At 36.6% G+C, this 114619-nt stretch overlaps 4 protein-coding genes across 9 annotated transcripts; 2 read left to right on the top strand and 2 right to left on the bottom strand.

The window, feature by feature from the left end:
* Positions 1-5110: 5110 nt before the first annotated feature.
* On the top strand, positions 5111-77415 carry LOC142540908 (callose synthase 10-like). Of its 2 annotated transcripts, XM_075647371.1 has the most exons (51): positions 5116-5527; positions 21475-21572; positions 21819-21982; positions 22842-22965; positions 23120-23230; positions 23792-23917; positions 25707-25796; positions 25928-26025; positions 26110-26227; positions 26600-26728; positions 27061-27137; positions 27254-27335; positions 27469-27561; positions 27662-27764; positions 27878-28001; positions 28084-28270; positions 28349-28401; positions 30471-30531; positions 30627-30708; positions 46372-46421; positions 48040-48126; positions 48193-48278; positions 48373-48400; positions 57449-57546; positions 57639-57720; positions 57824-57984; positions 58074-58194; positions 58937-59034; positions 59106-59196; positions 59278-59438; positions 59527-59636; positions 59823-59954; positions 60082-60150; positions 60229-60400; positions 61043-61160; positions 61731-61850; positions 62720-62835; positions 62944-63027; positions 66228-66340; positions 67001-67053; positions 67132-67308; positions 67405-67452; positions 73750-73908; positions 74245-74358; positions 74438-74526; positions 74679-74837; positions 74997-75099; positions 75423-75542; positions 76120-76170; positions 76265-76447; positions 76985-77415. In XM_075647371.1, the coding sequence occupies exons 1-51, from the start codon at positions 5320-5322 to the stop codon at positions 77228-77230; spliced, it is 5727 nt and encodes a 1908-aa protein (XP_075503486.1). In that variant the 5' UTR covers positions 5116-5319; the 3' UTR covers positions 77231-77415. The 2 variants fall into 2 exon arrangements, 1 of the variants encoding a protein (XP_075503486.1); XR_012819182.1 differs by lacking the exons at positions 74997-75099; positions 75423-75542; positions 76120-76170; positions 76265-76447; positions 76985-77415 and having other exon boundaries at positions 5111-5527; positions 74438-74596; positions 74679-74818.
* Positions 77416-78236: 821 nt separating this feature from the next.
* Positions 78237-85859, bottom strand: LOC142540907 (DNA-(apurinic or apyrimidinic site) endonuclease). Of its 2 annotated transcripts, XM_075647369.1 has the most exons (9): positions 85508-85859; positions 84421-84513; positions 83994-84138; positions 83178-83379; positions 82182-82260; positions 79237-79298; positions 78800-78886; positions 78577-78680; positions 78237-78480 (listed from the first exon to the last, which is right to left on the bottom strand). In XM_075647369.1, exons 1-9 carry the CDS (start codon positions 85745-85747, stop codon positions 78392-78394), a joined length of 1101 nt encoding a protein of 366 aa, XP_075503484.1. In that variant the 5' UTR covers positions 85748-85859; the 3' UTR covers positions 78237-78391. The 2 variants fall into 2 exon arrangements, with proteins under 2 accessions (XP_075503484.1, XP_075503485.1); XM_075647370.1 differs by lacking the exon at positions 78237-78480 and having other exon boundaries at positions 78627-78696.
* Positions 85860-86729: 870 nt separating this feature from the next.
* LOC142540906 (transcription factor MYBS1-like) lies at positions 86730-88249 on the top strand. The gene is made up of 2 exons (XM_075647368.1): positions 86730-87409; positions 87620-88249. Exons 1-2 carry the CDS (start codon positions 86934-86936, stop codon positions 88089-88091), a joined length of 948 nt encoding a protein of 315 aa, XP_075503483.1. The 5' UTR covers positions 86730-86933; the 3' UTR covers positions 88092-88249.
* A 305-nt stretch (positions 88250-88554) lies between these two features.
* On the bottom strand, positions 88555-109339 carry LOC142540905 (histone deacetylase 15-like). Of its 4 annotated transcripts, XR_012819181.1 has the most exons (18): positions 109060-109339; positions 108786-108974; positions 108568-108679; positions 107015-107091; positions 106559-106634; positions 106328-106392; positions 104786-104841; positions 103168-103291; positions 102916-103041; positions 102782-102832; positions 97167-97235; positions 96309-96417; positions 94035-94114; positions 92941-93023; positions 92731-92776; positions 91719-91890; positions 91263-91561; positions 89297-89422 (listed from the first exon to the last, which is right to left on the bottom strand). XR_012819181.1 is itself a non-coding variant. In XM_075647366.1 (17 exons), the coding sequence occupies exons 2-17, from the start codon at positions 108933-108935 to the stop codon at positions 89295-89297; spliced, it is 1527 nt and encodes a 508-aa protein (XP_075503481.1). In that variant the 5' UTR covers positions 108936-108974; positions 109064-109339; the 3' UTR covers positions 88555-89294. The 4 variants fall into 4 exon arrangements, 3 of the variants coding, with proteins under 3 accessions (XP_075503481.1, XP_075503480.1, XP_075503482.1); XM_075647366.1 differs by lacking the exon at positions 91263-91561 and having other exon boundaries at positions 88555-89425; positions 109064-109339; XM_075647365.1 differs by lacking the exon at positions 91263-91561 and having other exon boundaries at positions 88555-89425; positions 109060-109338.
* Positions 109340-114619: the final 5280 nt, after the last annotated feature.

Here is a 114619-nt window from a genome sequence, read left to right as displayed (position 1 = left end):
TATCGGTATTTTGAATTTCTTTGAAAAATGGAGGTTCGAATTATTACCGTAACCGACGAATTATTAAACGTAATCGTTAAAGAATGCTACGATTAAGGATCAAACTTTTTTTAACCGACTTATTCTGAACCGTGGTCGTGTATATTATATACCTATTCTCAAATGAAATAAATAAACAAATAACTTAGCAAGTCAAAATTGAAACCCAATTGCATAATTTCGCTTTTTAAACCAATGGAAACGTAACTTGTTAAATATGTTGCGTTTTGAGTTGAAACTGAATGCACTATCAAACTAAACTACAGAACCTATATATCATCAATTTTGATAACCAGGTCTACTAGCAGGCATGGCCCATGGGCTAGGTTCGGGTCAGGATTTTCTTTACCCTTAACCGTAAACGTCTAAGATGGTTACGGGCCACGTTGTGAACCCGACGGTTCAAGTCTGGTCCAGTTAACCATTGGGTATAGGTATGGACCAACCTTTTTTAAAGAACAAATCTGGTCATGCTAAGACGGTCAAATTTTACCGTCCTAGCGCGAGCTCCTCGGTGCTGCAGCTTGCATGTTCAAAAGGGTGCGCTAGGGTAGGTACAATACACCGCCCTAGCGTGCTCTTCATGCAAATCTAAAATTTTTTCATTAAATTTGCACGAAAACACGTATTAACGAAGCGTTTCTTGATTCTATCATCGTACGTTTGTAAATATCAGGTATTTGAGATTTAAGTACAAGGAAGCGTTATTGTTTTGTACATATCTAACGAAAATACAATCAATAGTTTTTGGACATATCTTTACCTTATTCGGAGTGGGTACTGCTACTTCGACAAGAGACCCCAACACTAATAAGTATTGGAAGGAAATAGTTCTTCCTTTCCATAACTGATAAAGACTTTCTTTTTACTTCTTTAGGACACTTTGTTTAAAAGGTGATTTGCGGTTAGAACAGCTTCCTCCCGCATATTCTGTGGTAAACCAAAATTTAATAACAATGCATTCATTGTTTCTTTCAAAGTGTGATTATTTATCTCTTCAATGCCATTTAGCTGATTTTTTTTCGTGTCTGATATCATGTTGAACACAAAACTCAGTAAATGGTGATTCATATCCACTTCCACGATCACTTTTTAGCATCATAATTTTCTTGTTAAGTTAATTCTCAACTTTACTTTTTGTATATGACAAATTTTTCTATGGCTTCATCTTTACTTTCGAGAAGATACACGCAACAAATTTTGTACTATATAAAATAGTTATTTTCATCACGTGGTTGCACTCCTTTAAATCACTTATATCTTTATGAATTAGATCATGAGGTTCATCATTATTCATTTCTTTCAATGGTTTGAAAAGATGATATTTGTTAGTTTTTTCATAAAGAGGTTTCACGTTCGTGTTGTTTATCGATTTCAGAATGTAGGAATGCTTTTCAAGTTAATTAATCTATACATAGTATCATAATTTACATGTCCTACTCTACCATGACACAAATTGGAAGACTCAAACAAGTAAACAAAAGAATTCATTTTATCAATCACGAGCTTAATAGTCATCACATTGAGTTTGAATAGACAATCACTTACATAACATTTGCCAACAAGTATTTAATTCTTAGACAAAAAAAATGTGGGGACCCGGGCTCTAACTCAGTTCTTTACGGGATTAATCGGATCGTTGTTAGAAAACGTGGGTCAAATTTTTGCTTTTAACTTTAGATCAAATGTATATAAACCAAGCATAAGAATTCTCTTTATTTAATTACAACAAACGTAAACACAGGGTTTGTCCTAATACATCCATACCAAAATAAAGTTTCATACCATACAATCTCCAAATCATAAGTAGTACAAGTCTAGTACAATAACCACTAGCAGTCCTCTGTGCCCGAAGCCACCCCTCTATCTCGATCTCATCTCGGTCGTGACCCTGATCCTGCCCCACCTGTTGTTATGCACACATACAGACATAACAACAGCCGGAAACTCCGGTGAGAACCAATCCCAGTATAAAACATGGTATGCATGCATAAACAAAATATAAATCATGAAATAACTATCATGAATAATATCAAAAGCAATAGGTTCCATAGTCTATGAAACCAAATCAATATAAACATGCAATATCAATCAAATCTTGTCCTGACTCAATTCGAGTCTACTCTAGGGATCCCGGTGTGAATAGGACGTCGCTGTCTGTTACCTACCCTCCCAATCGGGATAACGGTACGTCTCATTCCTAGATTTCGGTCATGTCTATATCGAGTGTCTACACATGGAGTCGAACTGCTCCAATGCGACGATACTACCGAACATCTAGTTTGACAAATCTGTCAATGACTCCTATCTCAAGGCTTGAATATAATCTATAAACAAGGCATAAACATTCAAAATATAAACATAATCTAGTATGTGATTTTGTTGGGAAACTCAAATTGAATCTCATTTGAGTTGTGTCTCCCCAAAGTCACATGAATTATACCTTTCTTGTTGAACCTTTATCGATGTCGAGGTCTCGAAGTCGAAGTGAGGCACAATGAATCTGAAATGGTAATGTTCAATAGATACAAGATCAACATTCTATTCAATCCATACATGTACGTAACAATATTCATTCTCGGTACATTTTGGACGGCATAACGACGTATTATTTCGATACCGATCAACTCACACAACAAGAATCAATATCATCAACTCATATCCCTCATACTCTATACATCATAAACTCATATCAATTCTGAAACCTCCATATTTCCAATTCAAGACATGCTGAAAATCATAATAATTGCATACAATAATATTTCTTCGATCCGACTACGAGTATACGATCACCAACTTCACAAGAACACATAATCTAGTGTAATTCACAATTTCCTCAATCACAATATCTCAAATCATGCAGGAATTGAATGAAACTTACATCCTCTTGTAGCCCTTGAAGAGAGGAGCTCAAAACCGAAATCGGATTAACGTTTGGATGATTGAATCTTGTAAAATCGAAGTCCTAAAAGAGTTGAAGCTTTGAGGAATTTCTCTGGAGCTTCTCGGTATTCCTCAGCTGAAATGGGAAGGAAAGAAGACACATATCCCTTATATTGCATGGTAAGGACAAGTGTTATCATTTTCAAGCAACACGTCTCGCGCATATGCGCGACATCACCCGCGCATATGCGCGAGACCTACTCATCTCACGCATGTTCGCCAAAGTCTCTGGAGTGTCGCGCATATGCGCGCCTTATCTCGCGCATGTGCGCCAATGTTTCTGGACGTGTCGCGCATATGCACGCATTTCTTCGCGCATGTGCGTCATAGCTTCGGCCCTTCACAACTATTTGAATATTTTCTTATCTTTTTCCATGTCTTTCCTATTCCCATCTCACTTAGTGCTTCTCATTTTATATCATGCATACTCATATCTTCCGAGTCTCACATCAATGAAGACTAATAATCTCAAGCCTTACAAAAAACCTTATCTGAATCAAAGATAATAAGAAAATCATGCTTGTTTGAAGTAGACCAGATACTTTATTTTTTCGAACCTCTGATACAAATAGCACATTGTTGAGTCATATATTTCCCGTACATCATGTTCAAGATCACTTCCCTTGTCCCTTGATATTTGAGGTCGCATAGTTCCCCATAAACAATTTCTCACCATTATCTGATTCATCCAGAGTTGCAAATATGTACTTATCAGAGCAAACATGGCGTGTGACAACAGTATTATTCCACCACTCCCTTGGATTCGATCAAACCAAATTGACTTCAGAAATGACATTGCAAAGGTTCATATTTGAAACATCCTTAGATATGTCTTCCATAAGATTGGAGGGTACAGTGATGCAATTAACCAATGGCCCACCACAAAAACATGTTAATATCGTCCATATAACTGATAACCACATTGTATTAAGATTATCTGAAGATCCAATTTCGGAACTAATACAAATTGTGTGTGAATTCTGGAATGGAAAAGCAGTTAAACATTGCTCAAGATCGGCTAATGAGATAGTTCATGCTCTTGCAAAAATTGCACTCCATGCAATCAAGGACATGCATTTTTTTTATTCAATGCCACTGTCTTTATGTGTATATATGCACAAAGATAGTGTAGCTGGTTGATTTTAATATATTTTAATTTTTTTGAAAAAAACATTCTCACATGCAAATCATGTGAAAAAATATCAAGGAATGTAAATTTAATGTGAGAGTGTCATTAAAAAACATCGTTAAATTTAAATATTTGAGTATGAAACAAAACCCCAGTCATAAAAGGGTTAAAATAACACTAAAGAAAATCAAATAACTAAATCAAGTTTATCTAAACTTTATTCAACAACTCTAGTGGTATAGTTATACTACGAAATAAATTTCTTTCAACAGGAAGATGCATGTGTTCGATCTTACGTTAAAACAAAAAACCCTACACTCGTTAATAATAATAATAAAATCATAGAGTTTTATAATTTTTAATTTTTTTCTTACAACCCAAACGTTTTCAAGAGTAACAGATAAATAAAAAAGACATGGTTCTGTAAATTCTTGGTTAAACTGAGAAATTGATTAAATAGATCAAAATCGAAATTTTGGTTTGATCAGTTCAATCATTCTTTTTTTTTTTAAAATATTGGTCAAATCAGTTTAATCGGTTCTATTTCGGCTTTGTGTAAAAAATCGGTTACAACAATTAAATAATCGGTTACAACAATTAAATCAATATTTTCATATATATAGTTATTATTGGACCGAAATTTTACAATTTTTTTTTGTCTCAGACTTCAAAAATATATTAGAAAAAAATTATAGTTTTAAACAAAGGAATAATTTTATTATTATAAATTCTAAATCATTATAATTTATTTCATAACTTATTGGTCAGTTCTGTTGGTATAGAAAAATTCGAATATGTTCTATTTCGGCTTTTCAGATTCAGTGGGTTTGGTTTGGACCGATTGACTGAAAAGATCAAAACTAAATATCACGGCAACTCAACCAAAGTCTTCTCATATTCATATGTAATAATTGATTAATTAATTAAGCATTAAGTAAATGTCCGAATTCCCTGCTCCAATAGAACGCGTGGTGCTGCACGCTGTTAATATTGTACCATGCTCTGGAAGAACTAAACCTTCCTGAAACCATCATATTCAAGTCCACGATACAGAAATTGAAAACCACGCTCCCCGGCTTCACGTCTTTACGAGTTGCAAAACGAAACTTACAATACGCGTGGAATATTTCGTCCCAAACCCCTCAATACCCCAAATTCAACTAGATCTGACGTGATTTTTGAATTGTTTTCTTCGCATATCGTAGATTATGGCTGGGGTTTTTGATAACTGGAACAGATTGGTGACTGCTGCGCTGCGGAGAGAGCAGCTGCGGACTACTGGGCATGGCCACGGGCGGACCTCCAGTGGAATTGCAGGCTCCGTTCCCGATTCGCTTCAGCGGACCACTAATATTGATGCAATTCTGCAGGCGGCCGATGAGATTCAATCTCAGGATCCAAATGTTGCTAGAATAAGTAAGTTAAAATGTAGTTAGCATCTATTAGCTGCTAGTTTCTTTATATACTTATTGTTTCGACTAAGGTGCTATCATATCCTTTGTTGAAGCAGCGTATGTGCGTGATAAAATTGTTCGAGGAGCTGAAATATTGTTTTTATTTGCATTTAGACCTGCTGTTATGCTACGTAAAGACACTTGTTTTTTTTGATTTTGTTTTTGTTTCTGTTTTTTGTTATGTTAATAGGGGCTCAAACGGTCTATGCCAACAGCCACTATTTCTAAATTATTAGTTGGATTGGACCTGGTGCTTTGCCACGTTCAAATGTTCGAGTTCAAGTACCCCAATTGTACTTTAGTCTGGGGCCTTAGCTGGAGATCGACTTTATCGAACTCTGTCCCAAACAAGTAATTCAAACTCGTGTCAAAATTTTCATTGTGAAAAATATCACCCCAATAAATTTTCAATGGAACAGAACATACATAGATGTGCATTTTAGCCAAAGTATGGGAAAAAACTGAATAAATTTCATGAATTGTTGAGTGGTAGAGATTTAGATGGTTTCAACATTAGTTTCTGTTCTAGAATCATCAAATATTTTTTTCATGGAGTCCTCGGAGATAGCAAATAGTTGCTAATTGGAGCATGATGTGTTTTGGCAGCCATGACCCACATTCTTGATATTTCCACTAAATTTGATGAGAGAGTAGCAGTGTTACTAGTTAAGTTCGAGTATATAGGTGAATTAATTGGAGTGCATTCCAAATGATGAGGGCAGAAAGGAGATGGAAGCAGCCAAATGGAGAAAATTCGAGAAGATTACGATTTACGTTTGAAAGCTGAAATTAATATTATTTTCTTTATTTGATCTTATAGTTGGAATGATTAAATCCCTAGCCATTACGTCACTGGAATCGTAGTTATTTGAGGCGCAAAGCGCACTAAAGCGTTAGGGGGTCTTGGGTCATGAGACGCAAGGCGAAGCGCACGTTTTATCGAAGTAAAATGCACCTGACACAAATTTAAAATTCAAAATATATAAATGAATTTAAAACCATATATATAAATAAAAATCCATTAATATTGTAACATAAATCATAACAAAAAAAAAACTCCCATAATGTAAACTTCATTAGGAAGTGATAAGTGCATCATAGTATATTAAGGAAAAAACTTCAGAAATCTAAATCATCAAATTCATCATACTCAACTGTATCATCATCATGATCATCTCCAGAAGCTGAAGCTCCGGATTTGTATACTTCTGAATCCTCATCGGTTTCACCAAAATTAATTCTTCCTCTTCATTAATATAACGATGGATATTAGATATTGTTTTATACGTATTTAACTTACTCGTACCGGTTCTTGCTTCTTTTGTAGAGGATGGACCCCGAGATCTAAAATCATAGGCATCTTCATCAACCCCAGAAGCTCGTCGAACTTTATCCCAAGTCAAACTATCATAATCAAACACGAGATCATTTTCGCCATTACTATTATTATTTAGTCCACCCATAATCAACTGTAGCGCCCTTATCCGAGCCACTACTTAACATCCTTGACCGCCCCGCCTACGCACGAGGCAGCTGTTTTAGGCGGTCCAAGCTATACGGCGGTGGGCTGGCGGTCGAGGGCGGTGGAGGCGGGCCAGGCGATTCAGATGTGGCAGTCAACATTCTAAGTTGTAGTCAACAAATTTTAAAACCTCGTCAAAATCAAGAAATTTTAAAATTCAAAATCCCAGTTATTTAAATTTTAAATTACACCCCATTATTTTTTTAACTTTTGGTTCTTACTCCTTCTCACTATCAACCAGTGAGCCCACCACACAAACTGTCCGCCGCCGCCGCCTGTTGCTGCCGCCAGTAGCAAGAAGCTTTAGGTTAGGCATTGTGTATTTATTATTTAACATATATATTTTTATAATATTTCAGATTTTGTGATTTCTAAAATCAATTTTGTTTTTTTTTTCGTATTATTATTGATTTATTGTTGAAGATGAATGACGGAAAAAAATAAACAACCGGAGTTGGAATTTAAGCCAAAGTCTAATGATATTGTTTGGGAATATGAGGTGTTGTATAATAAAGAGAAAAGATATTGGATCACATGGAAGTTGTGTAAGAGGCTTATTAGAAGAGGAGTTTATAGGATGAAACATCATATTGCGATCGTAGAACAAGTTGAAGCATGTCCTATAGCATCCATTGAGGAGTTTATATATTTATTTGCACATCATCTAGATGATGTTTTATTGTATGAAGCTTCTTTATGTTCAAACATTATTTAATTACATATCTTACATAAAAAAATGATGACTATTTGTGATTATATCGCATTGTTAGTTATATATGATTATCTATAAAAATTATTTAAAAAATTCAACGCCTAGGCGGTTGGGCGGTAGACCGGCCCGCCACTGCCTCCCGCCATTTACAACATTGAAACAGACTAATAAGCATGCAAAATTTAAACTTGATAATAACAATTAAATAACGGAAATCAAATAACTTGATCACCACTCTTAAACGTTAATGCATCCATATCGAAAACATAATCCTGCATGAGAATACGAGAAACCAAATAAAACTTCCACTGGATCACCACCTAAAACCCGACTGCTCTAGCCACTGCCCTGCCGTCTGAACTGTCCAACCTAAGACCTGCCCCGTGGAATTGGGTGCCCAAGATGAAAACAAAGACGTTAGCGAAAATCGCCCAGTACGAGTATACAAACTAATATGATGCTTGTGAAATGCAATATGCTCGGATATCAAAGATCAAGTTAAGAATCTCATGCTTAGTCTAGAGGCGTCTGCGTGTGTAGTCTCTGATCTGCCCTAGGCATCTTTTGGCTTCCATACTCATCATCAAGATGTGAACCTACAATGTCCATGGTCATAAGAGCGCGCGGGTCCCGTTGGACACTGTAGCTCTCGATGCCCAACCATCCACAACACAGAACAGGGCTGCGCGGCCCCGACGAACGAGGTATATCTCAAAAGATATCAGGCCCAACGTGACGTGTCATGCATAATATGACAAATCATTAAAACATGTGTCATGCAACAAATAAATATGTAGCATATAAGTGTGTATATTACGCTTGGATATCTCAGTCAATACATCACGTACCTTACTAAAACAATCTGACAGAAAATTTACTCGTCTGAACCTAGACAATACCAACATAATGAAATAAGTCATATCTTGAATTACCAAACATGCTTCATAATTCTTGCTAATGATTCTTAAATCACTGTTTAAGGTTTTAAGATTATACATTTGTCCGTCGTCAGCCCGTTGATGATGTCTGGTGACAAAACTTGGAGATATCAGAAGTGAGAATGTTTACTGACCTCTCCTCGAGTCGACACTAGCTCCAAAGCTTTCCGACACTAAGCAGCCCTAGAAACTTGCTAGAAAATTTAAGATATATGACGAAAACTCGAGAGAGAGAATAGCTGAGGGAAAGCGGTGCAGGAAACAAATGAAATCAGCTTCCATTTATAGGCTGCATTTGGACTAGTTCAGAAGATCCGAAATCAATCTTATCTGTCACGTGTTATAATCTCATTCATCTGGTTGGATTTCTTGGTATAATGTAATATGAAGTAGATATGGTGGTCCATTTTAAATTCGGTGGATCCCAACAAGTTGATCCCGAATTATCAATTCCTTAATAATGGTTAATTAACAACTCTTTAATCATATCTTAATTAATACTTAATTTAAAATAAGGATTCATGTCATTACATCAATCATTCATTACTATCATCTATATAAGCCAAAGAAATAGAATCAATCGTACCACGCATATCATATCGACGCCTCAAAGCCCTATTATACTTGATATATACCAAATTATTCAACTTTTTTCTTCATTCTATTTTTCTTTTGGAATGGAGCTTCACATGTTTGATAAAAACTAACTTTAACTTTAAAATAATAAATTTATTTAATATTTCATTAAATACTAATACTTATGACACATGTTCAAAGACACTCCTATTTTGTTAACAAGCTGATGAGCTACAAGTAAGGCTAAGAATTTTCACGGTGAACACTTGCAATTCGGGTGTCGAAAACCCATAAGTCAACCAACATTACGCTTGTAATTTTGAAATAAAATAAAAAATTGAACATCAAAACTATTACATATCAATTATCATATAATAAAAATAAAAATATCGATTATTTGCTGATTTTTTGTTTCTTTGTCTAACTGCCGCGTGCATTCCAAAAAGTCTTTCTGTCTTTTTGTACATTGTCAACTGATCTATGATCTTATCATGTAGCTCATCAGTTTCACACATCCTAGCGATACATTTATACAAACCCAATACAACTTCATTGTCGTTTTATATATTAGAATCCAAATAAAAGAACTCTGGGTTTAAGAAATGCCCAACATATAAAATCTATGGAATTGTTTCGTCCATCTATGATCAATTATATAAAAAATATCTTTGCACTTACCCGCCTTGTGATCAAATGTGTCAGTAATAACTTCTTTAGCCCGATTCATTACCTCGTAAATATAGCTTATTGGAGGTTTTTTTCCCCGTCAACCAATCGAATAACTTTCACCACAGGACCACCCACTTTAACAGTATAAACAACCGTATTCCAAAATGACGGCATAGTATAATCTCTGCTGCCCGTTTATTCGGGGCCTTCTTTGCAAATCTACTAGTGGTCTATTTCTCAGATGTAAACATTTTTCTCAAACTTGCCTTGTGCTTTTGCATTTTGAAACAATTTTAAAGTCAAAAAAGCAGTTGGAAAACGAGTTTTTCCTGCTCTAACCATATCTTTCTGTCTCGTGAATTCTCTCTCACTCTATATATGTATATTAACCATCATTGTCTTTTCATATACCTTCTTCAAGTGATGAACGAAAATCGTCAAGCATCAAATCTAAACAATGAGCAGTGCTTTGAGACCAATATAAGTGAGGGAAATTTAATGCATACAGAGGGCTTAGACAGGGAGATCCTTTATCACCATTTTTGTTCAATATGGTAGTGGACGTTTTGGGAAGCTTGATTGACAAAGCAAAATAGGCGAACTTAATCCAATGGTTTGAAGTCGGTCGAGAAAAGGTGGAAGTATCGCATATCCATTTTGCGGATGATACATTGTTTTTTGTCAAGAGGGAGGAACACACAAGCTTATTGGTGCAAGTCGTGAAGTCGTTTTGTGATATGTCAGGATTAAGGATCAATTGGGACAAGAGTGCTTTATTGGATTTAAATCAAGAAGAAGTAGAAGAGGAAGAGATAGCTCAGAGGATTGGTTGTCGTAGGGATCAATTGCCAATAAAATACTTGGGAGTCCCTCTAGGGGGTAACCCTCTAAAAGTGTCGTTTTGGGAACCTATCATGATTAAGATAACTAGAAAATTTGCAACTTGGAAAAAGGCTTTTTTGTCCAAAGGAGGAAGAGTAACATTGATTGCTGCTGTATTGAATGCTTTGCCTATATACTTCTTGTCCCTCTTCAAGGTACCAAAAAGAGTAGCGGGGGCGATGGAGAAAATAATGAGAGATTTTCTGTGGTACGGAAATGAGGGTGAACCACATTGTCATATGGTTGGGTGGGAACAAGTTTGTAGATCGAAAGAGAAAGTTGGCTTAGGTATCGGGAATATTTGTTCGAGAAATAAAGAGTTATTGGGAAAATGGTGGTGGAGGTTTAACGTTGAAAATGAGCCGTTGTGGAAAAGAATAATAAAGAGTAAGTATGGGTTACAAGAAAATGGATGGGATGCGGGGTTGGCTACGAATGTGACGTCCAGATGTCCGTGGAAGTTCATCTCTAGATCTTACCCGACTTATCACCGACTACTGAGATTAGTGGCTCGGGGGGGTACAAAAATCAGGTTTTGGGAGGATATTTGGTGGGGGGATTTACCTTTCCGGGACTTGTTTCCTTCTCTATTTCAGATTTCTTCGGTTTGTAATTTGCCTATATCTTATTTTGTTGCATTTGATACCTCGTCACATGATTTTTCTTGGGATTTGCATGTCCAAAGATCTCTCCGAGAGGAGGAGATCATTTAGTTGTCTTCGTTTTTAGGCATTTTGGAGAGGGTAAGATTGGTGGAAGGGGTCGATTAATACGGATCTTGGACAAATGCTCGGCAAAAGAGGTAAAATTTTTTGGAGAGTGGTGATTCATGGAATTTGTTGGGCAATCTGGTTAGAGAGAAATAGAAGAATTTTTGAAGAATTGGAAGACATCACAGAAGAATGTTGGGAAAAAATCAAGATCAAAATATCAAACTGGATTGGATCTAATAAAGAGTTTTAGGGCTTATCGATACTTGATCTTCTACGAGATTGGACTTACGTGTATTGTTAATTGAATGGTTTTCTCTTTCTCGGTAGTGGACCACTAGTCCACTTCATGTAATGGAAACAATCACATATTAATAATATTATTATGTTTCTTATCAAAAAAAAAAATAGAAGTGAGTATAATGTACTTCCAAACGATGTCCCGTTCATTAAAATTTAAATACAATATATAAATCACACGTTAGAAGTTAGAACTTGAATTTAAATAGTATAATAATTTTGTATAGAGTGGTATAACTGATATTAGAATTTAAAAATTAAAACCACACCAGCTAAAATATTTTCATTCGCACCATCAGTAACAATTTGAACAACATTCTTTGCCCCAATTTGTTGCACATATTTGTCAAACAAATCAAACAGTTTCGCACCCGTGTGAGAATAGCTCGACGGATCCACAGATCCTATAAACATAGTCCTTGTTGGACCATTTACCAAAAATGAATCAAAGTCTTATTGTTTCTATCAGTCCACTAATCTGCCATCAAAGTGCATCCATATTTAACATGGACTTCCATGTATTATTTCAATATTATTTTTGTATGTTGTAATTCCTTTTTTAAGCATGTAACTCTAACTTCATGATAAGTAGGGGGCTTTATTCCACAACCAAATTGTCCAAAAACTTCAATAAATAGTTTAAAACTATCATAATTCACGACATTTAATGGAATACCTGCATCATACATCCATTTAGTGAACCTTTGCACCACATTCTCCCTCGCCTTATTTTCATCACACAACTTCACCGCCTTTGCATATTTTTTCTTTCCTTGCTGTACAAACTCATCATCATCTTGTCGGAAATATAAATCTAACTTCCCATGAAAATCAGGTGCAAGATTAGAACGCTGACCAAATGAAGCTGATATAGGTCGTTTCCCTTTTGCCGGGACATCTTCTTCGACTTCCAAATATTCTCGTTGTTCTACAACTTCATCGAAGTGAGATATCACATTCATTTGATTTTTCATTTCTTTCTTTTTGTCATATAAGAAACGATTTATTCTTTCACGTGCTCTAGAAATTTTGAGCAAGTTTTCGTATTCCTATTGCCTCTAACAAGATGTTGGTTATGTCGATAAATCCCATCATTAGTTGTTTTCTCACAAAAATTGCAATTCACTTTGTTGATATTTTTGGGGTCTTTTGATATTGTATAAATCCATGTTGGATCTTTCCAAAGGGCTTGCGATTCAGAATTTGACATTTTTATCAGCAAGAACATACCTTATTCTTGAATTCTGCTGTAAATTGCTGAGATACAAAATTAAAATTATAGATACAAAGTATAAAATATAAATATATTGCTGAAATACAATAACCATTAACAACTGTGAATTTTGACGGAAACAACTTTGATTTCAATCCAGTAAGTTACTTCTGAAGAATACAAAAGATGACTGCCCCGTATTCAAGTAAATTCAGGTTGTTCATACTTCATATTTTGCAGCACGTTCAATGTCACAAGATGTTGAACTGGTGTTTTGCCCATATATGATATAACTATATTATGAATGATGAATCCAATCATCCGGGGAGCAATGGAAATTGATATTGGTGGCTGGTGTTATGATTTTTGATGAAGCACGATATGTTAATGGGGCTAGAAATTTACCTTGATTGGAACGCTCGTCAGCAGAGGGAGATGCAGATTGCAGACGCAGAGACAGAGACGCAGAAAAAATTTGAGCGAGGTCGTGAGGGAGATGAAACGTATGCATGCAGATTGCACGGTTTTTTAAAACATTAATTAGGGACGAATGTAATTTCCATTTCTACTGGGCAAATATTCTTATCCGGACTTTGTTATTGGGATTTGTTTATTGTTGGGCCTGAATTATTTTATATTATATATGTATTATATCGCGCGCCTTCCAGCAGCACCGCGCCTAGGCAGAGGCGCGTGAAGGCGCACACCTGTTCAAAGTGCTGTGCTGGGTTTCACAGGTTCAGCCAGACGCACGCCTTTTATAACTATGACTCAAATCTATTTTTTCGTTCCTCATTATTAACTTGAGTTTGCCATTAAAATAAACTATTATATTTTTTGTGAGTATCGTGACATAAATTATGTTCGTGAGAACTTAATTATGGATAAAGGTGATAAAAAGCATTTATGGACTTCAAGACAATGGGTGGGATTTGGGTTTGGCCACGAATGTTACTTTCAGAATCCCTTTGAAATTCATTTCTCGTACTTTCCCGGCAATTCATCTTATGTGGGGTTCGGTTTTGAGAGGGGGCAACTACATTCGGTTTTGGGAGGACGTGTGGGGGGAGTGGGTATTTCGCTCAAAGATCGTTTCCCTTCTTTGTATAGAATATGTACTGTGTCAAACAAACCTATTTTGAGCTTCTTAGAGGTGGTCAGTGCTGAGGGCGGACACACTTATCGGTGGGATGTGTGTTTTAGGAGAAATCTAAATGACTTAGAGTTGGAAGAGTTTGTTATTCTTGCGGGTGTGTTAGATACGGTCAGGGTTCAGTTAGACGTGGAGGATTACAGGGTTTGGTTGGGGGAGTCTTCGGGTTTGTTTTCGGTCAAATCTTTTTACGATTCCTTCTTCCCTATCCAAAACTTTCCTACTTTTCCTAGTAACGATCATATTTGGAAAGTTCCTGTCCCACAAAAGGTTCAAATGTTCTCGTGGATTGTGGCGTTGGGTAAATTACCTACAGCGGATTCAGTGCAAAGAAGATGGCCAACGTGTGCTTTACGCCCTCATTGGTGCACGTTATGCCAAGGCAATGAAGAGACTCAGGATCATTTACTATTACACTGTTCGTACTCACGCCGTTTGTGGACAATGGTTACGCAAGAGCTCAGATTTCAATGGGTGTTTCCACAGAGGGCTAGAGACATGTTCATCATCGATCCAAGTCTCTCTACGGGGAGCAGAGCTAGCATTCTATGGTATGTTATGATTCATTTCTTATTTTGGAGCATATGGCTAGAGAGGAACAACAGAATCTTTAACGACACACAAGCAGACGCCAGCGTAGTATGGGAGCTCATTAAGTTCAGAGTGGCGACTACAATCACAAGGGTTAAAGAATTTCACCATCTTTCGATTTCAGATGTTGTTAGGGATTGGAAGTTTGTAATGCTTTGAAGATTGTCTTATCTTTGTTGTTTTTGCGTTTCGCGGATCACTCATCCGCTTCTATTGTATTAAGAAAATTCTTAAATTATATATATTTATGTTTCTGATAAAAAAAAAAAAACAAGAAATTTATTCACTTGGTTTCATTTGTTATCGTTTCAACTAGAGTTGACCTTGATAAAAGAAGGTGGAAGTAAGAAATTCTTATCATAGTTATTGAAACAATATTCTTATCATAGTTATTGAAACAATATTCTTATCATAGTTATTGAAACAATATTCTTATCATAGTTATTGAAACAATATTGCTTCTCTTGTGGGTGTTTTAGATACGGTAAGGTTACAGGTGGGTTCAGAGGATTTCAGGGTTTGGTTGGGGGATTCTATGGGCTTATTCTCAGTCAGATCTTTTTACGAGTCTTTCTTTCCAGTTCATATATCTCCTTCCTTCGCCTGCCACGATCATATTTGGAAAGTACCTATCCCACAAAAGATTCAAATTTTCTCGTGGATGGTGGCTTTGGGAAAACTTCCAACATCTGATTCGGTGCAAAGAAGATGGCCAACTTGTGCTTTAAGTCCGCATTGGTGTACGTTGTGTCAGGATCACGAAGAGACTCAGGATCATTTGTTGATACACTGCTCTTTCTCACGAAGTTTATGGTCTATGGTGATGCAAGAACTAGGATGTTATTGGGTATTTCCGCAAAGGGCACGAGATATGTTCATTCTTGAGCCTTGTATCTTATCGGGGTTAAGAGTTAAGAAATTCTGGTATGTGATAGTTCACTTCTAGGGGGAGTGGATCAGCCACACGAAGGGGATTGATACGAGCCGTAATCGTCAAAGAAAAACCAGATTTAATAATTCTGCAGGAAACAAAAAAAGAAGTGGTGGACAGGAGATTAATTTCAACTCTATGGAAGTCGAGATTTGTGGAATGGGTAACCTTACCTGCAGTGGGTAGATCAGGGGGGATTCTCATTATGTGGGATCCAAGAGTTATTATGGTCAAGGATAATTTGATCGGGGATTTCTCTGTTTCGATTCACATTCAAAAAGATGCACAACACGACTGGTGGTTTACAGCTGTTTACGGGCCATGTCAACCAAGTTTAAGAAATAATTTTTGGGATGAGCTTGCAGGGCTGAGGGTAATATGCGGAGATAGATGGTGCTTGGGGGGAGATTTCAATGTAGTAAGGTCAATTCAAGAGAAAATTAATAGCTGCTCAATGACATCGAGTATGCACTGTTTTGATAGCTTGATACAGGAACTTCAGTTATGTGATCCACCTTTAATGAATGGAAAATTCATTTGGTCGAATCTCAGGTCTTCACCCATTTGTTGCCGATTAGATAGATTTATGTTCACGGTGGGATGGACCGAAATTTACCCATTCTACAGACAATCAATCTTACCGAGAATCACTTCGGATCATTTCCCTCTGGTTTTTGATTTGGCAAAAAATAAGTGGGGCCCTACACCTTTCAGATTTGAGAACGTGTGGTTAAGGGACAAAAGCTTCAAAATTTTGACACAATCGTGGTGGAACAATTCGAATACACAAGGATGGGCGGGATATAGACTCATGATGAAACTAAAGTCAGTTAAGGGTGACATCAAAAAGTGGAACAAAGAGGTATATGGAATGCTGGAAATGAAATTAGCAGACTTATAAAACAAAATCAGCAGAATTGACAAATTGGAGGGTGAGGGGAGGGCTTCAGAAGGCATAGTGACCGAGAGAAAAGAAGCGAAATTGATGTTCGAAGAGTTGACAAGAAGGAAGAATCAAATAAATTATCAAAAAAGCAAGATAAAATGGTTCAAAGAAGGGGATCAAAATACAAAATTCTTTCACTCCCTTCTTAACCAACGTAAGAGTAAGTCAACCATTGAAAGACTCGAAAGAAATGATGGTTCCATTACAACATGTGAGGATGAGATTGTTTCAATAATCTCAGAATTCTACAAGGGACTGTACAGTAAGCCGGATGCGAGATGTTGGGGTATTGAAGGCGTGGAATGGTGTCCAATAGAAGCGGAGATGAGTCGACAGCTGGAAAATAAATTTACCGAAGACGAGGTGAAGGAAGCAGTCTTCAAGTGCGATGGAAACAAGAGCCCGGGAGCTGATGGATTTACTTTGGCTTTTTTCCAAGAATGTTGGGAAATTGTCAAATCAGATCTTATGTTGGTTTTTGATGAGTTTTTTCAGAGTGGCATCATAAACGGAATAACCAACGAGACTTATATATGCTTGATTAGAAAGAAAGTCGACTCGTACAAAGTGAAGGATTTCAGACCGATCAGTATAATAACAAGCTTATATAAGATAATTTCGAAAGTCTTAACAGAGAGGATGAAAAAAGTGATGGCGGAGACAGTTTCAGAATCGCAAAATGCATTTGTTGAAGGTAGACAAATTCTAGACTGTGGTCTTATAGCGAACGAGTTGCTTGAAGAGGCAAGGATTAAGAAAAAAAAAGGATGGGTTTTGAAAGTGGATTTTGAGAAGGCTTACGATAACGTGAGTTGGGACTTTTTGGATTTCGTTTTAATGAAGAAGGGGTTTGGAAATAGATGGAGATCTTGGATGAGAGGATGTATATCGAACGTATCATTTTCAGTTATGATCAATGGAAGGCCGAGAGGAAAATTTAGGGCTTTCAAAGGTCTACGTCAAGGAGATCCATTTTCTCCGTTCCTATTCAATTTGGTCGTCGATGTGTTGGGAAGATTGATAGACAAAGCTAAGGAATCGAACCTAATAAAGGGGATAGAGGTCGGCAAAGAAAAGATCCAGATATCTCACATCCAATTTGCGGACGACACACTATTTTTCTCACAGGATGATGATCACATAATATTCATGGTACAAGTGGTGAGTTTTTTTTGTGATATGTCGGGTTTGAAAATCAATTGGGAAAAGAGTGCGTTGTTGGGAATAAACCGTGAACATGTAGAAGTTGATAGGTTAGCTAGACAATTGGGATGTGGTAAAGAGACATGGCCTATTACATACTTGGGTGTACCTTTGGGAGGCAACCCATTGCAACAATCATTCTGGCAGCCGGTGGTTGCTAAAATGTCCAGAAAATTGGCTACTTGGAAGAAGGCATTTTTGTCTAGAGGGGCAAGATTGACGTTGATATTTTCGGTTTTGAATTCCATCCCGATATATTACATGTCTTTATTCAAGGTCCCAAAAAGTGTTGAGGATTCGATGGATAAGATATCAAGGAACTTTTTATGGGACGGAGCAGATGGAGACAGCCACATACATTTGGCCGCATGGGATCATGTTTGTAAAACAAAGGAAAGAGGAGGACTGGGAATTGCAAAAATCAGATTAAAAAATACAGCCCTGCTTGGGAAGTGGTGGTGGAGATTTTTCGAAGAAGATGGGACATTGTGGAAAAAGATTATTGTTAGTAAATATGGGTTACAAGAAAATGGGTGGGATGCGGGGTTGGCAAGAAATGTTTCGTTTTGATGCCCTTGGAAGTTTATTTCCAAGATATACCCAACTTTTAAGAATAAGATTTCAGTTAAGGTGAGAGGAGGGAATAAGGTCAGATTCTGGGAAGATAATTGGTTGGGGGCCTGTTTGTTCAAAGTTTGTTTCCCAGCAATATTTCAGCTATCATCTTTTCACAATTTGCCTATTTCATATTTTGCACAAATTGATTATGACACAGACAACTATTCTTGGGATTTTCATTTTCGAAGGGGGGTGAGAGATGAGGAGATGGATGAGTTGTCAGGGCTATTAGAAGTCTTAGAATCGGTTAGATTAGTTCAGGGGGTGGACGATTTTATTCAGTGGAACGGGGATTCGTCGGGTATGTTTTCAGTTAGATCATTTTACGAGTCTTTCTTCTCATATCATTCTTATCCAAAATTCCAATTTTTCGAGGCTATTTGGAAAGTCCCTGTACCTACCAAGATTCAGTTTTTTTCTTGGACAATCGCTTTGGGTAAGTTGCCTACCTCGGAGATGATTAAAAAAAAATGCCCCGGAATTGCTTTGTGCCCCAATTGGTGTGTTCTATGCAGGAATGATATAGAGTCTCAGGACCATCTTCTCATCCATTGTTCATTCTCGTTATCATTGTGGAATAAAGCGTTGCAAGAGATGCGGTTGGTTTGGGTGATACCTAAAACAACAAAAGAATTATTCGGTATGGATTTGGGACAAACCACGGGCAAGAGAGGAAGACTATTTTGGCAAGTCGTGGTTCATTGCATATGTTGGACGGTTTGGTTGGAAAGAAACCAAATAATCTTCGAAGGAAAAGATGCAAATATTGACAAGTGCTAGGAGAAGATCAGGATTACCGTTTACAATTGGATCGGAATTCACAAAGATTTCAAGAATGTTTCGATTTTCGATTTGATAAGACAATGGGATTATGTGTATCAATAAACTAATCGTGCTATTGTTTACTAGATTAGGACAGTGAACTTCTAGTCCACTGATGTAATCCTTTTTACTATATTAATAATAAAATAATGTTTCCTATCAAAAAAAAAAAATAGTTCACTTCACGTTTTGGACGATCCGACTTGAAAGAAATAACAAAATTTTCAACGATAAGCACACCAATATCAACGAAGTTTGGGAGATCAACAAATTCCGAGTTGCGGGTTCAACGACAAAGATCAAAGATTTCAATCATTTATCGATATCAGACGTTGTTAGGGATTGGAAGTTTTTAATGTCTTGACGACAATGTACTAGTTTTTTCAATATGCGGACTACTCATCCGCTTCTTATGTAACAACACTAATTTATTTTATAATAGTTATGTTTCCTATCAGAAAAAAATATGTCTAATATAAAATGTAGATCAACGATAAAATAGAGATTCATTCGTACAAGAAAATGTGAAGGAATATGTTGTGATTCACATTGGATTCTCAATTCCCGCATTGAGGACTTGGTTTAATGGCTTTGAGCCTTTAAGGTGTACCAAGGTGCGTGCTTTGGAATCAAGGACTTGATGGTTGTGTGGTGTTGATGTATATGTGCAGCAGAGTTTACTGGATGCTTGTGATAAATCTATGGATATATAGTTCCTTATTGATTTGTCTTTAATTTAACGGAGAAATTTATTGAAGTGCTTATGTTTTCACACTAATGCTGCTAATGGACGTGTTTGTTTTGTGTGTGCGCTTGATAAAAAAGTTGGGATTATATCGATCATGTTACCACTTACCAGTCACAATGGCAGTTGTGGGCTGGTGGCAATTCTTATTAATTTTTTTTTGGCCCTGGTGTTTTTGAAATATCTCATGAGAACACTTTGAGTGGGATCATATTCTGTGTATCCTTGCTGCATTTGTAGTAGGATGAATTATTGAGCATATATTTCCAACAATTCATTGTAAATTCTTTTTTCGCCTTTCTTGCTTAATGTTTTATCATTTGTCTAGAAAAAAGGTCTGATTGTTTACTTTTCACCACCCCATATTGATACATAAGAACTGGAAGTAGTTCCATCAATTTGATTCCCATTCTATCCATAACTGTGATGCTCTGAGCTCAGAGTAAGGCCCAAAGCAAGGTCTAATATAATGGCTTCCACCTGCAATTTTTTTGCAGATTTTGTCACTTCGCAAAAATAAAGTTCTCCACGATGTGGGAACTTCAATCATTAATAAATGCTTGTATGTTTCCTTGCTTGCAGTGTGATGAATCATCATTGCTTCGCTTTCCCGAATTAGTTAATCAACTCATTCATTTTTTATTTTCTCAAAAAATGTAGCCCGTAGGACACTTTCATATTTCAGACTCAGCAAAAACTGTCTCCTGTAATAATTAGAAAATGTAGATTGTTCCCAAGTGATCCTCTTCTACTCCTACCTGTTTTATAGTCAAATTTGATGTTTTGGTCTGATGTTGATCCTAAATTGTTTTTGGTGATTTTGTTGGAGATATCTTTAAGGCGATTTTTTGATGTCCTTGTTCCAAACATCAAATAGTTAAATACAAAATGAAGATTGGTTCCAAATGATCCACTTCTACACCTACAGGTTTATGGTCTAATTTGATGTCTTGCTCTGATGGTGATCGGTGATCCTATTTTGTTTTTGTGATTTTCTTGGAGATATCTTTTCGATGTTTTTAAATGTCCTAGTTCCAAACATAAATTATAGAAAAAATCACCTTTTTGTCTAAGTGTTTCTACGTAGTGCTGCATAATTTCTACTGCAAGATATTATTGCAAAAATGTGAAATGTACTTTGCCGACGAGTTCTTGATTTGATGTTAATATCTCATGCTTGATGTCCTGGCTGACTTTGCTTGATGAGCTGTTCCAAAATGGTTTCAGATATTCTTCCATGAATGCAATTTTTTGTGAAATCGATTTATTTTCTGTGATATCTATTCTTTTCGTTCTTTTTTATTTTTATGTTAAGTTCAGGTATCTGCTTCAACAATCTAAAGTTTATTTAATCATGCCTTTACTTTCTGTGCTGAAGTATGTGAGCAGGCATACAGTATGGCTCAGAAATTGGACCCTGACAGTGAAGGTAGGGGTGTTCTTCAGTTCAAGACCGGTTTAATGTCTGTCATCAAGGTACAATAGCATATTCATTTATCACTTGTTCTTTGATAGCCTTGGTTGCAAGTTTTGAGTATTAGAAATCATGTCATAGGAGTATATTGTATTTGTTTTGTGCTATTCACATCTTATTGATATGAAACACTGCTATAATTTATTTTGATAGTCATATGTGATTATCAAGACTTCAGTTTCATGTTGTACTTGGCACTCTTCTTTGAGAAGTAAAGTTTTAACTTTGTTCTTCACCATTGGCTGCAGCAAAAGCTTGCCAAAAAGGATGGTGCTCGAATAGATCGTAATCGTGATGTCGAACTCTTGTGGGACTTTTATCAGCAGTATAAGAGGCGTCACAAAGTGGACGACATCCAGAATGAGGAAAAAAGATGGCGCGAATCTGGAAATTTTAGTGCTAACATTGGAGAGTGGGTTTCTTTTCTGATTTGTTTCATTATTGCTTGTTTATCCTTGGCCATGTCGTTAACATGTGATCAATGACATTACAAACGTGGATTCTATTCCTAATTTCTCTTTTCTGCTTCCGAAAATGAAGACAAATATTGTAGTCTCCTTTTCAATTTTCCCAGGAACTCATTTTTGCCAATTCTGCATCTCCCTGCATTTATTATTTTTTCTTTTTAACTATAACCACTTCCCAAATATTTTCACATTTTAAATGCCCTCATTGAAAAATATTTATCTATTGTGTGATATAATTAATTCAGTATATTTCTGCATGAGATGATATTGTACAATAAAAGACGTCTTCTTTATAGCATTTTTCCCCTTTCAAAAGGTGAAATTCTCTTGATATTATCGTTTTACCACTGTACATGTGCGTTCTCTGAATTCTTTGTATTTCTTCATGTTTCTTCTCTTGGAATTCCCCTTGCAATGTCAATATGCTGTCTTTGGTGAAACTATAGATGCACAACATGTTGGAATATATATTTATAAATATTCTGCCTGCTTTATGAAAGATGAAATTTGGTTTCTTACACCTTCGACTCATTTTGATTTTTGCTCAGTTACTTCACCTGACATTTGCAACGCAGTCACCAAAACTTTTGTGCACTCCTGGCACTGATTAAAATTTTCTGTATCTTCTCTGTGTGTAGCCATTTCGATTAAATCAAATCTATTTCAACATACTTTTTCTAAACCATAGTTTTGCAAGGGCAGACACCATCCATTTTACCTCCTTTCTGCTACTTGATATTTATCAGAAGATGGTGCCGTTATGAAGCGTCCTTACAGCTTCTCTGGTTTCTCTACCTGTTGTAGTTTGGAACTTAGATTCTCGGAAATGAAAAGAGTATTTGCTACTCTGAGGGCTTTGGTTGAGGTGATGGAGTCACTTAGCAAAGATGTGCCTGCAGATGGAGTGGGAAGGCTGATCACGGATGAGGTATTCCCTTGCCTTTTCCCCCAGTTTCTTAAACTTCATCTTGATATATGTTTCTGACTGCTTTGCTTCTTTAATTGTTTTGCGCCTTGGTAAAGCACTCCTTCATAGACAATTTATTTTCTCTAAACTTGCTTTCTTGGAATTGTTGTTCCAGTTGAGAAGGATAAAAAAGTCAGATGCAACTATGTCAGCAGAACTCATCCCATACAATATTGTTCCTCTGGAAGCACAATCTCTAACCAATGCTATTGGATACTTTCCAGAGGTAAGTTAATACCTGATTATATAAACTAGCACCCCAGTGCACGCGTTGCATGCTTCTGTAGTCCGTTTTTTTGTAACAAAATCATCTTTCGGTTTATTCAACTTTTATATAAAAATTATCATAAGAGGGAACATGATAATTATCAAAATTGTCAAATAAGGTAAAATGGTTGGGGCAATATAGTAAATACATAAATTGGGGAAAAAATACAAAAAGGGGAAAGAAAAGACTCACCATCCTACCAAAATGTCGGTCTAAGGCACTCAGCCTTAATATAGAATAGAGATAGAGATAGATAAATCTGCCACTTACCTGATTTAATCAGCATTTCTATACATGAAGTCAAAAGTGCTCTTTGAAATTTATAGAATGATTTTGTGCTCTTTTGGTTTTACAACTGATATCATAAGGTAAGACCTTGTGTTTCTGTGAAGTGAATATTTTTCGATTACTCACAATCTTACTTTTTTGTGTTTTTAATTTTGCTTTCACGAAATTCTCTTGAGACTTCTAAGAGTATTCTTGATGTGTTCAGATTTGGTTTGCTGATAATCTGTGCAGGTCAGGGCTGCCATGTCAGCAATCAGATATTCTGACCACTTTCCTCGACTTCCAGCTGATTTTGATGTTCGTGGACAGCGAGATTTGGACATGTTTGACCTGTTGGAATATGTGTTCGGTTTTCAGGTTTTGTCTCTCTTCTGAGTCCCTTTTTACCTTTGTCGGTCGGAGGAATAGGGTGTATATGATACTAAAATCTTGCAATTTTTGAGGTTTAAGTTAAAAGTTTGGCGAGCCGATCAATTTTTGCAAAACTCTAGCAATGTCACTCTACAGAATTTCATGTTAAAAAAAGCATGAAATAAAAATTTTATTTGAAACACTTATTTTACTCAATTTTTATGCCAAGAAGCCCATTTATTCAAAATCTAATATTATCTCTTCCTAAATTTCCATCAACATTTAATATATTACTTAAAAATTTTAGTATTATTTAAAATATAATTCAATTTTTATTTTTTTTATTCCAGTTAAAGTTTATGGGACGACTATATATAAATATATGTAAAAGTAAATATTCATAAAATTTTTTAATTGTTTCAAATAAAAAAAAATATTTCTATTTGGATAATTTTTTTATCTAAGACATTATTTTTGATAAGAAACAATATTTTATTAAATACTTAATAGCTTTTAATTACGATAAGTGGACTGGAAATCCACTTACGACAAAATGCTGGACAAGACCTTAGCCCTATCAATAATACATAAGAGCTCAACCTCTCATTAAATATGAGATTGAGATATTCTGAAAGTTTACATGATATTCAATCCGAGTGGATATTTTGATCTTGATCTTTTTCTAGCAATCTTCCGTCACATCTTCTACGTTGTCAAAAATTCTTCTATTTCTCTTTATCCACACAGACCAACATATGCCTTGATCCACCACTTTCCAAAAAATTCCGTCTCTCTTGCCAAGATACTGTCCAAGATTTGAATCGAATAATTGTTGCGTTGATTTTGGCACCACCCAAACCAATCTCAGTTCTTCTAAAGCTCTCGCCCACAACCCACTCGTGAATGTGCAATGAATCAACATATAATCCTGCGTCTCCCTATCATTTCAACACAACACACACCAATTTGGGCACATAGAACACGTGGACCATCTCTTTTGCATAATCTTCGAGGTTAGTAACTTGGCCAGAATTATTGTCCACGAGAATACTTGAATCTTTTTTGGAACTGGAGCTTTCCAAATAATATTGTAAAATGGAAAAGTAGGATAGCTGCTGCTCGAAAAGAAAGATTTGACTGAAAAGAAACCCGACGGATCTGTAACCCAGACTCGAACATCATCTACCCCTTCAACATATTACCTATGACATTTCTAATTAACTTTTTATGTGTTTTGGTAAAAAATATAATTAAGGAAATAAGTTAATGTCTTATAACTTATAAGTTTGATTTAATTTAGTTAAACTTTAATGTCATTATTAAGTTTTGTATCAAAAGTTTTATGTTGTAATTAAAATTGATAAATATTTAAATATATATTTACATTGTTTTATTATGATTACAATTAAAATATTTGTTTATAAAATTATTGTGTTTTTGGACAAAATTTAATTTGCAAGCATATCTATCAAGGGTGATGTAGGAAGAAAATTATAGATTTTGATCAAATGTGTTTTTACTTTTTTGGTATGAAAATTTGGGGGAATGGGTTTTTAGTAATTTTCTCATAGTTTTTTATTCGAATTGCTTTTTTAGCCCTTTATTGACTAAATCAAAATGTAAATATTTATGTGGTCTTAGTTATTTAGAATATTTTCCTGTGAATGCGCTCCTCGCAGGCAGCTAACTAGATATGTGACTTATTGACTAATATGATTGCCTATGACTTCTTGTTTCATGATGATATTCATTTTTTGTTCTTCCTTTAATTAATTTAAGTCCTTGCTTATTCCAGAAAGACAATGTAAGGAACCAGCGTGAGCATGTTGTTCTTGCTTTAGTAAATGCTCAGTCCCGACTAGGCATCCCAGTTGAGACTGATCCAGTGAGTGGCACCATTAGTTTTTACTGGTTATTATGGTGTTCTGTACGAACTCATTCATAATTTGGTCAATGATATATCATGTCGTGGATGACAAATATTAATATCTGTGTGTGTGTATGATTTGCCTTCAGAAACTAGATGAAAAAGCTGTAAGAGAGGTCTTCCTGAAAGTTCTGGATAATTATATCAAATGGTGTAGATACCTGAGGATTCGACTCGTATGGAATAGGTTGTTACTACGACATCCTGATATCTTATAATAATTTACAAATATCTGATACAATTTAATTTCTGCTCAATTTACTTGCTACAGTTTGGAAGCTATTAATAGGGACAAGAAGCTTTTCCTAATTTCCCTCTACTTCTGTATATGGGGTGAAGCTGCAAATGTCCGCTTTCTGCCTGAATGCATCTGCTATATATTCCACCATGTATGTCGTTGATGTCCATGGTTAGCAAATTTTATGAGTAACAGTGATCTTGTATTCTTATGTACTGTGTTGTGAAGTGTCTCCTCCTTTGTTGGTTATGTTTGTCAATTTGATTATTTTTTTCATAGATCCTTTTTGTACTTTAAATTAGCACAATGTCCAACTTTTTGTTGTTGTTGTTGTTATGTATATAGGAAATGAAATAATTATTTTTATAGTTTACGAATTCAAATTTTGTTTTATTTGCTAGTATATTAAACTTATTGATGCATTTTTTGGTTTACGTTGGCTAAAAATTATATTAAAAATACCTGGCTATGAATTTAAATTGTTAATTAATTCAGTCTTCATATCTGTACTTGGTTTATCTAGATGGCGAGGGAATTGGATACAATCTTGGATCACGGGGATGCAACTAATGCTGCAAGTTGTACAAGTGAAAGTGGCTCTATTTCCTTTCTAGAACGTTGTATCCTTCCCATTTATCAGACAATGCTTGCAGTAAGTATATTTGGTGTTTGGTATATGCGTTAATGATTTTATCCCACATGGCTTGCCTGACATGTAGCTATTGCACCAGAACATAAAAGCCGAGGGGTGTTTTTCTCGAAATCATAATATTTATTATCTACCTCAGTTCTTGAATGATACTGATTTCTCAAATCTTCAGTAAAATTTTGGTGGTTAGTTATTATTGAATAATATCGATTTGATTGACTAACCACTCACGATGATTCCTGATTTTATCAAAGAAAATTTAATTCTCAAAATTTCTTTCTATAATTTTTCTTTTTTCTTTCGTGTGCCTCTCAAAATTACTTTTTCTTTTACAGGAAGCTGACAGGAACAATAATGGGAAAGCTGCACATTCAAAATGGCGGAATTATGATGACTTCAATGAATATTTTTGGTGTGTGTGTGTGTGTATATACATATGTGTGTGTGTATGAATACACACACACACATATATATTTGCTTCTTGGATTTTCTTTTATCTTGTTTATTTCATTCATATTGCTTATGTAGGTCACCTACATGCTTTGAGTTGGGTTGGCCTATGAATAAGGATTCACCATTTCTTTTGAAGCCGACTAAAAAAGGAAAAAGGGTTGGTTTTGATTAATATTTTTTCAGTTCTCTCTCTTTGCTTGATTATATGTTGATGTGTGAAATGTAAATCGAACATTTGTTTCTGCTTTTCCTGTACTCTGTTTTTAATTTTGATACTTTTTAAAAATCAGACGGGTAAAAGTTCATTTGTCGAGCATCGGACTTTTCTTCATCTTTATCGGAGTTTTCATCGTTTGTGGATATTTTTGATCATAATGTTTCAGGTAATTCTCTAAGTTTATTCATTGCTCTCCATCAAATGACATGCTGATGCTTGATATACAACCCACCTCTTCTTTGGTTAATTTCGCCTTTTTTTTTCAGGCCCTTGCTATTATAGGTTTCAATAATGGGAAAGTTAATCTCAATACCTTCAAAACTTTGCTTAGCATTGGACCGACATTTGCTTTCATGAATTTTTTTGAGAGTAAGCAATTATATTTTGCCATTTCATTGTCTTTGATATTCTGAACTTGCATTTCTCTTCCTCAGCTTACATATACTCTGATTTCTAAACAACCTTTGTTTTTTGACATTTAGGTTGTTTGGATGTTGTCTTAATGTTTGGGGCTTATACTTCTGCCAGAGGCATGGCTATATCAAGGCTTGTTATCAGATTTTTTTGGTGTGGCTTCAGCTCTGTATTTGTGCTATATATGTATCTGTGAGTGAATACTCTTGATTTTTGTTGTTAGGTTTTTACTGCGTCCTTCACCAGCAACTCATTTAATAATGTTAATTTTCAGGAAACTTTTGGAGGAAAGAAATAAAAACACATCAGATTCACCATATTTTCGTATTTATGTACTTGTATTGGGTGTATATGCTGGTCTGCGCATCCTTTTTGCAATGCTGCTCAAACTGCCTTCATGTCACAGACTCTCTGAAATGTCTGATCAGTCCTTTTTCCAATTTTTCAAGTGGATTTATGAGGTATTTACTGTTTCCTTTGTAGTTTGATCTTGTAATGATCATCAGTCTTCTGCTTTATAACTCCTATACCAACCTCAGGAACGCTATTTTGTTGGTCGAGGACTTGTAGAAAATACAACCGATTACCTAAGGTCTGCCTTGTTTATTTATTTATTATTATTTAAATTGGTGTGTGGGTTCCCTTAGATTGTGTTTGGATGGAGGGGTCGTCGGGGAGGAATTCAAACCTAGATTCGATGGTTTCTATTATGTTGAGTGCATTATCACGAGAGTTGAATAGGATCATGTTGATTGAAGGGGTAGAAGATGTCCATGTGTGGGGTGGGGATCCGTCAAGTCTCTGACTCTCTTTTCAGTCGAATATTTCTTTGAGTCTTTCTTTTCGAGTATAAGCTTTCCCGCTTTTCCATTTTACAATGTTATATGAAAAGCTTTAGTTCCAACAGATTCAAGTATTCTCGTGGATAGCGATTCTGAATAAGTTGACGACTTTGGAGATTATGCAAAAGAGAGAGCCCACGTATGCTTAGTGCCCAAACTGGTGTGTTGTGTCGGATTGATAGGGAGATGCAGGATCATATGTTGATTCATTGTCCATTCATGAGTGATTGTGGGCGAGTTCTTTAGAAGAACTGAGATTGGTTTTGATGTTGCCGAAATCAACACAAGATTTATTTGATCTTGGATAGTTTCTTGGCAAGAGAGACATAATATTTTGGAGTGGTGGTTCATGGCATTGGGATCTTGTGGATTATTGATAGAACTAGGGTCTTGTATAGTATTTTGTTGTGAATGGATTACTAGTCCGCTTATTTTAATTAAAAGCTATTAAATATTTAAAATATTTTTTATTATAAAAAAAACCACATTTAATGAAGTAACAGATTGTTAAAATGCTTGATGGTGAACAGTAAAGCACAAACTTAGTCTTCCTGGTCCCAATAGTATGTATTATATGTGAAGAGCCTCACTAGCTGCTTGCCAAGTCAAATAACAACCAAATTTGGGGTTTACTTTGAACCACTTTTGATGGAAAACAAACTTACGCTTCTAGCCATGGGATTCGGAAAGCCTTTACAAAATTCGTCACAAGTTTTGACTAGCAATTTCTTTTAATGATTCCCTTCTAATTCTCTGACCATTCCCAGAAAGAGAGAATCCGAGGAGGCATATATTATTCCTCTCCATATTCCACCATCGTTTAACCATTTCCAGTCTTTGGTGCTTCAGTTTACGCATGGGACTTGTTCAGCAACATGGTCTCTTATTTTTTAATCTCCAACAAAATGGTATTTCACCACCGCCTTCAAGATCAATAAATGAAGCTAATTTTCTCTCTCTGAATCCCTTTTATCTAACTTTTCTGTTGTCTTGTAAACTGGGGCTGTTAAAGTGAAGAGGGACAAAGTTTGTAGGAACATAGTATCTGTCGCTGTTAAGAAAGTCCTTTTGCATCTACTATTGGCTAATATGTAGTCTTTTACCACCCTATTTGTGTTACTTTTCACTACAAGATTCTAGCCTGCATAAACTTTAATGGGAGCTTGATAGGATGCAAATATAAGTAGCTAATTTATGGAATAACTATTGATCGGTAGATGAGCTATTGATAAATTATCGAATTGATACATAGGCTATTTGTAACCACCTAATTATTACGTCATGTCTAGAATCTAAAGGAAAAAGTCAATTTTACCGCTGGCCTACATGTTTCCTGCACTGGAAAGAGGGACTTGTGCTGTGTATTTAAATACTCCCGCCATACCCCCATAGGACATGGGATGAACCAAAGCCCGAGTAGATCACACCCTTGCTGTTACTTTTTCAGAATTAAGTTTGGCCGATGCTGCAGGTTTCTTGTCTTTAGAGGTATGGATTTTCATGGAGATTTATGTCAGTAGTCAGTTTACCGGCAAGATATCTTAATTTGATTTGTTATTGGCTCCATGAAGAGTTGGGGAAATGCTTAGTCCTGTTAGCTGGGTTGACTAGTTGAGTAGTGAGATGGAGAAATGCTTAGTCCTGTTAGCTGGGTTGACTAGTTGAGTAATGCATTCTCTTAAATTTGAAGCGGTTTTAAGTTAATACTTTTTTGTATTATTGCCCTACTTGTACTCTCACATGTTATTTGGCTCATGCCTTGTCACCATGAATGTTATTAATACATCTAGTTGTACGTTTTTGTTTTTCAACTACACAGCTACGTGTTCTTCTGGTTGGTGATCTTCTTGTGCAAATTTACATTTACTTACTTTCTTCAGGCAAGTCATTACATTCTCTCGTTTGTATTTATGACTAATGGAATTCGCTGGATTTTGTTCATTGTGAGAATCAGTAAAAATATTTCTCATGGCAGATTAAACCTCTAGTCAACCCAACCAACATAATTGTAGATCTACCATCACTGCGGTATTCATGGCATGATCTTTTATCAAAGAGTAAGTATGTTTTTGTTAAATTTCCTCTGCTAGTATCCTTGCTTTTAATCATATGTTGATGATTGCTTAAACCGGGAATTTTTTTGCCATCTTTCAAAAGTCACATGTTTATGCCTTCCGAGAAATGAAGTAATATTCCCTCGTTAGAGTTGCAAATGAAAAAACAAGAGTTTCCTTAATTTCTACCTTTTCTCCATTTTTTGGTATAATGGATGGTTTACCTTCGAGGAAAATATCACTTCGTTACTTTTCATTGAAGTTGAGTAAGCAACACTTTTGTCATGCCCCATGCCCAGGCTCGCGCAAGCGCGACTGTATAATGAACCTCTGTAGTAACTACTTCATATTTGTTCTTGTTTTACGAAGATGACTAACCCAAGTTGCTCCTATATGCAAGACTTTTGTCTTCACTTCTCCATATTAAACTTCTTTGTCAGGCGTCGGGCCCTCGCCTGCACAAACGTGACTGCATAATGGGTTCATGTAACAATTATTTCATATTTGTCATCGATTTTACGAAAATGGTCAACGCATTTTGGTACATGAGTCCATTGTAATCCATATAAATTATTTTAAATTTTCATTTTCAACTAATGTGAGATAAAGAGAATGACATCTTTCATACTATATCAATTTTGCCATTTCCCAACCCCATTGGTCGTCAGTTGGTCTTCTTTGCATGTTACTGGCTTGGGACTTGGCCAATCAATGATTTATTAATGTGGTTTTTGAGGATCGAGTTTGAGAGAAAACAAAAATTTTCCATTGTATTGTTCAACGTTGTTATGTCATGATATGTAAAGAAGAAGTAATCATAAGCTATCCTAATCTAGAAGAATTCAAAATATCCTAATCTAAAAGAGTTTAAAATACAAACAAAGAATCACTATCTTATCTACTTACTAGATAATAATCCATTATCTACTTATTAGGTAATAATTCAATATGTTATTCAACACTCCCCTCAAGTAGGGTCATATAAATTGATAATGCCAAGCTTGGAACTCAAATATTCATAAATGGGCATGTGAAGTGCTTTCGTAAGTATATCTGCAACTTGCAACTGGGTAGGAGTGTAGCCGAGATCTATCATCCCCTTTTCTATCTTCTCACTAATGAAATGTCGATCAACCTCAACGTGATTTGTTAGGTTATGATGGACTGGATTTTTTGAGATGCTGATGGCAGCTTGATTATTGCACAATACTTCTAAAGGATGACCATCTTCCATCTTTAATTCATCGAGAAGTCTCTTGGGCCATATTCCTTCACAAATTCCGTTAGACAATGCACGGAACTCTGCTTCAGCGCTATTACGAGCTACCACAGGTTGCTTTTTGCTCCGCCATGTCACCAAGTTCCTCCATACAAATGTGCGATATCCTGACGTGGAACGTTTGTCTGTAGGAGATCTAGCCCAATCAACATCACTATACATTTTGATTTTTCGGATAAATGATTTCCTAAAGAGTAGTCCTTTGCCAGGTGTCCCTTTTAGATATCTAAACACCCGATATGCAACATCCAAGTGTTTTTCTGTCGGAGTATTTATGAATTGACTGATAACACTAACCACAAATCCAATATCCGGTCGTGTATGTGCTAGGTATATAAGTTTGCCTGCTAGTCTTTGATATCTCCCCTTATCAATAGGAAGACTGTCTTTTTTAATACCTATCTTGATGTTTGGATCCTTCGGAGCACCCTCAGGTTTGCACCCTAACATACCAGTTTCTTTCAGTAAGTCAAGAACATATTTTCGTTGTGAAATTGAGATACCCAAAGATGATCTTGTCACTTCCATTCCCAAAAAATACTTTAAAGTGCCAATGTCTTTCATTTCAAATTCTTTTGAGTGAATCAGTTTCACGGGGGCCATTTCGTCTGTATCTATAAGTACAATGTCATCCACATACACTATAATGGTAGCAATCTTCCCTTCTTTAGAGTGTTTCACATAGTGACTTTCTCAATCTGCACACGTTATTTTTCGTATATATTGATTCAAATCCCGGAGGAATGTTCATGTACGCTTCTTCTTCAAGATCACCATTGAGAAATGCATTCTTAACATCAAGCTGATACAAAGGCCAGTCTAGGTTGGCTGCAATGGACAATAGAACTCGAACAGTGTTGAGTCGGGTAACAGGAGCGAAAGTTTCATGGTAGTCAATACCATAAGTTTGTGTATACTCTTTAGCCACAAGTCTTGCTTTGAACCACTCTATACTTCCATCGGACTTATGTTTAATTGTGAAGATCTATTTACATCCAACAAGGTTTTTTCCAGCTGGGAGATCAGCAATGTGCCATGTATTATTCTTCTCCAGTGCTCTGATTTCATCATAATCAGCCGCTTTCCAGTTCGGATGACTGAGAACTTCATCAATGTCCCTTGGAACCTAAATCTAGTCTATAGTGGAAAGAAAAGCACGATATACAGGGAAAAGCGTTTAAGTGATACAAAATCACTTATAGGATGCATTGTACATGTTCGGACGCCCTTCCTCACAGCAATTGGTCTATCATCAGGTTCAATGTACTCAGACGCCGGGGTATCGGGATCAGACGTACCTTGTGTGGTTTTTTCTGAATTTGACAACGGAGAGTAGTCATAAACAAGTTGATTTTGTACAGGCTGTACATTCTTTTGATGATGTATCCTTCAGGAACATATATGAGGTAGTGGGCTAATTATATTTTTTTCAGCTTGCTCATTGATGGAGGGACAAGATGGTTCGGGGATCGGTTCAATGTATGGTATTGGTGTTGTGGGTTCCCAATGTAGCAGTTCATCGTTTGAAGACTCCCCTTGAACCAATGTATTGGGATAGAACGATGCAGAATCAAAAAGGTAACATCCATGGAAGAGTAAAATTTTTTTGTGACGGGAGAATAACACTTGTACCCTTTTTTTTATTTATAAGAAACGTTATTTTATTAATGATATGATAAGGACAAATTACATTAGTGGATTAGTGGTCCACTACATCATGAAGTACATAACACCAAGGGTGTTTTAATGATACACGTAAGCCCAATCTCGCAATATATCTAATATCGAGACATTCTTGAAGTCATCATGAGTGCCGATCCACATAGCAACTGTGATCTTGATTTTCCACCAACAATGTTCTCTAGTTTCTTCCTTGTCATTAAAATTTCTTCTATTTCTTTCCAGCCATACTATTCAGCATATGCAATGAACCACGACTTGCCAAAAAATTCTTCCCCTCTTGCCAGTTAGCTGTCTTAAATCTATAGAAAATAAATCCTCTATTGACTTCGGCATCACCCAAACCAATCCAAGCTCTTGCAAAGTTGTAGCCCACAATCCGGTCGCGAATGGACAATGGATGAGCATATGATCCTGAGTTTCTGTTTCATTTCTACACAATACACACCAATTTGGGCAAATAGCAATTGAGGGCCACCTTTTTTGCGTCATCTCCGAGGTCGGTAGCTTACCCTTAGTCGCTGTACACGAAAATACCTGAATTTTTTTTGGAACCGGAACCTTCCAAATTTGATTGAAATGAGGAAAAACGGGAAAACGAGTATGAGGAAAACAAGACTCGAAGAAAGATTTGACCGAAAAAATAACTGAAGAATCCCCTCTCCACACACGAAAATCATCTACCCCTTCAATTAACCTAGTTGTTTCTAACACACCTAATAACTCGGACAACTGGAAAATCTCTTCATCTCTAACCGCTCTTCTAAAATGAAAATCCCATGATTGAGTAGACGTGGCATTATCAAAATGGAAAAAGTGAAAAATAGGCAAATTATGAACTGCTCATAACCGAAATAGTGCTGGAAAAAGTCCTTTGAAAGAAGAATCCCCCCACCACCTATCTTCCCAAAATCTAGCCTTGTTACCTCCTCTCACCTCAATTGAGACGCGATGCTTAAAAGTCGGGTATATTCGGGAAATAAACTTCCAAGGGCACTTGAACGTAACATTTCTTGCCAATCCCGCATCCCACCCATTTTCTTGTAAACCATATATACTTGCAATAATTTTCTTCCACAACGTCCCATTTTCCGCACAAAATCTCTACCACCACTTCCCCAACACGGCCTTGTTTCTCAAGATAATATTCCCAACACCCAATCTGCCTTTTTCCTTAGGTTTGCACACATGCTCCCACGCGATCAAGTGGCTATGTACATCTCCATCCGCTCCATCCCAAAAAAAAATTCTTGAAATCTTCTCCATCAATTACGCTATACCCTTAGGCACCCTAAAAAGAGACATGTAATATATCGGAATTGCATTTAAAACCGATGATATCAATGTTAATCTTCCCCCTGACAAAAATGCTTTTTTCCAACTTGCCAATTTTTTCGACATCTTAGCCACAATGGGTTCCCAAAGCGATGCTTGTAACGGATTTCCACCTAACGGCATTCCCAAATACGTAATTGGCCAAACCTCCTTACCACATCCAATTTCTTGTGCTAGCAGTTCAACTTCTCTTTGTTCATAGTGGATACCCAACAAAGCATTTTTTCCCAGTTAATTTTTAATCCAGACATTTGACAAAATGATATCACAACTTGAACCAAAAACCTTACACGTTCCTCATTCCTCACAAAGAATAGTGTGTCGTCCGCAAACTGAATGTGAGATATCTCTATCTTGTCTCTACCAACCTCAATCCCCTTATAAAATTCCTTACCTTAGCTTTGTTAATCAATTTCCCCAGCACATCCACTACCAAATTGAACAATAAAGGAGACAGTGGATCTCCTTGTCTAAGCCCTTTATGCGCCTTAATTTTTCCCCTTGGCCTCCCGTTAATCATAACAGAGAATGATACGTTTGACACACATCCTTTGATCCACTTTCTTCATCTCCCTCCAAACCCCTTTTTCATCAAAACAAAATCCAGGAATTCCCAATTCACATTGTCGTAAGCCTTTTCGAAATCCACCTTAAACACCCATCATTTCTTCTTCTTTCTCCTTCCCTCTTCGAGTAGTTCACTCGTTATAATTATTCTAATAAAATATTGTTTCTACTCAAAAAAAAGTTAATTCGTTATAAGGCCACAGCCGAGTATTTGTCTTCTCTCAATGAAAGCATTCTGAGATTCTGATATTGTATCTGTTATTACATTTCTGATCCTCGCAGTTAAGACTTTTGCTATAATCTTATCCAAAGCTTGTTGTGAGGCTAATCGGTCTGAAATCCTTCACTTTGGTAGATTCTTTTTTTTTTCGGATCAAACAAATATATGTTTCGTTGGTAACACCATTTATGATTCCGGTTCGAAAAAACTCATCGAAAACCTTTATTATATCTCTTTTGACTATATCCCAACATTCCTGAAAAAAGCCAAAGTAAACCCATCAGCCCCCGGGCTCTTACCACCATCACACTGAAAAACTGCTTTCTTGACCTCCTATTCCAAGAACCGCTTCTCTAACTCTCGATTCAAAATACCATCAATGGGGCACCACTCCACTCCTTCAATCCCCCAACGTCTTCTCGCATCTGTCAAACCATACAACTCCTTAAAGAACTGCAAAATAATGGAGACAATTTCATCCTCATCACTCGTAATCTCTGTTAATGGTAGCCTTACTCCTCCGCTGATTTAAAAGTGAGTGAAAAAATTTTGTATTTTGATCCCCCTCCTTAATCCATTTTATCTTGCTTTTTTGATAATTGATTTGATTCTTTCGACATATCAACTCTTTTAACAACCATTTTGTTTCTTTTCGTTCATTCGATACTTCTTCCTCCGATCCCCGATCCCCGCTCTCTAATTCATCCAATATGCTGATTTTTCGTCTTAACTCCGCTAATTTCATATCCACCATCCCATAAACCTCATCATTCCATCTTCTAATTTCAACCTTCATCGCCTTAAGTTTCTTCATAAATCTGTATCCCTCCCATCCTTCAATCTCCGCATTGTTCCACCACGATAGTGCTAAAGTTTTAAAACTTTTATCCCTCAACCACACGTTCTCGAATCTAAAAGGCGTCGGACCCCACTTAATTTTTTCCAAATCCAAGACCACTGGGAAATGATCTGATGTGATTCTTGGCAAGATTGTTTGTCTATAAAATGGATAATTTTCAGTCCATCATGTCGTGAACAAGAATCTGTCCAATCTGCAACAAATTGGTGAATCCCTTAAATCCGACCATGTGAACTTTCCATCCACTAAAGGTGGATCACACAACTCCAAGGGGCTGATGGGTTTACTTTGGCTTTTTTTCAAGAATGCTGGGATTTAGTCAAAAGAGATATCATGAAGGTTTTCGATGAGTTCTTTCGAACCGGAATCATAAATTGTGTTACCAACGAAACATATATTTGTTTGATCCGGAAAAAAATGAATCTGTCAAAGTGAAGGATTTCAGACCGATAAGCCTCACAACAAGCTTTGTATATGATAATAGCAAAAGTCTTAACTGCCAGGATCAGGAATGTGATATCAGAGACAATATCAGAATCTCAGAATGCTTTTGTGGAGGGAAGACAGATACTCGACTGTGGCCTTATAGCCAATGAACTACTTGAAGAGGGAAGGAGAAAGAAGAAGAAAGAATGGGTGTTTAAGGTGGACTTCGAAAAGGCTTACGACAATGTGAATTGGGATTTACTGGATTTTGTTTTGATGAAAAAATGGTTTGGAGGGAGATGGAGAAAATGGATCAAAGGATGTGTGTCGAACGTATCATTTTCGGTTATGGTTAACGGGATGCCTAAGAACAAAATTAAGGCGCATAAAGGGCTTAGACAGGGAGATCCATTGTCTCCTTTATTGTTTAATTTGGTAGTTGATGTATTAGGGAGATTGATTGACAAAGCTAAGGAAAGAAATCTTATAAAGGGGATTGAGGTGGGTAGAGACAAGGTAGAGATATCTCACATTCAGTTTGCGGACGACAATTCTTTGTGAGGAGTGAGGAACTTATCAGGTTTTTTGTCAAAGTTGTGAGATCATTTTGTAATATGTCTGGATTAAAAATCAATTGGGAAAAAAGTGCGCTGTTGGGTATCCATTGTGAACCAAGAGAAGTTTAACTGTTGGCACGACAAATTGGATGTGGTAAGGAGAGTTGGCCTATTACTTATTTGGGAATGCCTTTAGGTGGAAATCCGTTAAAATCTTCGTTTTGGGAACCCATTGTGGCTAAGATGTCCAAAAATTGGCAAGTTGGAAAAAAGCTTTTTTGTCAAGAGGGGGAAGATTAACATTGATATCATCGGTTTTAAATTCGATTCCGATATATTATATGTCTCGTTTTAGAATGCCTAAAGGAATAGCGGAATTGATCGAGAATATTTGAAGAAATTTTTTTTTGGGATAGAGCAGATGGAGATGTGCATAGCCACTTAGTCGCGTGGAAGCAAGTGTGCAAACCTAAGGAAAAAGGTGGAGTGGGTATTTTGAGAAACAAGGCAATGTTGGGGAAGTGGTGGTGGAGATTTTGTGCGGAAGATGGAACACTTTTGAAGAAAATTATTGTAAGTTGTGGTTTACAAGAGAATGGTGGGATGTGGGGTTGGCAAAAAACGTTACGTTCAAGTGCCCTTGGAAGTTTATTTCCCTAATATACCCGAAGTCTATTTCTCACTTTGTCTTTTTCGATAATGCCATGTCTACTCAATATTGGGATTTTAATTTTAGGAGGGCAGTCAGAGATGATGAACTTTTACAATTGTCCGACCTACTAGGTTTGTTAGAGAGAATTAGGTTGATCCAATGGGTAGATGATTTTCGAGTATGGAGAGGGGATTCTTCTGGGATTTTTCGGTCAAATCATTATTCGAGTCTTTTTTTCCTCCTTGTCGCTTTCCGATTTTTCCTCTTTTCAATAAAATTTGGAAGGTTCCGGTTCCAAAAAAAATTCAAGTAATCTCATGGACAGCAACTCAGGGTAAGCTACCGACCTCAGAGATGATGCAAATAAGGTGGCCCAAAATTGCTATTTGCCCAAATTGGTGTGTTGTGTAGAAATGACACAGAAACTCAGGATCATATGCTCATCCATTGTCCATTCACGAACATATTGTGGGCTAAAGCTTTGCAAGAACTTTAATTGGTTTGGGTGATACTGAAGTCAACAAGGGATTTATTTGCTATGGACTTAGGACAGCTAACTTGTAAGAGGGGAAGAACTTTTTGGCAAGTCGTGGTTCAATGCATGTTGGATAGCATGGCTGGAAAGAAATAGAAGAATTTTTGATGACAAGGAAGAAACTAGAGAACATTGTTGGGAAAAAATCAAGATCACAGTAGCTATGTGGATTGACACTCATGAAGATTTCAAGAATGTCTCGATATTGGATATATTGCGAGATTGGGCTTTTGTGTATCATTGAAACAATTTCGTAATATGTACTTCATCACATAGTGGACCACTAGTCCACTGATGTAATTTGTTCTAACATTATCATTAATAAAATATCGTTTCTTATAAAAAAAAAATTGAACCTTGGATCCCACATAATCAAAATTCCCCCTGACCGACCAACTGCAGGTAAAGTAACCCACTCCACAAACCTTGATTTCCATATACTTGCAATAAAACTCCTATCCACCACCTCTCTTTTGATTTTCTGCAGCACAACTAAATCTGGTTTTTCTTTAACAAGGACGACAAGTATCAATCCCCTACGTCTTGCTGAACCCCCACCTTTAATATTCCATGAAAAAACTTTCATCGATTCACTTCAACAACCCTCGCACTCTATATGAACCTACACTTTTGTCTCTCCACCATCCTTCCTGTTTTCTTGATCATCCGAAAATTCCACTTTTTCTACACCCATCTTAGATAGACACTATTTTCAACCTCCCACTTATTTTCCAGCATCTCCATGCCCTCACATCTCCTTCCTGCTTAGTGCTTCCATCCCATATTGCTGCCCTAAGGCGTTGTTCCCCGACATACCCGACTCTTCAAACAATGGCGAATTCCCCACCCTTCCTTTATTGTCTACCCCTCCCACCAACCCCACATTTGAGACCAACAAGGGAAGAGAATAGAGAGAATTTTGATCAAGATAAGAAAGATTGGGTACAGTGCAAACCTTACTCGGATATAATTCAAAAAAATCCCCTAAATCTTCGAGTTCCATGGAATGCATAGTCGACTCCTCTGAAGTTACTGAAATATGACTGTCAACTTCACTGGATTCGCATCCTTCGTCTGAGATATCATCGATTACTCCTTCTGGTAGTTTGTCCTCCCATTTCCCATCATCTCCATCCAGTGTATCTTTCCCATCCTCGATGAATGTAAGCTTCGGATCTCCTCCTTGTCTGGAGTCAATTGACTCATTTTTTGACTTCAGAAGTTTCCTACGATAAACGAACTCAAACTTTCTTTCTTTTGTGATTATCTCCTCCTCTGTGTGTGCATGACGTGCCTCCGTGATCGATAGATTATTCACCGATTCAATCGTCCCTTTCAGAAATTCACTATCTCCTTTCGGCCTTAACTTCTTAAGAATCTTGATTTGCCGCCCTCGATACCATGGTTCAGAAACGCAACCTCTTCCATCTGAATTTTGTAATGTGCCCACTATCTCTTATCCTTTGGGTTGAACTGTGATCGCTGACCTCAATTTTTGACCTTTCTGCTTGAGCTCGCCGGATCCTTCTTCATTTCTTGTTTGCTGAAGTTTGTGTTGATCCGAATCCATTTTGCCAATGTCACTTGAAGGTACTACATTGCTACCGTTCCCGTTGAATCTTTTCGCTATATCCCATCCTGCCAACAGTTTAGCACCATTAACCACCACTAGAGCATAAGATCTTTTTTCATAAGTTTCATATGCTGCTATGTTGACCGAATCCACTACAATGCGAATAACCATTGGTCCTCTTTGAGTTGAGATCTTCATGTTTCTATTGATGAACCCACCTTCAAGTCCCACCACTTTGATTTTTTGCCGCCGACAAATCTTTTAGTTGTATAGTGTCTTGACTGATGCTCAACAAACCTCCACATTGCTCTCCTATGTTTTTGAAAAGAGCAGTGGACCATTATTCCCAAGGTAACCCCAATAAACGCACCCACCTATTACATCTTTCAAACACTTCATCTTCACAGTTGATTTGCTGCCTCCATCTCTCAAATGACAAGGTAACTTTTTTCTCCAGAAAGCATTTCTTCATTCGCAGATAAAAGGAGGCATCCTCTTCGTTGTGTGGCCACCATATTGCTTTGTTGGCTTGATATGGAAATATTTCAGCAATTCTCTGGACCGCCTTCCCAAGAGTACCAAATCCCACGATGTATTGACACATTCCCTTGTGATGCAGAGAGCTTTACTCCAATCCTTAACCATACATGCTGGTAATTGATCATAAGTATCATCTTCTATAATCCCCTGTTTAATGTGGTTTGGCACAATTTTCCAAGCTTTTGTGATTGTTCCATAAGTTTTCTTCCTTCACTAATGCGCATTACATTATCCCTTCTTTTCTTCGTAAATCTGGATAGATTGCGTGCCACCCATTTCCATCCCCAATCAATTCGCCCACTTGGTATGACGATGCACTGCTTCTTTCCCTTCCAGACAAATTTAGAGATTTCGAGATAGCTTCCTCGGCCATTCACAATTTTCTGCATAGATATTACTGCTTCTCTTCCTCTGAATCTATTAAACTTAGAACATGATTGAGGTTTGTTAATGTATCCCCACAATTTCAACAAGATCCAATCCAAGCTTTCCAAATCCACTTTCAATTCATGCTCGCATTTCTAGTTCTCTCCTTCATACACACAGTAAAGCCCCTCCTACCACTGCTTATTAGAAACAATTTCTGCTCTATTTTAACCTTGCAAACTGTCCTGAAATTAACCCGATTCGTTCCTCTGTTCATGACTGATGATTTAGCTGTGGTTACTGTACTGTTGATCGAAGAGGTTAAAAGGTATTTGGCACTGGAAGTTTATGACAACATTAAATATCGGACAAAGAGGGGAACAAGAAGAAAAAGAGCACGTAGCTAAAATATGTCTTGAAATTGCGGTAGGATTCCAAATAAGTTCGGTAATGGTCGGTGATGAGACTAGGTAGTCGGACAAGATAAGAAAAAGAGATATGCCAGCAAAGATAACGAGCAGGGAACGAAGCATTTTCAGAAGGAACGGCGAGAAAATGTGTGAGGGTAGAGGTCGCCGACGGCCGACTGCCAGCGCCGGTGACTGAGGGAAGGTGCGGTCGACGAAAATCAAGAAATGAAGTGCTGATCGAATAGTGGAAGAACCCGATTGAGCGAGGGCTAAATGAAGGAGAGAGCATTTTCAAAAAATTCTCTCTCTAGGTTCTGAGTTTCTAGTGTCTTCTGATCACTTAAGTTTCTTGCACTTGTACCCTTTCTGGTTAGGAGCATAACCAAGAAATATGCACTTGATAGCACGTGGTTCGCGTTTGCCACAATTATGGGAGTGGGTGTAAACAAAGCACGAGCAACCAAAAACCTTAAGGGGAATCTCGTGAAGGTGTGATTAGGGGAAAACTTTCTGGAAGCATTGCATGGGGGTTTGAAATTTTAGGACTCGAGAGGGCATTTGATTAATGAGGTAAGTGGCTGAGAGGATGGCATCACCCAGTGGGACTTTAGGACATTCATAGTGAAAAGAAGTTATCGAGCAACTTCAAGGAAGTGACGATTTTTTCGCTCATACACTCCGTTTTGTTGGGGTGTATCAACGTAAGAACTTTGGTGAATAATCCCATGTGTTTGCAAGTAACCCCCCAAAACAAAATTGAAGCACTCCCTTGCTTTGTCTGTTCGTAAAATTGAATAATCCCATGCGTTTGCAAGTAACCCCCCAAAACAAAATTGAAGTACCCCCTTGCTTTGTCTGTTCGTAAAATTTGAATATGGGTAGAAACTTGTGTTTGAACCATGGTGTGGAAATGTTTGAAAATCTGTGAAGTCTCTGATTTATCTTTAATCAAGAACACCCGCGAAAGACATGTATGATCATCGACAAATAAAATAAACCAGCGAGTGCCACTCATATTTTTACATTGAAGGGACCCCTGATGTCACCGTGTATAAGAGAAAAGGGTTTTGATGGTTTGTAACGATTAGGCGTGAAAGTTGTACGAGTATGTTTAGATAATTGACAAATATCGCATTTAAGAAAATGCAAACTTTTATTATTAAACAAAAAAGGAAGCAACTAGCCAAGATACCAAAAATTTGGATGGCCTAATCGATAATGCCACAATAAGATATCACTATCCCTGTTCAACATTGAAAAAGGAATGAGAACAAAAAAGCTGGGAAGGTCTTGGGGTTGGGGAACTCTTGGAAACATTCATCTTGAGAAGATACAGTCCAGCACAAAGATCAGCACTGCTAATCTTCCTCCCTATGCCGAATCTTGGAAAACACACGAATCAACAAAGAACTTAGCTGTGCATCTGAGATCATTACCGAGCTTACTTACAGACAACAAATTACATGCAAGATCTGGTACAAATTAAACTGTACGAAGGTGAATATCATCAGTCAATTGAATGGATCCATAACCAACAACTCTAGATAATGATCCGTTTGCAATTTGGACTGTATTCGAAGGCATTACATGGGCTAAAGGATTGAAAATAGTTCATATTTCCAGACATGTGGTCGGACGCACCCGAATCTACTATCCAAGATAACAGTTCATGTTGAGCAGTCGAAGCAAATGAGAAAATACCTACGTGAGCCATATTACTAGTGCCAGTGAGTGAAGGAGAAGTGGCAAGAGTATTCTGACCAAATAGTTTTTGGAGTAGTTCGAGTTGTTCTTTGGTGAAAGGCTGTTGAGGTTGCTGATTTACAGAATGTTAATTCTGTTTCTGCTGCATTGGCTCATCTTTCACGTGTTGGCTTCCAATCCACAGGCTTCCCATGGATTTTTTAACATGTTTCCAGCCTATGAGTGCGTTTCAGGAATTGGGGCACCATGGACGACAGTGTCTTCATATGCGACACCAAAATCATCGGTAGTGAAGAACGAATGATTATGTGTGGCTAGTGCAGAACCATCGACAGACAATGGAGGAACTGGAGGACCCAACATGACTTATTGCGACTTTCCTCGTGACGCACTTCTGAAAAAACAGTCTGAAGACCAAGGAGAGGTTTTGTGCTTGATATCCGTCCGCGCACTTCATTTAGTGTAGTGTTGAGGCCTGATAAAAATTTGAAGATGCGTTTCCTTTCCTCAATCACACGATATAGACCACCATCATTAGGGCACTTCCACTCATGAGTATCGGATAGGTCAATCTGTTGCCATAGCCGAGTGAGGGAATTAAAATACACTGTAGTAGTGGAGTCACCTTGACGGAGGTCCTGAAGGTTGCTTTCATAAGCAAACAATTATGATGTATTATCCTTGGATGAATACGTATCACGGGCGGCCTCCCATATCTCGTTGGCGGTGGTATAGAGAAAATTTTCACTTATTTCAGTCATCATGGAGTTGATCAACCAAGACATTACCATATAATTTTTGGAATTCTAGGCCCTGAACTTGGATTCGGATTTTTCAGGGTGATTCGACGTACCAGTGATGAATTCATCTTTTCCTCTTCCACAGATAAACATCATTATAGATTGTGATCGTTGAGGTAGTTTTGACCATTTAATTTGTGGCAACAGATCGGGATGGAGGAAGCATCGGCGGCCGCCAGAGTGATGGGACTACTGGAGTTGCGGATCTGGAAGCTGAAGATTTGGATGAGGAAGCCATTCCGTAGTGGATTTTCTGTTATAGCTCTGATACCTTGTGATTTTTGAGGATCGAGCTTGGGAGAAAACAAACGTTTTCCATTGTATTGTTCAACGTTGTTCTGTACATGATATTTAAAGAAGAAGTAATCATAAGCTATCCTAATCTAGAAGAATTCAAAATATCCTAATCTAAAAGAGTTTAAAATACAAATAAAGATAAATCACTATCTTATCTACATGGTATATAATATTCCATTATCTACTTATTAGATAATAATAATAATTCAATATATTATTCAACAATTAAGACTCAACCCATTTGTCTTCAACTAACTCAATGAAGGCCTCTTTATGTCTCTCAACACATGGACTTGTAATTGGACCCTATTTATGCATATCTAATCCCTTCTGAACTTTCAAGTGTAGTATTTCCAGTTCCGACCTTCATTGATTTGTCCATGGATTATGGTGTTGACAGCATCATTTGAATCATTATTGGGTCTCTCTCTGGTCAACCAATCCGCTATATCCTAGTCAGCCATCCTGGATTAGAAACTTTATGATTCCATCCCATGCCGATACCCATACCCAGGGTCTATATTTTTTGTGAAGTCAGCGGTTGCGTTTGCCCAAAGCTTTATCCAATCCAGATAATTTCTTTTTACTACCTTCACGCCCTAGAAAATTAGCAATGCGAAGCAGTGAGCTTCTTAGGCAAAAGTCTTCAAGGTATCAATTTCAAGTTTTTGACTCTGCAGGCCATTCCAAGGCCTATTCTTCTTCGAACAACTTTCAGAAACCTAATCGTCATCAATCTTCTTATGCAATTTGGCCATTCCTCAGTCAGTGTGGTCTCCCCTATGGCTTTTGGATGCTTTTTTAATAAAGTCCACACAGGTACCCCATTTGCTTCCAGGTAGTTCCACTACCTTTGCAGCAGCCCAACTTCTGCTGGCTGTAGTATGTTCCTATGGGTATTCCTCTTCATTCCTCTTCATTCATTTTCCAATAGAAATTCTACTTCACCATCCTATTTTTGCTAATCCATTTCATCAAATATTATCTGTATCCACCGCAATACTGTTAATCTCCAGTGACCCTCTGGCAGTCATCCAAAGTCCACCTGCTGGCCTCCTCATTACTGTGTTGCCCAATGTGTGTTTTAGCAGCAGCATGCCACCACCCCTGAGGAAATGCGGTAGCTTGACCTGCTGTTCCTCCAGTCTCTTTTGGGGGGTCTCTGATACTGGCCGCTGCATACCACTTCAACCATAGTGGTACCTCTGGTTTTGTTACTGACTTAATCCAGTTCTTCATCAAACCTGCATAGTTTTGTGGAATAAAATACAGTTTCAGAGGCATTGTATAGGTGCCCCGTTCACATATCAGGTTTCCAGCAACCCCAATCTCAAGGGAGCATGAAACCAATCTTTTGTTCAATAGTTCTGCTGTGCTTTATGCATGCTTGCGGTGCTTGTGCTTTGCATGGAAAAGATTTATCTGTATGCCAGTGATTTCTGGAATGGCTGTTTCACTGACCCCTCAAGTTTCTTGTTGATTCATTGCATTCCTCACATGCACTTTTCTCCTTTTATGTTGTTTTCTATGGCTTAATATTCTGTTCACTTGTAGGAGCTACTCTCCATTTATTTCTTGTTTTTTTTTATATGAAACTAAACTTTATTAAAATAGTAGGCCGGACTCCATTTATTTCTTGTTGATAAAATATAGGTTGTTGTAAGCTTTTTCTTGTCGCACGACGGTCTAGTTTAGCTTTTTTAAATCTTCTTATAAGTAATCAGTATTTTCTTAAATTTATGGACTGGTCCTAAATCTACTTATATCCTATACATGTTTTTTTGAGTTGAAGCTTCCTTTTGGTCCTTCAGAAATAAAGTTTATTTAGTAGTCTCCGATGCTCTCTTATTTTGATATTTGTTGCAGACAACCATAATGTGTTGACTGTTGCTAGTTTGTGGGCACCTGTTGTGGCTGTAAGTATTCCATCCTCTTTCTTAAATCATTTGTTTACTTTGTGAAGGAATTCCTCGCAACATACATGTGACAGCTCAATTAATGAGAAACATATATATGTTCCAGTCATTTCGATATGATAAACTGTTATTGCTTGGTATCTATCGTGGAGATTGCAATGTGATTTGAGCATATGTAAATGTTAACTCTATTATTCATTGTTATATACATATTTGAGTCAAAGAAAATAGATTGTGTGAGGAAAAAAAACCAATATTTTAGGCTTACTCTATTCAGTTTATACCTTGAGATAAAAAATTTCTTCTCAGGCAACATCTTTTGATTCTTAGTGAATATCTTTTGAGAAATTTGTTATGCATCACGTTTTGGAATATTGTTTATTCAATGAACCACGCTGTTCGTGCGTGAAATCATCTTCTTACAATAACTATCTATTTTTTTATAATATCTTTTTCAACTAGCATAGCAAAATCACTGCACAATATTTTTTTCATTTATAAAATTAACGTTTTAAAAAAAATTCTCGAAACATGTTTGCACAACTGAATAAGTATTTCAAACGAAATACTTGTGAACCAAAGTTGTGACCTATTATGAATAGTTCTGATACAACTAGGTAACTTAGAAAATATTTTTCAAAAATATCAAAAAAGAAAACTATCTATAAGAAAGGGAAACTTGTTAAATGAGCATAAATCTCATCTCAAAGAAAACTTGTCCCCTGGTTTTATTGGTGCAAAGAGAGCTCCTTTAGTGTAAAGTACTCTAAGATATCAGTGATGTTGGAAGAGTTATATTTTCATGTCAACTGCAAGATCAATTTTGTAAGTAGCATCACCATTCATCTTGAGAATTCCGAAAGGACTAATTTTCTCGTCCTTGAGCTTTTTTTGAATGCCAACGGGAATTCTGCTCTTTTACAAATATGCATTCGCCAAATCTACCTTATTTAAAATCTTCTCATGCATATGCTTGTTTGCTGCTCACTTCTACCAATAATTAGCCTCAAGATTACTCCACACTTTGTTATGAATCCACTGCACCATAATTATCATCGACAGGAAGAAGACAAATCAGTTCCGTAGTTCACTTTGGAGCATTAGTGTAGACACCTTAGAAAGTGTCTTTTTGGTAGAACTATTTGGCACACCATTGAATCTGTAGAAATATAGCATCCCATTAATTCGATTTGTCACTACAATCAGCTCAAAAACATATTTCCAAGCGTACTATTAGCCACAATCACCATTACATGGTGCATTATCTCTGATGGAAGCTCCAGCAGAAAGTGTACTGAAATTGTCCTTTCTGTCAACTCCTGGTCAATACTGTTTAGTCTGAAAAATGATTCTTAATATTTCTGTTACTTTGGTCAACCAGTGCTGCAAATGTTTCCTTGTGGTTTGACTTCCTTAGCCTTTGATTTTCATTTTCTCCACTCAACATAAATATTTCACTATCAGTTGTTGCAAGTCAAATTCCATTGATTTGCACGTGCTTGGTCCTAAGCCTTTTTCGCAACTTTTATGACATTTTTATGTTTTTTAATGGTAGTTATGATCACTTGTTATATTTCTTGTGATCAGTCTCTCTCTTCCATGACCATTGAATGTGCAGATTTATCTCATGGATATTCATATCTGGTATACTCTACTGTCTGCAATTTATGGTGCTGTGATGGGTGCAAGGGGTCGATTAGGGGAGGTACAAATTTGATTATGTGCCAACTCTAGTGGAGTCATATATGTTTATTGAGAGTTCCATATGCAGATTCGTTCAGTTGAAATGATGCACAAACGATTTGTAAGTTTTCCAGAAGTATTTGTGAGGAATATGGTATCTCAACAAATCAAAAGGTGAATTTAACAATCTCATCTGTAATTGAAAATGCTTAACTGGTTAATATTTTGTTCATAACTTTTTAATGATGAGGAAAATCATGGTTTCCAGGATTCCTTTTGAGAGACAAGCATCACAGGTCAGGGTTCTTTTTTAGTTCTTTTTTTCCAAATATTAATGTGTTCTTTGTTTCAATTGGATCCAGTTTTAATGTCGATGAATGATTTTGTTGTTCTTGTCTGGCTTTAAGTATTTCTTTTGGTCTAGAATCCAGAAGATGTGAAATACCAAATTTGGCCGTTTACAGTTGTTGACTTGATAGTGTCTTCTTTCTCCACAAATTTCAGCATTTGATAGCAGTTCTGAAAAGTTCTATATGGTATCTCTATGACAGTACAAATATTTGTTCCTTTGAAGCACCAGTTTTCCTATTATCTGAATTTGGGTGAAACTGATAGTAGTTGTATAATGAGTTTTTTGATAAGAAACAATATTATATTGATTAATAAATTTAGTTAAAAAAGAGAACCGGAGGTCCACATAAGACGAAGTGTATTGCCCGAGTCCTTTCTCACCCTTAAATTTACCTCTAGGCCTTCCATTAATAAGAATTGTGAATGAAACGGTAGAAACACAACCCCGAATCCACTTACGCCACCTCCTTCCACGCTTCTTCCTCACAAGTAAATAAATTGAAATCCACCGGAGATAGACAACAATATAAATTTTGGTGGATAAGAATGATGAATCAAGTCAAGAATCGTACAATCTGAAGTTTATTAGTCTTCCATCTTGCTCCAACGTGCGTATTTTAAGATCTACACCAATTGTGCTGATGTAACTGTCCAAGTTTGAATCATCTATTAAGGAGTCGTGATTCAATTCAGCGATTCAACAGCTCTGATGTCGGAATATTCTCCTTCCGACAGACGGCGATCGACGGAGATTGAGAATTGTCACTGGAGTAGTTGACACCACCGGTTGACGCGGAAGAGGTTAATGAGCTTGAACTTCAAGCATCTTTAGTAAAGTAAAGCGTGTTTCATGCTTTTGAAATACTCCAATGTTTTTGTTCATTCTATTTTGACTAATTTGCCATAATTTGAGTGAGAATATGGCTTCACAGAAAGCTGGATCTTCCTTCCTATAAGAAAGAGATACTTCCATTTTTGTGTGGTTTCTAAATATATCCATTTTTTCCTTCTCTCCTAAGATTCTTCTTTAATCCCAATTTCTGGGGAAAGTTTCCTACTTCTTTCCTTGACCTCGGACAAAATTTTCTGCTCATTCCTTCATAAGTTTTGTCAATATAATCTTTTTGAAATCTTACTTTTGATAAAAGATATTTTTGCTCTCCTAAAGGCTTTGTAATCACATTACAGTATCTATTTCTTACGAATTTGAGACACTCTGCTATATTCATTGTTGTAGATTACGATAAATCTGATGGGAATTTAAATTGACATCAATAAGTTGTATTGATGTGATGGGATATGATAATCTTGTAAATTTGGTAGGATAATATTTTCTAATATTTGTTTCTCCTTAATAGTTGGGATTTGATATATCCATTGTAACTATAAATTTATGTATTATTTTCAATGAAATACACAGATTTTTTTCTCTCAATATTTTTCTCATGGTATCAGAGCACTAGGGTTTCAATACATCCTACACTAATATGTCTTCAACTTCATCCGCCTCTTCTGAAGAAACCATGCCATAAAAAACTCTTGGGCCTGTCACTACTTTTCCGATAGTGACATTTCTTCAATCCACATCACTACCCACAAATTAAATGGGCGTAATTACCTTCAGTGGGCTCAATCAGTAAAAATCGATATTTGTGGGCGTGGGAAACTTGGTTACCTCACAGGGGAATTAAAGCCACAAACGCAATCTGACCCAACACATAAGAATTGGTTGGCTGAAAATTCCATCGTTCTTGCTTGGCTAATCAACTCGATGGAGCCTGAAATCAGTCTGCGCTATCTATGGTTTCACACAGCCAAGGAGTGTGGGACGCTGCTCGCCGGATGTACTCCGACCTTGGAAATGCATCCCAAATCTATGAGCTCCGATCAAAATTGAAGGATATGAAACAAGGGGAAAAATCCGTAACGAAATATTTTTCAGACCTCCAAGATATTTGGCAAGAACTGGACCTGTTTCGTGATGATTCCTCGTCTTATGCATACTGCAGCATCAAGATCAGGAGTAATCTTGAGGAAGAACGGATCTTTGATTTTCTAGCTGGGCTTAATCGCAATCTTGATGATGTTCGTGGTCGGGTAGTTGCAAAAGACCCATTTCCATCTCCCGACGATGGCTTCGCGGAAGTTCGACGATGGCTTCGCGGAAGTGCGAAGAAAAGTCATGTTTTCTGATGATTCATCAATCCCACCATATGCTCCTGATGTGTCTGCATTAGCCACACAAAAAACTGCATTTCCTGGCCAACATTTCCACAAAAGGCCTTGGTGCGATCATTGTAAACGTCCTGGCCATACCAAAGACAAGTGCTGGGCGATTTATGGCAAACCAGCCAATTGGCAGCCCAAGAAAAAGAATGAACAGCATGGTTATCAAGCCCTATCTGTTAAAGAACAACCTGGAAACTCAGAAAATTCTGATCGTTTCCCCAATGAGCAGATTGCACAGATTGAAGAATATTGTCGACTCATCCGCCAGGCCTCACTTAATCCACCGCAAAACAAAACTGTTGGTTCTTGTTCTATGACTCAATCTGGTAATCTTTTCTCGGCCCTCTGCTCTTATTCCATTGGTTCTTGGATTGTTGATTCCGGGGCCTCTGACCATATGACTAGCGATTTTAATTTATTTTGCACTTATAAACCCTGTTCTGCCCATACTTCTGTGAAAATCGCTAATGGTTCAATGACTCCAGTTGCTGGTTTTGGTAGCATACGTTTATTTAAGGATGTCATCCTAAAGTCAGTTTTCCATGTTTTTACCCTAACTTGCGATATGATCTCGGTGAGTAAATTCACACTTGACAATAATTGTATTGCTAAATTTGTTCCTTTGTCATGTCAATTTCTGGACCTACTACGGGGAAGACGATTGGAGTGCTAGGATTCACAATGGCCTTTACTACCTCGAGATTCCTCAAGACTGTCTTCCAACTCGAGTGTCTCACGTTGCTTCTCTCTCTGATTCTAGTATTAGAACAATAATGTTATGGCATCATAGACTTGGCCATCCTTGTTTCTCATATCTCAAAAAATTGTTTCCATCTTTATTCATAATAAAAGTTTTGATTTGCTTCATTGTGATATTTGTCATTAGCTAAGCACACTCGTAATTTTTTTCCTCGAAAAACATATACACCAACCGCAACATTTTCTCTTATTCATAGTGATCTTTGGGGTCCTTCACCAAGTGCTACGTCAAATGGCAAAAAATGGTTCCTCACATTCATTGATGACCATACTCGACTCACGAGGGTGTATCTTATCATCCGACACAAGCAAAATTTTCAAAGATTTCCATAGAATGATTCAAACTCAATTTCATACCCATATTCAAACTCTTAGAACCGACAATGGTAAAGAATATTTCAATACCATTCTAGGTGATTATCTGTTGGATAACGGGATTCTTCATCAAAGCTCTTGTGTTGATACTCCTCAACAAAATGGCGTGTCCGAAAGAAAGAATCGTCATTTTTTGGAAGGCGCACCTGCCTTGATGTTCACCATGAATGTTCCTAAGTATCTTTGGGGGGATGCCATTCTCACTGCTGCTTATCTCATCAATCGCTTACCAAGCCGCACTCTTTACTTTGAAACACCTTTATCCCTTCTTCTTAAAAAATATCCACGTGTCTACTTCAAATAATCTTCCTTTAAAAACCTTTGGTTGTACGGCCTTCGTTCATGTCCACAATCACAACAGAAGTAAACTTGATCCTCGATCCATGAAGACTGTGTTCATTGGTTATTCTTCCACTCAAAAAGGTTATAAATGCTACTGCCCACACACAAAGAAGACCTACGTCTCTCGTGATATCACCTTCCTTGAAAACACTCCTTACTTTCCTCCACCTTCGCTTCAAGGGCGGAACCTAGATACAGAATCTTGGTGGGATACTCCATCTCTTCCCATATGTTATCCACTCCATGAGATTCCTCGAACACCAGACACAAACTCTCCTCAAAATTCTCACACAGATTCTCAGGCACATCTCCCAATACAGGAAACAGAGGAAGAATCAACATTGTCACAGGAGTTGAAAGTCTACTCAAGACGGAACAAACCTCAGGCAGCTAAAGAAATTGTGAATCCTAACAACAGTCAAGAGAATGAACCGGTAGTGGATCCTCAGTCAAATACTACCCTTGACCTTGATCTACCTATAGCAGTCAGAAAAGGTAAGAGATCTTGTACCCAACATCCTATCTCAAATTTTGTATCTTACTCAAATTAATCTTCATCATTTCGTGCCTTTACCTCAAGATTGTCTAGTACAATAATTCCCGGGTCTGTTCAAGAGGCACTTGTTATGCCTGAATGGAGAAATGCCGTCCTTGAGAAAATGAAGGCCTTGAAAATGAATAATACTTGGAATCTGGTCGAATTACCACAAGGAAAAACTACGGTGGGATGAAAATGGGTATTTACTGTTAAATATAGGGCAGATGGCTCAATTTGAAAGATAGGCCCGACTTGTGGCTAGAGGCTTCACTCAAACATATGGCATTGGTTATACTGAAAGGTTTGCTCCTGTTGCCAAAATCAATACTATTCGAATTCTGTTATTCTTGGCAGCAAATCTTGATTGGCCATTGCACCAATTGGATATAAAAAATGCATTTCTGAACGGGGATCTTGAAGAGGAAGTTTACATGAGTCAACCTCCGGGATTTGAAGAAAGATTGGGGAGTCAGACTGTTTGCAAACTTAACAAATCTCTTTATGGGTTGAAGCAGTCACCTCGTGCCTGGTTTGAAAGATTGTCTCAAGTAATCAAAAAATTAGGATATGTACAGGGACAAGCAGATCATACACTCTTCTTTAAACATTCTGAGAAAGGAAAAATCACATTCTCATAGTGTATGTTGATGACATCATTGTCACTGGAGATGACAATGATGAAATGGAGATGATTAAGTTGATGGCAAAACAATTTGAAGTCAAAGATCTTGGAACAGTGAAGTATTTTTTAGGTATGGAAATCGCTAGGAGCAAGAAATGAATCTCTCTCTCAAAGAAAATACACTATAGATCTCCTGTAGGAAACAGGTATGTTGGGGTGTAAACCAAGTCATACACCTATTGATCCAGGGAACAAAGGAAAAATGTTTGAGGGTGGTTCAATGGATAAAGAGAGTTATCAGCGTCTTGTTGGAAAACTTATTTATCTCTCACATACTCGCCCTGATATTGCCTTTGCACTGAGCTTAGTAAGCCAATACATGCATTCACCTTGCCAAGGTCATCTTAATGCAGTATACAGAATTTTGAGATATCTTAAACAAACTCCAGGAAGAGGATTATTTCTTGAAAAAACTAATGATAGAAGGGTTACTGCATTCACTGATTCTGATTGGGCTGGATCTATCACTGATAGAAAGTCAACTTCGGGTTATTGTACACTTGTCTGGGAAAATCTAGTGACATGGCGAAACAAGAAACAGACAATTGTTGTAAGAAGTAGTGCTGAAGCTGAGTATAGAGCTATGGCCCATGGAATATGTGAACTCATTTGGATTAAAAGAATGATGAAAGAACTAAAGATAGAGTTTGAAAGTCCTATGAGGTTATTCTGTGACAATAAATCAACTATCAGCATTGTTCACAATCCTGTTCACCATGCTAGAACTAAACATGTTGAAGTTGATTGTCATTTCATTAATGAAAAACTCGAGGAAAGAATTCTAAGTGTTAAATATGTTCTCACTTCTGACTGATCAACTAGCTGATCTACTTGCAAAAAGACTTTCAGAACTGACTCATGAACTTCTCGTTGGCAAGCTTGGTCTCATCAACATCTATAGCCAAGCTTGAGGGGGGAGTGTAGATTACGATAAATCTAATGGGAATTTAAATTGATATCAATAAGTTGTATTGATGTGATAGGATATGATAATCTTGTAAATTTGTAGGGTAATATTTTCTAATATTTATTTCTCCCTAATAGTTGGGATTTGATATATCTATTGTAACTCTAAATTTATGTATTATTTTCAATGAAATACACAGGTTCTTTTCTCTCAATATTTTTCTCAATTGTAATACTTGGGAATGTGGATAGAGGTTTTGAGATCTGGGTTTAATTTCAGTCTACTTTCTGGAAGGGCACTAAAGTTCTTTTTTTTAGTAATACTTGGCATTACAAGCTTCACATGGTTTTCTACTAGTTTTCTAAGGACGAGATCAAAAAACAGTGTTTGAAAGCAATGGATCGAAAGCTCCAATATCGGACGGTTTACCTTGGGTTTTTATCAAAATTGCTGGGATACGGTCAAAGCGGATTTAATGAAGGTGTTTGCCGAATTCTTCGAAGGAGGCATTGTTAATGGTTTTACCAATGAGATTTACATTTGTCTGATCCCGAAGAAACAAGATGCGGTCAATGTTAAAGACTTTGGACGACAACTAACTGGTACGAGGGAAAGAACTTTTTGGCAAGTGGTGGTTCAAGGCATATGCTGGACAGTATGGCTGGAAAGAAATCGAAGAATTTTTGAAGATACGGAAGACACTAGAGAATAGTGTTGGGATAAAATCAAGATCAAAGTTGTTATGTGGATCGGCACTCACGATGACTTTAAGAACGTGTCGATCTCAGATATATTGAGAGATTGAGCTTATGTGTATCATTGATACAACATTGATATTATGTACTTTCTGTTGAAAGTAAACCACTAGTCCACTGATGTAATTATTTCTAATTACATTATTAATAAAATATCGTTTCTTATAAAAACGAAAAAATTAGTTTGATAATGAGCATGTATAAAATCTTAGCTAAAGTCTTAACTAACAAGTTGAAGAAAGTCTTGAGCGATACAATAGCGAAAAATCAGTGTGCATTTATTAAAGAGAGACAGATTCTAGACTGTTGTCTTATCGCGAATGAAATAGTAGAGGAGTGTAGATGAAAAATGAAGAAAGTGTGTGTGCTTAAAGAAAAGGTGTATGTTAACGTGGACCGGAGATTTCTAGACTTTGTGCTTAAAAAGAAAGAATTTGGTGATAGATGGAGAGAGTGGATTAAGGATTGTGTATCGAATGTCCTTTTCTCGATTTTTATTAATAGAAGGCCACGTGGCAAAATAAAAAAGGAACAAGGTCTTAGGCAAGGGGATCCACTATCCCCTTTCCTTTTTAATTTTGTGATCGATGAATTGGGGCGATTGGTGGATATGGCTAAGGTTTTGAAAGAAGTAAGGGGGTTGGAAGTTGGGAGAGATAAAATATAGATATTTCACATCCAATTTGCGGATGACACTTTGTTTTTTGTCCAATCTAAGAGTCATTTCCGTGGTTTGGTGGATATACTCAACTATTTCAATCAGAAATCGGGATTGAAGATTAACTTGGGAAAAAGCGTTTTGTTGGGATTAAATTGTTCGGAAGTGGAGGTCGAAGGGTTAGCTTTAGAGATTGGGCGTTAAAAGGAGGAGTGGCCAATTAAATATCTCGGGGTACTGTTGGGAGGCAATCCTAGGAACTTTTACTTTTGGGAACTGGAACCGTAGTTTCCAAGATGCCTAAGAAACTAGCAAGCTAGAAAAAAGCGCTCCTGTCAAGGGGGTCGTCTAACATTGATAGTGTCAGTGTTGAGTGCAATGGCAACGTACTTCATGTCTCTCTTTAAAGTGCCACTTCATGTGGCAAAAAGTATGGTAAAATTATGAGGGATTTTCTGTGGGACGGAGAGGATGGGGAGGTGGATTGTCATGTATTTGCTTGGGATCAAGTTTGTGAACCAACAGATAAGGGGGGTTTGGGTTTTGGGGAATATTTTTTTTTTGAGGAAAAAGGCACTTTTAGGGAAATGGTAGTGGAGATGTTCTGTGGGAAGGGATTGTTTGTGGAAAAAAGTTATTAAGAACATTTACAATCTACAAGATAATGACTGGGACGTGGGGTTGACAAGGAATACGACTTTTAGAAGCTCCGGGAAATTTATCTCTGGTTCTTACCCGGCTTTTCGTTTTTTAATTAAGGCGGTGCTGAAAGAAGGGAATATCATTCGCTTTTGGCAGGATCATTGTTCCATCTCTGTTTCAGGTCTCCTTGATTCTTTACAAACCTGGCAACAATTTCGTCAATGTCGTGTCCGGTTAGTTCCAACTTTGCTTGGGATGTGCGTTTCAGAATAGTTTTAAATGAGGTCGAAATTGTTGAGTTCAACACTCAACTAGGGGTCTTAGATACTGTTCCTTTGGAGGTGGGTACAGAGGATTTTAGGTTTGGTTGGGGGACTTTTCGGAGTCTTTTTCTGTTAGTTCTTTTTATGACTCTTTTTTTCCGATTAGCAACTTCTCTTATTTCTCGTATTTTACTAATATCTGGAAAGTACCTATCATATAAGGTTCGAGTTTTCTCATCGATTGTGGCTTCGGGAAAATTGTCGACCTGCGATTCGTTCCAAAAACAATGGCTTAATTGTGCTTTATGTCCGAACTCGAGTAGCCTATGCTGGAACAATGAGGAGGATCAAGACCATTTACTTTTGCATTGTTCGTTTACGAGTGGAATGGAACAAAGTATTGCAGGAATTGGCTTTCGATTAGGTTTTTCCAAGAACGGCGCATGACATGTTTCTTTTGGAGCCAGGTTTACCTGCCAGGATGAAAAGTAGGTGTTTTTGGTATGTGGTAGTTCATTCCTTATTTTGGTCAATTTTGTTGGAGCGGAACAAAAGAATTTTCACCGACATAACAAAGTCTATAGATGAGGTTTTGGAGAAGATCAAATTCAGGGTCGCTAGTTGGACGACAAAGTTGACAGACTTTAACCATTTACTTATCAGACGTAGTGCGGGATTTGAAATTTCTATATTATTAACGAAAGTGTAGTAGTTTTCATTATTTGTGTCTTTTGCGGATTTCTCATCCGCCTACTTGTACTTTGTTTTCTTATTCTAATAAAATTTCGTTTCTAATAAAAAAAATTATGCTACTTCTTTGTTGAATGTTGATATGCTTCCCAGGTTTCTCATGATTATTACAAGACCTATGCGGCTATATTTTCCCCATTTTGGAATGAAATTATTAAGAGTCTGCGTGAAGAAGATTACTTGAGTAATAGGTATTACTATATTATTTACTTCCTGTTTTATCTTGCTCAACTTCTTTGCTGCTAAAGTTTTGCTTCTTTTATTCTCTGTTGCATTATTTCAGGGAGATGGATTTACTCTCTATGCCGAGTAACACCGGAAGTCTTAAATTAGTTCAATGGCCGCTTTTTCTCCTTAGTAGTAAGGTGCTGCCTTTTTAACATAGTTTCTCTCTTAATAGGCATCATTGCGATAAGATTTGTTTTGTGTCAATCTATCATAATCACACTGGAACAATTATTCTTTCAGATATTATTAGCAATTGATTTAGCTCTGGATTGCAAAGACACACAAGTGGATCTTTGGAACAGAGTATGCAAGGATGAGTACATGGCTTATGCTGTCCAAGAGTGTTATTTCAGTATTGAAAAAATTTTGCACTCCTTGGTTGATGGAGAGGGAAGACTTTGGTAGGGCTTTTTTTTTGCCTCGATGGGACTACAAATGTACTATTCTCTTCTTTTTTAAACTATTCCCTGAAAGTCTCACTCCTTGCCAGGGTTGAAAGGATATTTCGTGAGATTAACAGCAGTATATCAGAAGGTTCTCTTGTGATAACTTTGTTACTTCAAAAGCTTCCATTGGTGCTCTCAAGGTTTACCGCATTGACTGGGCTACTGGTAATTTCTTTTTCCCTGTTGTAAAAAACTTAACTTATTTACCACGGGAACTGAGAGTCCTATTCCAAGGAATTGATGAGACTGCTTCGTCTTTCACATGTGAACTGATTTGGGTTTGGTGTATCATGTATGAACATCTGAGCTGTGCTCAGCTTACTATTCACATCGAGATACTAAGAGAGTTCTGTAAAAGTAAATGTAAAGCTGGAATAAAAAGAGAGGAATATCACAACTGTCTTACACACTCTTTGTCATCTAGAAATGTTTTACTTACTGTGGAAAAAAGATTATTTGTGGATTCTAGTTCAGTGCTTTGTTCTAATAATTTCTATTATTACTTTATGTTTTGATTGACTACCTTTATCCACGCAACGTGGCATTGGAGCATCACTTTCCGATAATTTTCTGCCACAATAAGTGAACTCCTTGAAAAGTCTCATAATTTGTCTTATAATTTTTTATAACTTTTTTTATATATCCGATGCTTAGGTTCATTATTTCCTTGTTTTTTTGGCTCTTTTTCATTTTTTTATTATGTCATTTTGTATCACATCTTCATTTCCAATCATCTGGTGTATGTCTCTCTGAATATGATCTATTATTCAAGAACATTATCATGTTCTTAGATTCTCGTTCATTGCAACTTGGTAACTTTGAAAGACATTTATATTTGTTATTATGTTGATTATTATGTTATTTTTCTTCTTTTGATTTCTAATTCTCTAATTTGTTTATTTTTCAGATGCGTAACGAAACTCCTGAACTTGCAAAAGGTGCTGCTAAGGCATTATATGATTTATATGACGTTGTTACCCATGAGCTGCTGTCCCCTGATTTGAGGTGATTTGTATATTCCTTTTGTTATTGATAAGTTTTTATGTAATTTTTTTAATTCCCTTTGTTGTCCTCAGGGAGCAGCTCGATACATGGAATATATTATTAAGGGCTAGAAACGAGGGCCGTCTATTTTCTAGGATAGAATGGCCGAAGGATACTGACATTGTAAGTTTTCAAAGTTCTCGTTGTACTTGGTGTTGGTTTTAATAAATTTAGGTTGCCTTTAATAGTCTTTCTCGGGAACAGAAGCAGCAGGTGAAAAGGTTGCACCTACTTCTGACTGTGAAGGATTCTGCAGCTAATATACCCAAGAACCTTGAAGCACAAAGAAGGTTGGAGTTCTTTACAAATTCATTATTCATGGGCATGCCACCAGCTAAGCCTGTCTCTGAAATGATGCCATTCTGGTAATATCCTAAATTGTCTTGGAAGATTTTAATGTTTAGCCAGTGATTCGTTCTGATTCTTTTCCTGATCTGTATTGGCTTGGGATAGTGTCTTCACGCCGTATTATAGTGAAACGGTGCTTTACAGTAACTCTGAGCTGAAGGTTGACAACGAAGATGGAATATCTACTCTTTTCTATCTCCAAAAGATATTCCCAGGTATTTCTTGTTCTTGTATTCTAATTACAAAGGTAGTTCTTTTCTCTATCTGTGCGTTAATATATATATATATATATATATATATATATATATTTATTTATTTATTTATTTTTTCTCCTCCTTATAGTTTGTCTTCCCAGGCTTAAGTTTTTTAACCATCTCCAACTTTTTTTGTCTTTTTTTTAGATGAATGGGAGAACTTTTTGGAACGTATTGGCCAAAATGACAGTGGTGATGCTGATCTACAAGAAAGTTCTGCTAGTGCGTTAGAACTTCGGTTTTGGGCATCTTACAGGGGACAAACTTTAGCTAGGACAGGTTTAAGCAAATTCATATCTTCACTCTTAAATCTTATTTCGGCTACTTTTCTGGAGTACAGCCTCTTAAGACACTGGACTTTTGGTAGCTTCTTCAATTCTATGAGTTCCACTTCTGTTTAATGCAGTGCGCGGTATGATGTATTATAGAAGGGCGCTGATGCTGCAGAGCTTCTTGGAAAGGAGATCTCTAGGAGGTTAATATATTCCTGAGTGGTTAGTATTGAATAATTTTGTGCAGAACAGTACTTACTAATGTGCTTCCTCTGGCGCAGATGACATCTCTTCTCAGACAAGTTCTTATGTGACTCAAGGCTTTGAGTTGTCACATGAAGCACGTGCTCAAGCTGATATAAAATTCACTTATGTTGTTTCATGCCAAATTTATGGGCAACAAAAGCAGCGGAAAGCCCCTGAGGCAACTGATATTGCACTGCTTCTACAGAGGTAAGCTCTTGAAGTTAGTTTCAATCGATGTGGATATCTGTTTCATCTCATTTGCTTTTTATTTTTGTAAAATGTTTTTGTTGATTTTTTTGTGAGTTCAAACATGTCCTGTACTTTCTTCGTTTTTATCTTCCTCGTGGGAGGGGTGTCAAAGAAATTAGAAATGCTTGAATACCCTAGGTTCATTGCTTGTGCAGAATTTTCTGAACTCTGATCCTGGAATGCTACTGTCTTTCATTTAAACCCGAGTAAAAATTTTGGGCCCGACTTTATTCTTCAATTTTCCTAAGGGCAAGATGATGAAATGAAAAACCTGACTCCTGAGACTAGTGGAATATGGGAAATTTGACTGGATATTTTCTTTAGCATTGAGTGAAAAATGCATAACTGACGGTATTCGCGTATGTGGCACATTGCATTTTGTTGCTGTTGTATCATTGGGCTGTTGTTGCCTTGGTAACACTGACATTTGGGGGTTGTCAAAAAACATGGTGTTGACTTGCAATATTCTTCCATCGCTAGGCTGAAGAAACAAAACTAAATACATTACTGAAAGGGAATATCTACTTTAGATGCATGAAATTTTCTTATGTAGCCTTTTTTTTTATTGATTGCAGACTGTCACTATCTTTGTTTTATTAGGAACGAGGCACTTCGTGTTGCCTTTATACATGTGGAGGAGAGTGTTGGAGAGGATGGAAAGCCGGCAAAGGAATATTATTCTAAGCTTGTCAAAGCTGATGCTAATGGAAAGGATCAGGTATTCCATTTAGGAACTCATATTCCAAATATGTATCTTTCTTTGTTGTGTCTCAAAGTTTCATTATACGAGAGATGTTGAGATAGTATTTTTTAGATTCATGTACCCAATTCCTCGAACAAAATACCAATTAAACAATTGATCTAACAGAAAGTTGGTCTCACCGAGTGATATCTTGATGAGACCTTAAAATTGAGCATGTATTCGGGGAGATTAATGTAATTATTCTTAATCGTTCTTGTGTGTGGTGGTTAACCAGATATAGGAAAGTGTTTACGTTCAAAGCAAAGTTGCATTCATAATGGAGAAGAATAAAATGCTTGTTATGAGCAAGTAGGTTTGCAGTGTGACCTGAACTTTTAGAACTACTATATCTTATTATGTTGCACATGTTGATGAATTTAATGTACATCTTTAGCTTTTTCTGTGTTTGAACTCTTGATTTTAGAAACATTACTAGTTATACAATGCTTTCTATGGGTTGACAACAACGCTGCTCGCTTTATCGCTGGCTTAGTTTTAGCCTTGATTTATGTTGTTATTGGTTTCAACACTCCTTCTGATGGACAGGAAATTTTTTCAATTAAACTTCCTGGGGATCCTAAGCTGGGAGAAGGAAAACCTGAGAATCAAAACCATGCAATAATTTTCACACGTGGAGAAGCTGTTCAAACAATTGACATGAATCAGGTAATATATTGATTTTCTTTTGAAATTGAGCAAGTTACCTTCTAGATGTTTAGTACAAGATATGCATGCTGTTTGTATTTTTTTATTTGCTTTAATGGGTGGCCATTGTCGAAGAAACTTGATTTTGCTTTTGATAATTGGATGGCTCAATAAGTAAAAAATTGAGCTTTTACAGAATGTTCGGAAAGTTGTACAGTTTCTATTAGTGAGGCTTGATTTTCAGTTTGTGTATTTTTGTATTGACCCTTGTGATATTGATCCTTGTGATTTGTGTGCATATCTATATGGTTCATGAAAGTGGAACTTTTGTGAACGTGGGTGTTTGGGATGGCTATCGGTGCAACTTGCAAGAGGTTTATGGTAGAAGCAGTAGGTTGTGAACCTCTGTTGGGAGCTATCGGTGTTGACTCGTATTGTGTGGTGGTCTAGTGTGGCAATTAGAGTTGGTGTATGCAAATGAAGGCAACTCTAACAAACTAATTTTCCAGTGTAATCTTATGATGGTTGTTTCATGTTTGTATCTAAATGTACTTAAAAAATAATAAGTGTTTAATTTTTTTAAGAAAGAGTTGATTTAAATTTTATCTAAAAAGCTCACGCATAATTGCACTTAATGTGGTAAACCTTCTTAAGGTTGACCGCTTTTTCCACGTTTTTGCCTGAATCAAAGTTTTTCTGCATGCTTCGTGCTTTTTATTGTACTGCATTTAGTCATTGCGTGGCATAACAAACCTTATGGGGACTGTGACTATACCATTGCTTGCTCAGTGTCATTTTTCTTTTACTGTGATCTTGTTCAGATGTTACTTCATTCCTGTTTGCAAGATTATTTTATTTTTCTTTTTGAATAATTTTTCAATTTCATCTAGGACAACTACCTTGAGGAGGCAATGAAAATGCGAAATCTCCTCGAGGAATTTCGGGGAAATCATGGTCTTCGGCCCCCGACAATTCTTGGTGTAAGAGAACATGTGTTTACTGGAAGGTTGGATTACCTCTTGCTGTTTTTTCTCCCTCTCTTCCTCTCTCTCGTGCTACTGTTCAAATCATTTGGTGAGAAATCTCTATGATCCACAATTTGTGTTTAATGCAGTGTCTCTTCCTTGGCCTGGTTCATGTCCAACCAAGAGACTAGTTTCGTGACCTTGGGTCAGCGTGTTTTGGCAAAACCTTTGAAGTAAGTGTATCAGATTTTAATAGTTTATTGATGCATTCTAGACTCACTTTTCGGGTGCATACTTTGTGTTCCTGCTTTTTGGTTTCTTTGTACACATGGCAATTATATATTTATATTTTTTTAAGAAACGATATTTTGTTAATAATTTAATAAATGTTAATGACAATCAGTGGACTAGTGGTCCACTTTCGAAAATACCTGGGCTTTGTTGGAACTGGAACCTTCCATATAACATGGAAATATGGAAAAACGGAAAGCTACTTTCGGGAAAAATTGATTCAAGGAAGAATTTGACTGAGAAAATACCAGAAAGATCCCCACTCCACACTCGGATATCATCTACCCCTTCAATCAACCTAATCCTATCCAACACACATGATAATTCAGTCAACCCTTCGAAAATGCAAATCCCATGATTGGGAAGACGACGAATTGTCAAAGTGAACAATTACCCGTCTGTGATGATCTTTGCTGAAATTGATTCATCTCTACCATCATCTCTGTTGTCTTTTCCATTCAATAACTCCACTTTCTCTACGCTCATCTTAGAAAGGATATCATTTTCGCTCTCCAGCTCATCCATCTACACCTCCAAGCCCTCTCTTCCCCTTTTTAATTTCGTTCCATATTGAGGCCTTAAGAAGTTTTTCCCCGATAGACCTGACTCTTCACCCAATAGTGTATTCGCCACCCCCCCTCTAACCTCTACCCCTCCCGCCATACCCACCGATGAGAATGCAAAGGAACAAAAGGGAATGTAGAGTGATCAAAATAAGAAGGATTGGGTAAAGTGCATACCTTGCTCGAAGATGATGCAAAAAAGTCCCCTAGGTCCCGGAACCCCAAAAAGTGGTGTCGACTTATCCGAAGTTGCAGAAATATGACTATCTAATTCACTAGAGTCACACCCTTCGTCTGATACATCATCCATCACACCCTTGGTTAGTTGATCCTCCCAATTACCGTCATCTCCATCTCCTTAAACTTTTTCCTACTATAAACAATTTCGAACTTCCGTCTAATCTTACTCTCCTCCTCTTGATTGGGATAATGTACCACTTTCATCGCTTTATTATTCACTAATTCGATAGCAACTTTCTTAAAATTAGCCACACCTTTAGGACTTTGCTTTTGAAGAATCTTAATTTGCCGACCTCGAAACAAAGGTTCAGATTCACAAGTACGTCCTCCTAAATTGTCATTTTGTTGCACTCTCTTTTGCTTTTGTACTTTCTTGACATTTCCCAGCACATTGTTGATAAAGACCTCTACCCCATTTATGAAACATGTTTTACCAAACCTTATAAAAAACTTCCGAGTGATATTTGATCTCCATATTCAAATCTTGACATTTCTGATTGTGCCCAGTTAATCCTTCATCGTCTCTTGGTTGCTGATTTTTTGGGATCAGCCGTATCTATATTATGAGTATCAGTTCTGGGTACGAGATACTATCTACACCAATGAGACCATTCGCTCTTCCCCATCCCGCCATCACTGTAGCTCCATTGACCACCACTTGTGCATAAGATCTTTTTTCATAAATGTCATACGCTGCTATGTTAACCGAATCTACAACAATGCGCATAACCATAGGTCCTCTCCGAGTTATGATCTGCATGATACCATTGATGGATCCACCTTCAAGTCCCATAGCTTTGATTTTGGCTGCCGACAAATCTTTAAGTAAAATAGTGTCTTGGCTGATGTTCAACAATCCTCCACATCGCTCTCCTATACTTTTGAAAAGATCGGTGGACCACAATTCCCAAAGTATCCCCAATAATCTCACCCAGCTATTACAACACTCAAACACTTCTTCTTTCCTGTTGATTTGTTGCCTCCAGCTCTCGAAGGACAAGATAACCCTTTTCTCCAGAAAACATTTCTTCAATTTCAAATAAAAGCAGGTATCTTCTTCGTTGATTGGCCGCCAGATTGCTTTGTTCGCATGAAATAGAAATATTTCAATGTTCCTCTTGACCGCCTTCCCAAGAGTCGCATGCACCAATTCCCACGATATATTGACACACTCCCGTGTTAATTAGTGCTTTACTCCAATTCTTAACCAAGCATGACCGAAAGTGTTCATAAGCGTCTATGTTCCCTATTCAGTGGGATTCAGACAGAATTTCCCATTATTTTGTGATTGCCCGAAAAGCTTCCTTTCTTCTCTTATATGCATTCCATTGTCCCTCATTTTCTGAATAAGTTCGGACAAGTTGTTTGCCACACATTTCCATCCCCAATCATACCGGCCAGTTGGTATGATGATGCGCTGCCTCTTGCCCATCCAAACGAATTTAGACACTTCCAGATAGCTGCCCCGGGATTGGAGATTTTTTGCATGGAAAATACTGGTTCCTTTCCTCTGAATCTGTCAAACTTTGAATATGTCTGTGGGTTATTAATTTATTCCTACAATTTCGACCAAAGCCAATGTAAGCTTTCCAAATCCACTTCCAGCGGATAGCTAGCATTTCTGGTTCTCTCTGTCATACACAGTATTATCCCTCCTACGAAACAACTTTTGCTCGATTTGAACCTTGCATGCTGCTCTGTTACTGGTATGATCCCGGTGCACCCACCCGTACATGACTTTTGTCGCAACCTGGTTTATGTGCGCGTTCAAGGTCGCGGTAGAGTTCATAGCTGGCTAAGATTCAGATCGCAAGTAAATAGGTGTCAGTGCGCGGCTAGGCTATCTACTGGCTAGGGTTGCGGTTAGAGGGCCAAGACATTATAAAGAAGAAGAAATGAAAGGCAGATAGGTTCGGCGGTCGGCTGTGGCCGGTGGTGATCGGAATGGGTAGACGATGGCCACCACGGGAGGTTGGCGCGGACGTTAGTCAGGATAAGCATTTTCGGGAAAAAAAAGTGGAATAAAAGGGCCTGAGAGGGCGGTAGGAGGTCGGTGTTGTTCGGCGATGGCCGGTGAAGGGAGGATGTAGTTGGTAGAAGAGTTGGATGCCAGCATTAGCCACGTATAGGAGGGAGAAGCATTTTCAAATTTTTCCTAGAGAGATAATTTTTTCCAAATCTTGGCTGCACATGGCAATTATATTTTGTTCCAGAGATGTACATCTCTCTTGTTATTCTTTCTTATTTGATAATTTTCTTGTCATTTACTTGCTGAAACTACTTAATCAGTTAATCTACATTTTGGCAATTGATCTGGTGGCCCATTTGAAATCATGCAGAGTCCGTATGCATTACGGACATCCAGACGTCTTTGACCGAATTTTTCATATTACTCGTGGTGGTATCAGTAAAGCATCGCGTGTCATTAATATCAGTGAAGATATTTATGCAGGTAATGTTGGCCGATTTTCATTATGGGCACGATAATGTGCGCTTTCATTATTACATCTAAGTACAGATGTGAAATTTCTGCTATTTCTGATAATGGCCCTCCTGCCTATGCATGTTCAATACTTTGCCCCACATTTCAAAATTAAGATATTATATCTTTGACTTAAGCAGGTGGACCTTCGTATATATAACTTGCTATGCTTCTTTCTTGATTACGGATACATATTATTAGTTAGATCATTTTTTGGCATGGCTAACATTATGTAGGAGGTAATAACTGCTCCTGAGGATTGAATATAAATAAAATGGTGGAAAAGTTTGAATGTTTCTGTACTTACATTGCATAGGACTCTTGATGTTTTTATTGAGAAATATTGGTTAATGCAGAAACTGAAGGTCCGTTATATTGGGCAGCCAACATCTTGTTTAAGTAATCTGCATTTGTTAAAGTGATTTTTTCAAACCGCTTTTTCTCTTGATGCCATTCATTTTTTGGGATTTGTAGAATAGAATTCAGCAATTAACATTGTATCGCTGTTTTATATATAGATGCTTCAGTCCTGTCATATCATTGTTATTAAATTAGTTTTACCCGTGTCTGTTTGACCATGAGATTTATTTTACGCACTTGCATCTGTACACTGTCTCCTGAAATATGCAGGTTTCAATTCAACATTGAGACAGGGAAACATCACTCATCATGAATATATTCAGGTCTGTACAGGTTTTCTTGTTTACTTGTATTGGAAGATTACACTTTTCCATTATTCTGACATCCTGCTTCTTGACTAGGTTGGGAAGGGAAGAGATGTGGGGTTAAACCAAATAGCCTTATTTGAAGGCAAAGTCGCTGGAGGAAATGGAGAGCAAGTTCTGAGCCGGGATGTTTATAGACTTGGACAGCTTTTTGATTTCTTCAGAATGTTGTCCTTCTTTTTCACAACTGTTGGCTACTATGTGTGCACAATGGTAAAATTGAATATCATTCTTCAATTGTTCCAAACTACTTAGTGTTTGGTGCCATACAGTTTACTCAATCATCTAATAGAAGTTTTCTTATTGCAGATGACTGTTCTTACTGTATATATTTTCCTGTACGGAAGAATTTATCTGGTAACTTCTCACTTTAAATATAATTTTATTTTGTTTTTGTTTGATTGATCAAGAAAGTAGGTGGCTTTAGAATTTGTTATGTGATGTGCCATCTGCATCCTGGCAAATGATTGCTTGCGGAGCGTTAATTTTTTTTATTATTTGGTAAATATACTAGGAACAAGGATTTCTTCCTTGGGTATGCACCCATCTACTTTATACTAACTTTAGGCCCTTACTTATGCTACAAATTTTGAAAGCGTGAGAGTTGTACTTGTTTAAGTGCACTTTGTTATAATATCTAAGCCTATTCCCAACCTAAATGCTCCTCTCATATTAAATTTTGCAAAAACTGCATGTTTATTGTCGTAGATATCTTGAAAGAGTTTCTACAATCCATTGAAAATGTCGGCGAAGCTATTTAGAGACAGTTGGAGAAGATGTTTGCATTTGATCTACATATTATGTTGCTGTGATTCCTTTTGCTACCAGTAGAGTTATATCTATCTATTGTAATGGTAGGCTTATATTTGATGGTCATTGCCCATTTGCTACCGACAAGAGTTTCTATTACCTGAAATAATAAAGCATATATTTCTTCATCGATAGGTCCTGTCTGTTAGTAATAAGCCATTGCCTATTGAGTCTTGATAAAGCCTGATAAAATGAAGAAGGGCGGAATGAAGGAAAATTGATAAAATGTGAGTTGGAAGAATTGATGTGTCGACGAAATCAAATGTTATATCAAAAAGCGAAGATAAATTGGTTAAAAGATGGAGATCACAACACCAAATTCTTCCTTTCTCTTCTTAATCACCGAAGAGGCAAAGGAATAATTAATAGACGGGAAAAGGAGGACGGGGTGGTTGTAGAGTAGAGGATCAAATTATCAAATCCATTCTAGAATACTTCCAGCTACTGTACAGCAAGAGAAATGCAAGAAGATTTGGGATTGAAGGTGTAGAATGGAGACCTATCGATGTCGATATGAGGGCTGAAATTGAAAATCCATTTCTCGAGGAGGAAGTTAAGAAGGCTATTTTCGAGTGTGACAGATGCAAAGCACCGGGCCCTGATGGTTATACATTTGCATTTTATCAGGATTGCTGGGAAGTGGTCAAGGGGGAGTTAATGAAGGTTTTCGAGGATTTTTACGAAGGGGGGACCATAAACGGGATAACAAATGAAACGTATATATGTTTGATACCAAAGAAACATGACTCACTAAGGGTCAAAGATTTCAGGCCCATTAGCCTCACAACGAACTTATACAAGATAATCGCTAAAGTTTTGGCTACAAGGATGAAAAAAGTCTTGTCACATACATTATCCGAATCTCGGAATGCATTTACTGAAGGAAAACAGATTTTGGATTGTTGTTTGATTGCTAATGAGTTGGTGGAGGAAGGGAAGAGGAAGAAAAAGAAAGGTTGGGTCTTGAAAATTGACTTTGAAAAAGCATATGACAATGTGGAGTGGGATTTCTTGGACTTCGTGCTAGAGAAAAAGGGATTTGGAGAGAGATGGAGAAGATGGATAAGAGGATGCGTATATAATGTTTCGTTTTTCATCATGATCAATGGGAGACCGAGGGGGAAGTTTAAAGCAAGTAGAGGGCTTCGACAGGGAGATCCGTTGTCACCTTTTTTGTTCAACATGGTGGTCGATGTCTTGGGAAGTTTGGTTGATAAAGCAAAAGAGGCGAACTTAATCAAAGGGTTCGAAGTGGGCCGAGAGAAGGTGGAAGTATCACATATACAGTTTGCGGACGACACATTGTTTTTCGTACAAAAGGAGGTACACCTAAAATTTTTGGTGCAAATCTTGGAGTTGTTTTGTGATATGTCAGGACTTAGGATCAATTGGGATAAGAGTGCATTATTGGGCTTATGTCAGGATGAAGTTGAAGAGGAGGAACTAGCCCGGACGTTTGGTTGTCGAAAGGAGAAATGGCCAATCACATACTTTGGAGTCCCTTTAGGGGGGAATCCATTGAAAGTGTCTTTTTGGGAACCAATCTTGATCAGGATTACCAGAAAATTGGCTATGTGGAAAAAAGCTTTTTTGTCCAAAGGGGGAAGAGTAACATTGATCGCTGCGGTATTGAATGCATTGCCTATATACTTTATGTCACTTTTCAGGGTACCGAAAGGAGTAGCGGTGAAGATGGAAAACATAATGAGATTTTTTGTGGGATGGAAACGAGGGTGAATCACACTGTCATATGGTAAGGTGGGAACAAGTTTGTAGACCGAAAGAGAAAGGAGGATTGGGGATCGGAAACATTTGTTTGAGGAACAAAGCACTTTTGGGAAAATGGTGGTGGAGGTTTGGCGTTGAAAACGAACCGCTGTGGAAAAGAATAATAAGGAGCAAATATGGGTTACAAGAAAATGGTTGGGATGCGGGGTTGACGATGAATGTGACGTTTAGCGGTCCGTGGAAATTTATCTCAAGCACTTACCCGACTTATCACCGACTATTGAGATTAGTGGTTAGAGGGGGGACTAAAATCAGGTTTTGGGAGGATATTTGGTGGGGGGACGTAGCTTTCCGGGATTTGTTCCCTTCTTTGTTTCGTATTAGCTCGGCTCGTAACTTGCCAATATCTTATTTCTTTGCTTTCGACAATGTGTCAAATGATTACTCCTGGGATTTGCATTTTCGTCGGCTTCTCCGAGAGGAGGAGGTTGTTCACTTGTCTTCGTTGTTAGGTATCTTAGAAATGGTTAGGCTTGTCGAAGGGGTAGATGATTTTAGAGTGTGGGAGGGGGATCCGTCGGGGAAGTTCACAGTCAAGTCGTTTTTCCATTCATTCTTCTCCGCGAATAATGGTGTCCAAAACTTCGAATTTAACAAAATCATTTGGAAGACACCGATTCCTTCAAAGATTAAAATTTTTTCTTGGACGGCAATTCTTGGTAAGTTACCTACATCAGAGTTGATGCAAAAGCGATGGCCTAACTGTGCTCTTTCTCCCAATTGGTGTGTGTTGTGTCGTAATGAGATGGAAACGCAGGATCATTTGCTGATTCACTGTAAGCTTGCAATTGAATTGTGGTCAAGGGCGTTGAATGAGCTGAAATTCGTTTGGGTCGTACCGAAGACAACCGCTGATTTGTTCAATACGGATCTCGGACAATGGGTTGGTAAAAGAGGAAGAGTTTTTTGGAGGGTGGTGATCCATGGCATATGCTGGGGCATCTGGCTAGAAAGAAATAGAAGAATCTTTGAAGATGTGGAAGACAGTGCAGACGAGTGTTGGGAGAAAGATCAAATTCAAGATAGTCAGCTGGATTGGAATTAATAAAGATTTTCAGAGTTTATCAACACTAGATCTTTTAAGGGATTGGACTTATGTGTATTGCTAATTTTGAGTTTTATAATTTCCTATTAGTGGACCACTAGTCCACTTCATGTAACTGAAAAACTATTTCAAATTAATATAAGTAAGTTTCTTATCAAAAAAAAAAAGTTTTGATAAAGCCTAAGAATAGAATACTATATAATACACAAAAGTGGTTTTGGACATCAAGCTAGAGGCATAATTTTTTAGTAACACAATAGTTGAGAAAGTAGGACGTAGGGAGACCTGATTCATCTGCCTGAAAACAAAGAGCATCGGGATAACATTTTAGAGGGATATTTTCGCACAAGTGAAATTTTGATGGAACATAGAATTATAACTATAAATTAGTTTTGAGCATGAGATTCAACAAATACCAATAAATAGGTTGTGGGAATAACTTACCAAGATCAATGTTCATATTTTGAGCATTGGGTGTAGATATCTTTGGAAATGAGCCTATTAAGAGGACACAAGCACGAGAATTAACTTTACTTATGAAGTGAATGACCTTTGATTTATTGGATGACGCCGCACATAACCATCGTCCAAATGTATTCTGGCACATGTATAAGAACCATGAATCTAAAATATATTAGTGTTTTCTTTAAACGATGTTATTGCGTTGAAGTCTCTGAACACATAGGTAAGATGCACGGTATCTTTGAACAACAAACACTAAGATACGTACTCTTTGTTGAGAAGCAATAATTATCCTTGTAGAGTAGAGTTATTGGAACTTGGTGTTTGTGCTGCTGTATGATTAAAAGATTTGAGTTAATTGTAAAAGGAGTGCCTGCTTAACCACCCACCCATGTGCGGACTTGAAAGTCGCGAGCCCAGATGCATTCCTTTTGCTAGGCGCAACGCTCGCTTGAGCCGAGATAAAGTGTGCTTCTGTGAAATTGTTTGTCGGCCAATTTTTTTCAACGTGAACCCAAGTTGATCCTATCATTTGAAGCCGAATAAAGTTAAGTCCATAACCGTTCAATTATTAAAAAAACCATACATGCATGTATTGGCAGACTTTTATTTCCATCAAAACTCTAAGCAGCTTCTCCTAATTTCAATCTGGGGCAGCCTTAACTTTTTCTTCTCTTTGCAGTTTCAATTACATTGCTTCTATATTTCTCCTTTTATTATTATTATTACGGCGCTCTCTTTATTTTATTTTACTTCATTTTGATTTGTCTTTTATCTTTCATGTCAACCACACTTAAATGTATTAGCAGCCAATCTTTTTTCTTTTGTTTTAATGGCACTTAAATATATTAGTAGCCACTGGGTTTTCCCCTTTTTTACTGCAATTTAATTTCAGCCACATGTTTAATTCCAAGATCTTTCCCGCTTTTCATCTAATGTTATCTTTAGGAATCATGTTTGAGTACGATGAGTTGCAAGATAATGTAATTTTTAGGAAAGGGGTGGTTTTTTTTTATAGGAAACAGAATCATATTGATAAAAACTTATTAATTACAAAAAGCGTGTAAGTGATCCGCGCAAGATAAGTAAAACACCCGGGATCATATTAACAACATATAATAACGACATATAAGACTTCAATCCTTATATAAATCTAAAACCAAAATACTTTGAACTCCTTATGCTTCCAAATCCATCTTGGGGCCCAAAATTTAATTGTAGCAATCTTCGAGCAAGTCTTCTTGTCAAAAATCTTCCTATTCCTCTCCAACCAAACTAACACACAAATACAATTAACTACTATTGCCCAGAAAATTCTATCGCTACTGCTTTGGTCGCGACCAAGATCTGCTAAGAATAAATCCCTCATTGATCTGCTACTGCTTATTGGGTTAGTGCTATTGCTTCAATTGTATTTAGTTGTTTTAATAATATATATGGTTAAAATTTAATGTTAAGAATATTTAATTAAAATAAAATATAATTATGGAGTACTTTTGAGAAATGATAAAAAGTTGTAACGCAAGTAATGATGACAGTAGAAAATATGAAAATGAGATAAAAAGTATTTTTATAAGTGACAATGAAATTTAACCTAGACTAAAGTAGCGAGACTGAGACCCCCAAAAACAGAAATAACGAACTACAGGGAATTGAATTTCATGTATTGACCTATCTTGGATGGGATGCGTATGCTTCTCAAGTTGCACAACTCAATTGAAGACTTGAAAGGTTTTTTTTGTTTTGCAATTAAGGGATGAGGGAGGAACCTTAGGAACATCCTCTTCTTAGCAATTGCAAAACAGGGAAGATTCCTAGAAAGAGATAAGGTATAGTATTTTTCCTTATAATCTATCATGTGAGGTGATACTGTCTAAGCTACAGTCGAGGCCTAGCATGAGAAGGAATTAATGACTGGTGTGAAGGTTTTTTCCTGATAGCCAGTAAAGGATGGAATGGAATAGATTTCCTTACTCCTCTTATAAATCTGGGCTATAAGTTGATCATGAACCAATGTGTATTCCACTAGTCTATGCTTGCTAGTCTAATCTGACTTTCCTATTTTTCTCTTACTATTTTTCAATATGGAATTTTCATGATCACAATGCATCCATGTCGAAATCCTTTATTCAAAAAACACTATGGCCATGACCTCCCCTAGAATCTCTATCGGGTGATGTCCTTTACTCCACGTTCACTTGGGTCAATGCTGATTGATCAAAATATCTCGAGATGCCATGGATTTAGCATTATTACTAGATGCCAGAAGAATTGTTGGAAATGTAATTGTTAAAATCGAGGTATTATTCCTCCTGCAACGTGCCCCTTATATAAAGGTGCGTAGTCGGATAAGAAAATTTTGTGACGGCCAAAATTTCCAATAATCTTTGAGAGATTGCAAACCAAAATTAATTGCTGATATGCTTCCACCTCATAAATCGATTTGAGGAATGCCTAGTGTTAAAGCATACATTTATTGCCTGGTTAATAAACCATCTTTATGAATGTTAGATGCTAACCTTCCAGATTAAATATTCTTTAATTTTCAGGCATTCTCTGGACTTGATGAAGGAATTTCAATGGAAGCTAATGTTTTGGGTAATACTGCATTGAATGCCGTTCTCAATGCTCAGTTTCTGGTCCAAATTGGGATTTTTACTGCAGTCCCCATGATCATGGGTTTTATACTGGAACTAGGATTGCTACAGGTTGGTTTTGATTCTCATTCATTAACCTCGTGATTCCACAATATGATGTCTCCATTATTGTTGAGACACTTATAGGCTCTAATAGTCGATTGGGATTCAAAATCTATTTCCATGGCATTCTTGTTTATCCTGAGTCTGTACATTTTATAGCTCTTTGAATTGGGATAAAGACCGGTAGACCAGCCAGTGTTGCTTAAGTTTGGACTGTCATAAATTTTTAGAGAACATGTGACTTGTTACTTTATTAGTTATAACATGTGTTACCCTGTTGGAAATTATTCTATATGTGCATGGATGACTCGTTTTGTGGATGAATTCCGAACTTAATTCATGCAGGCTGTTTTCAGTTTTATTACGATGCAACTTCAGCTTTGTTCGGTATTCTTCACATTTTCTTTAGGGACAAGAACTCATTATTTTGGGCGTACTATACTCCATGGAGGTGCCAAGGTATCTGAATTTCTGGCTGGTTGATTGGCTAAATATTTATGTAGTTATTAAAATCTGTTGTTGAATATAATTTTTCCAGTACCGAGCAACCGGAAGAGGTTTTGTTGTTCGTCACATCAAGTTTGCGGAGAATTATAGGCTTTACTCAAGAAGTCATTTTGTTAAGGCGTGAGTATCATGTCCAAAAATTCTGCGGTGTTGGGGTGCATCCATCTCTTTGTGCCAAATGAACAGCAATGTTTGATTATATATTTGTTGGTTTGTTTGTTTTGTGTTGGTGTGTATGTGGCGTGTTCACATGCTCTAAGTCTATTTTTCAGGCTTGAAGTGGCAGTGCTACTTATTGTTTACATTGCTTATGGTTACACGAAGGGAGGTGCTGTTTCCTTTGTTCTACTAACCCTGAGCAGTTGGTTTCTTGTCATCTCTTGGCTTTTTGCTCCCTATATATTCAATCCCTCTGGATTTGAATGGCAGAAGTACGTTTCATTATTACCTCCAAAACTTACTGTATTTTGATGGTTTGCCTCCTTGCCTTGTTTTTTCAGTTAAAGAACTTGGTTCATGCTTGAGGATAAGAAACTATGCTGTTGATGTGCCTATTCTTTCTGTTATAAAATGGATCCTGTGATGTGCAGGACTGTGGAAGATTTTGATGATTGGACCAATTGGTTGATGTACAAAGGTGGAGTTGGTGTCAAAGGAGACAATAGTTGGGAGTCTTGGTGGGATGAAGAACAGGTGTGTTGCAGGAATATAGTAGGGTGGAAGGGATATTTTATCTTCAAATTTTCAATGGCTCTATGTAGTTTTTTGTTATCTGTTGAGGTAGGATACCTCAGCTAGTAATAGCGAATTGACAGGCCTCAAGTAGTTGAAAGTTCGGATTGTGTTTTTCTCTTTCATGCTTTCTTTAAGTATTGTTATAGTATGTTAATTTATTGAAAATGAGAATTTTCACTCAGCTAGCTGCCATGAAAAAACACGACTATGGTTTTTCTATGTATCGAAAATTTCCAATTTGTATTTTTTCACTTCTCAGAGTAACCTGTTTCTTTCTGCAGATTCATATTCAGACTTTGAGAGGCAGGATACTTGAAACAATTTTGAGCTTGAGATTTGTAGTATTTCAATATGGCATTGTTTACAAACTCCATCTTACTGGAAAGGATACGTCACTGGCGGTATACTTTTTTCTCTATTTTTCGGGCTATGACTGTATGTTTTGTGTCTAGTTGCAAGATAATAAGTCAATGCATTGTATCTGGTAAGTCATGGATGTACCCCTAAGCTATGAGTACAAACAAATGATGCAAAAACTCTTACAAATTTTGAGTAGCCTACTGTTTTGGTGAAAGTTTTTTCAGAAAAGACGGGACATTATCCAAAGTAAAATTTTTTTCATTCTGATAGTTGTTTACTTGGTCGGTGGATAGGAACAAACTCTGGATCGACATTGTGTGCCCCTTCTTAATCACTTCTACCAACTTAAAGCCTTGGTGTTATGAAAAATACAATTTGAATACTATTTGGTGTTGGATTTTATTTTATCAAAGGCCTTCTTGTTCTTTAATATAGACCGGAAGTCCCACAAAGAGTTGTCATCATTTGATGTTTATTGATTTTTTGAGTGACAATTGACATATGTCTGGACTAGATCAAATTCATTGATTTTTGCTGGTGTACTTTGATATTGGCATTTCGTATCTCTCTTAAACTCCAATTGATTATCATTTGATCAGTTCCATTATTTGTCTTTAGATCTACGGCTTCTCTTGGGTTGTACTTGCTGGTATAGTTATGATCTTTAAGGTTTGGCTTTGTCCTTTTGCTCACTGATTCATGATCTCTAAACAATTTTACTTTCACTAAATTCAGAACAATGTCTTAATCTTCCTTTTTTCAGATATTCACATTTAGTCCTAAAAGGTCCACCAATTTCCAGTTGATGCTTCGGTTTATGCAAGGAGTTACGGCTCTGGGACTCATAATAGCCCTTTGCCTTGTCGTTCTATTCACGGAGCTATCCGTACCAGATTTGTTTGCTAGCATACTAGCGTTTATTCCTACAGGATGGCTCATTCTTTGTGTAAGTTAACATCATCAGTTCCTGCCAGTGTTTCGGCTTTTTTAAGGAATTGACCGTGCATACACTTTTCCTTGTATGCATAACCGTATCCTCTCACACACACACACACACTCTCACACAAAAACATATAAAGGAATCTCAAGGTGATCACAATGAGTTCTCTATACCATATTTGTGGTTTTCTGACTCTTTATTACTTGTTGAAATAGGCACCTTGTGTGGTTATAAATTTTAAAAATGAAAATCCAATAAATGCAGTAAGGTTGTCTATTTGATCAATTCCCAAAAATACTCCACCTTCAACATTTAATGAAGTTTTGTGCATATTACTTCAACTTGGTGCAAGTATTTCTGCTACGTCACTAACAAGCCCAGTTGTGTTGCTGTGGAAAGATATACACTAGGAAGAACAGCTTTCGTGTTCTATTTCTTTCTTTTTTTTGCCTGAGCATCTTGTTCTATTTCTTCTGTACTCTATTTTAGTGCACTTTCCTTGTGATTGCTCTCTCATTGCATTTTGCAACAAATTGTATGCAGTTGGCCATTACATGGAAGAGAGTTGTGAAGAGTTTAGGCCTTTGGGATTTTGTGAAGGAATTCGCTCGAATGTACGATGCTGGAATGGGTATAATAATCTTTGCCCCTATCGCTATACTTTCGTGGTTTCCATTCGTGTCAACATTTCAATCTCGCCTTCTGTTCAACCAAGCATTCAGTCGTGGTCTGGAGATTTCTCTCATTCTTGCTGGAAACAAAGCTAATGTTGAGGCCTCCTCTTTTTAACTTGAGCACTGTAAATTTAATTTTTTTTCCTTTCCATATTTTGTTCCTCAGTTGAATGTTGTGGGAGCTTTTATAGTCAGTAATGTTTGTTCGATATTAAATTTTGGTAGCAGATCATGTAAGCAAGTCTATTCCTGCGAAATATTATTGGTTGATTTTAAGGCAAATAATTTATTTCAATTTCATACTCGAGTCTTTCTAAATTTATGTCTCCGGAATATTTTGCACGGCTCCTTCTCTAAATTAGCCTCTTTTGACATTGTATAATTTGGTAGATGGTCGGTCCCTTTCAATTTCCAAAATGGGCATGTTTTTAATATTTATACAGTACTGTTTATATGACTTCTTCAAATTTAAATATTCCCTTATTTAAAACTATATATTTTCTGTCAAATGAGGTTAGGGATAGCTATAGCCCCGTCCTCGAATTTCATTCTTTATCTCTACATCCGTCCCGATATCTGTTTTTTCAGGTTTGGAGAATTCTCCGTACCTGAAATCTCGAGGATCAAGTCGCTATCTCCGTCTCTATTCCGTTTGAAAAATATTAATGAGACAAGATGAATGCGGGTACAAGAATTTCTTGAACCAAAATTATTATTATCTAATATGTATTAATATTATTTTTAGGACAATTCGAAAGTATAATATCCTCATACACGCCTTGAACTCGAAAAAATCGGGGATCTTCATCCTCGTTTCGGATTTTTTCTGTAGGTCTCTAAACCTTCTAAACCCATGGAGAAAATTAACATCCCTAAATGAGGTCATTAACTAAAAAAAAAAATCAAGATACAAAATTAGAAAACATGCATGTTTGAATGGGATCAAATAGTTAACTAACCTATGGAAGTCATTATTCAATTCCTTTGAATTCAGATCAGTACCATACTCACCTGGGTTGAGTCTAAATTAATAAATAAAAAATTGATTCGTGTGTAATTTCGTGTTTTAGTATCTAAATTTCAAATTAACGTATTAATAAAAAAACAATTTCACCTTAGAAGAAGTTAAAATGCATGAAATTGAAAATTAAAACTATGGTTTTGAGTTCAGTCTACGGAACCATGTCCGTTGCTTCACCGTAACTACCAAAACGATTCCACTAAATCTGCTTTGAATAGGAAATCCACCCAGAAAATCTCAACAGTTTAATGCACACTAAGAAGCACTAGTTTCTGGCAGAAGTTGAATGGCAACAGGATCAGAAAGCTCAAGAGATACGGGACAATGGTCACTCCCATAGAACCCTGTAACCAGTTAATACCAAAACAAATCAATGCCGGCGACGTAATGCCCGTTTCAGAATGTTGCCCAAGGGGTGAAATTTACTCGGTACACTTTACCTTCTAATTCAATGCCATGTCCATGCATTTCACAGGAAACAATTCTGTCGTTTAGTTTCTCTGAGACGATGAAATAATCAATCCTCATCCTTTTCCCCCGATACCTGCAGCAATGGTTAGCTGGCATGCGTGTACCAAGCACAAACTTAAGCAGCATTATATGAAATTTGTTTTTCACATGAAAACCATATGTCCCAACATTAAGAGAATATAAACTTCTTACTTGCCAATAGGGTTTCCTGACCAGGAGAACCCACGCTCTATGTCTTTATCCTTGTGTAGATACCTATACGCATCCACCAGCTTTCCCCTAGCCAAAAACAGAAGCGAAACGGATTTTCATGAAAGTACAAATGCTGGTCACAAAAAAGGACACAGCACAAAATAGTTAACCGAACCTAATCCTAAGAAGTTTCAAATCATGCAATGCAACAAATAACAAGCTCATTATCTGCTTGCATTTACGATCATCATTCTGATGTTGATGGTCAATGCTAGGATGTCTCTGTAAGGTTCGATACTATAGTGGAAAGCCAAAGATTAAACTACAAATAAGTGTTCAGATTTCATAGAGGTAAGGTAAGTGGAAAGGAAGAAAAAAAGAAAATAAATTTCATCAACAAATTACAGGAAGAAATAATGGAAAAACTTTACACATACTCTTTAAGAACGGAACCAAAACGCTTTCTCTCAGACAACGTGAATCCAGGTTGCCCACAATCCTGCATGATCAGGAAATCGATGCGAAAATATCTGTTAACTACAAAGAACGGAGAAATATCTTAAGATCCTGCAGATCTTCGCGATGGACCCATTGCTTTCTATTTTCGGAAATATATTTATAGATTATAAGAATAGGCATGAATCCAAAATATTGTTACCAATGCAAGTTAAAGAAACAATCACAGCACAAGAAAAAATCAATAAAGTTCTCGTATACACGGTCTCACATCACCTCAACATAGATATCAAATGCAACTTCACAATTGCTGACAGACATGAAGGTTGATTCATGTGTGAAAATAAACCATACAAACATACACCCAATATACATGACTGATCCCTTGGAGGTGCCATTTGGGGAGGAAGAGATTAAAAAAGCAGTTTTTGAAAGTGATGGATGCAAAGCACCGGGACCAGACGGGTTTACGATGGCCTTCTTCCAACATAATTGGGATACGGTGAAAGAGGACGTAATGAAAGTGTTCGCTGAATTTTTTGAAAATGGCATTGTCAACGGCATTACTAGCGAAACTTACATTTGCCTCATCCCGAAGAAACAAGATGTGATGAGGATCGAAGATTTTAGACCAATTAGTTTGATTACAAGCCTGTACAAAATTTTGGCAAAGGTTTTGGCTAATAGATTGAAGGTCCTGAGTTTTACCATTGCCGAGAACCAAAGTGCATTTATTAAGGGAAGACAGATCATGGATTGTTGTTTAATTGCGAATGAGGTTGTCGAGGTGTTTAGGAAAAATTAAAAAAAAGTTGGGTGTTTAAAGTTGATTTGGAGAATGCTTATGATAATGTTGATTGGAAATTTCTGGATTTTGTTTTACGAAAAAAAGGATTCGAGGAGAGATGGAGGAGGTGGATCATGGGGTGCGTTTCAAATGTTTCTTTTTCGATATTCATTAACGGAAGACCACGTGGAAAAATCAAAGGGGAAAGAGGACTTAGACAGGAAGATCCATTATCTCCTTTTCTTTTTAATCTGGTTGCTGATGGGCTAGGAAGGATGGTTGATAAGGCAAAGGAAGATGAGTCCGTAATAGGACTTGAGGTTGGTAGACAAAAAATACAAATTTCGCATATTCAATTTGCGGACGATACACTATTTTTTGCAAAGTCGGAGGATCATTTGTTGGTAATTGTGGATATTCTCAATAGCTTTGGACGTCATTCCGGATTAAGAATAAATTGGGAAAAAAGTGAATTGATGGGAGTTAATAGATCGAAAGATGAAGTTGAGGAATTAGTGGCTGCAATTGGCTGTAAAAAAGGAAGATGGCCAATTAGATATTTGGGGATTCCGTTGGGAGGTAACCCGAGGGCAATGGAATTTTGGGAACCGGTACTCTCCAAGATGACAAAAAAATTGGCAAGTTGGAAAAAATCTTTCCTATCAAGAGGAGGCCGGCTTACTTTGATCAAGGCAGTTTTGTGTGCCATGCCATCGTATTACATGTCGTTATTCACGGTACCAAATCAATTGGCACTTATGATGGAAAAAATAATGAGGAATTTCTTTTGGGATGGAGCCGATGAGGATAAGCATTGCCATGTAGTAGGATGGGAGCAAGTGTGCAAACCAAAGGATAGGGGAGGATTGGGATTGGGAAATATTCGTCTGCGAAACAGAGCACTACTTGGAAAATGGTGGTGGAGAGGGTCGGTGGAAAGAGAGACCTTATGGAAAAAGGTTATTAGCAGTCTTTATGGTTTTCAAGATAATGGATGGGATTTGGGGTTGGGGGAGAAATCGACGTTCAGAAGTCCTTGGAAATGCATTTTTCGATCATTCCCGGCTTTTCATTTGTTGGTTAGGGGGGTGTTTAGACAGGGAAACATCATTCGTTTTTGGGAGGATGAGTGGGTGGGGGAAATCTCGTTCAAAGAGCGTTTTTCTTCTTTGTTCAGTATTTCTGCTGTCATTAACAAGCCAATCACTTCTTTTGTTTCTTTCGTTGGTACAAACGACACCTTCGCAATTAGTTGGGATTTGAGTTTTAGAAGGAATTTCAATGAGACAGAGGAACGTGAGTTTGAAGCATTGTTAGGGGTCTTAGAAACAGTGAGGGTACAGCGGGGGGTGGGGGACTACACATTGTGGTTGGGGGATTCCTCGGGTTTGTTTTCTGTTAGGTCTTTCTATAACTCTTTCTTCACAACTACAAATACACGGTCTTTTCCATTCATTCGCAATATTTGGGATGTACCTGTTCCTACAAAGATTCAAGTTTTCTTGTGGTTAGTGGCATTGGGAAAATTACAGACTTGTGACTTCGTGCAAAGAAGGCAGCCATCCACTGCTTTAAGCCCGAATTGGTGTTGTCTGTGCCGAAGGAAAGAGGAAACTCAAGATCATTCTCATATAGCATTTGGGTAAAGGTGTTACAAGAAATCGGATGTCTGTGGATATTCCCGAAGAAGGCACAAGATATGCTCGTATTAAAATTTAGAACCAAGCTGGCAAGCAGGGAGAAGACACTCAAGATTTTGGTCTATGATTGTTCAGTGCACGTTTTGGTCGCTATGGTTGGAAAGAAACACAAGAATATTTGAAGATAAGCCCGAATCTCTCGAAGAAGTTTGGGAAAAAATAAAATTCAGGGTTGCAAGTTGGTCGATTGTATTGCCAGAATACAAACACCTTAAGTATCTCGGATTTGATTAGGGACTGGAAATATGTTTGGTCGTAGCATAAGTGATGTAATCTTTTATAATTACTTTAATTCGCGGATTGCTTATCCGCTATTGTAATCCTTAATATCTATTTAATAAATTAAAGTTTCTTTTCAAAAAAAAAAAAGTCTTCACACATCATTTAATGTCAAACCCCAAAGCAGACATGGGGTGAAGGCATTCAAGGCAATAATCACCTCACTGTTTGGAGGAACATAACCATTGAGCTTTGCTGTGCTGAAAAATTCCGGATGACTCACATCAATATCTTGATGACTGCACATCAGGATAAAAATTAGCGTAATAAAACAATTGCTCAGCAAGACATTCAATCTATAAAATGGTGGAATTGAGCAAATGCATGAAACTGTAAACGACTTTAAAAAATGCCAATTCTCTGACAACAAACTTTTCCAACAAATTCAATACCTGTCTCTACCCCTGGATGTATGAAAAGCCATACTGTAGAGTGATTTTGAACTAAAACTACTTAGCCAGTTGGGATCATGAAATATGTAAACTTGCAGCTCTCAAGTGTTTTTTCAGGAAAGTTGTACATTTTACATAGAATCGGTGAAATTAAGTTTAAGAAAGGCATCGGATGTCCTTCATAAATGTGCACTACTTTTTTACTTAAATTTATCTTTGAAAACAGCAGCATCCAACTGTAAATATAATTTTTACAATAGGCCACCGAGAATGTTCCAAATTATTTTTAAAGTTCAGCAATAAAACAAAATTCACATTATTTTAGCCACAAAGAATCTTTGATAGTTTCAATCACCCAATTGCGTTTTTCAACTAAATTAAAGTAATAACACTTACTATTTCGGTCCCAAATGGAAGGAATCATCACCATAGGTAAATGATTCAATAAATCAAACAAATGCTTTAATTACTGGAATAAGTTGTAGGAGAATAGCACAAGAAAAAGGTAATTTTAAATGTATTCAGGATTATAGCTGACTTCAAATATATCATGTTGAAGGCTCAAAGATGATTTTGTATCAAGATTTATAAATCATGTCATAAAACCCAATACACATCAGCCTCAAGTTGAAAAAAGTACCTGCATACCACCTTATTTTACTGCCAAAGGCAGAGAAAAAATTATAGCACAAGAGGGTAAACTGGGAAGGAAGTGAGAGAGATTGGCCAGAGTGATGAAGAAAGGAGTTAGCAAACTTTAGTACCTAACATTAAGATCACCACACCAGATAAGTGGCTTATCAGATGTTCTGAGCACAAATTCTAACATCCTCTTATCCCACTTTCTCCTCCTCTGGAATGAGGATTCCTCATCTTTCCATCCATTGTTAGGAACATATGTGTTCAATAGACGGAATGATTCAAATTCAGCCAAAATAACTCGGCCATCTTGCTCATGTTTTGAACCTAAATAACACAAACAGATTCAGAAATCAACTTCTTACCTAGCACCTAACCCCGAAATTTAGAAGCAAGAAATATATGTAACAGTCAAAATAGATCAAATGAGGTGTTGGTCCAGTCCCTCTCCAGTATATGTCGTTTCCCACCTTTCAATAAAGTTGGCTTTATCTTAAAAAAAGTATGCTACATACAGTAGAGTAACATAACAACGTTGCAGCACTATGCTGCCACTCACTCAAACACAAATTTCTACCAGTAACTAGGCTATCTTCTTATTGAAATACTATGATAGAGACCCAATGAATTTAGCATTGCAAAATGAAGACCATCAGCATGCTTTATTGTAAATTACAGGCACTTCTTTTTTACCTGTTTGATTTGTTCTCTACATATTTAATTTCGGATGATAGTACGTAAGTGCATTGTCCTTTTATTTTGACATATTTATTGTCTTAATTAGACAATTAGCAAGGAATAGGTTTACCAATAGCCGTTAGTCTTCTTATTGACATCATATCGCAAATCATGTCTAGTAGAATTCAGTTTGTTAAAAGATCTTTATTAATCAGAACAGATCTTTCATCAGAAAGAAGATTGTCACTGTAACTACGACAAACCTGCTTGATCCAGAGTGAAAGAAATCCTTTTTGGCTGAAAGCACTTTTTTATGAGCAACGCAGTTCCAGCATATTTTGAATCCGAAAGTGACCACCATATGTTATAGTTTTTAAATGGTGGATTGAGCAAGGCACGCATAATGACCTGCATCATCAATGCTTAAAATCAATCAAATAATTCAATTCCATATTTAGGACACATTGTAATCATCCTCTATTTTAAGAAAATGCCAGAGAAGGGAGAAGCTTCACCAGACATTTTTTTTTTTTTGGATAAGAAACTATTTTATTAATATCAAATATTAATGTTTACAAAGTGTAGTGGACATATTAATCACATCAAACTATAGCTGGATATTAAGGTCCAATGCATCTTGTATAGACTTTACTTCAACACAGCAGTGTAAGACAAAATATCACACTTCACCTGCTTTTCTTCGCGTGACGAGTTAGTATCATCTTTTAGCTCCGCCTGGTTTTTTGGTGCACCTTTACAACCAGCTGCAGGCATCCTAACTTCCTACCAACACTACAAAGTCAGGTGAACTTTTATCCAAGTTTCCAAGCACAAAATTGATGACAGAAAATGAACCTGAGCAGTTGGGTTCTGAGTTTGAGTTATACAGAGTGCATGATTTTTTATGAAGAGAAGAAAAAAAGCAATTCTGACCATAGAACTAGTACCATAGAAACAAATAATTTGAACTAAAAGCAACTTAAACAATTCACACGACTGAACCAGTGTCTTGTGCTGTCAAGTATGCACTTAATTACTCTGTGGCTTCAAAAGATACAAGAAGTTATGTCTAGTCATCAAGTGATTCAACTTGTGGCTAATTCAAATTTGACATGTCATCTATGGTTCTTGAATGGAACAACTGTTGGTTTATAATCCCTAGGAAGACATATATGGTTCTTGTCTGACTTCTTTTTTACTAGACCCTATCAACGTTGAGGACAAGGTCCTTCTTTACGCAAGCGAGTACTTTCAGGAGGCTAAAACCGGCAGGCAGCAACACCATAAGCAATTCATGACAGATTCTTGATCACACCAGCAGAGAAGACACCTGCAGGTTCACAAAATTAAGGATTTCGTGATCACTACCTGACTATTTCATTCCCTGATTGGTATTATAGTATTTTCATTAACATATGGAAATATGTTAGTGTCCGGACACCATTCTCTCTGGTTCTTGTTCTGATTCTTCACTCCAAAATTCTTCCAGAATTAGGGTAACCCAAATTGCCAATGTCGAGCTTAACACTTTTTAACTTAAAACAAAAGGAATAGTAAAAATTAAACTAAATATTCTCATAATATTGCCACAGATCTCAAGTAGACAGCACACCTCCACATATCCTTAAAAAAAATCACATTTTTCAAAAACGAAGAAATGTCAAACCTACATCTCAAACAGAAAACGAGAAAAAACCCATCACTCCAAAAGTCCCGAAAAATTATCCCTACTAAAAAAAAGTCCCAAGAATTATAAAAACGTAATCGCATCAATAACCTGTATTGCTATAACGTCCGGATCAACATTCAGCAAAAACTCGGATAAATCAGACAAGTTGTTCTTCATTCTGAGAAGAAGACTATTGGCGTTCCATGTCAAGAATTTTGAAGGGACCTTCTCTGTACTACATTTATTCTCCTCAACAAAGACAGAAATTTCTTCACAATCTTTCACAGATGAGAGAGTAGGTTTCTTAAAGGAGGCATCTTTCTGTACTGGCTGGAAAAATCTTTTCATTTTTTCCCGGAAAGCCAGCCCCTGCTGGCGATCGAGCTCGATTTTGGTCAAGATTGAAGCGAGGCCAGCACCCTGTTTTCTCACTTTGCATTCAACATTTATTTTTTCATTATTTTATCCTTGATTTTGTATTAAAAGTAAATAATTTTATAATGTAAGTGGATGAATTTTAAGTAACTTATCAAATTTGATTTTCATCTGTCAATCTTTATTTTTTATTTTTTGGAAATCAATGAATTTTATTGAATATTTTTTATATATGAATTTTATTGAATATTTTTTTATATGATATCGATGTTTTCTTACATAATTTAGATATTTATGTGACGAAATTAAAATCTATGTTATGCAAATTAAATAAATAAATAAAACAAGTTGATTTCCCATTTTTTGCTAATGTAACATAGGTTTATATTCACACTTTTAACTATTTTATATTAAAACTTCAAATGTCTATAAATTTTGAAATTTGAAATTTATATAATAAATTTATGCACTAAACAAATCAATAAATACAAATACATTCTCAGTGGCATAGTTACGAGTTAATCACAATTAGTCATCAAAACCTATCTATTGTGAACTGCGATAATAACTACTTTCAATTTTTTAGTTTCACCTCCCAACATTAGTATAGTTTTGATTTGTCAATTCTAATGTTATAAATTTCTAATATATGTATATATATATGTGTGTGTGTGTGTGTGTGGAGAACTATCTGTAAAACGAATCCAATCTGACTCAAATCTGAATTAGTTGTGACCAAAGCATGTGGCTCCAGAAATTGGAGGGCCAAATTCAAAAGTATGATATCAAATAATTAGTGATATATTATCTTCCATCACTTGCCAGATTTCCACAACTTTGTGTTCAAACATTTATTAAAGATAAGCAAAATTGTTGGGCTCAATCTGATAAAAAATTTAAAAAGAAACTACAATAGATGACAAATGAGGCCATCCCCTTGAGAGAGCTTAAATCATTGGTGGTCCTCTTCCCATAAATGCATTGTTGTCCCATTCTCATCCTTCACTTCACTCCACTTCTTTTTCTTATCCTGCAAACCACAGATCTATACCTTTTGTCTAAACTACACTAAAAATAATCTTGAAATTAAACACCCCAAAAAGAAAAAAAGAAAGGAAAAAAAAAACATGGATTGAATTTGTAACAAAATCAAGAAATCATGGGAGAGGAGGTGGAATATTGGAGCAGAGAAGAAGAGAAGGCCTTTGAGAATGGGATTGCAATGCATTGGATTGAAGATGAAGATGATAAGAATCCCATTTGGAATGAGATTTCTTCAATGGTTCCCACTAAAAGTATTCAGCAGTTGAAGATTCATTACAAAATCTTGGTGGAAGATGTTGCTGATATTGAAGCTGGAAATGTTCCATTGCCCAAGTACTCGGTCGAGATGATCACACCTCCTGCATTAAGGACGGCAACTAATAACTACAAGGATAGGTATCGCGAAAAAGATAAACGGTTCGCAAAATATAATCTCTCCGGAGTACTGGCAGCGAATAGTCACGACTCCACCTCGGCCTCAGCCTCGTCAGGTAAAGGAGGAGGAGGAGGAGGAGGAGTATCATCATCTTCCACCACTAGGTCGGAACAAGAACGTCGAAAAGGGATCCCGTGGACCGAAGAAGAGCACAGGTAATTCGTTTCTTGTTATGTTATATACTTGATGAGCATTGTACCGTTTTAATTTTTAAATTTCAGAATTTAACGGATTATGGTTTTTAAAGTAGGAAGTATTTTGACCATTTTGGTTCAGTTTTAATGCGCATTATTGTTATTAAGGGGAATTATAGATTGTACCTATATCATATATTGGTGATTAATAGAAAGATTATTTGACTTCAGGTTATTTTTGCTCGGATTAGACAAGTTTGGTAAAGGGGATTGGAGAAGCATTTCAAGAAACTACGTTGTTTCGAGGACACCAACACAAGTTGCAAGCCATGCTCAAAAGTACTTCATTCGTCTGAACTCTCTGAATAGAGACAGAAGGAGATCGAGTATCCATGACATAACAAGTATCAGTATGGGTGACAATATTTCATCGTCCCCTTCGGCTCAGCAACCGCCTCCGATCACCGGCCAACAACAGATGAATCCAACTTCGAATGTAATGAAACATCATAACATGCAAATTTACGGGACGGGTCATGCCCCAATGGGACATCCGGTGGCTTCGAGTGCCCACATTGCTCATCCTGCTGTAGTTGGTACTCCTGTCATGATGCCTCCGGGGCATCATCACCATCATCTTCCACCATATGTTCTTCCAGTTGCGTATCCTATGCCGCCTCCACCGCCGCCACAACACCAATAACAAACTTAATCTAACATGTCTTCATTTCTTTTGTTTCAATGGTACGTTTCCAATTATTTGCAGAAGCGGACCTGGCAGGAAGCGTCCCAAATTCCAAATGTTGTGTTTTTGTAGGTCTTTTTGAATAACAAATACATTTAATACACAGCATTCGCTGATTACTCGTGGCCCACACCTAAGGACCAATCTTATTAATAATTCAACCTACATCTCTTTTTTGTTTTTGTTTTTTAAACAAATTCCATCTCTTATTTCATAAATGTTTATTTATAAACAAAAAGCATTCTTCAAAAAATAAATATTTTAATTCAGCAAGATTTAGATGTGTTAACACATAACTTTTTAAATATATTAAAAAAAAACAGTTAACACATGGTAATCTATGATAACCCAACATAACTAAAAAAAACATAATCGTAATTCGATCAGGCAAACTACTTGAACGCCTCATTACAAGCATACAAGTTCAAACATGAAATTATATTATACATTTGATCTACTCCTTTCTTGAGGAAAATAATTTACATAAACATCCATCCATAAAGAGCATGAGTTCCTATCATAATGCATGACTACTTAACAGGAGGATTCACTGCAAATACTAGCTTGGCTCATTATTGCCGAGATAATGGCCTACTTCTTCACATTCATCGTGCAATGCATGCAGTTATTGATAGACAGAAGAATCATGGTATACACTTCCGTGTATTAGCTAAAGCGTTACGTATGTCTGGTGGAGATCACATTCACGCTGGTACCGTAGTAGGTAAACTTGAAGGAGAAAGAGACATCACTTTGGGCTTTGTTGATTTACTGCGTGATGATTTTATTCCAAAAGATCGAAGTCGCGGTATTTATTTCACTCAAGATTGGGTCTCTCTACCGGGTGTTATTCCCGTAGCTTCAGGTGGTATTCACGTTTGGCATATGCCTGCTCTGACCGAGATCTTTGGGGATGATTCATGGATCAATTTATACTCCGATACTAGCAATCAATTTCTAATATCAATTCAAAAATTCACTAAGTCAGGCAGTCACGATTCGATAATAATAGGATCCGAGTCTGATTAAAGCCAGTAACAAAAACTACCAAAGTTACCAACAAGGTTACATGAAGAACAACAGAGTCTGAAGTGCACAGCAAAATCTTTCCATAAAACTCATGTAGTGCATTAGATGAGTTAGTAACAGAAAAAGGAACAGTTAGATGTAGCCTTTAAAATGATTAAGAAATACATTCTTGCACCAGACTCGATATAGCCACCTCCTGCGTCCCCATTTCCACCAGGTCGGACCCATCGAGCATCTTCTCTCTCTCTTCAACGACAGTTCTGCTGCAAATCAGTTTCATATTTATACTAACAACTTGATGCATAATTCATATACAGAATAGATATGAAGTAAGAACCGATTCTAACCTAATTTCGCCCGCCCAATCTTCTTTCACTTAACAAAATCCCATCTAAATAACATTTCATAAATCCTAATTTGATTTGATTGAACCATACATTTACGCTGTAACAATTGGTTCTAAAATTTAACTGATATCAAAATCATAGAGTGTATATTGCCAGGCAATTTAGTTAAAATTAAATTTTATCATAGCATGTAACAAGAATGTATCGATCCCATGTTCCTAGAGTATAAAGTATTGATTGTAATGGCTTCACAAGCACGAGATTTTGGGAGAAGAAGTTTCAAAGTAGTACCAAGCCAATATGTATTATTTTCAAAACCCTATATGAGCGTAATCCCCATATATTTCATCAAGTTGGTCATGAGTGGCCTTTGTCGCCTTATGCCCCACGTGTATACCCACAATACAAATTCCGAGTATATATTCTCAATGTTCAGCTTACAAGTGTAGGGTCTTATAAGAATATAAAGCTATTTATTGTGCCTTAAGTGACGAGCTCGAGCTTTTGGGACAAGTGTTTTCAGCATCTCTGATGCCCAAAAGGATCATATACAAATTGGTGTCATACTTCGAAACCAAAAGAAAGTAGAAGTGGACTACTTCGTAGACAATAGTACACCAAATTAAGATCAAGTAGGATCAGACACCATATTAAGAATAAAAATGAGGATATCGAACTTAAAGTTTGCATACAACATACAAATTGACTTGAGTGATTCTTGATATATTGGAAAGCTAAAAAAGAGGTCCAGTTTACATGTTTACTTTTTCTGTAAAAACTGAACCAATACAGTGAATAATTTTAAGAAATAAGAATCTCTATCTCTTTGCAAAAATAACCGTTGTTTAGTGTGGCAATTTTTTTTGGAAAAAAATTTGCACTGCTCCAGGGGATTGGATGGACGGCTACTTAGTTCACGGTTGATACCCTTGTGATGGTAACAATGGGAGTGAATTATCAAATGTTCAGGCTAGACAAGTTCATAATGTGAAATCATCTAATTGATTATCTTATGAAAAGCTGATAACTCAGGACGAATTTTAGGAACAATATTGGAGATTCTTGGCAGCTTATGGCTGAAAGTAGTGGACTAAAATAATAAAAATGGGACACACGAGTGATATTGAAAAAAACAAGATTTACTGGTAATCTGGCCGAAGTAGATGTCTACATTGGTAAGATTTCCCATGCTTTGAGGCTAAGTCCCATCCATTTGTTTTGATCAATTTGACTTCATTCAATCAGATAAATGTGTATGCATTCCTATCACTCTGCATAATCTGTATGTGTCTGACTTGATTTTATGGTGCGATCGGAAGTGTTTGTATATACTATCATCTGCTCATATTGGCGTGTGATCAGGGTTGACTCTTTAAGCATAGTCGAGACTCATATCTAGCTTAACTCGCTCCCAGTAAGACATCTTTCAGGTAACCATGCTCAGGTGAGGAGGGACAGAGGAAGTTGGTGTGTGATGTCTGTCTGACTTGGTGAGGCTTAGGTCACTATGTTTTGGTCATGTGCATATTATATATGCTTGTATCTTAAGGCTTTGTCTGTAGGTGCTAGTTTCAAAGGGTTGTGCGTATCTCTTTTACAGGAGATGAATTACAGTCTTCCAAACACTCACCTTACAAGCTTTTCAAGCAAATGAAGTATCCTGATCAGACTTTTATATCCTAGTTTAATGACTTCATCGATATATTCACCTCTCAATATTGGTATATTCAAGCTTCAAATCAAACAAAATTACCTGTGTACTGAAGATCCAAAAGGTTCAATATCTGATGTCTCTAGTCTTAAAAATTCAATACGGACACTGCTCACATATTGAATAAATGTTGGTTTTCTTCACTTTCTACAGTGATCAAACTTTTAGATGTTCCTGAACTGCATTCATAATATAGTTAATAGCAAACTCGAGCTTCTTCGTACTCCTTCACTGGGTCTTAAGTTGAGATGATTCACTAAATGGTTTAAGTGTGCATCATCCAAGCTTACCAAGTATCAATATAGTATCCACATAATATTTTTTCCATGTAAACCTCGTATCTAACCTTCATAATGCTCCAGTTAATTTTAATTGAACCTTTTCAATCAAGGAGGTATGATTGACAGCAATATAAATGAAGCAAGGAGAAATTCACCACTAGAAGTGAGAGTCAAAATTCAGGGACATTAAAAGGGTCATGAAAAATTATATACTAACTTCTATCCTGGAGAGCAGAACATCCCCATTCTGATTGCAACTTCAAATATTTGGGTTCAAGTGGAGGCCAATACTTCATCTGAATTTGTAAGACTTCAAGAACAGTTCGCAATCCAGCCTTGGTGGGTATTACTTGATCTAAATCATGTTCGGGAACATCACCAAGTAAGACCTAACAAATGAGGAATATCCAAACACGATTATATAAGCTGCCATGAATCATAAAAATTAGGAGAAAACAGAAGAATCTCCACCACCAATATATAGAAAAAAAGAGAATACACAGCACAGATGGCATAAAATGATTATTCATAACAGGCTCCCACAACTGACAGACCAGTTCATCAGAAATGAAAAGAATGAGGAAGCAAATAGGCTACTGATCAATTAAATGGAATTAACCCCACACATAGTTGTCAAGGACGCGCTTTACCGAAGAAAGACACACATTTTTAAATTTTTTTTAAAAATATTTTTACTTAAGAATAAATATATTAAATATGAAATAATTTGGTCACATTGTCACACTTAACAAAAAAAAATTAATAAGTTAATAGTAATTAATAACATGATTAAAAATTTTCAATCATCCAAATAAAGTTCATCTTCTTCTATCGAATCATCAGAGTCCCCAGAACTTTCGAACTTTTATTATTCTTGGTCTTCATTATTTTCTTGATCAACCTCTATTTTTCTTTCTCTTCATCAAAAAGATATTAAATCGGTCTTTCTGATTGTTTTACATGTAGATGTCAACACCTTATTTTTCTGTTCAGAGCTCTCTTTTTCTGATTCAGGCGTAGAAGTGTTGGGTTGCTAGGGTTTTGGGTTTGAGCTTTTTTGTTTTAAACCAAGTAATTAAAAAAATCACTTTTACTTCCAAGGCTAGTCCAGGCAAGCGCCTGGGCTCGCCTTAATGAATCGCTGCGCCTCCCAGACGCAGGGTCCTCGTCATGTGGCGCGCTCGCCTTTGACAACTATGACCCCACACGAGATGAGAGTTTATCGGCACCTTAACAACAGAGGTAGCAGATGCTGAAATTGAACGAAGATTGTACCTGTAAAATGTAAGTATATTAAGAAGGCAAAAAATAAAAAACACTCTAGAAACAGCAGTAGAACATGAAGAAAAATTGTTCAGTTGAAATGCCACTAAATAAGCAGATGAACAATTAAATGCCATTTATATGGTGAGATAAGGTGGCATGAACAAGTAACAAACCCGCCCTCAAGGATGACCAGTAACTTTCCACCAGATAGAGCACTGCACATCTGTGTCATCTGTGCATAGCCGGTAGGGGTGACCTAAGAAAGTAAAACAAAATTAATACAATGGAAATAACTAAACGACAGAAACGGAAGTCTATATGAGAAATAATCTTTGATTTGGAAGCTTATAGTAAGATGCTATGACACAAACAACTAGAAAAAATATGAGGGGCAGGATTTTTTCAGGGAATGATTCGTCCTTCACAAAAGAAAAGGGGAGGGTCAATTATATTTTCTTGGCTTCTTTATTCATTGTTAAGATGAGATATACATATCTCACTCTGAACTAGGAAATTGACAATCAATAAAAAAATCTAGTTGCTTCAACACTCATAGTAAATATTAAAGTTTTAGATAATATATTTCTCTAAAAAGGTGGTATGATACTTATATTTTAAGAGTAATATGCCAGAGAGAAAATTTTGGCAGTAAAAGATAACCAAGAAAATAAAGGAATATGTAGAACTCTAAAATGCTATGCTACAAACATCACTGCAATAGAGTGTATATTTATTTCGAAAATTTTACTAGACAATTAGAGAACAAAGGAATTTGTACTGCATTAATTTGTTCTTAATGCTTAAGGATTTGTGAATTTTCAAAAGTAGGGATAAAAAATCATTTTGTTAATATTGTTAATAAATCAAGGAAGATTATGATCTAATGATTCAAGAGATTGACTGATTTAAATCCCATAATATATGGGATTGTAGTCTTTCCTGTTATTTTATCATTTCCTGTGATATGTTGTAAGAAGAAGAATATGAAATTAAATAACGTGGTTTTTTCCTCTCTTTCATTTACTTACACATTTAATCTTCGTAACCCAATATTGCAATTAAAAATGCAATTTTCTTAGTTGTTGTATCAATTAGATTTACAGCTGGTCATAATATTATGTATTAACTACTACATATGATTTCATTTGCTACAGCAAAATAATTAAAGACCTTGAGTCATCCGTAAAATGCAGCTTACACGTGCACAACATGGATCTTCCGAGTGATACTTAAAAAATGAACTATCCTGAAATAAACAATTCCTTACATCACAGCAGCCAAGAGGATCTCCACGTGCAGCATCAAATCCAGCAGAAATTATTGTAAAATCTGGGTCAAACTCTGAAGCTGCATACCATCAAAACCTAAATAACATCAGCAGGAGTAAATTAATTATCAGGATCATTAAAATTGTGCAGATTAAGTATTATTCACAAGACATCATGTGAAAGCAAACAATAAGGTTTCTCAGATTTATGTTAGGTGATGAAATTAAAAAATCACACAGAAAAACCAGAATTGTGAAAGTTGTGGCATGAACTAGCTAGCGAGATCGCATTGACACATTAAACATCCTCAGTCCCAAAGCAGTCCTACACCAGCCAATTTATTATCTTTCTTACACCCAAGGTAAATATATTTGTCAAGAACAGTAAAAAAATAAAATATAAGGGTGGTATAAGCTTCAGCAAACCTCCACGGCACAGTTTTGCAGTATTATTTTATCTAGAAGAATGCATGCAAAAAGCAGGTGCTATAAATCTAAAATAGATTTTAATATTCTATATCACCTACTAAAAAATTCGATGTCATTGTAAAAAGTAGAATTCTATAGCTGAATCATGTCTACATTAATTATTATACTGAACAGAAGAGGGGTTGATAATGACTAGTTTGGCATATTTATTGGTGCAGTTCCAAAATTACCTATACCTTCTTACAAGTGAGAATACTAAAGACCAAAATTATAATTTTACATGATAAAATAGGTCCAGTGTCAAAATTAACAACTCTTAACAGTTTCAACCTCAATTGCTCCCTATTGTTTCCGTCTTTCTTATTTTCTCAACAAATGATGGTTTGAAACAAAGTATTACGTATACAAATGATTTAAAGCTTTTTAAGTAAACTTTCAATATATAACGTGTTTAGAACATGTATTGCATGTGTACCAATTCTTAATATCAAGAATGGCCATCTCAAGATAAGAAAGAAAAGTTTTCATAATGCTTACAAGAAATAGAAATATATATGTATAATCTGGAATCAATTTGATACTAATAACATTATGAAATATGATTTAGTCGTAGGAAAGAATTTCTACCATATTTATCATTGCATATTTTTATTTATATTAAGAGAGAATGTTTGCAATCTCTAAATTAAATGTAATTAATAACAATCTTAAATCTTTACCATTTTGTCATGTACACAAGTGTCTACAACCGACCATGTAAAATTCTACGTTGTATAGCATCTTCCCTTCAATATGTTTATTCTATTTTGAAACACAGTATCAAACTACGAAGTCTTATCTAGGGTGTTTTGCCTCGTGTACTGTCTAAAAATCTAGCTCGAGTCACAGTTAATGTAAACGGTAACAACAAAACTTCAGTTTATAATTCATGTGATCATACGGTACATAAAAGTTACCCTTATTGCTGCCTAAGTATAAGGTTGGAGTACGAAACCGCTGGTGATTTTTTCATCTACCTATTTGATTTATCCTTCTGTAAGCTAATTACGCAGATCATGTTTTGCTGCTCAACTGAGAATCTCTACTTGCCTGTTTGTTATGTCTGTCTTATTTTGGAACGTGTTAACGTGCAAAATTTTCATCAAGAATTCTTTTGTGCTTCAAGTTGAAACCTTCAGTTCAGATTTCTACGTTCAACTTGGGAATTATTAGAAAGCCAATATTCAATTATGATATATTTTACCAATATAAAGATGAAAGGAGTAATAAATTGTAAGGTAAACAAAGAGAGATAATTAAAAGTTTTAGCTCTTGGGGTTTAATTTCAAGGAAATAAGCCACAATGGCCAAACTACCCAAATTTGATGCATCATGCTCTCTCTTGGATAGATATAATAGAGAAGATAACTTTACATACGAAATGTTGAGTAAATTACTAGAGAGATGTTGCAAAGAGAAAATTGTCAGAAGACTCACAACAGTTGAGGGCATTTTAGTCCTAATGAGAAAGAAAAGGTAAAAAGTTCACTCACAAACTGGAGTTTGGAACCGTGCTATTGAACTTCCAAGTTAAAAGATATATTGAGTGTAATCTTGTTTAAATACAGCCCTGTTGAATATTTTAAAAATAATGCCAATTTTTTTATGAATCAAATACAGCTACACCCTTCATTACATTACATAACAGGACACGAGCAAATTCTTTTGTATCTGACCATGAATGAAACTCTAAAAATTCCAAAAAGTCCAATACTCAACAAGATCTTGAGTGTAAACTACTTGATTAGCTATACAATACATGACCAGGTTCAGTTAAACTGTAAAAAAAGAGTAAAATGACATAACCTATAGGCATCACTACTTGCTGAAATGCAAAAATATAGTCATTATCACCAACTCCTCCACAACTCCATGGAATATTTACACAGTATCCTTCCGCACCCGTAGTACCAACCTGAAATAGTACGATAATGATAAGTCAATTTCTCATCGATAGCATTATATAAATGAGAAATGAAAAATCACGAGTCTGCTCAAGTAGGCTCATACGTACACATACATTGACAACTTCATTCCGCTACTTTTTGCCAAATAAAGATTGAATATCATTTGTTACTTTTTATGATTTTCAAAAACACGGTAATGTGTTACATATTAGAAAGTGTCCAAACTCTGCCTAGGTAAGGTAGTTAAGAACATAGATCAAAGTTAAATAATTGGAACTACTTTTGCTTACTATAGCATGTAAATGCATTCATAAATTCAGTGACAGTAAACATTTTTCCCATGCCTAGAAACAGGATTTGAGTTAACGGAATTAATAAGTTGAAAGCAATTATCGTTGTTTCCACAAACAAAATTGGAAGTGATCAAAATATTATTCGATAGCTTTTATAGTCATTAGCTGTCAGGGAAAAGCATGTCTCTGGGACCATTAAAAAAAAATAAAACAAAACAAACAAAACCTAATATCACTAAATAACAAATTTGAATCAAAACAGGACTTCAGCAAAATATTTTCAGCTGTCTTGTAGGTTGTGAGCTCAGAACATTCAATCAGAGCAAGAAAAAGATGGGGACCTCAAAATATTTGAAGCAAATGACTTGGTACCAAGGGCACAAGGCCATAAATGAAGGAAAATAATTATCAGTACATAAAAATGGAAGTCTACAGCAATCAGTAGTAATAGGAAGTGCCGGTACCTCGTCAGCAGCTCCAGTACCAGGATAAAACTTTCCACCCTCATGTCTATGCAAAGATACGTACAAAACCTGAAGAATTGATAAAATTAAAATCTGGGGTGAAAATATATTTCAAAATAGAAAAACAAAACTTGCAACAAAATGTTAATGAAAATGCTCACATGTGACAGTCCTGACATAAATTTTCTTCAAGAAATCGACACTTTATAGAAATATCATAATGTGGCATTGAGATACTAATCGATGCTTCGTTGAGATATCAACAGAAACACATAGTTTGAACATAATTCAAAAGTTCTCACGGTTTCGTTAGTTGGTCACCTTGAGCATATGCAAAGTCGCAACAAATTAGGACAGGACATACACTCGATGTGGAGGCCAAGCAACCGCAAACAAGCGGTAGTTTATGTCAGAGCCCAATACCCATTTGAGCCCAACACATTCAAAATTTGTTTTTAAACCCAACCCATTTAATGTATTACGTACACCACAGAAAGAAAAGCTTCTCCCACCCTTGCAACCCGTCGCCCCTACCTCCGTTTCTGCAGCCGCCGCGCAGCAGTTGGAGAAGTAGCGCAGCAACCCAGCAACATTCTTCCTCCAGTCTTAGAGCCTCTTTCCTGCAATGAATCGGAAGATTTCGAGCTCGATTCTGCCCAGTTTCCAGCACCTGTGCGTGCGAGCTTTGATCCGGTTTTAGGTAAGATTTTTGGCTTCGATTCTTAGTTGTTCTTGGTGGATTCGTTTATATAAGTGAAGCCTTAAGTTCTCCCCTATTGTCCAGCTTGCTTTCTTACCATGAACAGTATTTCCGGTGATTTTTCCGGCGAGCCACCTCCGCGAGTCTACCATTGTGCGTTTAAGCTTTGATTCTTGAGGTATTAAGCTTGAAATTTCAGATTTTAAATCGGGGAATTCAATTTTTAACCGCTCCGATTTAATTTGTTTTAATCGTTGGAAATGCATTATATTGAGGTATATAACAAATTTATATTGTAGTTTATATCGTTGGACGAGTTTAAGGTTTAGATTCATCGAAAAGTCCTTAAGAATTACTGTGGTATTGTAAGTTGTAGTTGAGGTACGCTCAACATCAGGGGGTATTTTGGTTATGTGGGATCCGAGAGTGCTATCCATCACGGATAATATGATTGGGGAATTTACGGTTTCGGTATGCATAGACAAGAATAATGATTTAGATAGCTGGTGGTTTACAGCAGTATATCACAAAAATTCTGGGATGAGTTGGCGGGTTTGAGAGTTTTGTGTGGGGATAGGTGGTGTTTGGGAGGGGACTTCAATGTTGTGAGATATCTGACCGAGAAAATAAATAGCCACTCACAAACAACAAGTATGGCTTGTTTTGATACGCTGATTCAGGAATTGGAATTGTGCGACCCACCCCTACTAAATGCGAAATTTACATGGTCAAATTTGAGGGCTATACCGATTTGCAGCAGAATAGACAGATTCCTATTTTTGGGAGGGTGGGTGGAATTATTTCCATATCATAAGCAATCGGTTGTGCCACGCATTACTTCGGATCACTTTCCAATTGTATTGGAAACACAGAAACTTAAATGGGGACCTTGTCCATTCAGATTCGAGAACATGTGGCTGCAACATAAGGGTTTTAAGGATAAATTCTCTACGTGGTGGAATACCACACAAGTTGAAGGATGGCAGGGATATAAATTCGTGAGAAGACTTAAGTATATTAAGGACAAAATCAAATTATGGAACGACGAGGAGTTTGGGAAGATTGAAATGAGGGAGGCAGAAATACGAAACAGAATTATGACACTGGATGAATTGGAGAGTGAGGGGAGGGAGAATGCGGAAGGGGTGGCTGAAAAAATCAAAATAAAATGGGAGTTGGAAGAGTTGGTGTGCCGACGAAATAGAATGTTATATCAAAAAGCGAAAATTAAATGGTTAAAAGAAGGAGATCGAAACACCAAAATTTTCCATTCCTTGTTAAACCACCGAAAAACAAAGGCTATGATTGGTAAATTGGAAATGGATGATGGGGGTGTTATAGAGGATGAGGGTCAAATAGTACAATTCATTGTTGATTATTTTCAAAAGTTGTACAATAACAGAGATGTGAAAAGATTTGGGATTGAAGGAGTGGAATAGACACCTATCGATGATGATATGAGGATTGAACTCGAACAACCATTCTCCGAAGAAGAGGTTAAAAAGGCGGTGTTTGCGTGTGACAGATGTAAAGCACCGGGGCCCGATGGTTATACTTTGGCATTTTATCAGGATTGTTGGGATATAGTTAGAGGCATTTTTTTAAGGGGGGATCATTAATGGGTTGACCAATGAATCGTACATATGTTTGATACAAAGAAACATGACTCCTTAAAAGTAAAAGACTTCAGACCCATTAGCCTCATTACGAGCTTATACAAGATAATTGCAAAAGTGTTGGCTACAAGAATGAAAAAAGTGTTATCACATACATTGTCAGAATCCCAAAATGCATTTATTGAGGGAAAGCAGATATTGGATTGTTGTTTGATTGCGAATGAGTTGGTTGAAGAAGGGAGGAAGAAAAACAAAAAAGGGTGGGTTTTGAAAATTGATTTTGAAAAAGCTTATGACAATGTTGAATGGGATTTCTCGGATTTCGTCTTACAAAAGAAAGGTTTCGGGGAAAGGTGGAGAGGATGGATAAGAGGATGCGTAAATAATGTTTCGTTTTCAATCATGATTAATGGGAGACCGAGGGGGAAATTTAAAGCATACAGAGGACTTAGACAGGGAGATCCTTTATCACCATTTTTGTTCAATATGGTTGTGGATGTTTTGGGAAGACTGGTTGACAAAGAAAAAGAAGAAAATTTCATCAGAGGGTGCGAAGTGGGCCGAGATAAGGTTGAAGTATCACATATACAGTTTGCGAATGATACATTGTTTTTTGTTAAGAGGGAGGAACACATAGGCTTCTTGGTGCGAGTTTTGAAGGCGTTTTGTGATATGTCAGGATTGCGGATCAATTGGGACAAGAGTGCTTTATTGGGTTTAAATCAAGAAGTAGAAGAGGAAGATATAGCTAAGGGGATTGGTTGTCGCAGGGAACAATGGCCAATAAAATATTTGGGAGTTCCCCTCGGGGGTAATCCTCTACAAGTCTCTTTTTGGGAACCTATCATGATTAAGATAACTAGAAAATTGGCATCTTGGAAAAAGGCGTTCTTGTCCAAAGGGGGGAGAGTAACATTCATTGCTGCGATATTGAATGCTTTGCCTATATATTTCATGTCTCTTTTCAAGGTACCAAAAGGAGTAGCGGGGGCGATGGAGAAAGTAATGAGAGACTTTTTGTGGGATGGGAATGAGGGAGAATCACATTGTCATATGGTTAGATGGGAAAAAGTTTGTAGACCGAAGGAGAAAGGTAGCTTAGGTCTCGGGAATATATGTTTGAAAAACATTGCGTTGATAGGAAAATGGTGGTGGAGGTTTAATGTTGAAAATGACTCTTTGTGGAAAAGAATGTTAAAGAGCAAGTACCGGCTACAAGAAAATGGATGGGATGCGGGGTTCGCTAAGAATGTGACTTTTAGATGTCCGTGGAAGTTCATTTCTACAACATACCCGACTTATCACCGACTAGTGAGATTAGTTGTTCGAGGGGGGAACAAAATCAGGTTTTGGGAGGACATTTGGTTGGGAGATTCATCTTTCCGGGATTTGTTCCCATCTTTATTTCAGCTTTCTTTGGTTCGTAACTTGCCTATTTCTTTTTTTGATTCCTTCGATACTTCGTCAAATGATTTTTCTTGGGATTTGCATTTCCGTCAATCTCTCCGAGAGAACGAGATCATTCAGTTATCTTCGCTTTTAAGCATTTTGGTGGGGGTGAGATTAGTGATTAGTCGAAAGGGTTGATGATTTTCAGCAGTGGGAGGGGGATCAATCCGGGAAATTCACAGTCAAATCTTTTTTCCAATCATTCTTTACGGATAGTAATGGAGCACAAGATTTCAATTTCTTCAATATCATTTGGAAAATTCCTATCCCGTCAAAGATTCAAATATTCTCGTGGACGGCAATCCTTGCAAAATTACCGACATCCAAGATGATGCAAAAGAGATATCCTAATTGTGCTCTTTGTCCCAACTGGTATGTTTTGTGTCGAAAGGATGTGGAAACACAAGATCATTTGTTAATTCATTGCAAGTTCACACATGCATTGTGGGCTAAGGCTTTGGAAGAGATGAGACTGGTCTGGGTCATGCCGAAAACAACTCATGATTTGTTTAGAACAGACCTCGGACATATGCTCGGCAAAAGAGGTAAAATTTTCTGGACAGTGGTCATCCATGGGATTTGTTGGGCAGTTTGGTTAGAGAGAAATAGGAGAATTTTTGAAGAATTGGAAGAAACCACGGAAGACCGTTGGAGAAAAATCAAGTTCACAATAGCAAACTGGATCGGAGTGGACAAGCACTTTCAGGGATTGTCTACATTTGATATTCTACGTGATTGGTCGTTTGTGTTGTTGAAAATTATTTACATACTAATGCGTGGCAGTGGACCACTAGTCCACTTCTTGTAATGTAAAATTCTAATTTTAATAATATGGTTATGCTTCTTATAAAAAAAAAAGAGGTACGCTAAAACCTATATTATTATGACGTCTGTGTCGGCGTGTAAGAATATCCAGTGGATATTGTTTGCTATTATGGGACTTGAATGTTTTATATGATGCATTCATGCATTAATTAATTTGGCATAGTATACTAAGCCTTGACTCTTTGGACGACGATTTATGTTGATTTTGTTGAGATATATTGAGTCATCAGAGGGAAGAGTGGGATAAGATTAGCCACATTCCCAGATGACAGCTAAGGACGAACGACTTAGCTAATCGTATTCCCGATGCTACGTGCATGAACAAGCGGCGATTTGATCACGCATTCCTGGCAGGTTTGTGGCCACAGTTACCGTTGTTGATGCTATTTGTTTGGACTCTGTTCGGTATCAGTTATTCCATTATTACCTGTTAGTTGTCCCACATCGGTTGGATAAAATACCTGGGAGTTGTATATATGGTCTTGGACAATCCTCCCCCCTTGACCTAGCTTTTGGGGTTGAGTTAGGTCCAAGTTCCAATCTTAACATGGTATCAGAACTCAGGTCCCACCGTTATGTGTTGGACTGCCCATAGTTGGGTCACTCGTTCTGCCCATAATTGGGTCATTTGTAAACTTCACGCTCCAGATGTTCATTCCTGGGCTTGAGGGGGTGTGTTAGTTGTCCCACATCAGTTAGATAAAATACATGGGAGTTGTATACATGGTCTTGGACAATCCTCCCCCCTTGAGCTAGCTTTTGGGTTTGAGTTAGGTCCAAGTTCCAATCTTAACATTACCATTCATGCATCGCATAATATTGCATTTTACTTGGTATTATTACATATCATTTATTTATGTCATAATTTTACTGGTTTGTCATACTGGGTCCGACCCCTGTTTTTTTTTTATGTTGTGGTTGTTTTTTATGTCATAACAGATTATTCCAGGGGATTTGACGTGTCTGATATAATGGGTAAAGTAAATGTAGATCAAATTTAAAGGTTTGACAATGACAGAGCATACCGATTTGTTTGTCTCAAATATTTCTTGGGTTCCATTGCCATGATGTACATCCTGCAAGGTTCGCATAGCCATAAATATTAAGAAAAAGACCCATAAAAAAGAAAATTTACTTAGGCTAAGATTAGCCCAATTACGCAGTCAATGATCAAGACCTTCTTTGCTCCAGCTCTCTGAGCTGCTGATGCAGCAATGGCCGCATTATTATGAAGGCAAAAACCCATGGCCTGTTTTACACATGCGTGATGACCAAGAGGACGGACCTGACTCATTGGAGACGGGTGAGGAAATATGCATGTAAATACGTTTCTGTCGAATTAGTTATGATTTTTTTTGTATGTGAAATATTCCAAAACAAGACTTTTAAAAACTTCACAATGTTCTCTTACCAGAGCAAAACCATTTTTAGCACTTCCGGAATATATGGATGTCGCAAGATCAAAACATAACCCAGCAGCAAGCCTGGCTGCACAAGCTGAATACTGATTTGCATATGTATCAGGTGTGAAATAGCTGAAATTAAGGAATATAAAATGTTATAAAATGTTTATTTTGATATGAACCGACTTTTAACATATGGGACACACATCTCTAGACATCTTTTGTGCAAAGTTATGATGCAATGAAACAGATTCATGTCAAATGTAGAAACCTTGGTCCCGCTCACAAATATATACTGCATGATCAAGATCTAATTGTACATGAAATATTTGACTATTTATGCATTTTGTGCTAGATATCAGTTGTAATCATATCTATCACAATTAGACTTTCACTTTGTGTGTGTGCAGTTTGTAGAACAAAGACTAATTGATTGTAAAAGATAAAAACAATACAAGGAAATAGCATAGGCCCAAGACCTAAACAGGTAAATAAACGGCTGTTAAGTTCATTTCCAGATATAAAACTGAATATGGACAGAAACATGTTTGGCTGCAAACATGAAATGCAGACAAAATGACCAGAGCTCCTATTAGTTCTTTCCCGACTGTAATGGGAAGCATAATTCATACATGGAAACAACACAAATCCAAGCAGAAATCTTGTAAATTAAGAAGGATGCCATTAAAACAAAATAGTAGACTTTCCGAGCGTAGAAAATATGATTGTAACATGAATAGAAGAATATTACTGCTTATTTTTTCATTACGCTCATCTTTCATGTTCACTAGAGATAACAGTTCACATGTAAGAATAAACTGGTCCTCTCCTCTGCTTTCCACATGATTGTTTTCTAAATTACAGGTGTTCATACACTAGTTTTCTCTTCAGGAGTCGATACATGGATCAAGTTCTATATTTTCCAATTATTACAACTTAAATTAAATCATTGATCATTTCACATGCTACTCGAGATTAACTCTTCGGATTTGATCTTATTGCTGGCCACTTTTAATGCTAACTTAAAGACAATTTGAGATATGGCACTAGTACACGTGTCCGATCACGTTAGCTATTTTGAACCAATGAATAAACTGTCGACATACAGACATCATGCCAAATCGAATTGGTTTTAAATGTTCGATCAAAATTTCATAAACAAATGAATTAATAAAAACAAATTATTCAAATCCCACACCAAACAAAATTGTCAAATTAAAGAAAGAACGAAACCTAGAATTTGAATTAACGCATCAAAATAAAGGATAAAATTAAGAGTAACCCCTGATTCTCTTCTAATTACTCAATTGCTGGCACATTAGAGTAAATATTTCTTCACTATTTTATTCTTAATTTATCATTTCATTTTCACAAGAAGAGTACTCTATGCTAAGTTCACAATCATCAATTTAATAATGCATAGTTATAATTGAATAAATAGCAAATTCCCTTGTATTATTTGCATCTATATAAGAAATAGATTTGCACACTTTTAGGTTTTAATAATCCACCACTACATTCAGCTAAAGAAATGGATGCTAAACAATAAATGGAATACAAACAAATTTAGAGCAAGAAAGTACGTAGTGAGACTTAGGCAGGAATATCTATAGAAAATTGCAATACCTAGAGTACAACTGGCTTGTAAGTTCAACCGCGTCAATATTCTTGAGAGAGTGGACCTAATATCTCCAAATCAATCATATAATTACACACATGCATACTCCAAAAAGTAAAACAACTGCTACAATTATCATAGCACTAATGCCCTGAAATTTGTAAGTGTTGGACAGTGTATCTGTGTGTGTGTATTCCACCAAATTTCTAGGTGCAACAATCCAAAATTGCCAAGTATCAAGCAGTCCAAAGTGGGAATCTGAAAGCTTAAAAAGAATAAAATATATTGTCTGTGTGGAAACGAGAACAGGTGGAAATGCTAGTCTGAAAGCTTAAAAAGAATAAAATATATAGTCTGTGTGGAAACGAGAACAGATGGAAATGCTAAGCATTCAGGCAGTTTGAAATGAATGCTGTCACAATTTACCTATATTTCATTTTGTACACTTTGATAATGTCACTTCTACCCACTCCTGGGATTTCCATTTTAGAAGAGCAGTGAGAGAGGAGGAGCTTGTTCAGTTGTCCGAGTTATTAGGGGTTTTAGATTCCATTAGGGGTTAGTTGAAGGGGTAGATGACTTTCTAGAGTGGCGAGGGGATTCTTCGGGTATTTTCTCTGTCAGATCCTTCTATGATTCGTTTTTCCAGATAATCGCTTTCCAGTTTTTCCCCTTTTTCATGTTATTTGGAAAGTTCCGATCCCAAAAAAGATCCAGATATTTTCTTGGACAGCAATTCTGGGTAAACTACCAACCTCGGAGCGGATTCAAAAAAGATGGCCCTCAATTGCTTTGTGCCCAAACTGGTGTGTGTTGTGCAGAAATGGAACAGAGACGCAAGATCATATGTTCATCCACTGTTCATTCACAAATAAGTTGTGGGCTAGAGCTATGCAATCGCTTCGATTGGTTTGGGTCATTCCCAAGTCAACAAAGGATTTATTCTATATGGATTTGGGGCAGCTTACTGGTACCAGGGGAATAATTTTTTGGCAATCGGTGGTGCATTGCGTATGCTGGGAATCGAAGAATTTTTGAAGACAAAGAAGAAACTGCAGAAAAATGCTGGGAAAAAATAGTGATCAACATGGCAATGTGGATTGGAAATCATCAAGATTTTAAGAATGTTTCGATTTCAGATTTGATGAGAGATTGGGAGTATGTGTATCATTAAGAGATAATTGATATCATGTATTTCTTGATGACAGTGGACCACTAGTCCACTGATGTACTTTGTCTTAAATTATTATTAATAAAACATTGTTTCTTATAAAAAAAAATATTATTAGTTTCACTTGACCACAACTCATATCCTCATGAAAATATTGAAAAAAATTGACAGCTCTTCGGCTGCATATCTTTAAAATAAATAATGTGAGAAATGGTAAAAGTGGTGCCACATCACCAGCATACAATTTCGTAAAACATATCAACAAGAATATAGCATGACAGGGATTTTGCTATAGAAATTCAGAGAAAGGACTCTATATGAAGAAAACGATACAGACCAAATTAAGTCCATTGAAAATGCATTGGTGAAATTATATTACCATTTGGAGTTCTTCACGTGTGATTTCTCTCGCTAAAATCGGATTGCACCTTCCCGGAAATATACCTACCATGTTTCAGAAGGGAAGAAGCACCGGTTTCTTGTCAGCGAATAAAAAAAGAGGTATTAACAAATGTACCGCATCATAACAATAACAGGAAGCTATATGCATGCTAACTGATCTTTCGGTTGGAGGAGGATTGTAATTATTGCAAGAATGTGCCACGCAAACCTGTAGCAGCAAGGCTGGCAGCAATAGCTTGAAGACGATCAGGTCTTTCAGCATGAGGACGAGACTTCACTTCTACCTTTTCAAATAAATAGAACACAAGAAAGATGTTGATTTCTAACAAAAGTAATGACCAGGAATTTCTGAAGTATTTGATATATTGTGAGCCTTGAGGAAACAGAGAAATTAGTAGCACGATACCACCTCATCCCCAGGATCACTTCTCAAGTACTTACAAGTTTCGTAATTGATAATGCTTATGTAAATCTATAAGGCACAGAAAATTACACTAAATAGAAATGTATAAAATTATCAGAATGATACTAAATGATCGATGAAAAAAATACTAACAATGAATAATTATTCAATTATTTCTCAACTGTTACTAAATAAAGGTAGAAGAGATTGTGGTTATGTGAAAAAAACTTGTAAAGAAAATGTTTTCAAAAACTACCATACCTCTTCATGAAGCAGCATTCTCTCATCAAATCCTATAGCAGTCTGGTTGTCTGCTACGATACCTTTCAATCGGAGATCTACATGATGTTCAAATAAAAGAAAAATGTTTCTTCAAGAAAATTTTGAGAGTGACGGTATTGCCAATAGAAGTTTAAAGTTACAAACCACGGTGTCCAAGCGAGATGTATATGAACCACGTTTTAAAAAGTTTCGATTTCATCATCATTTGGTTTTCTGCGGACTGCCTTGAATGACTCAAATCATCGAAGCATTCAGGTCTCCTTTCTTAAAATTTTATAAAACTATTGTTCGACAATCTATGCTTTATACCTCGGAGTTTTGGGCCACTATAGGACTACATATGCATAAGTTGGCGGTAGCAGAGATGCGTATATTAAGATGGCGGTAGCAAAGATGTGTATGTTAAGATGGATGTGTTGCAAAACACACAATGATAGAATTAAGAATGAAAGGATTATAAGCTATTTAGGTGTAGGCCTCATATAGAATAAGATTAAGGAAAAACGTCTAACATGGTTTGGTCATATGAAGAGGAGACCAAACACGGCCCCAATCAGACATATCTTAGATTGACAAGTTAATGGAAGGAGTAAAAGAAGAACTAGGTCATTGAAAACTTGGATAAAGATGATTGAGGAGACATCTTAGATCTTGGTTTAAGAGATGACATATGAGAAAATCACTCATTTTGGAGAACTAATACCCATGTAGCTGACTCCGCAACTAGCGAAAATGTGTTATGATGATAATTTGGCACTTCTTACGTACTTCTCTAGCTTCTTAGGCACTATCTTGGAAGCACTGAAATGGATATACCAATGTTGCCCGTGTTCTTGGCTTTCCTACGACTTGCCTTGAGAATTTCTAGGGTTTAACGAATAAACCTTCGTATGATGTTTTCAAGCTCAATTTTGACTGTAGAAATAAAGGCAATCCTGGTGACTATTAAGTATTGAGGTATTGTTCATGATTCTTTTGACAACTCTTCGGCAATAATTAGTGAATTTGTTTATCCTGATTTGGACATCCATGCTAAAGTTTTGGCTATCCTCAAGAGTATTAAAATATATTGATTTTTTCTTGATCTGGATTGAAATAGATTCCCGATCGAGCATTAATACTTTGAAATCAGGCAAAACAATATGGGAGCTCTAAGATATATTCTTGAGAATTTGCTTACATTTCTCCTCGAATCCGATCCACATCTCTTAGATTTACCTGGAAGTAAACAATGTTGTTCCATTGCTTTGCCAGCTCCCGTATCTAGGCCACTCCAAATCTCTAACTTTAGGGATATACAAAGAAGTATTTGTATTTGTTATCTCGTGAAAATCAATAAACTACATATACCTTGTATTAGCACAATTCTTTGATATATTGTCGGATACCTAAGCCTAGTCACAATCTTTTTTCACTTTTATTCGAAAAACATGTAGAGGTTTGCATAACACCTGCATTCTTGGTGGTTTTCTAGTAAAAAAGAAAAGAATAAATAAGAGTTTACCAAACTAATAGTTCAAAAAATTCATAACCTTTTAGCCTGACAGTGGTGTCTGCCTCGTTTACAGTTAGACCTTCTTCGGATAAGGGGGGAGCCAGAAACCCATACTTAACTATACCAGACTGTCTATGTTCGCCACAGAACTGTATCAACACCACAAGCATTCAGCTCCATAAAAATAAGAATAATAACAAATGAAATCAAAAAAGAACCCATTCATCATACAATGGAATCCAAACACATGCCCACCTCACAATGCACGCCTTTTCCAAAATTATCCATGGTACAGTTGACGCAAAACCATTTTGTGATTTCAAAAACATCTTGGTCCTGAGAAGATGGTTCCCAATCACTGTCGTCATCCTCGTCGTCTTCAAACTCGTAGTTGTTGTTATACATATCTTATAGAGTAACGTCACTACTCCCTTGTGCATTTTCCTGCAAGAACAAAACCGCTATACCAAAAAATTGCAAGAAATCGAACAAAAAATGAAAGAGGAGAAGGAAAATCAAACGAAGGTACTTGCTCCTCTGAATGTTGCTTAAATTGGGAATCAGCAGCGGGAAACACAGAAGCTTCATACTTCTCATCCCTCGTCGAATTGGACTCCGAATCCCCATTGGAAATAAGATTTTCAGCCTTTCCGGCCTTAGAATGACGATTCATTTGTATTTGCTCGATGGCCGGAGGAATAAAACTGGGAAGCTCGAGCGTTTCAACACAAATTACTATTCCACCCGAATATGCACAGTTGAAATCGCACTTTAAACCCGAGGAATTTTTAAGCTGCTGCCCTGTACAGCGAGTTTTAGAGCAACTCCAATGGGAGGGTTCATAGCTGGCATGAGATTTATAAAATAAACTTTATCAAATAAAAAACTTTGCATTCAGAATTGTACATTCAAGATTTATATGATAAACATGGTCCATGGTTTTAAACCACTTATTGTGTGGGTCCCACCACAATATAAAAAGTTGCGTCAAACTTTTGTTTTTTTATTATTTTTTTAGTTTGATATATGGCCCACACAAACTCATATAATTGTCCATTCCTTTTTGCATGCATTTCGATTCTTTTTTTTTTTTTGCATAATTTTTTTATTTCATTTAAAAAATAATAATTATTCCATTTTTGGCAATAAATATGCATATTCTCATTCTGTACCCAACACTATCATTTTTCTTTCAATTTACACAATTATATTTTCTTTCTTGCTATCCACAGATGGATAAAAATTACCATCAATATTGGATGAATTTGTTGGGTTCTTCCTAACTCACAAGATAATTCATCTTCGGACAATCCAAATATTCGCTCTCATAATTTTCAATATTCCCCAAATTTACCAATGAATCTGAATAATAGCCATGGAGCTCCGGTTTTAATGTACCCACCGGAATTTTTTCAATATCCTTTCATGCCACCACCTCCTTATGGAATTCCTCCTCCTATAGCAGCGGGTTTTTGTTCAGACGAATCAAGAAGGACTAGTACAGAGGGAACTGGCACAGAGAAAGAATCCATGACGCCTACTTCTGTACCCAAATCTCATTTGCCACCACATTCATCGCAAGTTGGACTCGAGAATATTATCCTTGATAAGGACACAGATTCAGGCAATGAGGACCATGCACCACAACCAAAAAAGGTTTCTTGGTCACTCGGAGAAGAGAAGGTCCTTGCAATGTAATGGGTCTGTATTAGCACTGATCCTAAAATTGGTAATTCTCAGAAGATGGAACAAATGTGGGCTAGGATCGCAGTGGAGTACAACAAAAATCGACCTGCCAAAACTATTGAGAGACGATGGCAACCATTGAAATCACATTTCTACTATATGCAAAAAATGACGTCGTTGTTTAATGGGATATACAATAAAGTTCATAGTCAATGGGGAAGTGGTTGCAACGACGCTGATATACTTGTAAAGGCGCATGAAGAGTGGATGACTGAGCCAAAGAACAAAAACAAACCGTTCAAGTATGAGCATGTGTGGAGGATGTTGGATCAATTTATTTATATAGGCTTATATGTGAATAATTATGTATTGTGGGTTGTCTATTAAGTTAAGCCCAAAATAAAGTGATCAATTAATGTTTCGGGTTATTGGGCTTTAATGTATCTAATGGGTTGTGGGCCTTTAATGTGTAGAGACATAAGTGTAATTTCTGTTTTTATGATGGGCTAAAACAGAAATATCAGAAGATATTGATAAACATTATCTATAAATATGGGTCATGGTCCCCAGATCTCGCGTTATCACTTTCACTATTCTCTCCCCCATTAAGAAAATAGTTCTGAAGAGAAACTAAAGGATTCTCTCAAGAAAAGAGCGCGTAGATCTGGAAGATCAAGACACGTTCTAAATAATTCAGGATTATGGCTTCAGGTACGCTTTCGCTTAAGTTTTCAGTCAAATTCTTGATGATTTATCATGATGGATTCTGCGGTTTATGGGTTTCTCCCAACAAGTGGTATCAGAGCCATTCATGTTTGAATCATTGAGATTTGTTTAAAGTTTTTGTATACTTTTTGGATCCAGATCTGAAAAAATTAAATTTTGTTTAAATTTTTTTTGATATGGCATCAGATCTGGAAAATATATTGATATGTTTTCAGATCTGAAAATACTTTTGTAACGTACCCTAATTTTTACTACTTCAAAATTTGCGGAAAAATTTAAAATTTTCTTAAACAAAAAATCTATAAGGTCGTCACTCATCATTCATCATATTAATATTTGAAATCAACATCACCAAATAAATTTTCCAACAACATACTTGTTTCAAATGTCTCACATCCAACATAAAAGCAGAGTATTTTAAACTTTTCATAAAAACATAAACTTAGTGGTCCTCGGGTTTAGCCTTCCGCTCAGTCCAAGCATGCCCCTTGGTCGCCACCTCCTGTCTCCTCCTCAACATACTCACCTGCATCGATCAAGTCTAGTGAGTCTAAAGACTCAACACGTATAAACTGGAGATAGCAAGTACTACATAATAAAACCACATAAAATTTCAAAATAAAACATACATACTTGAAAGTTGAACCTACATCATAAACTTGAATTTACATACATACATAATTAGACGTGCCATCAACTTAAACTTTTCATAAACATACTTGCATACTTGAATATACTTGAACATACATAACTTCAATATTTTTCGTAGAGGATGTTTCAAAGCAAGTGACCCATAACATAATAAATGCCTGATCAGACAAACCACAGTACTGGACTGACAGAAACGTATCCACTGCCACATACATAAGATCCACGTTCATAATTTAACGGGCTGGTTGGTCCCCGTTCATAATTTAACGCTTTCCAACCTCGATCTAACCCGTTCATAATTTAACGGGTGGATTGGTCCCCGTTCATAATTTAACGCTTTCCAATCCTAAACATAATTTGGTCACAAGACATTTAGCATAGCTCAAAAACTTAAAATATTTTCTTTGCACATCATACATACTTACTTGGTGTCGAGGGATTCGTTGGACTTTGACTGGGGCTGTTGCTGCAACATACTACATGAAATTTCATAATTACCTTGCATAACTTAGACGTAAATATCATGCTTACTCTCAAGCTCAATAATTTCTTAGGACATTCTATAATTTCGAATGACACGACTTTGATAAATCCTTGCTCTAAACCATAACATCAAACCTCAAAATCATAAATAAATTTTCCTAAAATACGTGAGTACACGGACCCCGACCCCGGGTCCGTGTACAGTTCCGTCTAGGTACTGCCAAGTAATACTCAAAAGGAATAGGAGGCACGGACCCCGTGCCTAGGTCCGTAAGGGGTCCGTGTTGGCTCGCAAAAATGGCTACTCGAAGGAAACAAAGGCACGGACCCCGTGGAGAGGTCCGTGTCCGGGTCCGTGCACCTGCGGTGGCATGAAACTTACGAAAATTCTGAACGTGATATGCTTAACTCCCTCGACTCGACTGCACAGACCAAGAATCAACACCACGAGCTCATCTTAGGCTACTAATTCAATGACCCAAGCCTAAACAATTGTCCCAAAACAACCAAAATCACAATCAACCCAACAAACCCGTGAACGAGACTTTTTGACAACAAACGGTTCTATACGACATTCAATTTCCCAAGCGCCTATCGACAAGAAACGAAGCTTCATTATACATCCCAACATCATAAATAATATACCTATACGCAGAAACGATCACCCGTCGATCCCCAACGAGGCCTGCAACATAAAAATTCAAGAACACAATTTACGTAAAAGTTGCAGTTTGAGCAGTCCCACGAAAAACGCCATAACTCACTCAATTTTAATCCAAAAATCTCGAATTTTATATCAAATCGAAGGCATCAAAAAGTTCTACGTTTTTGTTGTTGAAAGTTTTCTCAAAATATGAACCGAAATTTCGCAGTTTTTACCAGAACCATAAAAACGAAAATTGTAGATCTAAAAATCGTTTCAAAAGCTGTCCCAACGTATTTGCTCAAACTTCTACACATCATACACATGATTTTAAGCATAAATAACAACACACGCATAATATGACATGATCGATACAGAAAAAAGAGATTATACTTGCCTTTGACGATTAAATAATACTGAAACGACGACACTGAAGCGGAGACGGAGCGAGAGACGATCCGGGACGAAGGTGGCTCAATTTTCTTGAAATAAACTCAACAAAATATTGCTGGAAATTTCAGAGGGAAGGAACGATTGCTGAAGAAGAAGTTGGAGAGGAGAGAAATGATATAGAGGATTGATGGAGGAGAGTTTAAAGAAAAATTCTCTTCTCTCCTTAGTCAAATAAAATAATAAACATGTGTGTTTTGTTTATAATGAAGGGGTGTGTGTATACGTGTATGAGTGTGTGTGAAAAGGTGTTGGAATAATTGAATATTTTAATATGTGTGTGTGGTGTGTAATAAACCACCTGATTAGTAATTATAAAGTGTTTTTTTTAAAATAAATAAATCATGATAATAAAAATGTTAACAAATCAACAAATTAATAAAATTCTAATCCCATAATAAATTTACTAAAATCCCCTAATTGATAAACTTTAAAAGTTTAAAAATCCTAAAATGACTTAATATTTAAATTAGGCTTTAAAAATATTAAACTTCATAAATTATTTAAAATGCCTCAAACCTAACTTAAAATAAAATACCACAATTAAAGTCACTAAAAATCATCCCGGTCTCTTTTCCTAGATCTCGCCTCGAATAATCGTCTGAAACATAAAACTCAAGAAAATATTTTAACGTAGATCAATTAAACATAAATATTAAAATAATAAAATTTCATAAAGTAAATAAATGCATAGATTTTACGTATACTGATTTTTGGGCTTTACAATTTTGATACGGTTTCAGATCTGAAAATTATTTTGGTTTAGATCTGAAAATTTTTTTTGATAAGGTTTTAGATCTGGAAAATATTTTGGTTGAAAACCAAATTTTTTAAAGTTTCAGTTTTGGTAAAAAGATTTGGTTGTAAAATTTTAAAGATTTGGTATAAGATTTCGATTTTCCTTCCGGTTTTTGTTCAACAAAATATTTTAGAGGAAAATCGAAAATTCGGATTAAATTTTTTTTAAAAAAAAAGGTACGGGTTCGGGTCGGGTCGTACGGACCCGGGCCAACCCGAACTGTACGGATCCGGGTCGGGTTGTACGGAACCGGGTCGACCCGACCAGTACGGAATTTCCGAAATTTTTTTTTTTAAAAAAAAACAATTTTTTCGGTTCAGGTTTATTCGGTTGAGGTTAAATATTCATTAATTCAAATAATGACAATGGTTATATGTATTTTTAAAATTGATTAATTGAAATAAAATGTCGCCAAAGTGACCTCTTTTATGGAAATTAATTTTATTTTGAAATACAAAAGGATTTTGGGTATATGTGATTTATATGAATATTAATCGGCCCAAAGGAAGGTTAATATTTAATATAATCACATATGCAATTGTGGTGGTAAACATGTGATAGTTTTTCGGTTTTTTCATGTGAATAATAAATCGGCCCAAAGGAAGGTTGTTATTTGACATGATAGTTACTATCAGTGTTTGACTGCAGCGC

The sequence above is a fragment of the Primulina tabacum genome, chromosome 3 (genome assembly GCF_025594145.1).
Source record: "Primulina tabacum isolate GXHZ01 chromosome 3, ASM2559414v2, whole genome shotgun sequence".
Taxonomy (NCBI): domain Eukaryota; kingdom Viridiplantae; phylum Streptophyta; class Magnoliopsida; order Lamiales; family Gesneriaceae; genus Primulina; species Primulina tabacum.
Note: the sequence above shows the minus strand (reverse complement) of the source record. Positions and strands in the feature narration are given on the sequence as shown.

What these genes read in the sequence shown, in the direction of transcription:
- LOC142540905 (XM_075647366.1), bottom strand. Translation starts at nt 108,935, where the DNA reads ATGTATAACAACAACTACGAGTTTGAAGACGACGAGGATGACGACAGT. An exon ending in CTAAAAATGGTTTTGCTCTG is followed by an intron (nt 103,042 to 103,167) that starts GTAAGAGAACAT and finishes CCAATGAGTCAG; the next exon opens with GTCCGTCCTCTTGGTCATCA. An exon ending in CTGGTCATCCTTGAGGGCGG is followed by an intron (nt 92,777 to 92,940) that starts GTTTGTTACTTG and finishes TACATTTTACAG; the next exon opens with GTACAATCTTCGTTCAATTT.
- LOC142540906 (XM_075647368.1), top strand. Translation starts at nt 86,934, where the DNA reads ATGGGAGAGGAGGTGGAATATTGGAGCAGAGAAGAAGAGAAGGCCTTT. An exon ending in TGGACCGAAGAAGAGCACAG is followed by an intron (nt 87,410 to 87,619) that starts GTAATTCGTTTC and finishes ATTTGACTTCAG; the next exon opens with GTTATTTTTGCTCGGATTAG.
- LOC142540907 (XM_075647369.1), bottom strand. Translation starts at nt 85,747, where the DNA reads ATGAAAAGATTTTTCCAGCCAGTACAGAAAGATGCCTCCTTTAAGAAA. An exon ending in TTTCACTCTGGATCAAGCAG is followed by an intron (nt 83,380 to 83,993) that starts GTTTGTCGTAGT and finishes TGTGTTATTTAG; the next exon opens with GTTCAAAACATGAGCAAGAT. An exon ending in ATGTTCCTCCAAACAGTGAG is followed by an intron (nt 79,299 to 82,181) that starts GTGATTATTGCC and finishes CTGATCATGCAG; the next exon opens with GATTGTGGGCAACCTGGATT.
- LOC142540908 (XM_075647371.1), top strand. Translation starts at nt 5,320, where the DNA reads ATGGCTGGGGTTTTTGATAACTGGAACAGATTGGTGACTGCTGCGCTG. An exon ending in CTATTGGATACTTTCCAGAG is followed by an intron (nt 23,231 to 23,791) that starts GTAAGTTAATAC and finishes TAATCTGTGCAG; the next exon opens with GTCAGGGCTGCCATGTCAGC. An exon ending in GCTACTATGTGTGCACAATG is followed by an intron (nt 67,309 to 67,404) that starts GTAAAATTGAAT and finishes TTCTTATTGCAG; the next exon opens with ATGACTGTTCTTACTGTATA.